Below are 136,897 nucleotides of genomic sequence, written 5' to 3'. Positions count from 1 at the left end.
CATGAAAAGTATGAGCACGTACAGCACTCAGTACTTAGTTGGGGCTCCTTTTGCCTGGATTACTGCAATAATGCTGCGTGGCATGGAGTTGATCAGTCTGTGGCACTGCTCAGGTGTTATGAGAGCCCAGGTTGCTCTGATAGTGGCCTTCAGCTCTTCTGAATTGTTGGGTCTGGCGTATCACATCTTCCTCTTCACAATTGCCCATAGATTTTCATGGGGTTAAGGTCAGGTGAGTTTGCTGGCCAATGAAGAACAGGGATACCATGGTCCTTAAACCAGGTACTGGTAGCTTTGGCACTGTGTGCAGGTGCCAAGTCCAGTTGGAAAATGAAATCTGCATCTCCATAAAGTTGGTCAGCAGCAGGAAGCATGAAGTGCTCTAAAACTTACTGGTAGACGGCTGCATTGACCTTGGACCTCAGAAAACACAGTGGACCAACAGCAGCAGATGACACGGTACCCCAAACCATCACTGACTGTGGAAACTTTACAGTGGACCTCAAGCAACGTGGATTCTGTGCCTCTCCTCTCTTCCTCCAGACTCTGAGACCTTGATTTCCAAAGGAAATGCAACATTGACTTTGATCAGAGAACATAACTTTGGAGCACTCAGCAGCAGTCCAGTCCTTTTTGTCTTTAGCCCAGGCGAGACGCTTCTGACGCCATTTCTTGTTCAAGAGTGGCTCGACACGAGGACTGCGACAGCTGAAACCCATGTCTGCATACGTCTGTGCGTGGTGGTTCTTGAAGCTCTGACTCCAGCTGCAGTCCACTCTTTGTGAATCTCCCCCACATTTTTGAATGGAATTTCTGAAATAAGTCAACTTTTTCATGATATTCTAATTTTATGACCAGCACCTGTAGATGATCAGCTGAAGGTCCAGATGCATCTCTCAGGTCCTGTGTCAGGTCTCTGCTGAGTTTCTCTCTGTTTCTTAAGGGTACGACTTTCAGATTTGCTGTTCACTGTTTGTTTTGGGGGTTTTTTTCACATTGTGAACTGATTTAGAAATAACTTCAACAGAATAAGAATGGTGTAAGCATACATACAAAACCCTCACTCTGAAACAAAAGTTTGTGTTCACTGCAAAGTGAATGAAAATGAATTTAATAGAAAATGCATTGTTTTCTTTCAGCGGCAGTACTGTCAGACAGTAATGATACTTAGGAAACAGAATTAAGCTTAAAAAAAAAGGAAAAAAGTTTGAGGCCTATTTGTGAGTCAGACCTGACATCTGTTCCTCTCAGGTAACAGCCAGCTCTACTGAGCATGCTTTGGACACAGCCAGGTAACCTAAGCTTGACCTGCTCACACGCACAGTACGTGCTGCAGCACGACAGCAACCAGCAAATGATGGAGTTTCTCAGCAGCAGACAGGAGCTACAGGTCATTCTGATGAATCATTATGTGAGCGGAGTGTACCACATCAGCAGCAGGGTGGAACCACTTGGTTCTGTTAAACAGGTAAGGAGCCTGCTAATGTTTGTAACTCACTAATTAGCTGTAGGTGTTTGTCTTACAAGTATGCTTTCCAAATGTTATAATTGTCTAGTTAGTTTTACCCACTGTCATCACTGTAACTATCAACTAGTAAGACAGTTCTGAACTGGATCCAAGACTCAAACCTAGCATCTTGTGGTTAACAGGGAAAAGTGAGACGTTTGATAGACCCCCAAACACCACCCTGCCATGAGGGTTAAAGTGCTTCAGTGAAAGTCTCTCTAATTTTCTAGGCAAGTTAAGTTTGTTAGCAGCAGTTCATTAACAGATGAGGAAACCTCGGCTGTATTACCAACTGGTAATGCCCTTTTCAACTCAAACCATCTGAAGTTACTTCTGGCTGCTCTCTTATTCACCAGGTGTCACCACAGCAGGTAGCTCCTCATGTTTTCATTTGACAGGTTACAGTGGCTTGCAAAAGTATTCATACCCCTTGAACTTTTCCATATTTTGTCACATTACAACCACAAACATAAATATATTTCACTGGAATTTAATGTGAAAGACCAACACAAAGTGGTATACAATTATGAAGTGGAAAGAAAATTATACATGATTCAAAACGTTTTTTTACAAATAAAAAACTGAAAAGTGTGGTGTGCAAAAGTATTGAGCCCCCTTTTCTCTGAGTGCAACCGATTGCGTTCAGAAGTTGCCTGATGACTGCTAATGACTAAAAAGAGTCCACCTGTGTGTAATCTAATCTCAGTACAAATACAGCTGCTCTGTGATGGCCTCAGAGGTTGGTTAAGAGAATATTGGGGAGTAAACAGCATCATGAAGTGCAAAGAACACAGCAGACAGTTCAGGAATAAGGTTGTGGAGAAGTTTAAAGCAGGCTTAGGCTATAAAAAGATTTCTCAAGCTTTGAACATCTCACTGTTCAATCCATTATCCAGAAATGGAAAGAGTACGGCACAACTGTAAACCTACCAAGACAAGGCCGTCCACCTAAACTTACAGGCCGAACAAGGAGAGCACTGATCAGAGATGCAGCCAAGAGGCCCATGGTGACTCTGGATGAAATGCAGAGATCCACAGCTCAGGTGGGGGAATCTGTCCACAGGACAACTATTAGTCGTGCACTCCACAAATGTGGTCTTTATGGAAGAGTGGCAAGAAGAAAGCCATTGTTAAAAGAAAACCATAAAAAGTCCCGTTTGCAGTTTGCCAGAAGCCATGTTGGAGACACAGCAAACATGTGGAACAAGGTGCTTTGGTCAGAGGAGACCAAAATTGAACTTTTTGGCCAAAATGCAAAACACTATGTGTGGCGGAGAATTAACACTGCACATCACTCTGAACACACCATCCCCACTGTCAGATATGGTGGTGGCAGCATCATGCTCTGGGGCTGCTTCTCTTCAGCAGGGACAGGGAAGTTGGTCAGAGTTGACGGGAAGATGGATGGAGCCAAATACAGGGCAATCCTGGAGGAAAACCTGTTGGAGTCTGCAAAAGACTTGAGACTGGGGCGGAGGTTCACCTTCCAGCAGGACAACGACCCTAAACATAAAGCCAGGGCTACAATGCAATGGTTTCAAACCAAACATATTCATGTGTTAGAACGGCCCAGTCAAAGTCCAGACCTAAACCCAAACAAGAATTTGTGGCAAGATCTGAAAACTGCTGTTCACAAACGCTCTCCATCTAATCTGACTGAGCTTGAGCTGTTTTGCAAAGAAGAATGGGCAAAAATTTCAGTCACTAGATGTGCAAAGCTGGTGGAGACATACTCTAAAAGACTTGCAGCTGTAATTGCAGCAAAAGGTGGTTCCACAGAGTATTGATTCAGGGGGGCTGAATACTTTTGCACACCACACTTTTCAGTTTGGATATAATTTTCTTTCCACTTCACAACTGTATACTACTTTGTGTTGGTCTTTCACATTAAATTCCCTAACCCCAGACAGATCTGTGTGTCCTCAGGACTGAACTGTGGCCCTTTCACTTGTTAGGTGAATGTTTAAACAGCTGCACCGTGAAGTTACTCAGTAATAATTTACCAATAACAGGCAGAAAATCAAACATACTAAGAGGAGTCTGTCATGGTCCTCGGGTTTGGCTTTGGAGTTTGACCCGAGTCAGTGGATCAGAGTTTAACTAATGTTTTAGTGTTTGAAGCTGAAGATTGACTTTTTTCACTCCTGCTTTGCTCTCGTCATATCAGTAGTTTTGAATGTTGGCTCTTCTTGTATTATTTGAGTCATTATGTCTGTTTAGTTTTTATGGAATTTTGGCTTCAAGCTTTATTTTCATAGTGTTAGTTTTGAGTTTGTAGTCCGTGTGTTTAGTTCTAGTTACTGTTTGTAGTTATAGAGTTTTGTCAGTCTTCTTTGTTTACTGTCTCATCCTCCTGTGTCCTGTGAAGAGACAAACAGTAAAGAGACACAAAATAACTACAAAGAGATGCACTAGAGACACACACACACACACACACTACAAAGACTAACAAAACAGCAGCTTATTCTTCTGTCTGCTCCCCTTAGGGGTTGTCACAGTGGATCATCTGCCTCCACCTCACCCTTTCCCTAGTATCTTCTGTCACACCAACTCTCTGCATGTCCTCCTTCATTTCTATGAACCTCCTCTGAGGTCTCCTTCTTTTCCTCCTCTCTGGCAGCTTCATATTCAACATCCATTGTCCAATATATGCACCACCTCTCTTCTGTACATGGACAAACCATCTCAGCCTCTCTGACTGTCAAACAGCTCAACCTGAGCTGTCCCTCTGATATACTCATTTCTCATCCCATCCATCCTGGTTACTCCCAATGGAAATCTCAATATTCAGCTCAGCCTCCTCTTTGTCAGTGCCACCATCTCCAACCATCCATCCCAGCAGTTCTCACTACCATCTCGTAAACCTTCCCTTTCCCTCGTGCTGCCATCCTTCTGTCACAAATCACTCCTGACACTCGTCTCCAACCACTCCACCCTGCCTGCACTCTCTTCTTCACCTCTCTTCTACACTATCCTTTGCTTTGGGTGGTTAGCCCCGGCTATTTAAACTCATCTGCCTTCACCATCTCTAATCCTTCCATCCTCACTGTTCCACCTGTCTCCCTCTCACTCACACACCTTCTGTTTTGCTTCTACTGACTTTCATTCCTCTTCAGTAGAATTAAGACAGACTACAATGACACTAAAAACAGGCACATACAAAAAAAAAAAGCTGTGCAAAACAACAACAGTACTCAAAACAAGATGATGTGTGTAGGTGTGCACAAGGATGTATACAATGACCACAAAGAGGCTACAATGAGACTCAACGTGACAAAAACAGATACTAAACAACTACAAAGAAATTCAGAATGACTGTGATACATAAATGACATCCATGCATAAGATCAGTGCACAGCTGTATATTTGCCCCAGTAAAAGAAAGAAGAGCTAAGTGAAGATAAAAGCTCCACATTCAGTTCACTGTTAATAAAACATAATGCTTTAAAAAGCTCTTAAAGTGCTGCTTAGATGTCATTGTTTCAGTCAGTGTTGCTGTCTGTGCTAGGAATAAATAGTAAAATGCTTTTGTTGTAAAGCAGATAAAAGTCTGCTGCGATGAAATATCACTGTACACTGTGATGAATGTGGTCACTCTGACGGGGCCATCTGGTTTATGGTTATTGTGGAGTGCCTCACATTTGTTCATCACCAGCGAGAGGTCCATTAGTAAAAGAGCTTCAGCAGAAACGTGATAGGCCTCAATCGGCTACAGTGTCTGGCTGTTATCCATCAGTCAGCCTCCTCTGGGCACAAGCGCTCCCTCCCCAGCGATACCCAACACAAAAATACACGCGCTGATGCACTGTCAACACATTTAGCACTATTTGTTTGCTTAACAATAGAGAGCAAACATGTACTGACACTGTTGTTGGTGTTGATAGCAACAACTATGGCTTTCGATCTGTGAACGCAGCTTGCAGCTCAAAAGACTTCAGTATGTGTGGTATTCATGACGTTCTGTCACGCATTCATCTGCAGTACTTGCGTGTTCCTGTTCAGCGTGTCGGGAGGCTGAAGTCTGCGCTCAGCCGTGCAGATCTGACTAGACAAGATTGGTGATTATGGTGTTTTTACAGTGATACAGTTATGTCTTTTAATAGGTCAAACAGGTGATGATGGCAATACAGATAAAGCTGTATCAGGACACGACCCTGCTGAAGAGAGGCCTCCTCATCACCATGTTGGCTTCACTCTAACACAACATGTACAGTGAGTGGTATACACAGTGGTTTTCCATCATCATAGGGGCCCACCTCAGGCAGTAAGATGATTTTCTTGTCAGATATTTTGCTGATGTTGCTGCTGCCAGTCATCAGAGCCCAGCACGCGTCCCGAGTCCCACTGTGTCCTGCTTCCTGTGTGGTTTGTTCTGAGGATGCTGTCATCTGTCAGAGACTGGCCAACATTATAGGTAAAACATATAAAAACTCTGAATAAAAACCTCATTTAAAAAAATTTTTTTTCAAGTTCAGGACTGAAAAGAAAAAAAGATTTTCAAAATCTGTTTAAAAATGAAATTTAAAAATGAAATTAGTACATTTCCAGTAAATAAATGATTTTTTTTTTCTCTGATATTTAAAATGGTGAATCTGCTCCATTTCCTTTTCCTGCTAGCTGTGGCAAATTACTTCCTGTTCAAAGGTGATGCTTAGTTTTTATACTTATCAGGTCTGATTAATTCACACCTATGGGCAATTTAGAATCACCAATTAATTGCCCACAGGTGTGACTGTGAGTGTGAATGGCTGTCTGTCTCTCTGTGTTAGCCCTGTGACAGGCTGGTGACCTGTACCTGCCTCTCACCCTATATGACAGCTGAAATAGGCTTCTGATTTTGCAGTCAGTATTTCTTTTGCTTTATTTCAAAAAACCTTCTGTATCTGTGGCTATTGGCTATTCAGCCTGGTGTTATCTCTGGGAGTTCAAGCCCAAAACTGAGCGAAAGCAGTGAATTAACTTCAGACTGGCATTCAGAAGGTGAAAAGAAATACCAGCACAGCTGGATAAGGGTGTTGGCATCTGCTTAATGTGGAAGTAAGCCTCCCATCCACCCATCTTCTTCCATGTATCCAATTCAAGGTCACATGGTGGGGGGCTGGAGCCTGTCCCAGCTGTCATAGGGCGAGAGGCAGGGTACTCCCTGGACAGGTTGCCAGCCTGTCGCAGGGCTAAATGAATGGATGGACACATATTGTGTATTGCTCTAAGCTCTCTGGTGGCCAGAACTGGTTTATTTCACCTTGTCTGTACATTCAAATGCAGTATTACTGTAGTGACTTGATCTATTCTCAATAACTTGCGGTCCTGTTCATATTATATATACAAAATAATGCAGAAAACACAAACATCCTAATCAGAAGTCAGTACTGAAAAACATAAACTAAACCAAACCTACAGACCACAACATTATTACAGATTGTCAGTCTTAACTTTTTTTTTATTTTATTGTGTAATTAATAAAAACAATTTAGTAATGCAGTAATAATATAGCAACATTTATGCTATAATACCTTGTTTTTTCTTCTTTTTACAGATTGGCTTAGTGACATTAATCAAGTGAAAATCCAAAAAATGATGCTCTTGTGCAGCATATACAAAGTTTACCACATAGGAAATGTGTGTGTGTAACCCATAAGGACCAATGTGCTGATAATGCAGTGTTTTTGTTTGACCAGATGCTCCGAACACGACGCAGGCTCTGCTTCTGACCGAAGGCTCCATCTCTACAGTTCAGCCTGCTTCACTGTCTGACCTGAGCAACATTACAGTCATAGGTGAGCAAAAATGTGCCATTGCTGTTTTTAAAGAGTGGATTGTACCTACAGACATTATAAGACACAGACATGGCACTCCTGAAATCCTGGAATCTATGAGAGAATTGCAAAACAGAAAAGTAGTGGTAAAAGTACAATGTGCACTTTTTATGACCACTAAAATTAAAGGTAGTTTAGATAATGATTCAAACTAACTGCCCAAATGGTGCAGAGGGTTGTTTGAGGGTAGCTACCAAGTGGCTTCTAGTGCACCCTCTTCATATCCATTCAAAGATAAGTTGTGCTTCTTAAATTCATAAGAGTAAATTTCATGAAGAGTAATGGCACATGCATGCACCTTCTAAGCAGTGTAACACAGGATTCCAATTTTAATTTTAAAAATTAATCCATTAAAAATACAGAGGAGCTGGTGCCAGTTTGTGGATGCGGGCTGAACCGCATACACTGATGTAAATGTGCAAATTTTTTTCAAGCGCGAATGGCGTGACTGTGGTGGCTTTGCGATGTTGAACTTCATATCTGCCTGTTGATCCTCCAGGTCTGAGTCATAACCACATCTCAGAGCTTGGTAAAGAGTCCTTCGGAAATCTGCCCTTCCTCCATACCTTACTGCTGGACCACAACCTCCTGACCAGTGAGTCTCTACAGGGTGGAGCTCTGATGAATCTAACCCAGCTACAGTTCCTCGCCTTGGGCCATAATATCATCAGGATGGTAAGTACCTTTGCAGGGGAAAATGTACTCGTGAGAGTCAGCAGTTTTTATTTCATTTGAAAGATTTTGCAGTTAAGTGATTACTTTATTACTCAGAGATAGTAGGCTGTGTAAAAGATGGATGTAGCCACTGTTACCGGCTGATTAGAGAAGTTGAACATTTTCACTGTAGCCATGTTAGGATTTTAATAAACCTGACGTCATACGCACAGGCCGTACCTGACTGTGAAACTGAGGGACACTACATGCTCACTGGCTAACCTATCCAACACGGTAACACATACCCTGTTGTTTTCGTTTTGGACACTTATGGGGACAACGATTTACAAAATGAGCATCATATGATATTCACCAAACTTGAAACTAGCATCAGAAATCATGAACTCATCAGGAAAGTGTCCTAGATCAAGGTAACCCCAGGTAATTTTTTTATTGTCATCCAGCATGTTAAATCCTCATCCATACAAAAAGAAGAATGTTCAACAAACAAGAGGAGTCGCCACCTGCTGGCCATTAGAAAGAATGCAGGTTTAAGCAATTTTCATCCATCCATTCATTTTTCTTCCACTTAGCCTTTTCAGGATTGCAGGGGGCAAGACCATACAGTAGATCAAACAGCTCCACAGTCTTCCACAACTTTTCTTTAACACTTAAAGAACATTGTACATTGTGGGACACAACAAGTGAAGAACGAATCAATTCTGTGTTGCTGTGCAGATCCAGGCTGGCTGGTTTAAAGGTACCAAGGCTCTGCAGAGTCTGACACTGGAGGGAAACCTGCTCACCAGTTTGGATTCTGGTTCCTTCCCTATAAATGACCTCAGAGAGCTGGGAAATCTAGATCTGTCAGACAATCTGATTGATCACGTGCACAGAAACAGGTAGGTATTTAATAGTACTATGTTTGTTTCTTTTTCCTTTCTTTAAAAGAAAGAAACAAAGGACCTTCAGCAACATTTATGTAATAATATAATAATTGTCCCCTCTGTGGTCTTAGTTTCCGTGGCTTGGTGAGCCTGAAGACTCTGGATCTTTCCAGAAACCGCCTGAGTTCTGCTCCCGTGGAAGCTTTTTCCTACCTCACCTGGCTGACAAACCTCAACCTGGACCTAAACTCATGGAACTGCTCCTGTCAGCTGCTGGAGCTCGCTGCCTTCCTGTCCACGTTCATCCAACAACCTGACAAGGTGCAGGAACACTTTTTCAAATAAGCTTTGCGGCTATTTTTGGTGGTCCCCACTAAACCTGTACACTCTCCAGCGCAAACCAGACTAACTTTTAAACGTGTTCTCTTTCGTTTCTGCCAATCTCAGACCCTCTACAATGGCCGTAGGATGGTGTGTGTGAGCTCTGACAACCCGGCTGTAACCACAGTGCTGGAGCTGACTGATGCCAATTGTGTCCCATCCAATCAGAACATCACAGTGCAGATAGAGACAAGAGGCAGTGTAACACCTCAACTGTATGCTCGAGATCTGGCCATCACTGCAGTCATCTGCTTTATTGGTGAGAACGATATACAGCACAGGATAAAAGAAGCATGATTTCATTAGTTAGATGTCACTCTGACATGTTGCTAATGAATGAATGAGAAAAGAGTATTAGATCATTTCTAAATGATCAACATCCTAAAATAAAAAATAAGGAAAAATGCAATGTATCACCTTTAAACAGAATTGCAGAGATGAATGAGAATACCCATTAATACTCATCCTGCTGTCCTTCAGGTGGCGTTGGCTTGACTCTGCTGATAGTCCTGATTTACTGTCAAGTGTATCAAAAGAAAAAACTGAAAGCAAGTCAAAGACTGAAAGAGCAAGAAGAAGGAAGCAGCAGCAAGGCTAACCACCATGTCAATCACCTAGATGTTAGTGGGAGGAGGGATGTTTTGTTGCAAGCCAACAGCAATCAGTATTGGAACAAGGAAGCCATGACTTTGGAGACATGGCCAAATGACCCTGAGGGCCAGTTCAGATTTAGAACTGATGAAAACGGCGGCTATTTCAGGTGTCCTGACTGCAGCAGCGATGTGCTGAGGCCGAACCCAATGAGAAAAGAAAATGGGATGAATGGAGGGATTGAGGGAGAGGCAGACAGAGAAAGGAGGAGAATAAGAATGATGACTGAGGTTCAGCAAAGACTCTTGAACAGAGATACCTTTAACAAGTTTGTTTCTCATGGAAATACAAACTCATCTTCTAATCCACAGAGTGAAGCCTTTAGTCAGAGAGCAGAGACCCTGTCAGCCTATAAGACTGGCAGAAACGTGAACAACCACAGGACAGACATAGAAGTGAAGAGCAAAGGATACGAGAGTTTACACTGTGAAAGTTGTCACAGAACATGCAGACTGCCAGAACAGGACGTGAGACAACACAAAATTGGAGCCAATCTGAGAGACTCTGCTCTGTTTGATGGCTTCCCCTCTCAGTACAGGCTGAATGATGGAGGAACTAATGCTCATAACCACATTGACATGGTGAAGAACACAGAGTTGAAAAGAGAAATCAGAAATGTATCATTTGATCTGCCGAGTTCAAGAACCCTGGAGGAAGGAAATGGTCAAGGTGAGGACAAGAGCAAGGTGGAAGTAACAAGAGACAAAAGAAAGGGAAGAGAAAAGAGACACAAAGTCCAATCCAGACGCTTAGTAAAGGTCAAATTAGACTTGAATCCACTACGAAAAAGCAAAGTTCATCCTAGGAGGAAAAATGAGCAGGGCCCTTTGGAGAAAAGCAGCTCCAAGAAAAACAAAGAAAAAAAAAAGAAGGATGGAAAAGAACAAGAGGAGGAGGAAGAGAAAGGAAAGTCTAGCAGGAAAAAAATGAGGAAATCCTCCAAAACCAAAAGATCGACTGAGGATGGAGACAAGGAAGAAGAGGGGAGAGGAGAGGAAGCACAGCAAAGCCAAACCTCCTCTGAAAAAACAACTTCCAAAAGTGAGAATGGTGACCAGGAAAGTACACAAGAGAATAGATACCCAGAGAACTCCCAATCTGCACAAAGCAGCAGTGTTGCTGACCATTCAGCCTCTGCTGTTGTTAGTGGACACAGACCAAGTCTGTATCAGGGAGCTGGACTGACTCAGGGCAGTGCTCCGATTTCTTCCCAGCTTCCTCTTTCCGTTTTTGCTGCTGACAGGAATTATACTACCAACCTGTCCCTGCTTGGCTCAGCTGGCTCACAGCTAAGTGGCAGCAGCCTCTCTCTTCAAGGAGGGAACTTTTTGCTCAACACCACGGCCTCGGGATCGACTGCGCTGTTCCCCAGAGGTCCAGCTCCTGGTATAGCAGTCAGTGGGCCTAACGTGGCTCCAAGCGGTGCTCCAGGCATGTTCAGCAGACAGGCTACGGGAGGGGTTGTGTCTGCTGTTCCCTCTGTTATAGCTAACACTCCTGACCCTTTCCCTGTGAGTGTGATGCCTCAAGCCGGAGGAGCACCCTTGAACTTAGCAGCAAACCCAGGTGTTAATCCTGCACCCATCCAGTCCCCCTTTCAGAGCCAGCTGCCTCCTGACAGCTCTCCTCTTGTAGCCAAGCTAAAGCCTGAACCAGCGCAGGGACAAGTCATTCAGAGTACAGGACTACATCAGTTGTCTGCTGAATCTCAAGCACCCTCGACCAAAGAGAACCTCCCTGTCTCCCAGGATGGTATGTCTGGAGAGATCCCTCAGAGTCTCAAAGCAGTGACCACAGTGGAGAATATATCAAATAATATCAGTCAGACAGAGACTGGGAATGTACCTGGTGGCTCAACAGTTGATATTTTAGCAGGGGGTGTGGTTCTAACTGAGGTGTCTGCAGTGGAGGGGTCTGAGGGAGCAGGTGTATCAGGTGTCTCCACACAGAGTGAATCCTCCACAGCAGCTGCTCTGCTGCAGCAGGAGTACCTGTCAGAGGAAGGAGGCTCCCCGTCCATGAGGAGGAAGCTGAAACTAGTGCTTCCCGAGAAGACATCCAGCCGTCCCCCCACTGCTCTGGAGAGGAAAATACGCTAGCAGCTCACTTAATATTTAAACAGCTTTTTAACAGTGTAAAGGACAGTAAAGTTACCACTGAAAAATATAATTCTGGAGCATTTCATATTGTTTTATTTTGATGAAATAGAAGAAAACTGAAAAGCCTTGCGGTTATTTTTGGATTTTCAAATTCATTCACGACCTTGAAAGTAGCATTTGAATAAAAACATCTCACCTAAATTTAAAGGCTTTGCTGCAGCTGCCAGTTGTTCCTCATGATCTTCGTCCACAGATGCAGTTTCCTCATGTGTACAGTTTGTAACAATGAAATGATTTTTCTTGATTCGTGGACATCGAAACACAGTTTCAAGTAAGGTTACTTTAGTAAGTGGAGCTTTTCATTGTATCACATAGGCAGATGGAATTTAGTAAAAAAAAAAAAACAATACTCATTCATCATCTTCCAAAGTGATTAAAGTCCATTTGATGTGGTGGAAAACTGCTGCTAATTAAGCCCTAATGTGGGGCTGTTTGTTCAGTTGCTGTTATCTGGAACTGAGTAAAACTGTACAGTAAAATATCATTTTATTCATACATTTGACATTATAATTGCTCTCAGTGATCTGAAGAGTAACAGGCTGGAACTCTGACCTCTGTGCAGACTGCAGCAGGGTGTAGTGTGCTTGCAGGATTGGGTTTCAGTTTTGGCCTCAGGATGGCTGTTTACAGAGGGTTAGGTTTCCTGGTCACACTGCAGACCTCTAAATGCTGCCTACAGAGGCTTCCATTTACTGTCTGAGCTTTCTGCCTTCTGTGAGTCACTGTGGTATGTTACACCCTTGAACGTCACTGTCATGTTAACTGTGTTCATGGATGTGATCCCGGAGAAGGTCTCCATGGTGCTGATTGTCTCCTCTGATTTGCATAAAAATTTTATGTTTGAACACATATAATGGGTTTTGTGAAATTAGCTGAAACAAGCTGTCAGTCTACTATGTCCCTACCCTCACCTGTAGTCACGAGCTCTGGGTAGTGATCAAAAGAATGAGATCACAGATAATGAGCTTCCTATAAAGGGTGGCTAGCCTCTCCCTTAGATATAGGGCGAAGAGTGCAGTTATTTGAGGAAGGGCTTGGAGGAGAGCCTGAGGTGGTTTGGGCATCTGACTATAATGCCTCCTGGCCGCGGTGATCTGGGCATGTCCCAGGACATGCTGAAGAGATGGATCGATGGATTCATTCCGGCATTCAGCATGCTGATTGTGCGATCCCTGCTTGCCTGTAGCACTCATGGCATTAGGGTTAGAGCTGGATCAGGGGTTTAGGGGTTGGATTAGCATCTAACAACAGATACCAACTGCACCATGTGGACACAGCAACTTGGCAACTACCCACCACATACAGTGGGTTGCAAAAGTATTCATACCCCTTGAACTTTTCCATATTTTGTCACATTACAACCACAAACATAAATATATTTCACTGGAATTTAATGTGAAAGACCAACACAAAGTGGTATACAATTGTGATGTGGAAAGAAAATTATACATACAAAATATGTGTGTTACTGGGCGGCGTGGTGGTTAGCACTGCTGCCTCACAGCTAGAATAGCTATCTGATAGTCTGGGTTCAATTCCACCTTAACCCGGGACTCTTGGTGTGTGGAGTTTGTATGTTCTCCCTGTGTCTGAATGGGTTTCCTCCCACAATCTGAAGACATGCAGTTACTGGGGTTAGGTTAATTGGTCTCTCTAAATTGCCCACAGGTGTGAATGGTTGTCTGTGTCAGCCCTGCAGCAGGCTGGTGACCTGTATGGGGTGCACCCTGCATCTTACTGCCTTGTCAGCTGGGATGGGCTCCAGCCCCCACCACCCCCACACAACCATGCAAAGGATAGGAGAATTGATTGATCAAAAGACATTTTATTTTTTCATGAACTATAAAAGATAAGTTTGGTCAATTAGAACATGCAGTTTAGTTCAACTGGAAATGGAGTAGTGCTTACTTAACAGGCTGAGTTAAATGAACTGTTTCATTACTTAAAAAATTTAAGGCGACGAGTTACCTTGATTTTTTTAAGGAGATTCAACTTATCCGGGTTTACAGTGTACATGACGTGTTGCTGAATTATGATTTTGTGAAAGGTTGCATGAAAATGTACGCTGCAGTTTGGTGCAGGCTAAACTGGTTAGTTGGCAGCATTTGTGTGAAGTTCACAGTGATGCACTATGTTGGACTGAAGCATAGCAGGCTGTGGTCTTCAATTTAAGCTTATGTCAGACATAAATTTATATTTAAGATCATGATGCTGATAAGATTCACTCACTCAATTCTCCCTTTCCTACTAGCATCATAGTGTGTAGAGGATGGAAATCAGCTGGCTATCATCTTGGGGTTCCCCCACCTGCCTGCCTTTAACCCTGGGTACAACCCTGGACAGGTCGCCAGTACGTTGCAGCATATAATTATATATTGTTAAAAAAAAAAACATGAAGATATGCACCAAAAGCTGGTAATTATAGATGCAAAGCAATGCATTTTTAAGTTGTGAAAAATTCTCTCCTCCTGACACTGCTTTGGCTCACATTAGATTCCATGTAACCCCACCTCTACCATTCAATATATTTATATTTGTAAGCACATCGTTTTTCATTTGCTCCATTACCTCACAGTTAAATCTGGTGCGTTTCCACCAAAATCAGCTGAGGAGCCACAGAGTGTAATGACGTCAGGAAATATAAAGGAACTATAAGAAGTGGTTGCAGTTCTTGCCTGTGGTCGTTAGGGGGCAGTGTGTGCCTGCTGACACAAACATGCAGTTTTCTTTTTGGCGGCTGTACTTTTGATTTATGACTCTGATCGTAATTACTTTGGAGATGTAATTATAACAGAGGGAAAAAATACCTAATGTGCTTGATAAAGTCAGGGGCCTGAACTTTTTATTTTACCAGAAAGAAAAGGCTGACAGGACCGAATCAAACCATATACCAAACTATCAAATGTATAGAGCTTCATATTCAGTGGAGTGACAGGTTGTCCAAAAGAGTGCAGTATAAAGGTATAAAGCAGATCTGGACTCAAGTGCAGGACACAGAAGTAAAATTTTAACAGGTTTATTGACATCACAGAGTCAGAAAGGACTGAATAGTGAGCTGCTATTTTCAGGGGGCAGGTAAATCCAGAAAATCCTCCAAACAGTTAACCTTCAGTTTTCTCTCAAAATCCGTGAAAGCAGGAAGCATCTGCAAAGAAGCGAGTGAGATTGTTGTGAATCGAGTTTTGGATCTAAATGCAGACGCATGGAGACAAATGAAACCAAAAACAGCCTTTATTTGGGCTGAGGACAAGCACACAGTCTACTGGGAGAATAAAATAAGTCTTAAACTTGCTGGAGACATGCAGAGGAGGTTAACACACACTAAGACAAAGACTGAAGGAACGACGTACTTACGCGCACACACTTAGGGGAAGTGGACACAGCTGGGAAACTGGACTTGATAATCAAAGGCAATGAGACAGGAGAAATAAAACTAAACATGAGACACTAGAGACTAGAGATGTATAAAAATAAAACAGGAAGTGAGAACCAAACTAAAGAGGAAAACAGAAACATGAATGAGCTTAATAAACGGGAGCTGACACAAAGAAACTCTGAGGGAACAGAACAAACTCTAAGACTGGGACTAAATTATAACAGACTCCAAAATGCTCAAAAAAACCTGAATATGAATAAACCAGTAATCTGGGTTTGGGCTTTGTAATTACTGAACAGATGTTTTTTGATATTTAGTCTCTGGAGCTTGAAAAAGGCGACTGGATTTCTTTTTGTTTCTTGAAGACGTTTCAGCTCTCATCCAAAAGGCTTCTTCAGTTCTCAAAGGTGGAGAGACCCAGGTATTTACCCCTCTGTGGGCGTGGGGTCCCCTGGAGGTGGTTATGAACCCCCATTGTTCGTGTGCATAATCACATGTGCCAAGGTGTGAAAGGAGGCGTGGGTCATTACAATCAGTGGTTTTGGGTGAAACCAATTTGGGACTTCGCCCCATTGTATCAAGTGACCAATTCAATTCAATTCAGTGTTATTTATATAGCGCCACATCACAACAGTCGCCTCAAGGCGCTTTGTATTGTGGGTAAAGACCCTACAATAATACAGAGAAAACAGTCAAAACAACCCCCTATGAGCAGCACTTGGCAACAGTGGGAAGGAAAAACTCCCTTTAAACAGGAAGAAACCTCCAACAGAGCCAGGCTGAGGGAGGGGCAGCCATCTGCCTGAGGTCACCTGAACAAAGGTGTGAATGAGGGTTGAGCTGCCTGGGAAGGGAGCTCAGGACAGCACTGTATGGGGGAAAGCTGGTGACTTAATCCACCTCCTCTGTTCACTGATGGTTGTTCACAGTGGACATAGATGCTTCTTTTACTCCTCTTTCAAACCATCTGTCTTTCTGGTCCAAAATGTGAACGTTGGCATCCTTAAGAGACTGCCCTTTGACCTTTAGATGCAGATGTACAGCTGAGTCTTGTCCTGTCGAGGTGGCTCTTCTATGTTGTGCCATTCGTTTGTGAAGAGACTGGTTTCTCCAGTGTAGAGGTCCGAGCACTCTTCACTGAACTGGACGGCATGAACTATGTTGCTGATGTTGTGTTTGGGGGGGGGGGGGGGGGGGGGGTCCATCCCAAGGACAAAACTCAAGAAAGGGCACTCTTTTGAGGATGCCATGTTTCAGGGTGACGTCATCCTCACTCTAACCTGCAGGGTCACAGCAGTCCATATGAACCAGATGGGCAACCGACCTTGACAGGGGGGCATTTGGCTCAAGTCACTTTGCCATTACAGAAAACACCATGCTATACATATTTACAATGATACACGCAAAGAACATGCAAAATTTTTTAAAAACGGCAAAACTGGAGATAAACAGGAGAGATTTTCTTTAGGTGCAGAACAGGTTCAACAAACTCGCCTCACACTAGGACAGCTGAGTGTGAGCGCACAATGTCCTCAACACATTTTCTTCCCAAAGTCTGACCTGCCTCAGTGTCCTCCTCAGTCATGCTGGTTCCCAGGACTGCTGCCGAAGCACCAAACTGTGATAACTTATCAGCCATATGGTGTTTTTCAGTACCAAAAGTGTATGAATTAGTATAGCTTATAAGTGTATCAGTAGAATTCATTTGAGGGGCACAGTGACTTCACTGGGCGGGTCTGGACCCCTGAAGCCGACGCTGCTGTTAGCCTTTTTCAAAGAAGGAAAACACATTTGTTTTATTTAAACATTTTTTTAATGAATTGAAAATAAAGCCTAAGGCTACAGTGTGTGGAATAAACCTGATGACATGAACCCCCAGAAAGCTTAAAAGTCAACCAAACACATCCAAACTTAGAGGGTTTTTTTCTTGAGGCTGCGAGCACAGCTGGCAAAAACGAAGCCGGCTCAGCGCACAAACAGCTGAAAACCTGCGTGGTTATCACAATACAAACACAGCAGTCCTTTCTCAAAATATTTTATTATTAAATTGACATTTGCTGAAGCACACTGTTCACTACAGTCTGTCTCTAACAGTGTCGGTATTTTTCTTTCCCTTGTTGAACGGGGATTTCTCCAAAACATGTGCCAATCATAATTATTGATAGTCTGGTGTAATAAATGTGCAGGGCTTGCCTGTGTCATTGTTTCACAGAATAGCGTTATGAAGACGTGGCGATAGCCGAACTGGCCAGCAGGTGTCACTGTGGAGATGGTTTCAGATTTGGTTTCAGTGTTTCTCAGAGCCTCGCTTTGCCCATCACTGGACCCAGGCCACGACAGAGGTAAATCCAGAGGAAATACACAGAACACGAGGAGCCAAACTGCACACCACAGTGAGGACAACAATTCAGCAACAACTGAGCAGGTGAGTAATCGTCAGATTGCGCACAGGTGGGTAATTACCAAATTGCTTCCAGGTGCGTCAACGAGGAAGGCAGGTGAGCCAGCAAGACCCCACCTCTGCAACACACAAGCGGACCTACAACAAACACACCGAGAGAGAGAGAGAGAGAGAGAGAGAGAGAGAGAGAGAGAGAGAGAGAGAGAGAGAGAGAGCACAAAGTGAGAAACATAAAAATGGTAGGTCAGCGCGGGAGTGCAAGGTGGGATGGTATTTTTGATACATATGAGCAACACAAAAAGAGTGAAATAGGAATATTATGCTGTAACTTCACCATGTACTGCCACCTTGTGCTATTAGCACTAATGTAACTGTCTGCAAGCATCTATGTGAGATGCTCAGTGGACTCTGTTATGGCTCTGGCTTCCCTCACGCCCACGGCAGGCTCGTTTCTACTGAAAAATGAATAGAAATGATTGGTCATAACTACACACTGTAGCACTCCCAGCTCACAGTCTTTACTCCACATAAGTGCACAGGTTCAGCTTAATTGATTATTAATGATCACACCTGCTGGCTGCAGTCACACTAATAACCTATAAGCAGGGGTGAAAGTAGTTTTAAATTCTTGCCGGTACTATGACAAGCACACACACATTATTTTTCTCCTGCCTGGATAAGGCAGAAATTAGAATCAGTTGACAGTGTGGAATATATTTTGGTTGTTAAGGAACTGAGTTGTTTGCACACAATGCACACTTAAAACAATTGATGAGCACCTCCACGCATTCTGGCTCTGTCCACCAATACAAAACTTCTGGACAGAAATAACCACCAAACTTTCTCAAACCTCAGTCCTCTTGGCAACCACTGTGTTTTGGAGGTGAATGCTCTCTCATGTAGCATAAATGAAATCTCCGGTCATAATCAGTGTTTTTGAGCTGTGCTGTGGAAATTGAGCAGAATAACATGAAGCACAATTAGTTCATCTCTACTTGCTTTTAATTGAGATAGTTTGTAACAAGCAGACCGACATTAAACGTAGCGGTGAACGTTTTAACCTGTTAACTGGCCGAACCACAATCACCTGAAAAAAAACTTCGCCCTCTGGTTATTATTGGCTCTGGAAAACCCACGTCGTTGCCCGTTAACTGGCCGTGTCCTGTCCTCCGGGATGTAGTGCATTTTATATGGCAGGCTAGACCCTCCCATTTTGATTGACACCTCATTCGGCCAATCACATTAAGAAATGGGTTTTCCAGAGCCAATAATAACCAGGGGGTGTCACGTAGCGTTTCGGTTGATTTTGGTGCAGCCAATTACATGATTGGCCGAACGAGGTGTCAATCAAAATAGGAGGGGCTAGCCTGCCATATAAAATGCACTGCATCCGTTCCGCTGACGGGACGATCTCTGAGGGGAGAGACTAGAGATTTGAGGCGCCAGCACGAACAGTTCATAAACAATTTGAAATGAGAAAAAAAAAAGCAATTTATTAACTGATTACGTCATGTTTTAGACCGCTTATTGCTAGCGGATTTATTCTGACCCAAAGTACAGCCGCTCCAAGGCGCAGAATCTTTTAGTGGTGCAGTACTGGACTGTACCGGCTTACTTTCACCCCTGCCTATAAGCCTATAAATCCTGTTCCAATCATGATCCGGTCATCAGTGCTATGAATTGCTGTGGCTAATGGTGACAATTTCTGTTTTTGAAAGTCATACAAAATGACCCCTAGTCTGTTAATTGTCCATAACAAACCATATTAATATCTATTTTAGTCCACGCTAGGGCAGAGCTGAACATCATGTAGCTAGCAAACTGCTATTTACACTTCCAGCTGATTAGTCATGATCGTATTTCTAACAGATAAATAATGTCAATTATTTGGACTCCATTTTTGGCTCTGTTTTGGCCTCCACCCCCTCGTCCTATATGCACCAGCTAACTGCTAACTTTTTTTATTGTTTGTTTGATACCTTCTGTATGTCAAGAAGGTATCTTTTAGCTTTTAGTTATTTTCAGGTATTTTGCATTTATGACTCAAGTGCTTTCATGTTGGTCTGAATTGGGTAGAAACTGTAAAGCCATGATTCTGTACAGCAGGAGCTAATGTTTCATTTGCTCTGTCAGAATGCTTCTGTCCCCATTTACATCCTATCCGATATCCACCATCCTCCTTGTGCTGGGCCAATCACAGCCACTTATCTGATGCTGAATGTCCTCTTGCTAAGGCTCCCATCATTCTTGGTACCAGTGCTCCTTAAATTCCCCAGAACAAACAAGCACTGAGAGAAAGAGAAAAAGCCTGCATTCTTGCAGCTGTGTAAAGCAGTGCTCTCCCAGTTTAACGTCCCAGCACCATCGAGTGGATTTATGAAGTTGAGCGGAGCTTAAAGTGACGAGTAAAAGAGCCAGCTAGTCGAGACAGACCATGTTCTGACTTCAGTATTTTTTAGAAAACAAAAATGTACAGCACTGCTATAATTTTGGACATGAACAAAAACAGAAACCTAAATAGCTGTGCAGGTTGCTACAGAGCTACTATTACCCTAAAATACACATCTGAGTAAGGAAGATGTAGAAAGGTGGTAGTTTGTTTTCTTTATGCGTGTTGAGGGTTCATGTTGAGGTGTCTGGGATACTGTTAGCTATTGAAAAAAAAACAGGACAAAGCAACATGTTAAAAATACAGGAGCCTCATCCAACGCTGGAAACCGCTGGACCTGGGAACAGGGATGTTACATCATCACTAAACAAGTGAATACAGACGAGCACCTTTGCAGCACCAACCAAGATGGTTGCTCTTAATATAGAGCAGTCTTCTGAATGCTCTACTCTGCTAATATCCAAAGAGCTGGATAATAAAAGCTAGTAATCAACTGCACTTATGGCCGGCATTGGTATGAAAGGTGTGTTGGTATCACAGGTTTTGTCACTCTGCTTGGTAAATCGAGTTCCACCCAGAGGCATTTTGGTCTACATCCATTAATAACATCCCTTAGAAATCTAAAATAAACCGAGAGGTTCCAGTTAATTCACATTTGCATACTTATCTGACAATGGCAGGCTCCAGCAGGTGAAATATCTGGATATTTTTTTTTCTGCATATTCATTAGCAGAAGACTGCTTACCTGGATAAAGGAATGCCTCCTTAGGCTGGAAAAGGCCTGTAATATCCAATATATGCACACCAGTATTTTAAAAGCATTATAACACAATGACAAAGTCAGGAAGCTGAATAAGAAAACATATAAAATTACTGGAAATTTCCTTATTTCATAAAATTATTATTTGTTTTGACAGTCAATGAAGAAGAAAAGCATGTGTTTTTTTAACATTTTATGAATTAATGAATTTAAATTAACATTATCAGAAATTTGTGACATCAGCTGTATTTGCCACTCTTTGGAATGCTTAAATTATGAGAAACAGGTGAGACTGAAGACGAATAATGTCTCACTCTGATGTCTCATATTTAACTCATTTTGGATGAATAGTACTTAAAATAACATCCACGTACATACACACGTCAATAGCCAAGTTTTCCTGGCAGAGCATTGCATTGTAGCAAAAATATTATTGCACCTGTCAGTGGTTTGAATGTTGTGGCAGAAATGTATTTGTTTGATCTCTGATCAGCGCTCGCCTTGTTTGGCCTGTAAGTTTAGGTGGACGGCCTTGTCTTGGTAGGTTTACAGTTGTGCCGTACTCTTTCCATTTCTGGATAATGGATTGAACAGCTCTCCCTGAGATGTTTAAAGCTTGGGAAATCTTTTTATAGCCTAAGCCTGCTTTAAACGTCTCCACAACCTTCTTCCTGAACTGTCTGCTGTGTTCTTTGGACTTCATGATGCTGTTTACTCCCCAATATTCTCTTAACCAACCTCTGAGGCCGTCACGGAGCAGCTGTATTTGTACTGAGATTAGATTACACACAGGTGGACTCTTTTTAGTCATTAGCAGTCATCAGGCAACTTCTGAACGCAATTGGTTGCACTCAGAGAAAAGGGGGCTCAATACTTTTGCACACCACACTTTTCAGTTTTTATTTGTAAAAAAATGTTTTGAATCATGTATAATTTGCTTTCCACTTCACAATTGTATACCACTTTGTGTTGGGCTTTCACATTAAATTCCAGTGAAATATATTTGTTTGTGGTTGTAATGTGACAAGGGGTATGAATACTTTTGCAAGCCACTGTACTCCATGAGGTTTGACTTGCTTTTGGGATCAGCCCCCAGTGGCCATTTGAGGAACTACAGTTTTTGGCTCTTCAGCGTTGGTTTAACTTTTAAACATTTAGCATATTTTTAAATAACATTTTGGCTGTCATTTTCATCTACACTACAGCCATGTGCTGTGTGGCTAAGAAAGAAGAGAACCACTAAAGGCAGATTCTGACCTAACAGAGGTTAAAAATTTATTTATTTTTTGAGACTTCAAAGGCATTTGTTTTGGAATAGCAAGCTACTTTGAATAAATGGAAGGGGCAGGAGATAGACAAAGGTGCGTTGTGTCACTGGAGAGGAGAAGGTGTACATTATTATGTGCAGTTAATTAAAGCAACTGTCACAAAGCGAGAAATAACACGAAAGAGGCACATCTGGAGTAATGACTGCAATGTCAATGCAGCGCTGACTTTATTCTCAAACACATTATTAGAATCTAAAAATAAGAAAATCTTAATGGTTGTTGTTGCCCAGAGTGCTTTCATCTGCCAGAAAACAAAACACATTAATACAAAGAGATACAGAGCGAGAGTGATACGTCTCATTATCATTAACACTAAAACAAAAGATGATTTCAAAAACATTTAAAACACAGCCAACCCAGCAACAGTTAAAGTTTCTTAAATAGCCTCTGTGAACAGAGAAATAGAGATGACAAAGGAGACCATGCAACCCACTTGTGCGTTCTCATTAACACTTCACACACAGTTTGGATCCAAATCAATATTATCAGCAGACATATGCCAGGAGGAGGAGCTGTCATCATACAAAGGGCTGCTTTTTTTTTTTTTTTTTTCAGCAAACAATTGTTTGACATTTCATTATTTCAAGGACTAACGTACAGTGGATTTCATCAAGAAAACAGCAAACGTTCTTTAATCGTACACAATGATTCACAGTCGGTGCCTGGTTGAACAGTCAGCTTCAGGTGCTCGTCCACACTCACAGTCACCATATGTTCTCTGCCTGTGCAGACAGTGAGTGGGACTTCAGTCCAGACAGCATCAAACCGAGCGCTAATGTTTGTGCGATTAAAGAACCAGTTTTCAAACACAAGTTGTGTCGTATTTGGTTAATATTTCTTTCTTTTTTTTTTTTTTTTCTCCCTTTCTTACTTTTTTTTTTTTTTTTTGCACTGTGTTCCTCTGGCTTTGGCTATAAGAGGAAACACAGCAAGTATGAGTTAAAAGAAAAACAAAACAACAAATTGTCCTTAAATAGACAACTCAATTATATTACAGCAATTTACAGCAATCTTTTGGAACTCATGGTAAACACCGTCCTTAGAGGAATCAGAGCAGATAAATCAGACAAAGGTTGGAGTATATACACCTATGTACCTGTTCTCACTGGTGTACACATTTTCATTTAAAATGTAGTACAATGCAGTAAACGATCAGGAGAGAGAGCCAGATATTTTTGTCAGTAACCTCAAGAAATGTTCCATTCTTCTACTGCTGAGACTTTAATTTTAAGAGATGAACTCAGATTCAGCCGATCCTTTGTGAGCTCACTGGTTTTTGGCTCTCTCGTGGATTTAAGGATGGAGAGACGAAGCTGACGGTTTCGTGGTGCGGCAGTAGAACGGCTTGGCAGAAGTTTGGCGGTGTTTGGTCCTGAGATTAGCTCAGATACAGAGGTTTGTCCCTCTGGAGACCCCTGGAACCAGAGAGGAGAAACAAACAAGGTTGAAGACAAAACAACAAACACACTGTGCATGTTTTCAAAGTGTTCCTTTATTTTTGAGCACTGTATTTAGCTGAGGAGGAAAAACTTCTGCTCCAGTGGATGAGAAACAGACGGAAACACCTGAGCTATCAGGAGCAGTGAGTAAACTAACCCTTCCCACCGTTTGGCTCCTTTGTCTTTCATTTACATCAGGGCTCTTCAACTCCAGGCCTCGAGAGCCCCTGTCCTGCAGGTTTTAGATGTGTCTCTGCTTCAACACACCTGAGTCAATTATAGAAGTCATTAGCAGGACTCTGGAGAACTTGACTGCATACTGAAACCTGCAGGACAGGGGCTCTCGAGGCCTGGAGTTGAAGAGCCCTGATTTACATCATCTCATTGCACTCTCTTCTCCAACAGTTTAGTAGCACTAACTGGACTGGCAGCACTGCTCAACATGTTTAAATATATGCTGCACCTAGATGGACTCATCGCTAATAATAATGTTGTATCAGTGAGTTCCTCTAGTGAGATGACAGACGTTCCACTGTGAAGGTATTCACATTATTTTGTGCCGGCTAATAAAATGTGTCTTCTTCACATTTGGAAGACCCCACCTGCAAAGAGCTGAGTACAGCTGCAGAACACTGGCTGTGAGGCCCGCTGGGCAGGAGAATGATGCTGTTGCTACAGCTAGCTGGCTTTTAGTTTGGCTAAAGCCGTCTATCCGGAGGAAATGAACAAGCTTTTAGCTGGTTCTGTGGTGGAAGAGATGCTGGATGCAAAGGGGCACTTATTTTGGGTTAATCTTACTAACAAACTCTTTTCCCAGCAAGTAGTATAATGTTACAGATAAATATTTAATGGTATTTCTCTTGTAATATGACAAGTTACTTTTGAAAGTAATGTTGTTAATAACACATGGCAAATACTTCCACACAAGATGTAGTCAGACGGGGGGGTTGTACTCTTGAAATATAGTTTTGTTAGTTATGCCCCCCCCCCCGCCCCGGCCATATTTTCTTGTTTGGGTGTAGCCATCTGTAACCACACCCAAAAGTGATGTCACACTGTAACTGACATCACTGCAGAGAACGAGACTCCAGCTGAGTATTAGATTTCTTTAATACCTGCAACGCAGTGCAGTGTTAGTACCTACCCACTGCCATGGTAATCAGTGCTCCAGTCCAGAGAGGGGTGGTGGTTCGGTGTATGTCGACCCAGCTGGTGGTAATCCACTGATGATGACATCATTGCTCCACTGTTCATTATACCTCCTCCTATTGGCTGGTAGTCAGATTGGAGGGAGGGAGGGTATCCCTTGAATTAAAAAAAATAAGAAGAAGCATTTTTAAGGAGAGAAAAGTGAAAATCCAGATTCCATATGATCAGCGCTAGACACTGACTGTGGTGCTTGGGGTTTGGCTGATTTTATAAGGTAACACCACAGCCCAACCCAGAGGGTTAGAGTTTTACTAAAACTGAATGAGACTTGGCCTTGGTGGGCCAAAGGTGGACAGTAAAAAGAGGAGAACAGACTGAGAAATGCAAGGCAAAGATCCTGTGTGAAGTGAAAGAACGACACATCCTGGTATTCTGAAAACAGCAGCCAGTTATTCTAGCGTTGCTGAATGATTTGGTCCACTTAGCTGCATGGTCAGCAATTACAGATTATACTTGAAATTAATGAGTTTACGACATAAAAAGGGGACCTTTGAAAGTTTTAGTTCTTTGAAGTCCTCCTCATTACAAGCCCACTTTCTTCTGATTTGCCAGTTTCCAAAAGCTTGCTGAGGGACAGTGTTTGAGTGCGCTACATCATCAGTTTGTTTCTAAAACTGGAACTTTAATATAATTGTGACCCTAGACATAGATGTATGTGTCGGATAGCAATAGCTGGTGAAATAATTTAGCAAGACAGCCAACTAGCATTTCCACTGAGATGTTAGAGATAACATTAGCAAAGTTTGTAAAGTTTTTTTTTCTTCTTTTTTTTTAAAAAGTAAATTTTTACATGAAAGTGTCATCTCATGAAATTAATGTTGTAGCGATGCCATCCACTAGCGTGCACAACAGCAACACAAGCCTACAATGGCAATTTAATACCTAAAATGAGAGCTATTTCAGCAGCCTCTAAGGAAAAAAATAAAATAAAACAAACTGATGTGGCTTCAGCGAGGTAAAGTTAGCCACGTAGCTCCTACATTGGGCGTCAAGCAAGGCCTGAGTTCAAATCCACCTTGTCCGGGGCCGTTCTGTGTGGAGTTTGCATGTTCTCCTCCTGTCTGCGTGGGTTTTTCTCTGGGTACTGAAGGAAATGAGTTTTCATGAAGTTCATGGTATATGTGTCTCTTTACCTTATGTACATTTACTTGCCTGAGAAATTTGTCTTAGAGTGAAAGATAAACATAACTGATTAAAAATACAGAAGCTCATAATGTTTCATGTCATCAGGAACTTGGTGTTCTCACTGGGCAAAGGACCACACTGATGGAGACTACACAGTGACAGAAATGGGGACGTCGAGGTCACCCAGCTGTTGAAGTTCTCTGCTTTCCACATTTTGTTTTGTATAATGATGTAACCAAGATTGATAAGCTGTGACTATATGAACCTGTAAGCTGAAAAAGACGGTGCCAGCACTTCATGTCATACTCATTTGCATGGCATGTACTCCTGACCCAGATTAATCTGTAAAACTGTTTGAAATGGCTTAATTAAATTTAATAATTGTCCGTCATTGTCTGTCTTATTCCTGCTCGATGAACGAACACGCAGAAACCTGGAGGAATAAGCTGGAAGCAGGGTTCTTCAGTACTCTGGTTTCCTCCAATAAATATATCTGCGACAGACTGGCGTGCAGGGTTGCCTACTTAGCAAATTTGTTGCTATATTTAGCAAGTTTTCAGACCCCTCTAGTGCTTTTTGTCCCCCCCAAAGCAACTAGCAACAAATCTAGCTACTTTTTCCAGTGTTATTGGAGACTTTTAGAGCTTTTTGCTCTACAGTTACTGTCCTCAGTGAGCAGCGGGTGCTGCCGTGAGCTCCGCACCCATCCCAAAGTACCAACAGGCAGTTTAGTTTCACAGCTGCTGTCAGAGCAGAGAGACAACCCACGCGCTCCACTCCCCCCACACTGCAAATTAATCGTGTGCGCAAAGCGGCCGCTGATCCCGCCCTGACTTACAGAGCGAGATGTAAATGTGTGTTTGCTGTCACTGTTGCACTAAAATAAATCACTTGTCAAATGCAGATTTTTTTTTTTTAAGTTTTATTTCATCTTTATTTCATATTTACACTTGCCTCAAGGTGCTTTATATTGTAAGGTGAAGACCATACAACAATTACATTATTACTAATAATTGCATTAGAAGAGTCCATGACACAGCTGCTCGTTGTTGATGGTGGGGGGAGAAGAAAAGTGGCACAGCGGTTTCTTTTTTTTGGTTGCATTGCATGCATTCACACACTGGCATTAAGTGTTTAATGAACAAATTACCTAATTAAGAAATGAGAAAGTTGAGTTGCCAATTATTAGTCTGAAGAAGGTTCACTGTGTCAAACATAACTTTCATTTAAGTGAAATTCTGGTCACATTACTTGGGAAAAGTGGTTAAAAAAGGAAGATCTTTTTCACGCATTAAAGTGTCATTAAGCAGGTTTTAATGGTGGTCTGTTTACTTCCCTCTTCAACCTGAATTAGTCCACAGACAGCTGATGGGTTTTGAAAGGCAGCCATTAGCACATCTTTGACAGAACGGTTTCAGATGAACTGAGATATGAATGAAGGCCTGAATGTAACCGACATGAAAAGGAGACGGATGGGTCGCAGGTTCATGAGCAGTAATTACAGAATTTTGAGAGCCTTGCTGATTTTATCTCCCACGAGGAGGGAGGAAAAAATTGAAAATGTAAAGGTAACAGGAAGAGGGGGAAATCAGTAAGCGTGTCTCTAACCATAGGATACTTGAGGGAGGAGAGAGAGATAGAAAAATGAGTGTAAAATGACAAAAGTGTGTGTGTGTGTGTGTGTGTGTGTGTTGGGGGGGTGAAAGGGAAGTTAATCTGAGTGTTGTGAGTGAAAGAAGAGAAAGAGGAGGACAGCAGGTGGTTGGGTTCCCCCTGCCCTCCTCCCCCTCTCCTCCTCTACCTCACCTATTCATCTATTGTTTAGCAAATTCTTCTCCTTCACTCCTTCACAAAGACCCCATCTGCCTCTTTTGTCTCTCTCTCTCTCTCTCTCTCTCCTCACTCCCACTCTTTCTCCCTTCCCCCATCAGTTCTCACTCTTTACCCAGTAAAAAATAAAAGTTTGGAGCTCTGTCACTGTGTCCTCGCCTCTTTGCCTTTGCTTCTCTGTATTTTCAGTTTGCTCTTTTTCTAAAAATATGGAGGAGAAAAAGGGGATTATGGGAGTTGGGGATTAAAAAGTGCACTATAAAAAAGGGGGAGGGGAGGGGGATCAAATGGGAAGTGAGGCTCAGTGGTAATCTATCTTCTGATTTTAACTATTCTGGAGGAGACTGTCTCCCATACATTCATATCACAGCCATTCATCTGTCTTTTTTCCCCCTCTGTTCACAGAATGGCTACTAAAAGACCAGCTACCACTGACAGCACAGGCAGAGGGGCTGACTGACAGACTGACTCTGTTACAGTTAAGTCCTTCTCATGCAGCATATGTAACATTGTTGGTTTCACCAGTCTTAAAGTGACAGCGGTCTGTCATTTAGATGCCAGTCAGTTTGATATTCCTCACAGTTTCAGCCACATCACTGATGGACAAAGCCATGGTACCTGCGGCACAACGCTTCAAACAACTGCCAGCAACACCTCCAGTGATGTTCAGTTAAAAAGCAGTATGTATATGCTGTAGCTGTCCACATCCCTCACACTGTCTCAGAGTGTTACTAGCAAAAATGAATCACTGCCAGTGCTTTTCTTATAGCAAATCTGAAACAGAGTAGGTGAGTTAAAATGATATTATATTTATGTTATTTGTGTTTCTAAAATGTATCATTGAGCGCCGCAACCTACAAAGACACGCGAGAGACCTGTGCAGGTCAGACCTGTGCCCTGTTAAAAGCGATATGTTACTAGATCTAACCTAGCAAGATTACAGTCACAATTTTCACAGAGCAATGCAAGGCTGGTCATTCAGCCATGAAGTCAACATGTTCAGATGCCATTAGATTAATGGAAATAAGTGCATGTCTGAAAGAACAAACAAACCCTCTGGGGGACATCAGCCAATGTTGTCAGATACAATAAAAAAAGCTAAAAGAAAGCTGAGCTGTCACCAAATGAAAGCCAGTGGTTTGTATTTTGTTAAGTGTGTTTTCCCATTTCCCACACACGTACCATTTACTAGCATGCAGCTAAAGCCTGTTCAAATGTGGTTTGTCAGTACTGAGGTATTACAACAGGACCCATCACTGATGGAGATATCCTCCCGCCATTAATGAGAATATAAATATAAACGAGAAGTCTGCATATCATTATAGCCTCATTTCATAACAGAAAACCTTTCAGCATTTTGCCCTCATTTGGAGGTCTTAACCTTTGTAATATAATAATACATATTCCAGTAAAAATATGTTTTCAATATTAAGAATACTCATTAAATGTAAACTTTTTAAAGCATGTTGTAAGAGACTGATATTCTAATCTTTAAAATTTCTACAAATACCTTTTGGTAACAACATCCTAGAACAGACAAAATTTCCATGGTAAACAAATTAGAGAACGTACATACTGAGCTCTGTACAAGGGTGTGTACTACATAATGTCTTTCTGTTTATATAATCTATGAGAATATGTCAGATATACATACTCACAAGGTGTTCATATTATACTCACATGCATTATGTATAACATCATTATAATCATAATCAGCCATGCTGATTACATGGCTGATTATGATTATAATCAGCATGGCTGACTGAGGTCAGTTGTTAGATATGGGGAATCGCCACTTTCTCCATTTCAGTCAATAATGGTCAAGTAGATATAGCCAATCACACAGCACAATATGATCACATGATTAGGCTAAGCCAATCAGGCATGAGAAAGAGGCTGCATCTCATTAGCATATATTATCAGAGTATTAGCAGTCTGAGATCCTCCATGTGTTTACTCTCCACTTCAGATAAATACAGCCAAAGCGTCCAAATAAGGACTAAACATCCAGGAGTATGAATATCGTGCTGCACATCTTTGAAGAGTAAAGAACACATGCATCAAATTTCATGGCTAAACTCCTTATTGTTTTGGAGTCTAGACCGGAAAGATAAAACCTCAAGGACAGACAGTATGACGACAATATCCTCCCACTTTATATAGTGCAAGAAGATAAAAAGGAAATGGAGACACTTTACAGCAATTAAAAACTGTTTTTGTGATTTTTCTCTCATTTATATACTGTAATGGCCCTGACCACAGGAGACATTGGAAATGCCAAACTTTCAAACTTGCTCCTACAGCTCTATCAATAAAACCACAACTACACTCATTTACAATTTGCTGAATCTGGCTTGATATATGCAATGCGTTTCATGCCCCTTTGGTGTGTGGTAAATATGACTGTTAGCAAGATTACGTCACATGAGCGGTATGTAAGATTTTAATCTGAATAATATTAATGAACAAACCAAATTAAGAATTTGGGACTGACCTGTGTGATGGCAGGGGAGTGTGTCATCCCCAGTGAGTGGCCACTGAGCTGCTGGTGCTGATGGTGTGGACTATGCAGCCCTCCCAGATGTGCCTGGCTGTGGAGCGGAGGACTGACCTGGAGAGGAGGGGTGGACGCGGCCGCCACATTGCCGAGGGACAGGGCTCCCTGATGGGGGACGCTGGCTCGCGGCACCGTCCCTCTGGAGGACAGAGCCTGGAGCTGGGGATGGATCTGAGGGTGAGGAGGGGGAAGGTGGGGGCCAAGGCCAGGGCTCGAGGTGTGGGAAGGGTGTGATGGGTGAGGGTAGGGCATGTACATACCCTGATGGTGATGGGGAGGGAGAGGGTGGCTGAGTGAGCTGGGGGAAGGGTGCTGGCCTGGGTGACCAGGGTAGACTGAATGTTTGGGTGTAATCATTGAGGTAGAAGAGGGGGAAGATGAGGAGGAAGAGTGGTGCTGCTTCATTTCAGATGGGTCATTGTAACTCTGTAGAAGAAGAAAACTGAAAATCAGTTTGCAGGAATTATACCGACCCTTCACTCTTATAATCCATAACTTAAACTGCTGTGTGCATCAGTGTGTGTACAGCACCTGTGACACCAGACTGGCTCTGTAGGCAGCCAGCTGTTTGAGATACTCCTTCTTAGCGGTCTCGGTCTTCTTCTTGTACACCTGAAACACAAACATTTCACTCTGCAGGTGTGAACCTTCATCACAGCATTTGAAAACCAAAAGGCAGGAGATGTTTTAGTAACTTGCAGCTGTAAGGACAAAGTTAGGCTGGATTTAATCATAATAATGATGTAACTCTAATAACACGCAGCCACATAATGAATTCATACAGTAATTCCCACAGCACCTAATGCCCCAGTGCTCTCTGAAGCCCAGCAGTGGTCAGTTCAGCTGACATGGCACTTGCACAACTGCTGCTTTCACAGTAATCACTGTAAGTCTCATTGTTATTGTTAGAGCTCACGTTCTCCTACAAAACTGTAAATTCCTGAAACAAATATGACACAGCCGGCACATTTGCTTCTTTTATGATGTAACAAAACAAACACATACTGGGAAAAAACAAAACTAATTTAATTACAGTTTTAGCCGCCTGTTTTTAGCCTCAGTGCACCGTTGTTACTTAGAACTGCTTTTAAGAGCTTACTGTTGACTTAAGGATCTTCATGGCCTCTGTCCACTATATGACCTCTTAGTCACATACGAGCTTGGACAAAGCCTGAGATCTACAGACAGGACATTTGCAGTCTTGGCCAGAAATTCACAAAGTTTGCTGCTTCAAAGTTTACTTTTTATGATGGAAATGTGCATATACTCCAGAATGTTATGAAGAGTGATCAGATGAATTGCAAATACAAAGTCCCTCTTTGTGAATGAACTGAATTCCATTTCCACTTCATTTCAGCCCTGTCACAAAAGTACTTGCTGACATCATTTCAGGGATACTCTCATTAACACAGGTGAGAGTTTGGCCGGGTTCATGCTGATTGATCTCAAATAGCAGACTGAATGCTTTAAAAGGAGGGTGGTTCTTGAAATCATTGTTCTTCCTCTTCTAACCACGGTTACCTGGAAGGAAACACGTTCAGTCATGACTGCTTGGCATAAAAAGGGCTTCACAGGGATGGGTACTGCTGCTAGTAAGATTACATCTAAATCAACCATATATCGGATTCATCAATAACTTCAAGGAGAGGTTCAGTTGTTGTGAAGAAGGCTTCAGGGTGCCCAGGAGTCAGGACCGCCTACTAAAGGTGATTCGGCTGCAGGATTGGGGCACCACCAGTGCAGAGCTTGGTCAGGAATGGCAGCAGGCAGGTGTGAATGCATCTGCACATGCAGCGAGGTGAAGACTTTTGGAGGATGGCCTGTTGTCAAGAAGGGCAATAAAGAAGCCATCTCTCTCCAGGAAAAACATCAAGGACAGACTGATATTCTGTGGACAGTACCGGGATTGGATTGCTGAGGACTGGGGTACAGTCATTTATTTCAGATGAAGCCCCTTTCCAGTTGTTTGGGGCATCTGTGAAAACGATTGTCTGGAGAAGAAAAGGTGCCAACAGTAAAGCATCCTGAGACCATTCATGTGTGGGGTTGCTTCTCACACAAGGGAGCTTGCGGACAATTTTACCATGAATAAAGAATGGTCCCAAAACATCCTGTGAGAGCAACTTCTCCCAACTGTCCAAGAACAGGTTTGTGAAGAAAAACGCCTTTTGCAGCATGATGGAGCATCGTGCCATAAGGCAAAAGTGATAACTAAGTGGATCGAGGAACAAAGGGTCCATGACCAGGAAACTCCCCAGACTTTAATCCCATCAAGAACTTGTGGTCAATCCTCAATGACAAACAAAATCGCACAAATTCTGATAAACTCCAAGCACTGATTATGGAAGAATGGCTGCTATCAGCCAGGTTGTGGCCCACAGGTTGACTGACAGCAAGCCAGAGTGAATTGCAGAGGTCTTGAAAAGGAAAGGCCAACACTGCAAATGTTGACTTTTTGGATAAACTTAATTTAATTTCAATAAAAGAACATATGAAATGCTGGTAATTATACTTCAGTATACCATAGAAACATTTGACAAAAAGATTTAAAAGTTCTGAAGCAGCAAACTTTATGAAAACCAAAACTTGTGCCACTCTCAGAACTTTTGGCCACAACCGTCTCTTATCTGTTAAAACTGCAGGTGGCAGACATTTGCTGCCAGAGCCCCCAAAGCTGTGGATGAACTACCTGAGGATTCAGGTCGAGTCAGTCACTCACAGATCAAAGAAACCTTTACTGGGGAGCCTTCTCTGATTTGAATAGATTTCACTGATCTGCTTTTTCTTCTTCTTTATCTGTTTAAATGCTTTTTAGTATATATATGTTATACTCATGTTCTTTGTAGTATTTGATTTCGTGATCTGCCTGCTTCGGGCCTTGTAAAGCACTTTGAAATGAGCTCTATAAAAGTGAACAGTCTGTCTTTACAGAATCCGTTTTAGCTAAAAATCAGTTTGATTGCAGTTTTGTGCAATATATGCAGTGAACTAATGGGAATATGATTTAAGGGGGAAAAAACAGCAGGATGTTGCTGATGATAATGTGCATCTTTGGGGTGGGGACAGATAACTTATGAAGGAATAGAAAAAAAGAACTACAACCCTGATATTCACACAAGAAGAATATTTGGCTTTTCTTTACTTTCTTCAGTACCGTCTGCTATTAGAACTGCTTAGATCCACCACTGGTCATTTAAAAGGAGATCTACCTGTTTCTCTTCTTCTGCCAGACCATCCCACATGGAGGCCACAATCTTTGACACCTCCCCAAAGGTGGCGTTGGGGTTCTGGGCCTTGATGTTAGCCTGGGTGTCCCTAAAGAACAAGGCGTAGGCAGACACTGGCTTCACGGGCTCATTGGGGTCCTTTCGCTTCTTTTTCTTTGGTGTTTTGGGTTTCTTGGAGATGTCCACTGTTGCTGGCCGTTTCTCTCCCTGCCAAAACAAAATGAAGGTTAATGCTGTATGGAGAAAGTGTGGATGATTGAATATATAGATGAAAAAAGAATGTAAAATGACTATATCATTAAAAACCATAGAACTCTTAAGAATATTTTTCTTTTCTGTTGTCAGTAAGTTTTCATGTGAACAAATCACACCACCAGTGTTTTTAGAATGTGACCTCAGCTGATCTTCGATGTTATGCAATAAGTAAACCACAGACATGGTCTTAGGGAAAGTCCCCACCAGCAGAAGTGATGAAGCCTCTCGGTAGAGTTAAAAGTCATCACTGCTGTAAATGGGTAAAGTCGCCATAACACCTTATCAAAAGCAGCACATCTGCAGCAAGAGGTGTCATCTGCACTGGATTTATACTGCTCAGAAGCATTTTCACAGGACTAATTACTGATAACTGTCCAGCAGTGTTCAATTGGTACACTCTATTACATAATAACAGCCCAGCCATCAAAGAAATACTGGTATAAAAGTGCACCTGGGCTGCACATGAATGGCAGAGGAAAGGAGATAGAAGCAGGGCCTGATGTGCATATTCACAGATCTGTGGGTACTGTGGTTACATCTGAGTCATTTCATGGCATGGTGGGACTATTTTGATGGGAAACTTGTAAATATCTAATTTTGTTAGATGAGTTTTTAGTGATTTAAATCAAGGCCAGGAGAGCAGCTTCAGCACCCTCACTTCTTTATACTTTGTTAGGAAAATGAGAAACAGGTGCAGTAATTTATTGAAACATTCAACAAAAGTATGTTAAGGCAAATATGGAGTTTGTACAATTCTAATGAGCTTAAAAGTCACGATTTAGTGTTACCACCTTTATTTTTCAACACTGAAGCCTGAACTCTCTTAGGCCAGCCTTCTCGTAAATATCTTTTGTTTTGTCCACACTGCTTCAGTAATGTTGGAGGTCGAGGTTGTGGGCAGATGGAGCACTGATAGTGCACCACTGTGTGTTTTTCTATCTAGGTTTGCTTTTACTGTACTGGCAATCTGTCTGAGATCATTGTCATGCTGAAATAAATCAGAAGCTCTCCAGGAGCCAGACTTAGTCTTGAGCAACTCTGACTGTACGTTTCTACATTCATAATTCCATCAAAGCTGACATGATCCAACACCAAAGGCCGAAATGCAGCCTCAAACAATGACAGAGCCTCCACTGTGTTCTACAGATAGCTTTACACTGCTGTACCTCTCTCCTGACCTCTTCTGTTCATATTGATGATGATTATTGATGATGATTTGAACCCAAATTTCACATCTGGATTCCCTCCATGTGATTTTCAGTCCAGTTCTTCCCGTCCTGAAGAATTAAGACTGTTTGCCTCTTTTATAGATTCAACATGGGAACAAATTTATGTGTTTTTGCAATAGGCTGCTACTAACAAAATGCTTAAAGATACATTTTAAAACTGGTTTGTTGATAGGTTGTCTGTTATGTGTAGACAACACTGGTACATACCTTGAGTTAGGTGACTTTTTTTTATGCGTGAATGATTCATGGGTCTGTGTTATGTGGCTTAACACAAAGAAATAAAACACTCCTCTGAAAATGATCAGGTATAAGGACTGGACTGAAAATGGGTGAAAAAGCAGCCAATGTCCAAACAAGAACTTTGAAAAACCTTCAGAAAACCTGGAGAACTATTGCTCGAAAGTAAGTCCGGCTCCTTGGAAGTAAAACAAAGAAATCAGAGGTAGCCCAAGACTATTGCACAGTATTTTAAGGCAGAAGGGCTTTTTAATACTAGGTTAATGTTGCCTTAATCTGACCGCGATGAAAACTGAAAATACGTTTTTACTAAATACAATAAGTCTAAAAACAAAACCACATTTACCACACAAACCCCGTTCTCACGAATGAAAGGCCTGAGCTTGAGCCTCCAATCCACCGCAACCACATCGTTCTATGGACTTTGTGTGGATGTACACTTCTGATAGTACTGTAGTATTTCTACTGGCTCCCTGTTAAATCCAGAATAGAATTTAAAATCCTTTTCCTCACATATAAGGTCTTAAATAATCAGGCCTCATCTTATCTCAAAGACCTTATAATACTGTATCACCCCAACAGAGCACTTCGCTCTCATACTACTGGCCTACTTGTGGCTCCTCGGATACTTTAGAGTAGAATGGGAGGCAGAGCCTTCAGCTTTCAGGCCCCTCTTCTGTGGAACCAGCTCCCAGCTTGGATTCAGGAGACAGACACCCTCTCTATTTTTAAGATTAGGCTTAAAACTTTCCTTTATGATCAAGCTTATAGTTAGGGCTGGATCAGGTGACCCTGAACCATAACTTAGTTATGCTGCAATAGGCCTAGGCTGCTGGGGGGTTCCCATAATGCACTGTTTCGTTTTATTCACCTCTTTCTACTCTGTTTATACTTCACTCTGTATTTAATCATCACTTCTTATTAATCTCTGTCTCTCTTCCACAGCATGTCTTTTGTACTGTCTCTCTCCACTCAGCCCAACCGGTCTCAGCAGATGACTGCCCCTCCCTGAGCCTGGTTCTGCTGGAGGTTTCTTCCTGTTAAAAGGGAGTTTTTTCTTCCCACTGTCACCGAGTGCTGCTCATAGGGGGTCGTTTTTGACTGTTGGGTTTTCTCTGTATTATTGTAGGGTCTTTACCCACAATACAAAGCGCCTTGAGGTGACTGTTTGTTGTGATTTGGTGCTATATAAATAAAATTGAATTGAATAATGAAATAATTAGTCAGCCGCAGTAATATAATGTTAAAGGCAGAGAGCAATATCAGATGCACTGCTTCTTCCCTATTATGTGACCATGGCTGCTAGCTGCTGTTAACAGTGTTTTTCTAAAGAAAAAAAAGAAAAGTTCATTTAACCAATACAAACTCATCTAAGCTGATTCATCAGCAAAGAATGTGCCTGATCAAATTTGTCTGGCTGCAGCCTTACATCACAGGAAAACAATCCTCCAGCTGTTATCTGATTCACGTAACATCGCCATCTGGCCAGTGGCACAGCCAGAATCTCTGGCTGAAAACAGTCTCCTCATGTAGGATCCATCACTCCATCCATCAGGATGAAGGTGAAAAATTATGAAACATTGTTCCTGGACCTTAAAATGAGACCTAAAATAAATGGTAAAGTTTGTTATACTGTACCATTACTGCATTTTCTCCATCATGGTAAATTAATGTCTTAGATGTTGCTCTTATGAATCATTTTGTTTCCCCAAAGCACTCTGAATGACCCGTGTGTAAAAGCTGCTAGATAGATTAATCTCCATTGTATAATAAGCAAGCTGGCTTTGCCTGAGCTTATGCATGGCTCATTAAAGGAGTTCCTGTTATGAGTGTCAGAGTCATTTTTGTTTGTATTGGTTTTTTTTTCCACCCTTTCTGAAGCAAGAATTACCTGCACAGCGGCTTATAATGCTGCCCATCTATAGCTCATGACAAAGTTGGTAAATATTATTCAGCAGCACAGGAACGGTTTCATTTCCCCAGAAAATGAGCAGTTAGTTTTGTTTCAGTGTGAGACAGCTAACAGTGAGAGAGCTGATTCCTGTTTAGTTGATATGCATGGAGAATGGCTCTATTATGACACATAGCATTACCAAAATCATTCTCCACTATCTACAGACTCGCACAAAAAAAAAACACACAACTAGCTGTTACAGCCCAGCGAGATGTGACTCATACAAACAGGAGAAACTGTGTCCCTGTGTTTGGGTGTTGTTACCCTGAGTCCGTCGTCATTGTCGTCCTCGTGTGCTGAACTGGAGGGAGATGGTGTGGCGGATTTACTTCCAGGAGGTGAAGGGGAATTATGGGTAGCAGAGTTCCCACTCAGTCCCAGCTGGGATTGGTTGATGGTGGACAACTGGTTTTGCTGGCTCTGCTGGCTCATGCCCGATTGGCTCTTGGGCCCAAGCGCTGCTTCGATTGGCTGCTGGCTGCTGGTAAACCGAGAGTCTGAGTTCACCATCTGCTGCATCTGTGTAAACACAAGTTATGATGGCAGTGAATAAACTGGATGACTTGAGGGGTGTTTTTCTCTTTGTTGCATTCATCCTTAAAATAGCCCCATCTACAGTTAGGTCCCTCGACTTTGCACTATTGCACATGTAGATAAAGCTCTTTGGTTCCATTAAATCTTTGATTGCCACTTTTTTTCTAAAAATGTGGTATGTGGTACATTATAGCTTCAGATGCAAAATTATTGAGGAGATATCAACTAATTGTAATTAAAAAAATAATGGAAGTGAATGAAACTTCTGGGCCTTTGTGTGGCCCCGTTTAAACATGAACTGAATGATGGATGGAAGGAACAGCTGGTTCTAACAGTCATTTGATCAGGTTCTGGCTCTAATACTGTACTTGTCACACATCTTGATGAGTTGTGTCATTTTGAAACACCACCTAGGTAACCAGGTATGTAACAGACAAAACCACCAAAAGCAAAGACTAAAATTCTCTGATTCATTTCATTATTTATCCTGACCTTTCTACATGCACGGCTGACAGCCACAACCAAGAACTGTGAAGTCCCCCTCCTGTGAGGCTTTAACTGTTCTGCTCGAGTCATTAAACTTGTCTCAGAAATTGCCATTAAAGGCATGTGAAGCATTAACCCCTACCATTTTCAACATTGTGTCAATACGTACAATATAGTTAGTTAAGTGTACAGTATCTTGGACATATCCAACCACCCATTTTCTAAACTGTTTATCCAACTCAGGGTTGAGACGGGTTTGGGGCTTAGCCCATGTTATATATTATATTGTAGAGCCTGACCGATTTAGGATTTTTAAAACGGAAAAAAATCTGATATTTAATCAGCCACACATGAAACAAAAAGATTTCCCCAACATTCGGGGCAAAGTTTACATCTGTAGGGATTAAGTCATGGTAATTTTAGGTTCTTAATGATTTCTTTGAACTGTTCTTTTTCCAGGGTGGAATGATTTTACAGCATACATCTTTAATGACTTAAAAAAAAAAAAAAAAAACAGAACTTGATACACACAGAATTTATTTTGGATTTTCTCTGATCCATACAGGGTCAAAAATATACACACAGTCTCAAATACATACATTCACTTAAATATTTTAGTAAGTGGTGCTAAAGGCTCTACAAAGCCCTTTAACTTGAAAAGGCCATAAATACAAGTTATTTGGATGTGTCACCACTTTGGGTTATCTTCTAGACCTCGGAAAATTATCACCCTCCACCCAAATGTGCCATGGTCCTGGGCCGGTGGCCCAGTGTTTTATGTTCTTTTGGTTCTGTTTAAGTTATATCTCTGATTATGTTTATTAGTTTTCTTTTGTATAGGTCTTCACTTTGTTATAGTCTTGGTTTAGTTGCCTTTGTCCCCGTCTCCCAGGGGTCTGTGTCTGTCCTGTCCCTCTGTCATGTCTCTGGTCTTACGTGTTTTGTGGTTTATTTCCTTTGCAGTGTGTCAAGTCCACGTTTCTGTCTCTGTCTTCTTACTTCCTGTCTTACTTGGGTACTGTCTGGTTTCTAGTGCAGTGTGTTAAGTTTTCCTCCCTGTGTCTCTGTCCCAGGTGTTCCTTATCCCCTCATTACTTAGTGTGTTTATACTGTCTGCATTCCAGTCAGTCTTTGTCGCGTCATCGTCATTAGTTCTCCTCCTGCTGCGTGTCATCAGTCACTCACTCATTTTGTCAGCCAGTTTAAGTTTGCTCCCTTTGTTATGTTGCCGTCCTGTTTCCAGCAATAAAGCTGCGTTTTTGAGTTTACCCTCTGTCTCTGGTGTTCTGCTTAGAGGTCCTCACTCCTACCAGCCACAGCAGTTCATGACAAAATGAGAGGAAATTGTTCAGGATGTTCAGGAACCAGCAAGATACCAAGCCTGATACCAGTGTCACTGTTCACAGTGAAGCGAGTTTTACATTGCCATGAACTGAGAGGGTGCCGTACAAGAAAGCAGCAAAACTGACACCATCAAACACAACTGAAATTTGCAACTGCCATCATCTTGTATTAAATTGATACTTATCATCCAGGAGCTTTTTGTTGGTGCGCAGACTTGCTTTTCTTTCTCGACTGCCAACATGGACAAGCCAAATGTCTTCTGGAGAAAAGTTTTAAAAATTTCTGAACTATGCTTAAAAGCTGGGTCTATGCCAGGAACCCAGGCAATTTAAATGAACTCTACCAATTCTGCCAAGAAGAGTGGTCAAATATGCAGCCAGAAGCTTGTTGATGGCTACAACTTTCTAAGGGACATTTAACGAAACACATGTGGGGGTGCATGTATATATTTGAGCCTGTATGTATAATTTTAACCCTGTCCAAAATAAATTCAAACTTGTGCTGTATGCTGTAAAATCATTCCACCTTGGAAATAGAACATTAAAAAAAAATCATTAAAAGCTCAAAATTACCACAACATTCATGCCCATGATGAGTGGATGTAAATTTCTGCACATTTCTGTACGAGCCCAACTTCTGAAACACCCCCCCACACACACCATGACCCCCACCCCAACCAAAGTTTACACTTGGCACAGTGCAGTCAGACAGGTACCGTTCTCCTGGCAACCACCAAACCCAGACTCATCCATCAGATTGCCAGATGGAGAAGTGTGATTCATCACTCCAGAGAACACGTCTCCACCGCTCTAGAGTCCAGTGGCAGTGTACTTTACACCACTGCATCCGACACTTTGCATTGAGCTTGGAAGGGTTGGATGCAGCTGCTCAGCCATGGAAACTCATTCCATGAAGCTCTTTACGCACTGTTCTGGAGCTAATCTGAAGGCCACATGAAGTTCAGAGGCCTGAGTGCAGAAAGTTGGTGACCTCTGTGCACTAAGTGTCTCAGCATCCACTGACCCTGCTCTATGATTTCACAGGGCCTACCACTGCATGGCTGAGTTGCTGTCATTCCAGCTGACTGTGGAATATTTAGCACTGCGAAAATTCCACGACTGGACTAGTTGCACACGTGGCATCCTATCATGGTACCAAGCTGGAATTCGCTGAGCTCCTGAGAGCGACCCATTCTTTCATTAAAGTTTGTAGAAGCAGTGTGCATGCCTAGGTGCTTGGTTTATACACCTGTGGAAGTGATTAGAACACCTGAATTCAATGATTTGAATGGGTGAGATGATACTTTTGGCAATATAGTGTATATAATGAACTATGCACATGACTTGCATGCATATCATTAATACTGAAGGCTTTAGCCGAAACATTAAAAAGGTCCGTAACGACACTGCCTGCTCTTCTTGGTACATAATAAAGCTGCACTTGTCCCAAGTTCTCTATGAACAACAGATCAAATGTGTAATGTTTAAAAAAAAGATTCACCTTCAACACCACAGGAAATCATCACCTGACTTTGCAGTTATAAACTTTTTCCTCACTTTCAAACACATTATTTTGGTTTGTATCTGTCTTGTTGGCAGCACAGCGGTGCAGTGTTAGGACTGCAGCCTCAGCAAGGTGGCTCTGGGCTCACATTTGTGCTCCCTGTGCTTTTTCTACCAGAAAAGTGCTATACACCATATTTCTGTTGTATATTGAAAAGCGTATATAGTATTTTATTTTATTTTTTTTAGCATGGTGGTGTGGTGGTTAGCACTTCTGCCTCACAGCTAGAATGACAACTAGAAGGTCTGGGTTCGATTCTACCTTGGCCCGGGCCTCTCTGTGTGGAGTTTGCATGTTCTCCCCGTGTCTGTGTGGGTTTCCTCCCACAGTCCAAAGACATGAGATTAGTGGGGTTAGGATCACTGGGCTAAATTGCCCATAGGTGTGAAGGTGAGTGTGAATGGTTGTCTGCCTCTCTGTGTTGGCCCTGCGACAGGCTGGCAACCTGTACAGGGTGTACCCTGCCTCTCGCCCTATGTCAGCTGGGATATATATACAAAATTATAATTAAAATAATATATTTTAATATAAATAGTATGTTTTTTTCCTGAGTGTGTAATGGAAGTTAAAAAGCAAGATATTTTCCTCAGGAGACTAAAAAGTACAGCAGACTTACATCCACATGGTTGCTAGTTACACAACAGTAACGTGTTTAAGAAAGTAATTGCTAAGATCATGGATTTACATAAGTAGACTGTCTACGTCTCTTGTCTAGAAATAGTCACACGGATAAATGAATGTTGTTTTAAGTGTTACTGAGACAGCTCACTATCTGCTTCCAAATCAGGTTGCAGCAGTATCTGAGGTACATAACATGCTTATATAACAGGCCTAGGTCTCCAACAGAGTCAGCTTTTTCCTCCCAGTATTTGCACAAACATGCAGCAGTCCAGGATTTACTGATAATGAAATCTCATAGTAAATGTGGCAACGGGCGGCACAGGTCAAAGGGAAGATGGGGTCAGAAGTCACACTTGTGCAAGTACATCAGTAGAGATCTTAAACTCCATCTGCTTCTTCCATGAGGTCAAGTCCACAAGTGCAAAGTGAATAATAAAGCACTGCTTTATTCCCCTGAGCCTTTAGTGCCTTAATTATTAAGACTGCATTGGGTGTGAGATTCTGGGCTGATGTTTAAAACAACAATATGTGACTGTGAATCGCTGCTGTATAAATAAAATTGTACTGAATTGAAATTAAAAGTATTTCTGTTTTTCATCACTCATTTTTTAAGCTATATCTACAACGAAACCGATCAGTAAATATCATCTTTATTGGTGAATTTGTATCAGTATCAGTAAACAATATCACAATGTTATTAAGAGTTTGTCAGAAAGTATTTATTCCATGTTTTAATCACTTTGGGGCAAATGGAAGGATGACTTATTATAAGCCTTGTAGTTCACGATTGCCAAGTTTGAGCTCTTCTTGCAGTGAGTCAGTGATATTCTGTCCACTTCTCAGGAAAACAAAAGTGAACATTGCTGACACTACAGATGTGGGAACTTTGACACCTATGATCACAAATATGAAGATGGGACTCGGATGATGGCTTGCATTTAGATTTTCCTCTTAGTAAGTATGTGAATAATAACGGATGCGGTCTGATGTGATGTAAATACCCCTTTTGGGAACGCATTACCTCAACTCGGTTTCCGTGTCTCGGCAGCAGCCTCCGAATACTGCTTTGGTATTTCGATGGAACTGTGAGTGACATTTCTCTTAGACTGGAAGAGGTTTCAGACTGAAGTTCATGTGCTGATGGAAGCGCTGAAAAACGCTAGCTGTGGTTTGGCACCGGCTGGGTTGGGACTTTAATAAATGTCACAGTAGTAAACCATCAAACTTTCCAGAATGCTTCATATACATGAAACTATAAACACAGGAAATTATTTCAGGGATTCATTAAAAATTCAACAATTTTCTTACTGTATATTCTGAAAAAATGTACAAATCAGTATCTATTTATCAGCATTTGAATACATTATACATTATTACATATGTATTACAGTTATATATCTGTAATACATATTACATATGTATTACAGATATATAACTGCCTGGCTCGGAAAGGAAAAGGCAAAACGTACCAATGGAAAATGCAAGGCAAGAAAAGAAAGGCGGTTTTTAATTTCATGCCCGTAACATCACTGGTAGCAGCAGTTAACTGGAAATGGAGGTTATAAGGTGACATCACACACTATAGGTACTATTATTACTATTTAAAGCCCGGGCTAAAAGCGTTACGAATGGAAATAAAAATCAAAATAAAATCAGACTTTCCTTTTGGGGGGGGGGGGGGGGGTCATTTCTGATGGTGGCCTGAGGGGGAACCCCTGATGGCTGAGTAACAACCGAGTCATGTCAAGAAAAGACAGCAAAACCCTTCACACAGGTGTGGTTAGTGCTGGATTTCATTATGAACAGCAGAGCTGTAAAATTCTGAATATGTTCTTGCTTTTAGTCAAATGAAATCTCTCTCATTCTTTGCATGCAATCTTAAAACTTGATTAAAAAGCAGCCAGAACCGCCATTTAAAACAGGTTTGGCTGTTTTGAATGAAGCATACTAAATGAAGGAATTATAAAGCCATTTATTACTTTAAATAACAAAATGTCAGCTTGGTAAATATTAGTTGAGCATACACGATATTTAATGTATAAGCATGAAATAGTAAATGTAAGATTGCATCAGGATATAATAAAAACAATCTGGTCCTCAGCAGGTCTTAAAACAATGTAAATACAACTTCAGATGAGCTACAAAACATGACATATTACACTGTAATTTTTATTTAACTACAATTAAGGGTTAAATATTAGCAAAAAAAAAAAAAAAATAGAAGTCCATCATTCTATAGTGAGAAAGACTGATTACAAGTGGAAAACATTCAGTCTTCCCAGGAGTGGACATCCCAGCAAATTCACCCCAAGGTCACATCATGCAGTTATTAGGGAAATTGCAGAAAACCCAAGAGCTATGTCTCAGACTCTACAGGCCTCAGGTAGTGAGTTAAAGTTCATGACAGTACAATTGGAAAACGACTGAACAAGTTTGACTTATTTGGAAACGTTTGTCTCTCTCTTCTCTCGCACGGATTAGGTTTTCAGAATTACATCCAAACAAACCATAAAACCACTGGAACAATGATCTTTGGACAGACAAAACCACTGTGGAAATGTCTGGCCATAATTTACAGTTTGGCTAAAACCAACCACAGCATATCAGCACTGACACCTCCTATCAACTGTGACCCACGGTGGTGGAGGGCTGATGACTTGCAGCCACAGGACCTGGGACCCCTGCAGTCCACTGTGAACTCCTCTGTATACCAAAGTATTTTAGAGTCAAACGTGAGGCCATCTGTGCAACAGCTAAAGCTTGGCCAAAATTAGGTCATATGACCAGAAAATGATCTCAGGCTCATCTGCAAATCTACAACAGAATCAACAAACAGTCAAAGTCTAGACCTCAACCTGAGGGAAATGCTCAAGAGAAGGTGCATAAACCAACACCCGCCAAACCTCAATGAAGAAGACTGGCCCAAAATTCATCTGCAACGATGTGAGAGACTGATAAAAATAATACAGAAGTTATTACTGCTAAACTATTGAGTCACGAGGTATACTTAGCTTTTTTTTTTTTTTCTTTAAAAAAAACAACAAAAAAAACCCCACACTGCTTCTGCATTTTAGCGTAGTTCTTGCTAAATAAAAAGATGCTACAATATGCTGTGTCTGGTCTGAGGTTGCGTTCACCTCATTTTAAGACCAGAATAGTTTTTTTTATTATGTCCTGATATGTAAAACCATAGAAATGACAATGTTTCTTTTTACCACATCTTTAAATAAAATATTTTATTTTCCATCGATCAATTTAATCTTTGATTGCGTTGGGGGGGGGGGGGGGGGGGGGGGGGGGTAAGAATGACCCACGCATAGTTAAGGCAAAAAATCTGTTTTACCTAATTTAATATGAATTTTCTCACCATTTTAATATGAATTTTAAGTTAATTAAACCCCAGCTAAGGTCAATGCCAAGATTTGCTGAAGCCAGTGTTATTGCTACCACTGAGACTCAAGGGCAAGGAGAGGTGGGAAAAACATTTGCATCCAATGTGGGAAAGTTTTCAGATAAGACTTGAAAGCTTTAAATGTTTGGAGTCATAGTCAAAGGCCTTCGCTTGGAATGCAAACCACAACCACGTTCATAAAGGTTTCACCTGGACATTACCGTCATCATTAGTCATTAATAAATAACCAGAAAACACTGAAAGATGCCCCAAATATCATCCCACAGCACGAGGCGATCTCATGATTTATCGCTTATCAAAAAGAATCAAAAGAAAAGCAACTAATCCTCACCTTTAAGTTAAGGTCGTCCAATATGTGGCATTTTTGCACAAACAATTTTCACACATTCATCTACAGTCACTGATTAATCAACTTATTGTTGCAGCTTTAATTAGGACAGTGACTTACAGCTGAGCACTTTAATTTGGAAATCACGGCAACTGTAATCTTAGGATGAGCAATAAACTTTACCACATCATATGAAATGTAAAGCCATACATATCATTATGCACATTTTCTAGACATGTAATTAAAAATCTGAGATGGAAATGTCTGTTTTGACTCAGGCGTTGAAGGTATGTGAAGGTACTTCACCACACTGACACCTCATAAAGCAACTGTTCTCACAGATTCAAGAAACTCCACACAATGGCTTAGAAATGCTAGAGGGATTTGCTGCCTAACCAAACTGAAATGGAGAATCTGTGTCATTATATATCATTGCCCAATGTTTGGTTGCTAAATTCCTGCAGGGTGGTGCTCGCTCCTGTGCTCATACGTGTTGGTTCACAACTTGTCCCGGCACTGCACAATAAAGAAAAGGAATCATGCTCTTTAATAAATGTAAATGACACAGAATGAGTTGGAGCCAAGTTCCACCAAAGTCACCATTCAGAGCGCCAACTTCCAATCAGACCACAAAAAAAACAGCCATGCACATCTGAATAACTGCAACGGAGTAGTCTTGCCTCCTCTAGGAATAACACACACACACACATGATCCCCCCCCCCACCCCCCACCCCCCACCCCTCCAACATTAGGTTGAGCTGGGCACGGTTGCTAGGCAACCATAATTCATGGACTGGCAGTAAATGTATGTTAGCATGAAAATATAAAACTGAGGTAGAGAGCAGAGAGAGACGGAGGGGAGAAACAGGACGGAGACAGACAGAGATGGAGAAATAAGAGCTTCCCTTCAGGCCATTAAAATAATTATCTCTATTGTTTCACATTTAACAAGCTGTTTAATCATAATCAAAGACGGGAATCTGAAAAAATCTGAATCTAATTAAAAGTTATTTACTGCAGTCTACTTCGTGGTGTTTAACAGTCACACTAATTCAGCTGAAGTCAGAGCTGAGAGCCTGTTTCAAAATGATACTTAATATTACAGCAGGAGCACTTAATATGGAGACAACAGACAAAAAGGCTGAGAGATCAGGAGTGGGAGGTGAGAAAGTTTCATTCTTAATAAAGATGGGAGCAGTTTTTATTACAGATGCTGACAAATCTGCACTTCTGGCTTCCCTCTGAGCAGCCGGTTTCTCTGACAGTTGAAGTAACCATGAGTCTCGAGTCTGGCTTTCATTTCTTCGCTGCATCACACGGTGAGCAACATGTGAATGTCACTGCTAAAAGCAAGATTTTCACTTTACTGTGAAACGAAGCCTGAACATGAGAAGCAAATGTCAGATCAACCAGGTGCCATGATTGGCCTTCAAATAACACTGCCCTAGGCCATATCCTGTTTCACACAGTCGAACTGAATAAACCATTAAAGAGTACAGTTAAAAAATATCAGGCTGTCAGTTTGAATCTGAAGACTCACTGAGATTCCTCCCAATAAGTACATCTGAGTAAGACACAAAATGATGCTCACCCAGAAAAATACTCATTGAAAAGATGATTTTGCAATTATGCATTTTTGTATAACAATTTCCATCCATCTTCTTCCACTTATCCAATTTAGGGTTGCAGTGGGGGCTACCCCCTATCCCAGTCATAGGCTGAGAGGCAGGGTATAACCCTGACAGGCTGCCAGTGTGTGGCAGGACTACCACAAAGAGACAGACAACCATTCACACCTACAGCTAATTCTCCTTTTAACCTAGCAGGCATGTTTTTGGACTGTGGAAGGAAGCTGGAGCACCCAGAGAGAACCTACAAAGGCACGGGCTGTTGGATTTGAGCCCAGGACCCTTTTGCTGTGAGACAGCGGCACTGCCCACTGCACCACCGTGGCTCCCATTTAAAGAGATCTCTGAAATCATACTGAAATGGCTAAACGCACTGATTAAAATATCTGAGCCACTGCTGTCTAAAGAGTTAAAACTATCAGCAAACATCTCAGAGAAACACATTTATCACGACAAATCTATACAAGCACAATATCTAAAGAAAAGCCTGTTTTTTAACATGAACATTTTCAGCACACTGCATATATAATCATGATATGAAGTTTTAATTTCTATGGGTGCTATTACCTCATCATGAGTGTAATACTGTTTAACTGCTTTATATATGGGATATCTAATTTATTATGTCATTTGCTTATTGAGTCGCGCTTTAAATCATGTCAGTCGTGTTAATGCTTTTAATCGAGTATGATTTGTGGGTAAGTGGCCTTAGATGACGACTGTGGAGCGTTCACCTACGGCCGCTGCAGTGAGCACCTCCCGTTTACTGAGAGATGTTGGTTACTTAATTTATCCAAGCTAAAAAACTAACAGATCTGTTGCTCCTTCTTTAATAAACAAATCTGTGGGGAGGATTATGGTTTTAATAGTAAAACACCTTCTAACATGTCAAATATAAAGAAAAATGATAAAGATTTGGTGACAAAAAAAACAAACAAAAAAAAACAAATATTAAATTTAATACTCTAATAAATTAAATGAAAAGGACAAAACAGTGAAACAAGTAAAAATAATAATTTCGATCATTTTTCCAATCATTTTAATAAGGCTTTTCTCTCTGCTAAAGTCAATGTTGCACCAAATCATAACTTTCCATTAACACTAACTGACTCCTTATTTTTTTGTGCAGAATGCCCACTGAATGACATTTGACATGCAAATCTACCAGGCCCACCTGTTTCCACCCAGTCTGAGCAAAGGGGTGCGACTAAAGCAGGAAACACAGATCTTCGTAAAAACCCATTTAATTCATTGCTTTGTTTCAGTGTACAGAGTCTGGAAACTCACAGAACTCAGACTTCAGCCACAGAAATCTAGTCTACGCAGCCACATACATCTTGTGTGGGTGTATATTTTGAAATGAATCATGAAAAGCTACTCTGGTAGGCAGTGGCGGTCCTAGCCTGTTTGGCGCCCTGGGCGAGCATCCCCGCCGGCGCCCCCCCCCCCCACACACACATAATAGCGATCGCCGCACTACTACACTTGGGGGGGTAATGAGCGACTGCTGTGTGGTGTATGTAGCTTTCTGCCATGGTCTGACAGACAGGCTTTAACAGAAGGTCCCCCCCACCATCACAGGCACACTCAGAATTTCTTTTAAATTTTTATTTGAAAAAACATGGAAGAAACTGAAATATTACACAGCTTCTGCTTACCTTTATCTTTGCTTGTTTCTCCTCTTCTTCTTTTCTCTTTTTCCTAAACTGTGCACCTGATGGCTTTGACCTTTTCCTTTCCATCTGCCACAATTCGCCACCACCACCGCCCATCCACAGGGTTGTCAGATCTGACTGACAGTTGCCAGCCCAACACAACAAAACCTCCACTGAAACTCATGTTAATAGCACCAGGTGTGATATATATTTAAATATACAAGCTTTGGGTAACTTGTTAAAATTTTGGCTGCTTTTCACCATATTTGGTAGGTTTTTAGGAAGTTTTTATTGTAAAATTATATATCTATATAATTTTATAATTATATAGAAATATCTATATAATATTCCACCCCAATGTGTTCACAAGCTGCCCAATCTGGCAACACTGCGCCATCCACCAACATTTGTCCAAACTGTCTAGATTCGTATTTGTGTTATTTTTTTTATCAGGATTCGGGTTCACACAAATACTGTGATTTAATGACCATATTTACAGTATTATAAATGAAATTGGCTTTGTGTTCTATCAGTTGTGTGCATCTAATTTTATTAGACGCACAGATTCATTCTGTGGAACATGGGAGGAAAAAAAAAAAAAAGAGTCAGTTTTGCATATCTCGCAAAAGTTTTGCGAGATCCTGAGTTACTTTTGCGAGATCTCGCAAAACTTTTCAATATTAGGACATACACTTCGCGTTAATCTTGATATGGCAGTGTCCGTGAGGATAAAAGGTTTGGCGAGAGACTGCCAGCAAAAGTCGCCTTTATTTATAATTCAGCGGTTACTGTTGGCTGTAACCAGGCCCAAACTGTACAGGCATGAATGAATGAACCCGGCTGACAGTCTCACTCTCACGCCATCACTGCTTCACTCGACTCGCACCCCAGGCTGAGAGGAGAAGGGGGCGGGGCAGCGCTGTGTGTGTGACGATCGAGTGAAGCAGTGACAGCGAGACAGAGAGAGAATCCCCCGCCTGCCCTTTTTCTTCTGTTACAACCTGTCTGACCATGGCAGAAAGCTACATGCAATACACAGCAAGCAGAGGGCGCCCATTACCCCACAAGTGGAGTAGTGCGGTAGGCGTTGCTGCGGCGATCGCATTGCGTTGGGGGGAGGGGGGCGCTCATGCCGCCCTAGATGAAATGCCGCCCTGGGCGGCTGCCCATGTCGCCCATATCAGAAACCGCCACTGCTGGTAGGGTCCAATATTGTAATGGTAATAAACCCATCGCTGGAATTTTACATCCCTGCTACTGAAACAAATGCCAGGTGTATACAGCATGAGACTTATTTGGAGCAACTTACCACAGACAGAGTGCTGGTCATTGGGCCACCATCAGGGCTGAACGTGCTACCATCTTGGCTCAACATAGTGGCTCCATCCTGGTTACCAGGCATGCCAGGCAACTCCATGCCCTGCAACTGGTAGGGGTGGTGTGCAGCTGAGCTGGAAGGAGGATCCAGAGGGTGGTACGGTCCAGACGGGGAGTTGTGGGGGAGGTGAGGGGGCACCATGTGATCTGGCAGGGTGGGAGGAGTGATGGGTGGAATGTTGAAGTCGTCATCGCCCAAACCACTGACTGGGTATGACTGAAGACAGAGAAGAAAATGAAAAAAAATACAGTTCAGTCAGAATCACTGTACTAAAAAAATGATTGAGTTATAACTGGCAGCATGGTTCTGTTCAGGGAGCCCTCGCCCTTCCACACATGAAAAGTCAGCTGCATGAAAAGAAGCTGGAGCAGAGGTGGCTTGCAAAGTGGCTTGCATATAAGCAGTAATAGTGGGCAAGCTAAAAGCAGCTTAAATAGTGCACCTTATATGCGATTTTCCAGCTTGATGTCTAGAAGTTGAGCCATCAGCTGATGACTGCTGACATAATATCAAATTTTGACTTCATGGCCTTCCTGAACTAACGCTGTGATTGATTAAGTGCCACATTATAACTAGATTCCTAACTGTACCATTATCTTATGAAAGACATTTCTGTTGCCTTACTGACATTTTACGGATGTTGCAGTCACGTGTAGGGAAGCTGACGTACCGTGATGGGCGACACTTAAAGCTTGGGTGACTGGACAGTGTTGCTTTTAGCTGAGTGCACAACTTAAAGAAAATCAATAAGAATCACATAAGGGACTATAGGAGTACAAGAGTCATAAAACATTACTGTCAGAGTTATTAAATGGCTGCGACTGGAAAAACTACACACCATTGTTTCCTCAGACTGCTGAATCCAGTCTACAGCTCTGTATTGTGTCATGCAGCCACGGCTCGTATCACAGACTAATTATCACTAATGATATTCCCTGTCTTGAAAGAAAAGCCTTGTGAACAAATACTTGCTCATTCAGCGTTGCAACAATACAGTAATTTATATGTACAGGCCTATTTTCCCGGAGAGAATAGACAGAGGCAGGTCTTTGTGTGTAAAAAAAATACAAGCGTGCTAATCTGACATACAAAAAAAATAAATAAATAAAAAACAGGAGCAGTCCTTGTATCATAACAAATTATGTTGAGAGCAGAGACACATCAGAGGGAGACATGAAGAGGGAAATGAGTGAGAGAATCATGCAAGAGAGGAGTGAGAGATAAAGAGAGGGAGAGAGGCAGTGTTAGAGAAGCCCTCTCATACTAATCTGACAGAGGAGATCTTTTATGGAGACTGACAGTCTTTTCTGCTTGGCTAGCCACACCAGTCTCTCCATCTCCTACTCTTTTTGCTCTTCATCTCTCACCATCCTTCTCCTTCCACCCCTCTTTTGCTCTCTCCTAATCTCATCCTCAATTTCCCTTTCATCTCTCCCTCTTTCATTCACTCTCACTCTTTTCTGCTCTATCTCAAACCCCCATGCAGTGTTGAGTTACAAAGTTGCATGACTTGTGAGCTAAATGATGAGTTATACAGTACAGGTTCACTATGTAATTTACAGTCACTGTGCTAAACCAGGATTTAAGCTATAAGTTCCACTGGCTTCAGTTTAAAATGTAGGCAACCGATAATGTAAAAGAAATAAAAAGATCCCATTTCCCTCCGTTCATTTGGAGGCATGTAATGCTCTCTGCATTTAATTAATAGCCAACAATTCACACGTGCAGACACACATCAGTGAATGGATCCCAGTAAAATTAATTGTGTGTATCTAAAGTCTGATTTGTCTAATTTTCTATGTGCCTTCAAGCTTGCTGCACAAAGACTAACAAAATCCCATCACACTGCAGCACTGAGTGCACTGGGTCACACAGTGTAGTGCATGTGTACCGCTGCCTGTCAGACCTTTCAATATTAGGCAAACACATGATGTTTTTCTTCAATTCAATTTCAAACCAGTTGATTCGGCTGCAATTCAAGAGTCAATCTACAAAACAACTTTTTTAAAAACATGGGTGCATGTCCTTGCAAAATGAATGTCTCATAATCCAAGCATCGGCCACGAGGTAGCACCAGCACTAGCATTACTAGTTTCTTTGGATAACTTCGCTGTCTGAGCACATATCAACTTCTTAAATGAGCAGCAAAGTTTGAGGCGCCAGGGGCACATTTAAGATGCTGCTGCACAGTCTAAAGAGCGCAAAAGCAATTATTTCAGGCAACGTGTTACATGGTGGAACTAAAATAGATAAAAGCTGCATATAGAAAAAGTATTTATTAATCCCAAAGGGAAATTGTACTTATAACGGTGCCGTCAAAATGTTGACTATGGCTTGAAGAATGTATGAGATTGTGTAGTGATGCTGTTTTTAAATCTCTGATACTTATTTTGACTCTGTAAATATGCACCAACTCTGACTGTATTAGTCTGGCTCAGAGTAATCCAAAACAAATGCAATTCAGTTTGCAGTAAATGGTAATAAAATGGGGGTAAAACGACGAACGCAGCTGCTATTCATATTTTAAGAAATTACTACTATTATTATTATTATTAATACATAAAACAGTGGAGAACTATTTTAACCCCTTAAGTCTTGGGCGATTGTTTGAAATGATCTAAATCTAGTCAGTAACAGGAAATCTGTAAAGACAAATGAAAAAATAAAATTATGGTCAACAGATGAGAGACACAAAAGAATTTTGAGCCTCTTATTTGACTTACTGACCACCATTCAGAGCATGCTAAAAATAAAACTGTAAAAATGTAAATAAATTATGAATTGCAGAGTAAATAAGAGATCAGCAGTGACATATAACTGGGTGTGCTACAGTAAATAAGACAGACTATATCAGAGAAGCATCCAAAGAAATGCTGATGCTCCAGATAAAAAAGCTCAGCATTCAGAGGACTTGTCTAAAAAGAGAGCAGCTGCAGGTGTTATGAGCAAATGTCAAGACTGTGTGATTACACTCCCCGGCGGAAGGAATCTAAAGTTCTTCACTACAATGACTCGTACTCAAAAACGCTCTGCCAAATATATAAAGGGCCAGTCTAGTCATTGGGTATTATACTTTCAAATGCTCACTAGCATGGGTTACACAAGGTGGAGCCTACACCTCCCATAATGCAAATCAACCTCATTGTTAATGTTCCCTGTGACTCGGGAACTGAATCTGAGATGTAAAATCAGTGTTGTTACCCTTTAATTACTCTTAAAGGGATCAACAGCAGACATGTAACTTTAGCCTCCAATTAAAGAAACGGACGGCGCATTTCCACCGTCATCAGCATCCGTCTCCCCAGCTTACACATACAGTTTACCTCCTACAGTGAGTATCATCGTATTCTATGTCTTCATGAAGTTTCAGTAGTACACTTCACACATATTCTGGTGAATCTGTGATGAGCCCTGAGTCCATTTTAATGTGCTTTCGGTGCATGTGTGGTCACATGCAGTTCAATTATAGCTCGAGCATAAATGGCACAACAGTAACAGTTTGGGGAGGTGGCATTTTATAATAGTTTTATTTTCTACCTCATCTGACTAGATCAATGAGACACTTAAGTTTAAGATAGTGGCTGTGCTTTGTTTACAAGTACTCTCACGCTGCGGTCTAACTGGGCGCTGCAGCCAAACGCGCCTCAGTTTCTGAGAGCAGCTCTTTGATCTCCAGACTGCTGTCCGTACACTTTAGCGAGGTGATTTTTTTTTTTTTTTTTCCTCTAAAAGCTGCAAAGTTCACAACAAAGAGGTGAAGTTCAGCATGATGATCACTGCTGTGAGTGAGAGCACTGCAACACTAACCTCAAACCCTCTACCTACCCAACATATGAATAGTTGAAGACAGTACTGCACTCAATGCCAGCCATGCATTCACATTTTATCCAGTTTAGCTGATTTCTTAAAAACGCACACAATGTGTCAAAGTTCATTACCATTTTGATAAAACGCATGCTCTGTTGCATTAATTTTACTAAAGAAAAAAAAGCTGTGTGACCAACTGCATGGTCCTATAAATATCATAACTAAGTACACTGGAAAACAGTCTGTTTTCATGGTCTCACTGTTACACACTGTGTCCTGCCTGAGCTCAGAGCTCTGCATAAATTATAGTTCCCTTCTGTCTGCCTCTCTCCCCTCCCTCTCCCACTCTATCATTTCTTCAACTTCTGCATAAATTATTCTTCTCCCTCTCTCTGCTCTTCCATTCATGCTGGTAGTATAATAGGCTTTTCCTTGTGCAATGGGTGCTCCTAGAAAGACTAATGTAGTCAGGATTAAGTCCTTTCACACATAGTGCTCATGTTACAAATGCACTTCTCACGACTCCATGTTTATTTCATAAAATATGAAAACGCACATATGAATATGAGTGATATGTGGCCAGCATTTACAGAAGAAGAACATGAAATGTATCTGCTCTGGTTAGGTGGCTGATATGTGAACTATCCAACAGTCATGTCTTAAATTTACAGTACTGTGGATAAAATCTTGAGCCACCCCTCATTTCTTTCTAATTTTCTAGTAAAATGGGAACTAGGGAACACATGCAAACGTACATGGAAATACAGCATATGAGGCAAAAACATACTTTATGCAATTCTAACAAGCTTGAAAGTCAATACTTTTTGTGAGCATCTTTATTCTTCAGCACAGTCTGAGCTCTCTGAGGCAGCTTTCTTTAAGCAGTCTTCAGGAACAGTTCTTCAGGCTTCTTGAAGGACGTTCGAAGCTCTTCTTTGGATGTTTCTGCCTTTTGTTCTGTTCTCTGTCGGGATGATCCCACGCTGCTTCAGTAATGTTAAGGTCCGGGGCTCTGGGGAGGCCAATCCATGACTGATGGTGTTCCATTGTGTGTTTTTCTAGCCAGGTATGTTTTTACTGCACTGGCAGTGTTTTGGGGATCTTTGCCATGTTGAAAAACAAAGCTGCAGTCAATCAGACACTTTCCAGGTGGCACTGCACGGTGGATCAAAATCTAAGCACTTTGCTTTCTTAATTTCATCTATTTTGACAAGATCTCAACAATATGCAGCCCAAACCATGACAAAGCTTCACTGTGTTTCACAGATGGCTGTAGATACTCACTGTTGTGTGTCTGTCTCCTGACCTCCTCTGTTCATATTGATTTGGATTAATCGAACCATCAGACCTGTTGCCACTGATTTTCAGTCCAGTTCTTGCTTAGTGTGGCATACCTCATTCTTTTCTCACCGTTTCCTTAAGATTGGCTTCTTGACAGCCGCCCTTCCACTGAGACCATTTCTGATGAGGCTTCAGTGAACAGTAGATGGATCAACTGAAGGTCCAGATGCACCTCTCAGGTCCCGTGTCAGATCTTTGCTTTGATTTTTTCTCCCTCTCTCTTATGGACATGACTTTCAGATACTGTCCATCTGCTGTAGATTTTGTAGAGTTTCCTCACATTTTTAGGGATGCACTGCACACCATGCAGAGATATGTCAAGTTTTTGGTTAATAGTGCTTTGGAAAACACCTTGTTGGTGCAAATATACTATTATTTGCACGTCAAACTGTGTTTTCTTTGACATTTTTCATGGATTCAGCTAAAGAAACGGGAGCAATTTATGTGTTATTGCAACAGGCTGCTAGTAACAAAGTGCCTGAAGATACAACTTAAAATTGGTTTGCTGCCAAGTTGTTATGCATAGACCCAACACTGGTTCATCCCTTGAGTAAGGTTGAGTTGCTCCCTGAAAGGCCCCGCCAGTCTTTCCCAGCCCACAGCTTCCACAGTGGCATGCTTGAGGCGATAGCCAATTACCACCAGTGGAGTTCCTCGCCTTTGCATATGTTCACAGTAGCCAGACAGTAAGTGATGAAGGGTGGACAGGTAGCCAACACCTTGGTCACATGCTGCCAAAAGTGGACCAGGTGAGACACTTCATGATCCAGAGACAAGTGAGTGAGTTTGGACTTTTAGACAAAGGTGAAAGTGCACCTCTGTAAAAGGGTTTTAAATGAATTTAACCAGACACCTGTTGGCCTACAGAGCTCCACTGTCAAACGTTTAACTTGTACAATATGTGATATATTGGAACAGAAGCTAATTTGGCTGTAGGCCAACCATAATTGAGCTGACACTTTTTTTCCCCACTGTATACAAATCTTAAAAATTTGTTTAATAAAAAAACAAGAAAAAAAAAGTCAAGAATCAGAAATTCATTTGTCCAATGAATACTTGTAGCAAGTTTCAAAAGATTCAGCCAATAAATGTGGGAAATGTAGTCACTTAAGTTAAACATGAAATGCATTTTTATCTTCAAAATAATTAAAAAAAAAAAAAAAAAAAATCATAAAAATTGAAAATAAAAAAAAATTGTGTGAAGTGCTTTGTAGAGCTTTGCACATAGAATATTTATACCAAGTTTCAAAAGAGTCGGTCTACAGGAATGAGAGAGGCGTGGGAATTAAAGCGTCATCAGTGTACAGTATTTCTGAAAATTTTCAAAAATTAATTAAAAAAAAGTAAATTGACTCTCCTGTTTTGTAGAGCCTTACTTTGACTATATGTGCCAAGTTTCAGAAGTTTTCAAAGATAAATGACTGAGGAGTCGCGAATTTAGCAAAAAAGTTGACGGATGCCTGACGGCTCGGTGTCAAATGAACTGCACTGACTGTGGTCAACAGCAGAGCTAAAACAAAGTAATCTTATCCTGCTTGTGTAGTTTTCATAATTACTGAAGGCCAAAATCATAGAATTAAAACTGACATGTGACGGGGTGGTAAATAGTGTTCTTAAATAGCGTTCTAGTGGCCAACAGTCAGCTACACAGCAATGTATGACACATGAAGCTCCAGTCCATGTGGGCGGGGCTTTAGAGAAAATCAATCCACTTTAAAACTGGTGTGGATCTTTTCTGTGTCTCTATGAAAATAGTCCCTCTTGCAGAAAGCTGACATTTAAATTGATTGTGCTGATTACACTGAAGAGATACACAGACACAAATGACTGCATCCTCTGAGAAATGCATTTAAACACATTCACAGAAGGTACAGTATGATTTTATGAATGCCTGATTAGCATTTCTCAGTCAGTTATCTTCCCAGATAAAAGGTGTGTTTGAGAGACAAAGAGATGCAGACGAAGCAAAGAACATAGAAAAACTTGGATTTTTTTTTGCTCGTCAGTATAATCTTGTGAAAACACGAGGGTACAGTACATGTATGTGAATGTGGCTGAGAGTTGGGAGAGTCCCTCCAAACATTATGGTGCCCCATACATCTTCCACTCACATAGTGAATTTGTAAATCACTGATATGTCAGGATTTTCCACACTGCAAAACACACACTCATCTACACATCATGCAGAGTAAAGATAAATGTGTCATGATGAAGATGTTGAGTTTTTATTGAAAACAAAATATCTTAAAATAAAATGTTGCAAACCCTGAACTGACAAATGTAAAATAAGCAAGAAAACAAAGCTGTTAGACTCTTTGATTCCAGCGTTTGTAGTGTAAACTGAACAGAGACAAACCCTAAAAGGTCAAGGTTAAAGCTTCTAATAATAAACATCAAACTTCTTTTATATGATACACAGCTCAGATTTTCATGAAAGCACATAAAAGCTAAATATACGAGATGTACAGAGGCTGATTTTCTCAGATGCACTGAATCAATGATATCTTGATTGGGTGTATCTGCATGTCTTATTGTGACTAAAAGCTGACTAAAAACTGGAACAGTTAAATTAGCTGCTGTATTTTATTCGTGTTCCCATTTTTATAGATAAGCAGTAAAACCAAAAAAATAAAAGGAAAATGTAATTTCCACTAATCAAGGCAAGTTAAAACAATCAAAGCTGAATGTAAACAGGGCGCACATACAATGTAAAACAAAAGTGAGTACACCCCTCACATTTCTGCAGATGTTTAAGTATATCTTTTCATGGGACAACACTGACAAAATGACACTTTGACACAATGAAAAGTAGTCTGTGTGCAGCTTATATAACAGTGTAAATTTATTCTTCCATCAAAATAACTCAATATACAGCCATTAATGTCTAAACCAGCAGCAACAAAAGTGAGTACGCCCCTAAGAGACTACACCCGTAAATGTCCAAATTGAGCACTGCTTGTCATTTCCCCTCCAAAATGTCATGTGACTCGTTAGTGTTACTAGGTCTCAGGTGTGCATAGGGAGCAGGTGTGTTCAGTTTTGTAGTACAGCTCTCACACTCTCTCATACTGGTCACTGAAAGTTCCAACATGGCAAAGAACTCTCTGAGGGTCTTAAAAGACGAATTGTTGCTCTACATGAAGACTGTTATATAAGCTGCACACAGACTACTTTACATTGTGTCAAAGTGTCATTTTGTCAGTGTTGCCATGAAAAGATACACTTAAATATATGCAGACATGTGAGGGGTGTACTCACTTTTGTGATACACTGTATATGACACAGCATGTGAAAACCAGGCTAAAGTCCAAAATTTTATTTTTTTACTCTGTGTGTCCTAAAATTTAAAAACTTCTAGATTAAACATGCAAAAAACAGTTTTCAGTTTTTCTGCCTTTGCTCCTTTTGTAACTTGAAGAAATCAAACTGTGTCTGTTCTTTGAATTATTGTGGTTTAACGATGCAGATAGATAAATAAATACTCAGCGTTAATGCCACAGGCTAAAGATGGACGTCACCAGCATAACTAAGGGGGCAGATTTTGCCAGCTGACTGGCTGAGGTTGCACTCCTAGATGTGTATTAGTCCCTCATAGCTGAGAGTGTTACTGGACGAGGATTAGTGGCAGCACAGTGCATTTTGAAAAATATTTGTAGACAGTGAAGTTAACAAAGCAAATACTGGAAAGTCTGGTTGTTTCTGATGATGTCATTGCTCAGTTGTTTTTGTGTACAGCTGGAATTCTCGGCGTGTGTCTTTGTCCGGTTTTTCGCGCGCTGCCTCACATATGCACACAATAAGCAGTTATGTGACATGGATAGTGCTGCATTAATCATAATTAAATTGTACTTAACACCCCCTGCTCTTTCATGACCACTGATGTTACGCTCAACATGAATGTCTACTGTAGCCAGTGGCATCACCTGCTGACCCTACCTGTGACATCCTGGATTCCTCGTTAACAGTGTCAGAGCACAGGATGACATTCGGAGGAGAAATGAGCAGGAACACCAGTTTTTGGTCTGGGCTGGCTATATAAATCTGTTGTGTTTAATGAGATAAATGTCATGTGCAAGCGAGGTCTAAAAATTAAAGCAAATCTAGGAGCGAGGAATGAGCTTACTAGACCTTGGGGCACGTGCCTTCCAGCTAACTCAGCTGCTGTAAGCATAACATGTAACTCCACTTGAATTCTGGGTCTTGCAGGTTTTGACAAAGAGATAGTGTATCTGCTACAAAGATAATATCACTCTGCTGCATAAATTTTCATATTATTTTGCACCAATGTTATAGCTGTGAAATGCTAAATTCAAAACACCAGCAGCTGTAACAGTTTTACACTCACACCAGTTCTTTCCCTTGGTGCAGTTTTGTTGGTGGATTTTCTACAATTGAATTATGTCTCAGTGGTCTGAACATATCACCTGCAAGACCTGGAAGTGTTGTACTGGTTTGGTTTTGCGTGTGCGTTTGTGCGTTTGTGCTCACATTGACCCAAGGCAGACGATGTGTTTCGGCCATGTGTGCATCTCTCCTCCAGTGCTGTGAGGGCGGGTTGGGCTGCGTCACCTTGCTGAGAGGGTGAGGGGGATGTGGCACACGAAACTGTGGGAAGAATCACGAAGATAAATACAAATTCAAATGGGCCCAGAGGCCAGGAGGAGGTCAGAGGTCGAATCAAAAGGTCACGAAAAGCAGCAAGGACAAAGCAAGAGGGACAGAGAGAGAGAGACAGAGAGATATCAAGTTTTCATTCACACAGAGACAAAGATACAGTCTCCCACACACAGGTCAAAATAAAGTTCTGTCTTTATAAAGTGATAATGTTGCCTTACTTTACACTAAAGCAGCTGCAATAGAACTGAGGTGATACAAAGAGACAGACAGAGGGAGAGGCTGTAAATAAATTGCTTGCTTGTTTCCTCCATAGCTAATCCCTGATAAGAAAAGGTTACACAGTGCTGCACAGCTGCAATGAGCGACCAAGATAAACACATAAAAACATCATTGTGACATAGTGCCACAAACAGGATAGTCACTTTGACCAAATGTGGTGATCACCGTATTCTTTTTAGCGCCATTGTGCTGCTCATTGATTCATTTCTATGCGCTCACATATGGAACTGTCCTGCTACCATAACCACTGAGCCAATGCTACATAGATATTACATATATCTTGCTAGGGAAAAGGTGACCACCTTCATAAGCGTGCATGTAATGAGAAGCTTGCGTCTTTAACGTTATTCATAAGGAATAGCGGGGGGTGGGGGTGTAACAGGTACTCTGGGGCTGTCAAACCGGCCAGCAAAGGTTCCAGGAAGTAATCACTCCCTGCCAAGAAATATTCCATAGGGCACCTCCCAAGAAAAGCCACACCCTAACTCTTCCCATGGTTTTGACAGGCTAAACAAACTTTTATAAAAAGTTACTGCCATAAACAGTTAGACTTTCTTCATAAGGAAATAAGGAAAGACATAATTATGGGGAGATTTATAGATTTATTAGACTGTAACAGATTTGTATCCAGTTGTATCTCATTTGTTCTTGGATACAAATCGGTTCACATTCATGTGTAGTAATTACACGAGAAAGTCATTTTCATGGTGTAAATCCATCATCAAATATTTCCTCCATATTCTTGTATTTGGAGGTCACTTCTTATACTTCTATCATACTTTAATTTACTTCAGTCAGCAGTTGTGTTTTTCCCACCCTTTGTTTTTTTTTGCTTCAGTGCTGTTATGCTCAACATTCTGTGTCAAACATGAATCTTAACGACTTTTCCTCTAGCACTACCATGAGGTTTTAAGTACGCCGGAGTATTAGGGCCACATTTAGAAAAAAAAATAAATCGTGCATTTTGAGAATAAAGTCAAAATTTCGAGAAAAAAGTCGAAATAGCATTTTGAGAATAAAGCCGAAATACTATTTCGAGAAAAAAGGTCGAAGTCGTCATTTCAACTCAAATAACGGCCGCGGCTGCTATACCCTCTACAAAAAGCCTTGGGTAGATGAAACAACTTGATCAGCTGTCTTAGGGGCTCTACACACAGGGAGCGACGTCGCTCCCTCTCCATTCATGGAACTTCTGCGAAGCGATTGTGGCCTCATCGCACAAGTTCCATAGGAAATGAATGGAGAGCGAGCGATGTCGCTCCCCGTGAGGCGAGCCCCTCATTGTGACTTGCGATTCTGAAAATCCCCTCTGTACTGCACGAAGGTGCAGTCATCGAAATCCTTGCATCTAACCATTGCCAGTTTGTGTGGTTTTCCTTCTGAGCCGATGCAGCTTTCTGCACATCTCGTTTCCATCCTCATAGTTATCACTCCATTGTGTTTGTGTACTAAAAGAGAAATAAGTTCCGATTCTTAAGTATAGTTTCGCTAACTCATAATACAAGACATTCTGGAGGTTATAGTAGACGTGGCATGGCAGGTGTTTGACTTGAAACGACTTAAATCTGCACATTTCGACTTTTTTCTCAAAATACTATTTTGACTTTTTTCTCAAAATTTCAACTTTTTTCTTGAAGATTTGACTTTATTCTCGAAATAGTATTTCAACTTTTTTCGCGAAATTTTGACTTTTTTCTCAAAATTTTGACTTTATTCTCGAAATAGTATTTCAACTTTTTTCTCAAAATTTTGACTTTTTTCTCAAAATTTTGACTTTATTCTCGAAATAGATTTTCGACTTTATTCTCGAAATTTTGACTTTATTCTCAAAATGCACAATTAAATTATTTTTTTCAATGTGGCCCTAATACTCCTTCGTATTTAAGTAAGTTCTGAGGCTGTTTTTGTTTTGTTTTTTAAATGTCTAACACTGTAATCAATTCATATTTACAATCATTTGTGCCATGATGTTGTAAACCAGCAACATGGAAAGTGAGTCAGACGACTTCTTGTGAAATTCTGCTGCGCTGTGTGGAAGAACTTTAACCACTCAACCAGAATAACACATAGCAGCACTCAATACAAGCATGTGAACTTTAACCTGCACCAAAAGTATTTAGCTGGTGCCAGCACACATTAGGCACACTCAGCTAACCAGTAAGACACCGTACATGTGAAAGGTTAGAGAGCACAAAGTTCCACACACGTCAGAGTATTTAAAACAACATTTGGTTAGTGAGACAGTTTCTAATGGCTCAGACGCAGTGAGGAGATTTGACCAGATAATGTTTAAACATTGGTTGTTTCCTGAGTGTTTTGTTACAGTTAGACTAATTGACTCTTAATCAATGCTGGGTGCAATGCATTCCAAAGTAACACTTTACTATAATCTCATCACAATCGTCTATAAAGCAGTAAATTGAAGCTTTCACGTACTAAATTCAGAAATCAAATTACAGTTACTAATCAAACTATTACACTGACACTTTCCTACACAGCTTCTTTAAATATATGCATGAATGGCGTATAGAGAAAACAAGTCCCATGCACACTTGTGCAAGCACAGCTCTTGATGGCGCTCTCTCAGACTGATCAGTGTTTGAAGAGCGACAATATTCACATTACTTAACATTTATGGCAATAAACATAATTTACTGCCTGTGATGGTAAACAGCAAAATAGGCTCAGTCCAGAAACAATCCACCCCTGCGAGTGCAACATCAAAGCTCTAAAAGCAGCAAGCAAATACATAAATAACCCACAATGCTAACATAAAGCTAGCAACGACAGGCTCCAAAACCCAGAGTGATGCTCAAGCAGAGTGGATGCCGACCCCAACCAAAGCTTCATTTTCAACAGGTGACAGAGGCAGGGTTGAATCACTGTTACCACAGCACATCTCTCCATGGGTTTTTTATATTGCTGTCAGCTTTGTGCTAATAGTTAAATAGATATTAAGAGAGATCCTATACACATCCTCTGTAATAGGACAAGAATTCACACAGGTGTGTGTGCAGGTGAAAAGAGTAATGTGTAACAACTTTTTCTTCAAATAACAACCCCAACACTGCGCACTAACACCATCCCACTGCATTGCCTACGATAACTATGGTATCACAATACAATGACTCTGCAATACTCGATGCACTACAAAGAAAAATCATCTACACAAAATCTATGACTGAAAAAGAAAAAAAAACCCTCAAAAGGTGAAAAGCAGAAATCATGAATCTATTCCCTGCGGTGCCATGTCAGTGTGTGCATGTGTGTGTTATTATTTTACCATTTGAATAATGCCTTCATTCAGTTATTTTATTCTCTGCTGTGCTCTTTTCAATTTCACTTTTGACAGTTTCTTCACTCCAAGTTAGTTTACTTAAGTGTATTTTAGCCTCATTTTAGAGTAAACTGATAAACAATATTTGGTAGTGGTGTATCACTAATCTATCATAAATGGAATTACATTTACAATGTGTTGCTGTATCTATATTTGTCTTACCCATAACAGTTGATTATTCTGTGAAGTTATTTCCCTGTGTGTAATTAACACCTGGGTGATGATACCATTTCTAAATGACTCCAAACATTCTTCAATGGAGTGTGTTCTGTAAAAACCAAAAAAACAGCATCTCTCTGGACTTTGAGTGAAAGAAAAGAATTTGTCACAGCAGTCTAAAGCGGCCTTAAAACAGGATCACGCTGTATGGCTTAATGTGTGAAATCACGCCTTTAGCCTTCTGAACTGCACAGGTATTTTCCACTGAACTTTTATGCCTTCCAAAGCAGCGGTTCCCCTTTCTTTCTGTCTGCAGCCTCCCTGTTACGGCTTTAACATCACTGCCACTCCATTAACATTTCCAAAAATGACAAGGATGAGGGTCAGACTGGACTGAAATTGGTTCCATTCATCACAACAACCTGCAATGGCAAAGGCAATGGTGATTCAATAATAAAGCCATAAATTCTTATTCCACACACAACTCCCCATCTTCTTATGGCACAACACTATGAATAAAACATCACATCACATATTTCTTTACTGCACAATATTCTCTATATTGTACTCTATGAATAATGTATCTATAGTAGTGCATCTTATTAATATAGGCTTTGTTTGGTGGTGAGGTAATTCTGCACTAACACACACATCTTAGGCTTCCTTTGGAGTTTGAAAAATGCTTTCAAATGCAGTTACACTCATAGCCATATATTTGCTGCATAGTGTGGTTTCAGGGCTGTTGCTAAGTAATCCAATAACAGCTGATGTTTACTATGTTGATCATTGCACCAAGATGACATAACCAAACAGCTATACATACCCCATGACGTACTCTTAAACCTAGATTCCATTTCATGCAATGAACAACTGGTTCTCTAGTGGAAATTTCCACACATGTATGTATCACAAAAGACAAAGAAAAACAATATTTCTCACATTTTAGGATGAGCAGCAAATACTCAGCATTTCTGCTTAGACACTGACAGTTAACTGATTATTTTAATAATTTGGCACTTATATTTCTATAGATTGACAAATTTATTAATTGGGTAATCACCAGTACTACTAATTATAATAACTTTTTAAATATAATGTTACTACATGGTCCACAAAAATAAATTACAAAATTATAGCTGGATAGCTAGATAGAGTCTTCATGCACTCAGACTAAGGCCTTTTAAAAGTGATCAGTGTGGAATTTAACCAGAGTGATGCTTTCATATTTCCTGGTGCCAGACACAATCTGGGTATCAGCAATCTGAATCAGCTGGAGTCAGTTAAGTGACCTCTGACTGATGCAAACATAAAAAGAACTGCAATGGTCAAGGCTGACAAAAAAAAAAAATTGCATATACATACAGTGGATGAAATAATTATTTGATCTCCTGCTGAATTTATAAGTTTGTTCACTCAGAAAGAAATGAACAGCCTCTAATTTTTAATGGTAGTTTCATTTTAATAGAGAGACAGAATATCAAGCAAAAAACATTACATATAAGTTATAAATTGACATATAAATTGGCATGTCATTGAGTGAAGCAAATACAGCATAGCCAGAATTCCTGCTCCCACAGATCAGCTGTGTGCCCATTTAGCACACAGATTACAATCAGTCAGTCAGTTACAGATACTCCTGATGTCAGCTTATGTGTATAAAGCACAACTGTCCACAGAATCAGTTTCTTCCATTCCAACCTCTCCACCACCACGGGTGAGACCAAAGAGCTGTCAAAGGACATCAGGGAACAAGATCGTAGACCTGCACAAGGCTGGAATGAGCTACAAGACCATCAGTGAGAAGCTTGGTGAGAAGGTGACAGCTGTTGGTGTGATTATTCGGAAATGGAAGAAATAAATAAATAAAATGACCATCAATTGCTCTGCAGCTCCATTCAAGATCTTGGTTCATGGGGTGAGGATGATCATGAGGAAGGTGGTGGATCAATCCAAGAACTACACAGGAGGAGCTTGTTGATGATGTGAAGGCAGTTGGGACCACAGTCACCAAGAATACCATTAGTAACACACTACACTGCAATGGATTGAAATCTTGCAGCACCCACAAAGTCCCCCTGCTCAAAAGGCACATGTACACCTGTGTTCATTTTGCCAGTAAACATCTATATGACTCAGAGAAGGCCTGGTAGAAAGTGCTGTGGTCAGATGAAACCAAGGCTGAGCTCTTTGACATCAACCTGACCTGCAGTGTTTAGTGAAAGAGAAATGCTGAGTATGACCCAAAGTACACCATCCCCACAGTGATGCATGGAGGTGGAAACATTATGCTTTGGGGCTGTTTTTCCTGCTAAGGGTACTGCATTTAGGGGCCAATGGATGGTGCCACGTACTGCAAAATCTTGGATGAGAACCTCCTTCCCTCAACCAGAACACTGAAGATTGGTCATGGATTGGTCAATGTCTCAAAACATACTGTCAGAGTAAGTATCTGGTTTGACACCATGTTTCTAAGATTTATGGGGCCGAGTACAAGAACTTCAGTTTTATGTGAAGGAAATTAGAGGTCATACAGGCCTTCAAGTCTTTAAGACATTCCCACATTTTAACTAATTGATGTGTCATCTGGCTTCACGGACAGATACAGCTGGATATCATCTGCATAACAATGAAAATCTATGCGATGCTTTCTAATATTACTGCCTATGGGAAGCATGTATAATGTAAATAAAATTGGTCCTAGCACAGAACCCTATGGAACTCACTACATAATTAACCTTAGTGTGTGAAGAAGACTCCCCATTTACATGAACAAATTGGAGTCTATTAGATAAATATGATTCAAACCACTGCAGGTCAGTACCATTAATACCTATAGTATGATCTAATCTCTGTAATAAAATGTTGTGGTCAACAGTATCAAAAGCTGCACTGAGGTCCAACAGGACAAGAACAGGGATGAGTCCACTGTCAGAGGCTGTAAGAAGATCATTTGTAACCTTCACTAATGCTGTTTCTGTACTGTGATCAATTCTGAAACCTGACTGAAACTCTTCAAATAAACTGTTCCTCTGCAGATGATCAGTTAGCTGTTTTATAACTACTCTTTCAAGAATCTTTGAGAAAAGGAAGGTTGGAGATTGGCCTATAATTAGCTAAGACAGCTGGGTCAGTGATGGCTTTTTAAGTAGCTGTTTAATTACAGCCACCTTAAAAGCCTGTGGTATGTTGCCAACTAATAAAGACAGATTAATCATATTAAGATTGAATCATTAATTAATGTAGGACTTCTTTGAGCAGGTTTTTGAAGCAGTCTTTTGAAGGGTTATATGTAGTCCGCAATAGTTTTTTGGTAAGTAGAACATGGCAAAATAGCATCTACATGAATACCAGGACCCAAGGTTTGCCAGCTAAATACTGACCAGAGCATCACTAACCGTCCACGAGCTTGCGTGTCGCCCTGCCATTATTTTTTCCAGGTAAATGACAACCACACTGTCCGCATAATGTTCCATGGTGCAAGATATCGCCACAATAATTTAGCTGCACGCCTGAGAAGCTGTGACTTTCTTTAAATACAAACTATGCTTTCCAATTAAGGGTACCCATTAATGACAAGATACAGAACATCCAAAATTACTGCTGACACACTTTTAAAAGAAATTTACAGAACAGCTCATTGTGATTTGAAAGTAGAAAAAGTCAAATAAACAACTTCACTGGGCACAATGTCTCTCTCTCTCACACACACACACACACACACACACACACACACACACACACACACACACACACACACACACACACACACACACACACACACACAGACACAATCTGATAAACATGCACCTGATTGGTTGAGGCGAAGTCAAGGCCTGCTTCTGGCATACCCAGGAACATGGTGTCCCCATCCAGCTGGAGAGAACAAAAAGCAAGAGCAACAATGTCAACAAACCATAATCAAACACAGCAAACACATAATGGAAAGCCAGCAAGGACACAATAAGTAGAGATGGAGGTAGCAGATTGCTGGCTAGCTGCCAGTCCACTATCTGTTTGCCATCTTCTTCAGACATTGAAAATCCTGCTAGCTGCCTGAGTAAAGGGGTCGTAGACACACTTCTGTTTTATTACTGTTCATGTACATCACACAGAGGCTGAGATGAGGTAATTTAACAGCGACTGTCTTGGCCAGTCACCCTAAAATAATCCTAGTATTTTAGAATTTTACATTTATGGAATTACAGATATTAGCAGCTGCTGCTACCAAATTATTTGCTTAAGCTTGTTGACTGAAAGCTGTTTATTGCAAAATTATATACATGCTTAAATCTAGATTTTTTTTTTTTTTTTTTTTTAACTTGCCATTTCAGGTCACTGTGTGACTGACTTGTGTTAAAGCATGTTACAGAACTTTGTTACATAACAGGAAATATAACTCTCTATATCAGTACAACTCATATGAGAATAAAAACATTATATAGTCCACAGTGCATCCTATTTGTATGCAGGGCCTTTTACTTCCTTATTTCTCTCTTATCTGCACCACACTTCCTCCTGTGAGGCCCTTTGTTTCACAACAGCTTTTATTTGTCCTACATCACAGACAGCAGTGAAGAACAAAGGGGTTTAATGTCACTGCAAGTCAAAGGTAAGCTGCGAGAAGAAAAACAGCCTTTGGTCAACAACAAAACAGTTTTTACATTTCATTATTCTTTTTTTTTAATTCCAATTATATTTAAATTTCAAAGAAATTCAGAGTGAAGATATTTTTTAATGGTTTAATAAATAAATACATGGTTTCTGGCAGTGTGTTAAGGGCTTAGGTCATATAAGCCAAAGTTAACTGCAAACGTATCTTATTGGCCTACTGCTGCAGTTAACCTTTTTTTAAATATACCAACATGCAAAAATAAATAAATAAATAAATAATATAAAGAATCATGCAAATGTTGTGCGTTTAACTGCTTAACCTGTTCAGATGATGTTTATACACTTATGCTGACTAATTAAGGCTGGCATGTGATTTAAATGTGATTTGTGTTCTCCTGCTATTATTTATAGAAATTACTTTGTCTACATGTTGGAAGTTAGCAATATAATTAGCACAAACAGTAAGCAAATGTGTGTTTGATCGAATATTTCTTTGTTGTAACAATGCTTCATGGCAATGAATCTTATACTGTTGGAAAGCCTGTTTATTTCACCTTAAATGGAGCCACATTTGTAAGGAAAATGCATTTGTGGGTTGAGCAGCAGAGTTGAGTATGTGGGTTGCACCCAACCTGCCAAATCTAATCTGCCAATGTCAGTTTATTCTAATATTGATGCTTGTTTGGTGTCGTTCATTGGACTGGATAATTGATGAGGAGGAAATCTGTGTTTAGCAAAGAGTCCAGATTCTGCTATGGCAGTTGGATCGTAGGCTCAAAGTGTGGAGAGGATGCTATGTGGACTGCTGAACCGACACGGTAACAGCTTTTAGTGGAGGCAGTGTGATCGTGTGGGACGGCATCTCCCTCACTGGAAAAACAAGGCTCGTCATCATTGCAGGCAATTTCAAAGCAGAGAGATATGAGATGAGATTCTGCAACCAGTGGCAATCCCCTATCTCCACAGTCTGGGACCCAGCTCTACAGCTCTCACCCCCACAGAGTGGGGTTTATTTCAATAAACTCTTTGGTGTTTCCCTCCTCTCTCCCCTGTGTGCAGAGCAGCACACAAACAGCTCAGCTGTTCTGAGAATGTGATACTATACAATTAACTATTAGTGTGTTAGCATATGGCAGTGCATACTTCCACCCCCATCCCCCAGTTGCCCCATACTTTAACTCCCATGTCAAGTTTTCTGTTGGAAATGAAGGAACGCGTTATATTATTAAAAATGTTTTCTGCGTTTTTTTTTTTTACACAAAACCTTTACCGAAAGACAATCTGTTTCATGCAATCACATAATTAAAAATGTTCTCATGTTCAAAGCTGGAAGCTACAAACTGTTGCTATTACAACTTGATAAAAACTACATCAGTTTCTGTGCTGATGCCAGAGAAGGTTGGAACGGTTGGAACGGTGCCGTTTTTGAGTCAACACAAACTGACAACAGTTAGAATATCACTCAAATTCATTGAGCTCTTTGGAACAACTTGTTCTTTAACAAATAAAGGCAGACTGCATAGCCAGGTGCTTTATTTTATGTACCTGTGTCAATGGGTCTCAAAACACCTGAATTCAAAGATTAGGAGGTGTGGCCCATGTTTGACTTTTGTCCACATATTATAGTTTAAAGGTACTGACTGCCACTGCTTTAGTGGGGGTTTTTTTTTTTCTTAAAACAAGCACTGACTATTACTAATGAAACTCTAAATGCCACACTAAGATCCTACAGGACTAAACAAAACAGCATTTCAATCCATAAACCATATTCAAATCATTCCTGGTATCCTTGGTAGATAATCACTGTCTTGGTTGACAAACACAAAACACAAATGTAAGAACAACATTTGAACAGGTGGGTAAAAGCAAAGCAGTGTCTCTTGTAGGCATAAACACACACAGATGCGCACCTCCCCCCGCGCACACGCACACCCCCACACACACACACACCCACACCCCGGTGACAGGTGGACAGACAGGTGTAGCTGCTCTATCCATTTGCCAGCTGTTGGGTATTATGCAAATGAGGTGTGGGTTTACAGAGTCAACAGAAAGTCAAAGAAGTATTGCTTGTTGCCTGGAAGAATTAACAGTTAATTTTTAATGCCTTACAAGGAACACTTCCACATAAAAACAACAATTACAGGAAAGGTGAGATCCCCTTCTCTGATCGCTATTCTTCCTCTGTGTGGGGTTCCCAGATAAATAAGGGGACAGGAAGAAAAAAAAAAAAAGCAGACCTGCTGACTTCACTGCCAAACTAGCTTCTTCCATTTACCCCTTTGACCCCTGATATATGACGTCTCACACAGAGGAACCTGGTCTGGTCTTAGAGTTACAGTTTACCATTTATGACCACATTTGATAATGATGATAATGATATTGTGAGAATATCCTGCATTTTAAAATAGTAAGCTCTAACTGATGGATGCTGCGAAGTGTGAAACGAGCAAAAAAAAAAAAAAAAAGAAATCAGAAAATGAATGAATACTTTTTTATAGTAATCCAAGTCATTATTGGGAGGAAATATTGCAACAGCTTGACAATACTGTCTGCGGTACTTTCCACTGATCAGCAGAGAGATTCATCTACTTTTATAATTTCCACCTCAGGTGATGCTTGCATTCGTTTAAGTAGGTTTCTCTGGTCTTGTGGCCGTGTAACATCCATCACACGAGCACAACCAGTGTGAACACCTGCCTCAACCCTCATCTGAACCACCTGCTTTGATGTATGATCTAACCTCAGCCTGATGCTGGTGCCTAAAGACTGTAGATTATGGTTCTAATGTCATGCTTACCCTCTGCAAATTATAAATGCCAAATCTTGAACATTACATAAAAAGCACGAGAACTATCAAGACCCACATTTACAAACTGAATCGTGGTACAAATACAGTCATTTGTACATGGCAAGCCAAGTGGCTAATGTGTTCCTGCTATCCAAAGGACAAATACAGCTCTCAACCAACAGCAAGTGGCATCAGAAGAGAGGAGATGGGAAAGAATGAGGGCAGAGAGGTGAAAAAAGCAAGGAGAGCGAAATAGTGATCATTTCTCTTCAGCAGGCGCTCAGTCTGAGAGGCAGAGTGGAACCTATTAGGCTCTTCATTAACTCAGAAGGACAGACAGAGATCTCAGTTGCTGTCAATGACTCGAATTTGTGCCCTTTTGCTCAACAACAGTGTTGAAATGATGCCGTCTCAACCTAAACACAACATTAGATGCTTTGCCATGGTGAGGGCAATGCCAAGGACAAATATTTCTCAATGTTACTGTCACTAGTATCATTCTAGGGGACATTATGTTTGTAGAGAGACTGTTGCTAGATAATAAAGAGCAACACTCAATCATCATGGCAACTGCACCTTTCAACTCATTAACCACAATTATGTTTGGAGGCATAAAATCACCAACGCTGATTTGCAGTGCAACACACTCAATCTGAGGAAAAACACAGCTCATTTGTTTAGGCTGCTAATGAGTTGAGTGATAGCTGGGTTGCCATTTACTGGCAATTTCCTAAAGACACTGTCAATAAGTTGACGGTAATCCCACTGTAGGATGACACAGATTGCTACAGTATTGTTGTGATACTCTCTATAGTCTAATTGTCCTATCATCACCTTTTATGATTGATGATACGAGATAGGGCCGCTCTGTTCCACTCTCCATCCACACAGTGCCTCTTTGTTTGGTGTGTGTCTGTTTCTACAACACATACACAGGGTGAAACACGGAGCAGAGGAGAGACACTGTCTCTGCAAACAATATTACTTTGAGCTCTAAATGAAAAATCCATCTATCCAGATAGCAGCAGATTAGGTGTTGGGTTGACAATGCTGAACCCATGCAGGCACAGGGAGGCCGAGGGATTCAAACCAGGAACCCTCTTGCTGTGCTAACCACTGCACCACAGCACTCCGTTTTCTGTTCTTTTCACTGCATCCTCTCCTCGCACTCATTCATTTCAGTATGCACAGAGGTGCAAGGGGAAAGAAAGAGAAGGTAAAAATAGCCAACTGGCAAGATTTTGGCAATCCTGGAGATGGTATTCTCCTGGCACAGGCCTAATGTGCAGTGCAGTGGATGGTCTTGGGCTCTGGTCTGATGCATCTCTTTTATACATCCTGTGATCTTCTCTGAGTGGCATTTCTGTAGCATAGCCTCTTCAAAATGAAACCAAGAAACCCCAGTGTCATGTTTTATACCCTGTAGATATAAAATCAGTCAGTCAACCCTGCATCTCGTTAGGACTAGCTACATTTAATTTAGTATTTCAAACTAATTTGGGGTTCAGTAGTTCACAGCTGAGGCAGCACCTTTGCATCAGTCTGAGTGGGAAGCCCCCTCATTAGCATGATGTGGCTTTTATGTGAAAATGTGTTGTTTTCGGGGGGCTTTGTCTTCTATTTTCACTGTACTGTTAATAGAGAAATCACAAATTCTTACACAATTTATTCTTTGTGGTATGACTGCTGATCATGTTACCAAAAAAAAAACAGTTATCAGTGCGCATCTCAAACCATTCACCAGGAGAAAAGAATGGCAAGGTTTGTAGTTAAACCAAATTCCTCTCTCTCTCTCCCCCCTTGTGCTTCTGTCTCTTACTCTCTCATCTCTGCTGCTCCCTCTCTTCATTTCTGTGTATGTGAGCCTGTATTTGTGTGGGTAAAGCAAAGGTTTGAATAACAAGCAGCCAGCTAAGTGGGTCAGGGTCGGAGGAAGGGGGGAGAAATGGGAGAGAGAGAGACTATTAGGATGACAGACAAGGACAAAGGAAAAGAATACAGTGGAATACAGTGCATCAGGGGAAAGGGGAGCAGACTGAGGGAGAGGTTAGAAATAAATGTGCAGTAAAACACATCAAAAATTCAATTTTTTTTATTATTAAATTACAATATTGAGTGTGAAATACTTCAGTCTGAAAATCCAATGAAAACAAATCTAAAGGGTGAGGAATCATAATGGATATAAATCAACATCACTGCTTAAATTTTCAGTGACAAAAAAGCTTCTCTTAAATGAAGTGAAATTTGGGGTTAAAGAGAGCACAGCACAGCTGTGGCTGTTAGAACGGTAAAAACTACAGATACATGGACCACTTAGAGGTTCTGTGCTCGGCATGTTTGCAGCATTGGATTCAACTTCCTCTTCACACAGAGTTTGTGCTGGAGTGGGAAACGTGACGTGCTTTCATCTTTGAGTAAATGTGTCAAAAAGGCACTGTTACCATATTTATCACTCATGGTTTTGGGTGGAGTGTGGAACTACTTGGTTGGACCAGACTGAATAGATTTGAGTTGACTCTGAACTGCATCGGGGGACATAAATCAAATTACAAGTGGGTACAGTGTGATAGATGGCAAAGGACAGGAAGACTTATTGTGTGTGTGCGTGTGTGTGTGTGTGTGTGTGTGTTTAGCTGTGGTAGTTTAGCTCAGCGATTGTTTCTGTCTTATCTGTCACCCTGACAACAATATAAACCAAATTTTATTGGCTATCCATTGTATTCACTGACTGTAAATCTAGTTTGTGTGTGCACACTTATGTAAATATCTTGTGAGTGTGTGTGTCTGAGTGCAAAGGGAAACTTAATATTTCTTGAAACAGCTGTTTAATCATATTTTTAGTGTGTGTGTGTGAGAATGCTATCTCTGTGGTGACTATTTCCCCATTACGCTTCCAGTAAAGGCAGGATGCTTTTTTTAATTATGTTAAACTAAAACTGATCCAAGTATAAAACTTGAATCTCATGAGACAAACTGTGTTCTGAGTTTGATACATTTTCTCTAAATTACAGCATCTTTTCACCAGCAAATAAAAGCCTGACAGTCAAAACAAGTAGTTGTTGAACAAGAACCTAACAAACTACAGGCATGTAGGTCTACGGAGGCAGCACAGTCGAATAAAAAGCCATTAACACATTTGGCAAAGTTAGTGTTGAAGACGGTGCCACAGACTCCCAATTCCAAAAATATCTAAAATGTAAATACACAAACAGAATGTAATGATTTGAAAATCTCATAAACCCATATTATGTTCACAATAGAATACAGAAAACATATCACACGTTTAAAGGGAGAAAACATACCATTTTAAGACCACAATTTACTAAATCATCATCATCATGTTGTGTTCACTAAGACTTGTAAGTAGCAGCTGAGACTGTGCAGTCATGAGGAAAGTATTTACTGAGGCTACAGGTCAAAGGGTCATTCTTCTTTAAACTTCTATACAATCAGGCCTCTATTTACAGCCAGGTGAGCTGCTCCCTACTGACTATTAGAAAGGATACTTGTTTAAGGCACTTCTGGATTAGCTTCACTTTTCAGACCTGGGGTCCATCCTTTATATACAGTCTACGGTTTTACACCATCTAGCATGAATGAAAAAATGTAGCTCACGCCTTTCCCAAAATTATTTAATACACAGAGACAACTGGATTATTAACAATTAATTTGCTTATTTGAATGAGGCATGGCACAATACCACTTTTTTAGGTCCGATACCGATATTTTACATTTGGATATCTGCCGATACCGATACAAATCCGATCTTTTAAAAAAAAAAAAAAAAAAAAAAAAAAAATTGATTTCAAATGCCTGGATACATTTTACATACGTCACCAGTCTCACGCACAACAAAATCAAAATCTTTTAGTTGTCCCACATACAAGACTAAGAACCAGGGAGAAGCAGAGCTTTCAGGCTGTGGTGCCAAATCTCTGGAACTGTTTATCACTCCAGCTCCATTTAGCTGACTGTGGCGTATTAAAAAAAAAATAGTTGTAACTTTTCTGTTTAACCAGGCTTTCTGTTGACTTTATTTTTATTCTTTTTTTAAATATGGTAATGTTAATATGTTTTTAACATGGTGTTTTATCTGGGGTTTTTTTTTTTTTTGGATATTGTGTTTTAATTATTGTACAGCACTTTGTGACTTTTTGTCTGTGAAAAGCACTAAAATAAACTTTACTTACTTACAACAATCGCTCTATCACTCCTATGTGAGAAGGTGATGCATTGGCTTATGGTATGATGCAAATTTCAGAAGGGCTGCAACTATCGCTTAATTTAGTAATCGAGTATTCTATCAATTATTCCATCGATTACCCGAGTAAATGGTTAAGAAATACTTTTGTCGTATTAACAGTACATCTGCATATTTTAACTTCCGTACTGCAGTTTTTCCCTGTGTGAAACAAACAGGGTGGATGGAGCAGCTACAAAGTTCTCTTTTCTTCACTTACCGATCAGGTGGTTGATGAAGGACCTCCAGCTGTTTCCCAGTAAAAGTTTAATGGAGGTTACAGAGAGAAAACTTTCTTCCGCTCCATCTGAGCTCACCGGCTCCGCCTCTTTGCGCTTGTGCAGACTGACTGCACGTAAATCAGCTGACCGCTGCTGTTGTGTCATTAGTGTTTATGTTAAAAACTGGGGGCTGCATGAGCGTAATCTTGTAATGCTTTATTTTCGCAAGCATTCTCCTAAATACGTTTCTACTGCAGGTCTATATTTAGTCACTAATCAGGGATTAAAGTATAAAAAATATTTTGACGGGGAAGGGGTCCTTCCGGTACCGGACGCGGCACTCGCGAGCAGTATGACCGGGAGCTGAAGTAGAGAAAAGAAAAAATAACAGCTGAAATTCTCAGCATAGAGCACAATACACAAACACGCAGAGAGCGGTGGAGGCGTGGAAAAACATGTCAGCGATGATCCACTCAGTGTCAAAGGGAATCCGTCGCAGCGACAGAACTGAGGGGGTTATTTCCTGATCCACTCCATTCCAGTAGGTGGCGGTAATGCAGCTCTAAGCTGGTTTGGTCAACCGCAAACCCACAAGAAGAAGACGACGACGGAGACCTGTGATCACGCTAACGTGGGTCGGATCGGATTGCATTTTTTTATTTCTTTCCAATATCCGATCCAGTAATTTAGGCCGGGATCGGACCGATACCAATACTGAATATTGGATCGGCGCATCCCTAATTTGAACATCCAACAGTTAGCCAGCAACACTGTGATTCAAGTAAAATTGTATTTGTGGTTACTTGTTGATCGTCAGCCTAGTATTCACTTTTCTTTTGTGGTCCAACCTTATCTGACTCTTTAGCTCCTTAAAACCATGATGCTCACCAGCTACTACAGTGGTCATGGTTTGTTTTATTATCCTAGGACATCTGGCACCTGTTTGGCAAACATTCAGCTCAGTAGAGCCTGTGATCAGAAAACATACTTAGGAAAGTCTATCGTGTCTAATTTAATCATTTATTAAGCAACATGTTCTAAAGCCTCAAACTGCTGGCTTTAATGGCCAATTCAGCATAAACTTCTGATTCTGGTGCTTTTTTTTTTTTTTTTTTAAGGACACTTTACGATTGAGTAAAAAAAAAAAAAAAAAAAAAAAAAAAAAAAGCAAATAACCAATTCATAATCCATTATAATTGCTTGCATTATTCGAATGCTTTAAATGTTCAAGATCATATATCTATATATATATATAAATAGACATACCCACCTACAAGCTACTCTGATTCTGTGTGCCATTTGGTGCTGAGCAGCAAATGTACAGTGGCTTTTAGCAGCCTGCTGTTTTTATGCATGAACTGTAGACAATACTGGGAGAAACTGTTACGGAGGGTGTCTGATGTTCGTCATACACAGCAGGAGATAATGCTCACACTACTTAGGTTTAGGTGAAGGAGCCGCCTTGGTCGAACAGGCGGGAGGGCAGGTCACGGGACGATTACCGCGTAAATCGCAGACAAACTGATGTTTCAGACAGGCTTTTCTATCCTGTTGGCTCTGTGTGATGCTACAGAGAGCAGATATTCCTAAACCTGGTCTGCTGTTCAAATGTGCCTGCAGCTAACCTTAAAGGGTCAGTAACAAAAGTTGCTGAACTGACCAATCTGATGATCAGTTAGATCACTGTGTTCACATGCACCCCTTGTCTAAAAAAAAAAAAAAAAAAGCTCAGTGCTGTATTGCACATGTGAAAATGACAGTGAGTTAGTTGGTACTAAACAGGAAATAATGAACAGCTAAACTATGAAATTAAAGTCACTATAAAGTTAGATTCAGATCAGACTGAAACATCTGCGGGTTAATCACTAGGAACATCCCCTTTCACACAGTTACACTGTTTTAATTTCATAACGTGCTACACTATTATACAATGCTATTACACCCAGTTTTCTCATGGTATGACCAGCATTTCCTATGCATGTATAAGAAACGTTAATACCTGAAAGAACTTGTAGAACTATGTTTTCATCTACTGACGTCAGAAAAAAATCAGACACTTCTCAGATAGAGCACTAAAATGTTCTTGCTTGGGGACCACTGTTTTTACTGTAGTATATAAGAATTAAATTCCAGCACTGACACGTCCCACTGCATGCACCAAGGCAAACAGCAGATGAATCACACAAAAGTTTATCTAAAGTCCCAGAAAGTTTATAGGAGCAGAAGGAAATGGGGTCAAAACAGATACAAGTTTACACATTTCCAATGTGACAAAGTTATTTCAATCTTTCCACGATAATTAGCACTTCACTGCAACAGTTATGATTGTATGATCAGGAACAAAAGCCGAGTGCTAAAGAAAAACGGGCCGCCACAGCTCTTGAATGCCTCGGGAACCGATCCAATCTCTTCCACCACAATTGATCCAAGTCATTGTCACTAATACAGTACACACACACGCACACTGAACAATACAGCAATGACTGCAGTATGTGATTTGATTGCAATATGTTTGTTTTGGAAATGAAATCCTGATAATTAGTCCCTTCTGGCAGCGCGCTGTCTCCGCCCGTCTGTTCCATTTGGCATCCCTCCACCAACCAGGAGTCCCTTGCCACCCTGTCCCCATGATTCCACCAACTGAAACGCTTTCAGACACACCGGCGCACAAGCAACAGTGCTGAAAGTCACCCAATCATCAGCAAGCATTGGGGGGTGGGAGGTGGAGTTGGCATGATGTTCTGTAGCGTGTATGACAGCCAACTCGGACAGACGGACGGACAGATTGACTGGTTGTGTTCTGATAGATAATTAGAGGAAATGCCGACACTTTGGCTGGTTAGAAAACTAGAGGACGGGACAATGGAAGTATGTGATGGAGAGAAAAGCTGCTCGGAGTGCCATAGGGGTAAGATTATTGTGGAGGTACTGTACAACTTTTAAAATAGCAAACGCTGTTGATATATGACAAGAGGCATTCAAGCAATCCAGCATAGTGCTTTATTGCTATAAGAGCTGGTAAGTTCTCGCTCTCTCTCAGGAACACATTTTCATACTGCTGATACATGACATGTCATTTTAAAGTCACTGCCAAATCCCTATTAATTCATTTTTTTGTAATCCTGACTGACAGCAATTGTTCTTTAAAAATGCTAATACTTCCATCAGGGTTTGGTGAGGAGTGCATTCTCTTTCTTAGTGGAGAGGATCGTCTGTTTACGCTATGGCTGCTAGCCAGCAATTACAATATACAGTAAGCTAAGTCAGCCAGCTCATGTGGAGCAGATTTATTATTACATGAACACAGAGCATGCTCTCTGCAGGCGTGCACTGAGCCTGAGGAGAACAGGGAGTAATGATGATAATGTAAAGTCCCCCAAGGTGACTTAGTGTCCCTTTACAAAAAAACCTGTCTGCTTTGGCCAAAAGCTGCCATGTTTGTTGGGTTAATTTGGGCTGGTACGAAACCTCTCAGCTGACTTTTGAGAAGCGGTTACCGGCAGATGAACTTGTATTATTGAGTCATTTTTAAGTGTGTGGCACAGTGATGCCACTGTTGTATTCCAGTAAGACATCATTATTCACCTGGGAGTCATTATCCATGACAGTGGTTCACGAATGGTGAGCTAAGGCAAGTCCAACTATACATACAATAAATTTACAGTCCAGTCATACTTTTTGTGCAACTGTATCTCTGTAGGCATGTGCTGTTGAAGGAAACCTCGCTCCATTTGAGCAGTTGCCAGATGGTAGGAATTTTGAGGGCATGAGGTATAAAATGCCCTGATTGACGGGAGGTTAACCCCTCAGGATCCACCAGGTCACCATCTAGAGTTAGGGATAGATTTGGCTTCAGTTATTGTCCACCTCTTTATAAAGATTTTGTGCCTAATTGGAACCAATAAATTGGAAATAGTTTGAAGAGAAAAAGAAAAAGACCAAAATGAATGTATGAGACTTCATTGGAAAGGTAACATGTTTCTGACAGGTCTATTTAATATGTGGCTGAAACAAAAACAAAAGCCTAACCCTGGAGCGTTTGTCACTAACCCATTGTCTACTAAGAGGTTAATCTGAACCAGTGGGTTCACTTTGGCAATCTGAACACTTGCCAAAGTGTGTGATAAGGTGATGAGGCTTAGTATGTGTAGCGATATGGCTCCACTCTTGAAAATAATTGCAGATATTATACTCTGTCAGTAAGTCCCAAAAGGGCTGTAATAAATACAATAAAAAAGAAGCATATTCTGCTCTGGAGATCCCTGCAAACCAGCTGTCTGCTATAACCAGAACCTGCAGTGGAGCTCACCGAGGCAGCCGAGCAGGATGACACTTACTGCAGAGGCCAAAGAGAGAGAGATGTAGCTGCTGTTGTTTCTTTGTCACAAAGCAACCCAGCATCACCTGCCATCACACCATACTCAACAATAGCCACAGAAAGTGAATAGGGCCAAACTTATTGCTGTTACCATGTTCAATAAGAACATCAGTTTAACATGGGGCCAGAGTCCATCTACACACGCACAGCGAGGAGCAAACAGGCAAAGCTGCAGCCGAGATGGTGAGCTGAGGCGGAGTGAAGGAAAAAAAAAATTTTTTTTCTAGTGTCCAAAACAGCAGTTCTTGTTTGTGTAATTGCCATAAAAACTTTACTGGGAAAAGCTAGTATGAGTCCTTAATTAAACCACCTGTGAAGAAAAGCAAACTTTGTCTCTGCTCTCATCTACTACCATTGGTTTTACACAGCGAAAAATCTAGAGTAAAGCTACAGACGTTAAAATATGCAGATGAACTGTAACTTATTCTGGCACAATGTTTAAATTAGGCTGAAGGCTGTCGGCAGCTGTCCTACTTTATATGGCAGAGATACCTGCAACAAGCAGGGGTGAGTCTAAAGGCAGGCACGCGGTGTACTAGACCATATTTATTTCAAGTTTTGCAGATTAATTAAATTGTATTAATATTTAAAAAATATAAAATAAAACCTTTTTTTCACAGGCCAGTAAAAATATACACTGCTCAAAAATAAATAATAAATAAAGGAATACATCAGATCTCAATGGAGAAAAAAAAATCATCCTGATACCTACACTGATATGAACTGGGTAATGTGTTAGAAATGAAAGGATGCCACATTTTATGGAAATGAAAATTATCAGCCTACAGAGGACTGAATTCAAAGACAACCCTAAAATTCAAAGTGAAAAAAAAAATGATGCAGCAGGCTAATCCACTTTGCCAAAAATCCATTGCAGCAACTCAAAAATGGTACTCAGTAGTTTGTTTGGTCCCCACATGCTTGTAGCATTCCTGACAACGTCAGGGCTCCTAATGCAACAACAGATGGTGTCCTAGGGGATCTCCTCCCACATCTGGACCAGAGCATCACTGAGATCCTGGACAGTCTGAGGTGCAACCTGGTGGCATCAGAAGGACCAAAACACAATGTCCCAGAGGTGTTCTACTGGATTTAAGTCAGGCAAGTGTGGGGGCCAGTGAATGGTATCATTTCCTCCAGGAAATGCTTGCCTACTCTCACCACGAGGCCAGGTACCGTCATACACCAGGAGGAACCCAGGCTGAAGGCTGTCGAGAGCATAATGTTCTCCAGGGCTTCTCCAGATTCTTTCAGATCTGTTACATGTGCTCAGGATAAACCTGCTCTCATCTGTGAAAAGCACAGGGTGCCAGTGGTGGACCTGCCAATTCTGTTATTATATGGTAAATGCCAGTTGGGCACGGTGCCAGGCAGTGAGCACAGGACCCACTACAGGATTTCAGGCCCTCAGGCCAACGTCAAGAAGTCTGTTTCTGATTGTTTGGTCAGAGACATTCACATCAATAGCTGCTGGAGGTCATTCTGTACAAGTTGAACTACTTGTACAACCTCACCTCATGCTACCAGCAGTGACACTGACCCTAGCCAAATGCAAAACTAGTAAAAAACTATCAGAAAAGATGAGGATGGGAAAATGTGAGTGTCCTCCACCTGTGAACCCATTCCTGTTTTGGGGGTTGTCTCATTGTTGCCCCTCTAGTGCACCTGTTGTTAATTTCATGAACACCAAAGCAGCTGAAAATGATTACAGCCCCCTCTGATACCAGATCAATATCCCAGAGGTTTAACTGACTTGATGCTGAACTCTGATTAAAAAGTGTTCCTGTAAATTTTTTGAGCTGTATACATGGGCCAGTAAAACTCTGAGCCACTCACCTCGGGCTGTTATGTTGGACGTTGAATTAGTATTAACATTAATAATTATTAACATCTACACCTTCAGAATGTCTGTTTTCTGCAGCAGGCAAACAAACCTCAGTTCTGAGAATGGTGATATGCTCGCTTTTCTTCACTGCAGCCACCACATGCTCCTTTAAAGGCTCATTCACCAGCATATTTAACCACACAGAACGCACAAAAACATATGAATGAACACACACCAAATCTACCTCATCCAGGAGATGCAGTTTTGTTTTCTTCAAAAAATATGATTTCAATAGGGTGTATAAATACGTTTGGCCTTTTTGTTTTTAATACATTTATGCAGTTAAGCTATTAAAAACACTACAGTTATTAAAATGGAAACCAATCAGTTCATTTTGAAAATACCTGTTTTTTCTCTTTCAAATTTTTATCATTTCTCAGGCATAAGTATTTCTTATCTGATTACTCAATCAATGAAATACTCGACTGCTAAAATAATCTATAGCTGCAGACCTACTGTCTACCCTCCATCTTTTTCTTGTTCCTCTCTCATGCCCTCCTCTTTCCACTGTGTTCACTTTTTCTGCAGTATTTGCTTTAGAAATACCTAACCCAGCTTACCCAACCATTATGTTTACATTAGGCTCTCTCCCCTTTTCTCAGTGTGTCTTTGTTCCTTCCTTTCCTACTCACATCCAGTTTCAACCCAAATACTTGTGTGTTAAGATGTATACACTTAGGTTACTTCATGGTATTTCAGATATACAATGAATTCACTCTCAGATCAAATTACCCTCTCCTTTTCACATCTGTTGAGACTCACTATGAGCACTGTCATCCAATCAGAGTTCAGCACAACTCGCTTCTGTATACACATCCATTAAAACTAGCAGCTGGCCACAGGGATGACGAGTCTGACACTTTATCTTCTATTTCTTTGTTAAGAAAAAGTGCAACATCCAGAGATGAACTACAGGAATGAGGCACACATTGTTGCTGCAATTAAAATACATCATGCCCTACAGGTAATAAAACAAGGGATGTAAAACATTTAGTGAATTCCAGAGCTGCACCTACACACAAGACATTCGCCATGTTGTGATTTTTGGTTACATTTACAAGTTTAACAATCAATAACAGAGAAAGTACAGGCATGTCTTTTTCTCTCACAATTCAATTTTTATTTATATAGCACCAAATCACAACAAACATTTGCCTCAAGGTGCTTTATATTGTAAATTAAAGACCACACAATGATTACAAGAGGTGAATGAAAAAGAACCCTCCAGCAGACTAGGCCTATTGCAGTATAACTGAGGGATGGTTCAGGGTCACCTGATCCAGCCCTAACTATAAGCTTTATCATAAAGGAAAGTTTTAATCCTAATCTTAAAAATATGTCTGTCTCCTGAATCCAAGCTGGGAGCTGGTTCCACAGAAAGCTGAAGGCTCTGCCTCCCATTCTACTCTTAAGTATCCTAGGAACCACAAGTAAGCCAGAAGTCTGAGAGCGAAGTGCTCTACCAGGGTGAGGTCTTTAAGATAAGATGGGGCCTGATTATTCAAGACCTTGTATGTCAGAAGGAGGATTTTAATATGTGCATTGAAGGACATATCCTGGTCAAAGATTCCTCAGAGTGTTACTGGAGGCCAAAGTAATGCCATCCAGAGTAAGTATCTGGTTTGACGCCGTGTTTCTAAGATTTGTGGGGCCAAGTACAGTAACTGCAGTTTTATCTGAATTTTGAAGCAGGAAATTAGAGGTCATACAGGCCTTTATGTCTTTAAGACATTCCTGCAGTTTAACTAATTGATGTGTGTCATCTGGCTTCATTGATAGGTAAAGCTGGGTATCATCTGCATAACAATGAAACTGTATGCAATGCTTTCTAATAATACTGCCTAAGGGAAGCATGTATTGTGTAAATAAAATTGGTCCTAGCACAGAACCCCGTGGAACTCCATAATTAACCTTACTGTGTGTGAAGACTCCCCATCTACATGAACAAATTGGAGTCTATTAGATAAATATGATTCAAACCACTGCAGTGCAGTACCTTTAATACCTATGGCATGCTCTAATCTCTGTAATAAAATATTATGCTCAATAGTATCCAACGCTGCACTGAGGTCTAACAGGACAAGAACAGATATGAGTCCACTGTCAGAGGATGTAAGAAGATCATTTGTAACCTTCACTAATGCCGTTTCTGTACTGTGATGAATTCTGAAACTCGACCAAGTCTTCAGATAAGTGTTTTTTCCAGGCTAAATAAGCATCTTCAAAAATAGTGAGATGCCATTTCCTCTCCAGCTTACGGGATATCTGCTTTAAGCTGCTCGTTCGTGAGTTATACCAGAGAATCAGGCACTTCTGAATTGAAGCTCTCTTTTTAAAGAACACACACTTTAGTTGGGTATTCACCCACTGTACCACACAGGGCGACAGAAGGTGTGCCTCACCTGTGAGACCAAAATCTAGGAAGCAGTTCTGTCATAGATTTTTTGTTGGGCACAGAAAAAAATTAAACTGAAAAGAAACTAAATCTGTCCAAAAAATAGCTTTGGCACCAACAATGACATAAACATACTAGTTTTCAACAATTACAAAATTTCCTGAAGTTCCAGCTATTGCCATCAAAGGCCTTGTTTTGTCAGATCAACATTTTACAAACCATAACATTTTTAATTTAACGTTCTACTAAAATAGGAAAAGGGAATACATTTTCACATTTCATGGAAATATTTTTGATTCACTGAGTGAGTCTTTTGTTCTGTGGATAGACTCCAACTCCAAGTAGCAGTGTATGAGCAACCTGCTGTAAGTTCATGTATATCGCCGAACAACCAGTTCACCAGAAAACCACTTAGGAGTAAGGTTAAGTTCCGGCTACACTTCAGCTATATGCTGAGGAATCATAGTTTCAATAAACTGGAAGACGGTACCACACAATATGAGTCTCCTTCATGGACCTGGCCTTCTGTGATAACACTTCCACTTAGGATTACCATATAGGTAGAATTTCTAGTTGTGAAACTAACTCTTAACTGGTTAATGGCGAGCTGTGGACTTTAAGAGTTTAAAGTTCCCCTCCAGTTCACTCAGAGGATCCCCAGAGTACAACAAGAACTGCCAGCTGCAGTCCGTGATGGAAGAGTTGGCTGCTGGATGAGAGACTCCTCGGAGAAGCAGCTGAAAGACATCTAGGACCAGCACAACAACAACTGAACTTTTAAAATAGAGAGGGAATTGTTTATTGTTGAATCAGTCGCAGATGGCAATCTTTTTTTAACAATGGACAAAGTTGGATATACTTTGGAAGCTGTTATTTTACCTGCGTGGTGTGCCCAAGTGAAGTCAGGGTAACACTGTATATACACAGGTGAAATGGGGACTTGTACTTCATAAAGCAGAAACAATGTTGCACAGGGGTGGATGAATCACGTGACACAACAACCCCTTATTAAACTTTACCTCCTTCAGTAAAAAAATTCTGACCGTATTCAGACAAAGACAATTAAAAACTTTGTCAAAGTGCTCAAGAGATTTATGGGCTCCCCACTACAACAGGTGTTTGTAAGGTACATGTCAGACCCACAGCCCAAGGACTAAATCTGGCCCCGTTGTGAATTTTATTTGAGGGGAGGGGCTGCAGCAAAATGTTTTTCTTTAAAGTCAAGTTTCATCAGATCAGAGGAAATACGCTGTGTCGGGGACTTTTGGAGAAGCTACAAAGTTTATCTGCAATTCTTAGAGGTTTTTTTCCCCTTCAGCCAATTTCATGCTAGAAGGCTCAGCTGTAAACAATATATATTTTTATTTAGTTTTTTATGAAATGTCCTCAAACAATAAAATTAGACTCATTACTTTTCTTTAACATCAGGACATTTTTTGATTTATTAAACACCCCAAATTATCAGCAGCTGTCACATTCAGGCTTGAGAAACAGGTTGTTATGAACTAGCTGTATGACAGCTTCAGTGTAGAACTGTAATCAGAATGTATTATTTTGGCTTAATGGATTATTTTGCTTGTCTAAATTTTATGAAGGCTAATCTATTTGTTGATGGATTGAGGGTTTCATATGGACCAAACTGTATGTGAGAAGGCTAGGTGGGACATGTATTTTTGATAAAATGAGAGCATGTCAGTCATTTTAATATATATATATATATATATACATATATATATACACACACACACACACACACACACACATATATATACACATCACATACATATACACTAGACATTGAAGTGATTCTCATTTTCCAGTGTAATCCTTCATGAAACTGAGTTTGACACCCATGCTCTGAGACCACATTTTGCCATAGACACACAAACACACACAGTAAGACTCACAAGCTAAAAGCAATATGAGTCTCACTGTCTGTGAGGCTATTCAATACAATTTTATGGGTGTATGAAGGAAGGATGCAATCAGGCTTATTTTGCAGCAGAAAGGTAAAACTGCTCTGGGTTTGAGGTTGAATTCCTGAAAACAGTCACTCATTTCTGATTCAAAACCATCCATGGAGCTCAAGTATGTCCCCAAAAGAATTTAATTAATGTTTAATCAACTCTCCTACTTTCGGCCTCTCTCCATTTTCTTCAATTTTTCTCTGCTCCTCCATGCAGTAATATGATCTCTTCTATCAGGCTGACAGAGCCGTGAATCAAAAGACAGAGAAAAAAAATATAGTACAAACCTTGGTGGCCCCACCCCCACTACACACTGTGTGTATGTGTGTGTGTGTGTGTATGTCTCTCTCTCTCTCTCTCTCTCTCTCTCTCTCTCTCTCTCTCTCGCTCTCATCTACAACATCCCTACCCCCAACAACTCTCTCTTTCTCTCTCCAATCCCTACCCCCAACCACACAGCTTGCTCTCTCCACATCCTCTGAGCTCTTATCTTCTATCTCTCTTTCCCTCTTTCTGAAACAAATACGCACACTAGCAACAACACAGTGCAGTGCTATATGGAGCATTTCCACACTTGATGTGCTTATGTGTTTAAAAACAACAGCTCGGTATACAGCACAGTGAGTTTAGTCAATAAACATAGCAAGGGATAATGATGGTTAAAAAAAAAAAAAAAACTCAAATGAAAACAGGGAAATAACTAATACACACTGTTTATGCCCAGTAACCACAGATTAAGGTCAGAGGTCACAGTAGACTACGCATCAACAGCAGAGAATCAAAAGCTTTGTCGCTACTTCTGCTACACTACACACAAACTGCATTCAGTCTAGAAGTTGTCTAAGTGCACAGTTTTTGCACTCCAGTCTATGAGAAATAACATCAGACAGCAAACATTGCTGCCATTTCAGTTTCAAGACACTGTTTCCCCACTTTTACCAACATGACTCACAATCCAAAAAAAAAAAAATGGGTTCTCACTGATTTTAAGAAACTTCCACTTTACAGCCCTGTCCCACAATTCTGACTTTGGAATTAGGTTTGAACTCCCCACGAGGTGCCTTTCTCTGGTATATTTTCAAACTCACATCTGATCCGAGAGCTCAACAGCACCGTGGCTGGTGTGGCTATCTGTAGTTGCTCATCCAGCCAACGATTAAGGACTATCCCGAATGTCACTGTTGGGGTTCCAGAACTTTGGGAATAATCACCAGAAAATATCTGATGATTCAAAGTGTGGCGGAAGTTTGCTGCTGAGCAAGGCTCAGAAACAATGCATGGCTGATAAGGAGCATTTTTTTTTTTTTTTTTAAATCACTAGTTTTACACTTTTCCACTGCAGGGGGATGAAAAGTTACTACATCAACCCCCATTACACCCACTGCATTGGTCACCACTGGTGACGTCATCACACAGCCACATCCATTTATGCTCGCCGTTACAGCGCAGTTGCAGTATCCTGAATAGGTGGTGCCACTCAGACAAAACCTCCACATCAGCGCTGGATTCGATGAAACGAAGTCAAAACTGAAAGCAAAGAAACTGCCAAGTTTTTTTTTTTTCCCCCAAAAAAAATGTTTCCACAAAGTCCCGTCTTTTCAAAGTGTTGCAACATCTCCCCCTGTATAATCTGTGACTGAGCTTCTGCACTGACATAGAATTAAAATGAAAACCTGACACAATCATACGCTCGTGTCACTCGCCAGGTTACAAAAATTTAGAGGTGCATGACCGGCACAAACGTCAGCTTGCAACAGCTGAATTGACATCAGTGTGACGTCAATTTGGTCATACGGTGTCATCTGGCGGGTATAACCAGGTCTAACTGTGAGGCACAGGTGGAATGGTGTAGCTATGTTGGCCAAGGTACATCTCTGCACACACAATGGGTGACGTGAGAAACAAACACTGGGGATTATTACTTTGCACCCTATGGAAGCACTGAATTACAGTTAACATTGTTCACACAAGCATGATCTAGCCTACAGTAATCCTTAATGCTTTTAGGCTAGCATTCCTGCTACTACACTAGCAGGAACGCTAAGTTGTCTTTGTCCACAAAACACTGCCATAAAACAGATACACTGACTTTATTAATCAATGCCAATTCCATTGTTGCTGGGCATCAAGAATGACCTCATTTTGTTTCAGTCATGTGGTCTAAGCAGACATATAGGCACCTTTTACCACTTGATGTGAACATCTGGAGTTCACACCTGCTGACATGCTGTTTGAACAGTGTTCAATAATGGTACAGACCCAACATTATGAGAAGGTTCAGTTTAGGTCATCAGTGGAAACAAAGCAAAGGTGGAGCCAAAAGTTATGGCTGCAATGCTACAACAGGTCACAGGGCTGCTTATGTTGGTACTTTACATTTTACCCTCTTTAGCAGGTCACTGGCAACCAACGTGGTGTTAGGAGTAGAGTTTGGGTTAGGCTAAACTCCTATCCTTTTTCCAACACTTTTTGCCTATTTAGAACAGCTAAACTGAAAAGCTTCTAAAAGATAAAACCTGAAATGCAAAACTGAATGTAAATCATTTAATTTGAAAATCTACATCTTCTGGTTCCTGAACATTTGCCTGTTCAGCTTGCAGCTATAATAAAACCCAACCCTAGCTCTAACCCTACATTGAATCGCCTGTGACCTGCTGGATATTTAGAGGTTAAAAGCCTTAATCCAGTAATAAAAACTACCCACACGTGGGTTAGAAGAGCTTCATATGACATGATAGCATTTAAGTTACCTTCCAGCTGCTGCTGCTCACATGGCATGTCAATGAAACAGTGAAATATAGGAAAATAGAGAGCCATGCATCATGGCTACAGCTTGGTGTAGTTTTGTAGGTGATGATTTACTGTTTTTTTAGCAATTTAAATCAGCATTTTTAAATAATTATCCTATTTATTTTTTTCTTATATTTAAAAGAACCATTCTATTGTGTTGAAAATGATAAGTTAATAATCTGCAGTCAACTCAACTGGATGCGCTCATCAGATAAACCTAATTAAATAATTAAGCAATGCATCACTGCCAATGAGCATGGTTTTACTGACCCACACAGTTTACTCTGACAAACATCCCCATGCACTGGATGGAGCTGGATAGTCTACTTAGCTAAGCATTCACATCAGCCCACCCTGGATCCCCATCAGGTCCAGGTTTCTACTGTGAGTCTGACCCTGACCTTTGGTTCCCAGACACCATTCAACTTCACAATGACAGAATCGGAAATGAGAGTCAGGATCAACTCTTTTAAACATAATTAAAAAAAAAAAAAAAAAAAGATAATGGTGCCTGCCCCCCCCCCCCCTCCTGCCTGCCATCTATTATTTCATTCTAACCACACCTCTTGTGTTTGGACTTAAAATTTGCAGCATATTTAAACTTGACGACCTTTCTATTACCAGTTGGCGACGTTTTAATTATAGGTGTCATCACATCACAGACGACAAACTCGGAATAAAATTACAGGCTCTGCACCCTCTAGTGAATGGGAAATATAAAAAGAACCACTCAAATGTAGTTACCTTCAATGGCTACGGTAATTAACTGGAGCCTAACAAGCCAATTAATTACCCCTTAATTGGTAGGGCAAGAAGCATGAACGCGGGGAGGGAGGATAGCTAGAGTACGACTTGAAAAATAACACAAAGGTGTCTTTTATTTCCTGACAATGGGCAACAGAAGGAGCCTATGTGCGGTAGTTTCCTTTCTTTCCCTCCTTACCTTGTTGGTCCCAAAGCCCGGGTCAGGGTAGGAAATTTGTCCCAGCCTGGTGTGGTCTGGCGCAGATAAAGGCTGAGGAGGAGGCGGGTAAACTGTTACATCCATGACTGGAAATACATCCACTTCTCTTCCGAGTTTCTTTTCTCGCCTTTCTTTGTTTATTTATAAAGTAGAAGAAATTTAGCGAAACCCTGAGCTCGGTCCACTAAACAAGCTTCTTCAAAGGCAGAAAAATGCGGATAAGCTGGTGAAATAAGTCTCAAACTAAGCTGTGAGAGTCAGTGAAGTTTAGGCTGATGCTCTTCTCCACACACACCGGCTTTCATGCCCCGGTAACTGCTGCTCTGGGGAGCAAAGTTCCCGGTAAACGCACTTCTCACGTTAAAACAAACGTTAAAAGGAAACGGTGCGCTTAAAGAGCGTCGCTTCCTCTCGTGTGTCCGGTAGCGGGGTGCGCGGTTCGGACAGGGGACGTTGCTGGACCCTGTCTGTCCCTGCTTGGGACTGTTTGAATTTTCCTCCACTGCTGATGCTGCTGCCGCCGCTGGTGCCGCCGCCGCGCGTGTGCTCAGTGCCGTGGTGCCTCGCGGACCAGTCGTACAAAGAGCTCTTTTGTCAAGCTGGCGAGAGTTATCCTGCAACGAAGGCGGGACGAGGCTTCACCGCAAAAAAGCCCAGGTTCTGCCAGGGGAGAAGAGTACGGGCTTGGAGAGGACAAATGAGACTCTTCGTAGGATGAATGCACTGACTGAAAATAAAACAGCTTTTTGGGTAATTTCTAAGAAAATTCTCTTCCACAGGGAGTGACTTTATTTTGGTAGTAACCGACTGCATCAGGCGTTTGCGGCTACCTTGACAAAAAGGATGGAGCTGAATGGCAGTACGTGCTCCATCTAGAGGGGGGAGCGCGTTGAAAGGTCCAGCCAGGTGTTAACTTCTGGCTATGTATTCATTATGACTGCCAAGATCGTGTCCTACCTGTAGGCTCATCAGTTAGACTCAGGCTAATCGTTATAGTTTCCTCTTTCCAGGACAGACCTTTGTCAAAGAAAACAAGACAGAACAACATCAAGGTTGTCCTCATTCTATGAGATGAACCTGTTCCAGAGCACTCCAGCATACTTAATGACTTTGGGTGGGACACTAGTACCTGATCGACTCGGCTCGGTTTTTAGGGTTTTCCAGGTGACAGTACCTGGTACCAGATACTTTTTTTTTTTTTTAGTACCTACTCACCCAGGGGAGAAAGCTGAGTCGAGCTGAAAATGTGACGGCAACAGACTGCATGCCACTTAATTGGCCCGGTAGTGACGTCACTAGAATCAACCCCGCCAGTTTTTGAAACCCAGCAATGAGGGGACTGGCTACACACTAACAGATGCTGGAGACGTGTTTGTGCCTGATGGCTGATGACAGAATCCAGAGGGGACTAGCCTGAGCGAATGTTTGTGTTTGTGTCACAAATGAGGTCCTGGGTTTGAATCTGAGACCTCTCTGTGTGTCTGTGTTGGTTTTCTTTTGGTACTCTGGTTTCCTCCCACAGTCTAGAGGTGTTAATTAGTTAGGTTAACTGCTGATGCTAAATTGCCCATAGGTGTGAGTGTGAATGGTGAAAAGGGTGAGTAGAAGAAAACTGATGGACTTTCAGGCCACCATGCTGAGACGGTACTCAATTATAATGGAAACCAAGCAGTCGAGCCAAACCAAGTGGTACTAGTGGAAAAGAGGCATTTGGTAAACTGAAATGTTGCTATTTCTGGCTTAAAAAACAAGTACATGAAACTACATGTTTATCCCTTAGCGTGTCAAGACCATTTTACATTCTTATTTTATTTTTTTTTTTTCATTCCACTTTCCCAGCTTTCTCTCTGGGTAAACACACCCGAAAGCTAAGCAAAATCTGAGAATTGCCTTCTACCAGTTTCACACACGTGATAAAAATATTTCCAGTCTTTGTTTTAGCTGCGTTTCCTTTTCTTTGTGGTAGTTTCCATCATATCTGCTGAAATAGGCATAGTTTATGACCTGGCCTGTGATGACAGCCTTTCCTGCTTTCTTCACAGCCCCTGGATAAGAGGAGGCAGTCAAAATGTGAGACATTGTCTAAATATGTGGGACAGGAGCACAAGGTATAAAAATGCTGTGCGGTATCTCATAAAGTGGGACACCTGGTCAACCTATCAGTGACTCACTGGTAAACCTCTGCATTCTCTTCTGAGCATGGTGGTTGCATTAGTGGTGGCTACAGTGAACTTACAGTAGCCTATAGCCAGTTTTCAGAGTATATAGACTATCCAAAGATGGCTGGATTGGGGAGGGGACCAAAAACTCCTAAACAGGTTAGACCAGCCAGGGCTGATACCCTCCTGTGTTTCAGATTCTTTTGATGGTGCAGAAGTAAGCCAAACCTTTCTTTCATTCCTCATGTCTGAGCTGACGCTAGCTTGATGGTAGCAGTGGTGTGATCACCAATCTGGCAGCTCCTTGGATCTCTAAAGAGTTTTCGAGGGCTACTTCAGAAGCAAAGCCTAAATTGACGACAGACCAATCTATCAAACAGCAGTTGTATGCAGAACCTTTAAAATACATTCTGCAGAAATATAAGAAATGTGATGCCTGTTGCAAAGAAGGAATATGCCAAGGACCTCCAGAAACGAGGCTGTAAAGAAACAAAGTAAAGCAGTGGCTGGACCTTTCTGATGAAGATGGGAAGAGGCTTGTCTAACCTTTAGCCTAGCTTTTGCTTTTTCATCAACATCACAGCACATTCTGTGGTTAAAACTCTTTTTTTTTTGTTGATGCAACATGCACTTTGTCACAGAGCATAATACAGTTCAGCCCAACACTCATTTTTCAGCCTGTTATCAGGTCACTGTGATACCACAGTTTGTTTTTGTGTTTGCTTATGTATAGATGTCCCAAAGAGCCATGCTAAAAGGTGGACAGAAAAGCCCTAAAAAGCTTCCACAGTGAGGTGAACAGAGGGGGGGGGGGGGGGGGGGGGGGGGGGGGGGTGCTTCAAGAGCAGAAATAATAACACTAATTTTCAGTCTGGGAGGTATTCTGTGATAGTGTTGGGTTTACCTGTTGACATGAAAACAAATAGATGAGAGTGAACTTTGGGGTGGCAGCTTTAGAAAGTGGCATATAACAGGCAACAGACACGGAGGTTGGAAAAGTGGTGGTGGACACATCTTTTTTCTGAAATGAGAAAAAAAACATGCACAATTCATGCATTTTCTTAACCTCTTGGCATCAACTAAGTCAGCAGTTAGAGATGCGGTTACAGTTAGCCTAGATTTTAGCCGCATGGTTAACAAGTATAGTTTCAGAAGCTAGAGCACATTACTTTGCAAATCAAGTTCCTTACATGCATTTTGACCTTACAGTTCTTCTAAGATTTCTATTTTGGGTGTGCCAAATCAGTGAAAAGTCCATATAAAAGGGTTGCTATGATCCTAACCCTAATCCTAAAAAGGTCACTGGCTGCTTGGTGGATGTTGAGAAGTTAAGCATTTGTTTAAATTAGGATTGCATTGTGGCTGGAGCCAATCCCAACTGTCCATGGGTGAGCAGCAGGGTGTCCCAGACAGGTGGCTAATACGTCAAAGGGCTGATCATTCTAAAGTTACTGAATTGTAGCTGCTGGTATGGGAAGGTGTGGTTGTCTGTCTCTCTGAAAATAATGCACCTTGATTTAAAATAGTAAGTTAAAGCTAAAATGCTGTTTTCAGATGGGGTGATAGAAAAGTTATGAATTGAATTTGATTATGTACAGATATCCACAAGATTCCTTTTTGCAGTTCCTTGTGCTCATTTTAAATCTGATAATTCAGCCCTTACTTTAAGTTGGTACAAAGCATTAACTGAGTCAAATTTAAAAGTCGTGTAAGTCATGGAGATGAAACAAGATAATCACAGGGTAGAGATAATGTAAATGAAACAAGGAAGCAGGTCGTGTGCTTTAGAGACCATTGAATATAAATAAAAGCAGAATGAATGTTGATTCATGTTTGGATGATCTTTAATGACAAAATAATATACAACCATTATCTGCAAATACATATGTGTATGCAGTTTCACATAAACAAAGAAAAGCTCTCCCACCTACACACACACACACACGCACAGATTCACACAGTAAACTTAAACAGATGGTCACACATGCACATCAAATATAAAAATCTGCTCACACAAAAAGTATGTGCAGAGCCACACATAATTATACCTTATATGGTATAATTATGCCACAGCCACATATAAGCATGTGCGTGCCATCCATATACACACACACTTAGGAAACATGTCTATGCACATAGCAGGACATTCACAAACATACTGCACACATAAGTAGGTATCATAAAATGCATTTTCTCATTTTTATACATACCTAACACTCTGTCTTTCTCTCTCACAAACACACACACACACACACATGCACACACACCACAAACCAGCCCACACATACTTAGTGAACATACAGTGTTTGAGTCGCCCATCCCCCCTGCATACACACATACATATATGCACCCCTCCCCTCTGAAAAAGGCATAATTTACTTCCACATTCTCCTCCCCCACACACAGTTCCTCTCTATAAAACTGCACACATATGCACACTGTATACACACAAATGGTGCACACATGAACTGAGCCAGTCAAAAGATACACACACACACACACACACACACACACACATGCACATATAAGAGCAGATGCAAGGGCACAACTGAAAACATACTCACACCATGCCTGTGCTGCAACACATATGCTAATGCATGTCAAGACACACACGAGCACGTTCACAAGCAAAACACCACACACACTCACTCTCTGCCTTACACACTTCTAAGATTCCCATGCATGAACTTTCCAAAATATTTGGGGTTGAAATTGCAAATGTACTATAGCATTTGAATGATGTGTGTCCCTTCATGTCGGGGGGATTACATTATAGATTCATGGCACAGCAATCCACTCCTGAATGAGAGCAGCCAGTGCTATAGGTGCTACAGCCTTCTAGTGGGAAAGACACAATGCAAAAGAGGAAGGAAATCAGGAAGAAGGAAGTCAGGAAAAAAAAAAGGAGTTTATTAAGGCAACTGCTGCATAGAATAGAACATAGAGAGATATTTCTGTGTATATATTTTGTGACTAACAGCAATTGTTGTGGAGTTGGAGAGTTTTGATCTGGGGCTAGAAAAGTCAAACACTTGGGTTATTCAAGTATGTAAAACAAAAAGTGTTTTATTGTTGTTATTTATAAGTATAAATGCCAGTCAACCTGAGGGTCAGCAGGGAGTAGAGCTGCACCAACAAATACTGTAGCACAAACTCACAATGACACAGTACACACTGTGACAATGTTGTGGCCTCCTAAGTAGACATTGTAAAAGTGGATGAATGAAAGACTGAGTTGTGCAATGATGTTCACAGTAGAGGTACATGGATTTATGAGTAAATGTCATAAGTTATATATATGTAGGTTGTTTCTGCATAGTATATTTTTGGAAGAGATATCTATGTTGCCATATCTCATGATATAGACAAGTCTCATGAATCATAGAATTTGGACCAAATGCAGGACTAAGACTAAAAAGACAAAGGAAGTACGTGAAGATTGGTTTATTCATCGGCCTCGAAGATGCCTTTTGTGCCAGATATGTTGGCTGTAAAAATGGCTCCATGATTATGGGCAAAAGAACTGGTCACTGGTCATAATTTGTGCTTTTGCTCACTTGTCCTATTGGAGCGAGTAAACTCAGATCCTGTCCCTAGTGTTCTTAAAGGGACTGGGCAGTGGTGACATCCACATGAGAAAGATACAAGCTTGTGAGTACACTGTCTTGTTTCTGAACTGTGTCTGATAATGAATAAAATAAAATACAAAAAAGGAGCTGCCATTTTGTGACTGTGAGGCCATTTTCAACCAGATTTTTTAAAACTAATAATTTTCTAGATATGAAATCATATTAATAACTGGTAGTTGTGTGGCTATCTGGGAACTCTATGTATATAAAAGTTCAATGTAATAACTAGGTCTAAAGGTCAGTGCAGAAGTGCCTTAACCCTGCACAGCTTGAGGCCTCACAGCAGGACTTCACAAAGGATCATGGGTGATGTCACTGTGGCCCACATCCATCTTTTATATACAGTCTATGCTGGCAACATATCAACTGGCACTGAGGGCTCTCTAGACAGTTGAAGGACATCCACACACAGACCACTTTCAGATCCACATGTCAAATATGTGAGGCTGTGTGTCAAATGTTGAAAAAAACAATTTGTTTTTATGTCATGTGCACTGTGGGGGGAATTATTTGCAACGCTGTTACAACAATCTTATGCTTTAGGCATCAGTGGGGTTATTAAGGTTGGGCTTGTTGACTCATTCAGTATTTGAATAAAGAAGTATGATAAAGAAATTTACTTTCATCCCATCAAAACGCTCTTTTGAATACCTGTCAGTGAAAACAAACTGTTTGGAAAATAGCAGCAGATCATCTTCTGTTGGTGTTGTGCACACTGATCGACCCCGTAGCTACATAAATGTTCTGTATGCAGAGAAGTCAGGGTGCTGCAGCCTTGAATTCTAATTGAAATACAGAAAAGAATGGACCTGCTGCTATATTTAATAAGGGAAGATTAAGTATATGAATATGTAACATTTAAAAATACCTTATAATAAAAAGAATACGATACATGTTCGGTTTTATTTTCTGTATATTTTGCTTAGAAGGAAGTTGAGCCACAGAGTGTGACTAAGTTCATGCTTTAGGTTAATTAATTACACCAAGCTAGTGCAGCATATACAGAACTGTACATGCTTTCAATAAAGTATTTCAGCAATCGTCAGTAATGCCAGTGAATAATAAAGCATTTAATGCAGACTTGTCAGAATTAACAACTATGGTAGTAAGCCTGGTTTGTATTCATGCACTGTGAGCCCATCAGGCTGTCAGCTGATTATAAGTCAAAGTCAGATGTTTGGACACAAAGCCTTTGATTACAGTCAGATGAAAGTGGTTATTAAGGCAACTCAAATAGGTGACTCAGTTTTTATTGACCTCTTCAGTGGGATTAAGTTAACACAACTGAAGCTCAATATGCATTTGTTACTGTCGTAGGCCAGTTAGGCTGATACAAATAGGAGGACTCAAATGCAGACAAGTTAGAGACAGTGTAATAAGTCTTAGAGGCTTTATTTTTCACAATAAGAGCTTGAAACTGACAAAGGCCACTGGAGGGACTGAAGCAGGGATTCTCGAGGACGGAGGTCACTATGGGACAGAAGAGAGAAATTAGACCACAGGGTCCAAAGAAAAGGAATCCACAGAGAAGAAGTCTGAAGACTAGAGTAGTGAACCGTGCTCGTTTGCTTGGCCAGATGAGTAAGTCTGTCCTTGGGGGCGGTCGCTGGTTACTTGGTCCATGGAGATAGTATTCACAGGAGGGCAGGCTACAGAACCAGACCAGAGCCAATTGGTAAGTTATGCAGGTGAGTGACAACCCTTTGAGCCAGGTGAGTTTTGACCGAAAACAGGTAAATATGGATGAAGTCAAAACATGGATAAACATATTTAGGAAGCCAGTTACCACTTAGGCCCTTTTTCCACCGATCCGGTGCCAGTATCTGAACCATTCAGCATTTTTTTTCCACTGCGAATGCACTCGGTGCTCGGCCGAAAAATGGGTTTGACTCCGGCACCGCAAGCTAGCTGGTCTGGAACCAAGAACGCATGAAGGGCGTGACTCTGCCATCTCAACATAAAGTTTTCTACTGCTATTTCACTGCATGGTGTGTATTACATGAGAAAAGTGATGTGATTTTCATGGCTGTGAGTTAGGTTGGGCCCTAAGGTTGAACTTGCTGCCTTAAATCACTTCATATCACAGATAAAAGGACGCAAAGTGCGTACTTGTCTTGCTCATAATCGCTGTTTACCTCTGTGCTGCACACAAATGCTGCAGTAGTTTTGTTTGTACTGTAAAATATGTTCGCAGCACAAGAAAGTGGAGCGTGTTCTCCAAAGCGTGTTGGAAACGCAGGCTCGTTCTTTAGAGTTTCGCCGGTTCATTGAAACCGACACCAGCACTGGCACGAGCACCGGCACCTCGGCGGTGGAAACATAGTATCAAGAGTAGCAGACTATTTTTTAAATAAGCAGAGCATCGCTCTACATACTTTCATCTGTGCTATACTGTATTAAACGTGCTCACAGTCATCAGCACAGCAACCCACTGTAATCATGGTGTCACAGCTTTCCTAGACTAACATGAAGGTTAATAAACAAACATTATGACAGAACACACAGGATAGTTTAGCTAATGTATAAAAATTGCTAGTATATACCTGGAATTTCCACAACCTGCCCAATCTTAACAAATAAATGCAAACTACAGGAGCACAAATAATATATCAAAAATAAAAGAAATGCCACAGAGACTTAGTTGACTTAATAAATCAACAAAAAGTGTGAATGTCCTGGGCCCAGATTGTCACCATTACCCCAAAATTGTTTTTTTTTTTTTGTTTGTTTTTTGATGGCAGGAGAAACCAGAGCTCCTGGAGAACACCTGTGCAAACACAGGGAGAACATGCAAAATTTACACAGAAAGGCCTGGGTTCACACCCAGGACCCTCTTGCTATGAGGCAACAGTGATGAAAAGTTCATCTGAACCACATGTCAAAGATACAACTCAGATCAGTACATCACATTTGTTAAATGCTGGAGTCGGAGTATACAAAAGAAAGACCTGAAAGTTCCCAAAATCTTTTTATCTATGGTGAAACTTTAAAAAAAATAATTGTTCCTCCTTGTAAAGAACTGAAAACAACTCATTCACCTATTTGCTTATAGTTAGGACTGGATCAGTTCCCATGATGCACCAAGTATTTCTTTTTATTCACCTCTTTTCACTTTCACATATACCCCACTCTGTATTTAATCATTAATTGATATTAATCTCTGGCTCTCTTCCACAGCATGTCTTTTCTCTCCCCTCAGCCCAACCATTTGCAGCAGATGACTGCCCCTCCCTGAGCCTGGTTCTGCTGGAGGTTTCTTCCTGTTAAAAGGGAGTTTTTCCTTCCCACTGTCACCAAGTGCTGCTCATAGAGGGTCATTTTGACTGTTGGGTTTTCTCTGTATTATTGTACGTCTTTACCCTTACAATATAAAGTGCCTTGAGGTGAGTGGTGCTATATACATAAAATTGAATTGAACCTATTTTGAAGAAGGAAATTCAGGCAACCAGCGTAGCTAAGCAGTTACTGACACCCATGTTGTTATCACTGGAAACATAAACTGTATCTGATGACCTGTAAAACAGTGAAGGCAGTGTGTTTTAAAGATGTGATTTCAGAAACTAATCTGCTAACAAATCTGCACAAAGTCTGAACAAAGCTGAGATATTATTTACCATCAAAGGCAAATCATTAACAATCAGTCACTGGCTTTGACATAGATAAAGGCTCCTCACACTAGTCTTGTTTTTTGCACAAGGTTTTGCACAGCAAAGGTTCACGTGGCAAAAAACATGAGCCATCAAATCTGAAGACAGGCTGGGTATGGCTTATTTCCCTTCCAAAAGCGGTTGGCTAAGTGAGAGTTTTGCAGAGAGGATTATGATTGTCTGACTGCTTGTGTCTACCACATTTCAGCAATTAACCAATTACAGATGTTATTATAAAACAGGGATAGAAAAAGAACTTTAGATGAAAAAGGAAACAGCCACAGCACTGCGTGCTTGAAAATCAGGTCTTTTTTTGTTGTTGTTTTTTTGCAAGATTAATACAACTTGGCTTCCTCCGTGCCTGACTGTTTCCTCACCAGGCACAGCGACTTCCTGCAGTGCTGTTGTTACTATGGGGTTGCCAAAGACCCACTGGAGACTCCAGGAAATAACTGTACCCAGATCGGAAATAGTCCCACACATAATGATATTTTATTTAGTAGAGTAATACGAAAGGAAGAAACAGAAATACAGCAAAGGTCTGCTGACAGAAACTATACTAACCGTCTAATGCTACTGTGCATGAGATATGATGATAGGTAGATTAGAGTCATCCTCTCTCACACGGAGGCTGCCATCCCTGCTGGCCTTGATCCCCACTAGTTTACGTACTAAGCAAACCGATCAAAGAGGATGCAGTCATCACAGCTCTCCACACAGCTCTCGCAGACCTGGACCAGGAAAACACTAATGTGAGAATGCTGTTTGTAGATTTTACTGTAGCTAAGCTTTAGATACAGTTATCCCCCACAAACTGGTTTAAAAACTGAGCAACCTGGACTTAGGCAGCTCGCTGTGTGTATGGACACTGGTCTCTGAATAACAAATCCCAGAATGTCAGGATGGGTGATCACACATCATCTGCTCCCATCCAGATCACTGGCACACCACAGGGGTGTGTTTTCAGCCCCCTTCACTACTCCCTGTTCACCCATGACTACTCCCCCATTCACACTGCCAACACCATTGTTAAATTTGCTGACAGTGCCACAGTAGTAGGACTGATATCAGACAATGATGAAACAGCCTACAGAGAGGAGGTCAGCCATCTCACACACTGGTATTATCACAATAACCTGGACTCAAACACTACAAAAACCAAGGAAATGGGAGCACACTGAGCACTCTGCCGTTTGCATATATGAGGAGGAAGTAGAAAGGGTGGAGAGCTTTAAGGTCCTTGGTATTCACGCATTGGCTGATCTCACCTGGACCACACTTATCTCCCATCAGGTGGAGAAGGCTCAACGGAGGGTTGACTTCCTAAGGAAGTTAAAGCACGCTCACCTCCCTCATCACCTGCAGACCAGCTTCTATTGGTCAACAGCAGAGAGCCTTCTGACCTACTGCTGCACGGTGTGGTTCACCAGCTGCACAGGAGAGAACAGAAAGGACCTGCAACGGGTGGTGAGGGCAGCAGAGTGTGTCATCAGTGCAACTCTAGCCTCCCTCAGTGATATTCACACTAACTGACTACAAAAGAAAGCGAACTGTATTATAATGGACCACACCCATGCTACCCTCTGGGAAGAGATCCAGATCAATCAAATCCAAATCCAATAGATTCAAAAATATTTTATCCCAAATGGCAGTAAACAGCACAACCCCTCCAACCCTCCATGAGGCTCTGGTCTAAGAACTGGAAGTGCGGTTTTTAAGCATGTCACTCTCACCTCTGATGCCACATTGTCTTTTGTACTTTTATTCTGTATATACTATCTCATTGTGTTTACCTTTATCTCTATTTACTTTATATTTATGCTATTGTCTGACTCTGTTTTTTGCTGTTAAACCTAGAGCTGCAAAATGTTTTTTCATTGTTTTATGAAGAAAGGCAATAATCTATTCTTTGCTGGTAGTTTAAAGTTTAAAGATTAGTGTTTTAATAAGGGGTTGGGCCACCATGTTAGCTAGCATTAATACTTCATGTCTGGAACTTTATTGGAGGGACGAGCACTGTTCTTCTGAACAATACTTCCTCATTTGTTGTTTTGATGACGATGGTGGAGAACGCTGTTCTTCAAGATGGAAACATTCATGACAGGATAACGGTGATCACTCAGAACTGCTTTGGATTCAATTTTCTACCATCTGTGTTTAATGGATATACGTGAGTAATCCTGATGACAGCTGGGATCGGCTCCTTTACTGTAACCTAAGCCTGACTTTGGGTAACAGACTACACAGTATTTTTGGCTTTTATGATGACAGGCTGCCCATTGCGCCCCGATCAGTCAGGTTAATGTGGCATCACTGGGAGGGAGGAGCTAGCTAGTATGATAGGGTATGAATGTTCTAGTCTTATGTTTCACAGTTAAACCTTGGTACACCAGCAACATGTCTCCCATCCTATTTTTAGAGTTATTCCCAGCACAGTGGTAGCAAAAAAAAAATTCTGATGGCTGGTGGAGAGCTCTGTGCTCATACTGGTAACCTCACAAAAAGAAACCAGAAAGCCTCTAACAGGTTCTTTCTTTCTAAACTTTGTGACATTTCCCACATGCACTCCCAGTTTTTGTCCACTGTGACACAAGACAAAACATACATGACACCCACTTTGGTTGTTGTCTTGAACCGATGCCCTGTGTTGTCAGGATAAGGCCGCGCTCATGCTGACAATATGTAGTCTGAACCTGACATTACTCAAACATGTCTTCATCTTAAAATTTAGGTACTTCTTTGTTACCATAATGTGAGAAATACCTGGACACACACACACGCACACACACACACACACACACACACACACACACACACACACACACACACACACACACACACACACACACACACACACAGTCTCCTCTGATCTGACAGTCTCATTTTCGATGAATGCTCACTGAATTCATTTGCACATTTTAGCTGAGGGTTGATGCATCATTCAGGCCTATTTTTCCCTGCAGTCACTGTTTTACACCCAATCTCATCATTATTTTATACAAGGCTATTTATTATGCTACTGTACAGTGCGCACACGCGCGCGCACACACACACACACACACACACACACACAAAAAACTCTCTGTATGGCTTCATATACACTGCATGAATACAGATTAGATGTGCATAAATACAGAAACAGCCTGTTTGGAACTGAAATCAAAGGCAAATCCATCAGTTGGCCACTTAAGTGTATACAGTTGTGTATATAACTTTAACTGCTAGTAGAGGATGTGAGTTTGGTATTTGGGAAAACCTAAACATATTTCCAGAGAAATGATATAACTACTTTATTTATACTGGCCTTACACCATAGTGAAGATAACGTTATAATTCCAAGTGAGGGAATATGTTTTGGAAGAATGACCTTCTTTTCCTGCTGTCCTGCATACTTGCTGAATCTAGGACAAGAACCTCAGAACTATTCTGAGTTCTTAACTTACTAATTTGTTACAGTATCAGTCAAAGGTTTGGACACACATACCCATTAATATCTATTTCTTCCTTTTTTCTTATGTGTACATATTTTTCAGTGTTTTTATTAGAATTATCTGACAAATGATTTAGTGTGTGTGTCCGAGAAGTCTGGTTGTGCCTTTGTCTGTGACTTTCACAGTTTCTAAATGCATCTTGCAATGCTGAGGCTTCAAAATGCTGAGTCCAAAAACCAGTGGGTGACACGGTGGCTATGTCCATCTTTTGTATACAGTCTATGCTTTCACCACCTCAGCCCTGACTCTCTCCTACTTCATTACTGAAAGAACACGTAAACTGATCATAACCCGCTTCACTCAATTATTACCACACAAATTAAAAAGAATTTCAATTGGGAGAAAAGGTGACCAACCAAACTGTGTAATACAAGGTACCACTGTGGAGTAGTGTATATTTAATTGGAAGGTTGGAAAGTACTCTCAGTAATATACAGTAATATGGTGTGTGTGTGTCTGATACTGGGATGTGTATTTGTAGTGCGTTACAGTCCATACATGTGCACAGAGAAAAGCTCTGTGTTTATACTGTGGGTACTTTCAGCTCTGTACATACACTGTGAACTGCTTTCCTGACTCAGATAAATTAGTTAAGTTTACCTGGAAATGAAGAATATGTTCTTTTGCTGGCTTTTATTAATTTACTGTTACTTGCATGGTGAAAATAACAGTTTACGTCTCCACTGTTAAAAGTACAATATCTCAAAAACCTCATCTGTCAGTCATCTCCACTGCACACACCCAAATTCTATGCATTAAAGGATTTTTACTTTCCTTGGATCAAAATACACTTTTCTCACCTGAGCCCGAGCTGGCTTCCTCACACCCACGGACTGCCTACTCCCCACCTGGGCCAGCCTCCATGTTGACAGGCCTGTGGTCAGAGATGAGGAGCCGTCCCCTGCTCCTGCTCCTCCTCCTTCCTCCTTCCGTTAAAAAGAGAAATACCACTTGACATCACAACTCCTCACCAAAGCGAGTCTGTACAGCCTGCCAGAGGTCATGTTGCCCGGCCTGTCAGAGGTCAAGCTCCTCGACTTGTCGAAAGTCAAGCTGCCTGACCCGTCTGAAGATGCAGCCATCAGTCTTTCCAGCTCCCTCTTCCAGGAGGAAACGGGGTTCCTGCCATCATCGCTCCTCACTTTGGCCACAGACGTCTTCGCCTGCATCAGGGAATTAACTTCTCATGTTATCTTTGAGTCACAACAAACTTTCTCTAAGACTGAAGTTTTGCCTTCTGAGTCATACAACGATGAACTGGCAGAGATTAAAGCTGAGTTTCTGTTTCTGAGCAAATTCAAAGACCAATACTGAGCCTGCGGTTTCTAACACAGTTTCTCAGGCTGAGCTGGATTGTAATTTCAGTGTTCTCTGTTTTCGAGCCTGCAAATGTTGGAAATTAGTTAACTGTTTCTGACTCCACTCACTATGAGAACTGTGAGAGTTTTGTGTTCCTGTGTGTTGAGCCTGAGTCTGCTGAGCCTGTCAGCAGGGACTCTGAGTTTTGTGTTCCTGCATCTGCAAAGTTAAGGACTGTGTCATTTCTGGCAGACTTTTTCCACCCACAGAAACTGTATTGTGTCTTTGAGTCTCCTAGCATAAAGATTAAGTTGTGTGTTTCTGAACCTGCCATTGTAAAAATAGTAACTTGTGTTTCTAAATCAGATTTTTCAAAGACTGATTGTTTAGCCTTTCAGGCCTCTGTTCCCCAGACCTGTGCTGACTGTTGTTGTACAGGCTACCTCAGGTTCTCCATCCCCAGGCCGGAGAACACCTCCCCAGAGACTGTTGCTCAGCTCATGGACCCCATGAATTCAGAGCAACTTTGGCTGACCAACCCCGGCCTCCTTGCATTCCCTCAGAATCACAAGCCTCTGGCAGACCCCAAGCCTTCAGGGTCTCCAGTGCTGGCGGACCCAGAACCTGCAAGGCCTCCAGAATCAGCAGAACTCAAGCCCGAATGTCCTGCTGAGCAACCCAAGCATGAGTGTCCTGCACCCCTTGAACCCAAACCTGGGGACCCCACACCTCCTGAGTTTTTTTTTTTTTTTTTTTTTTTTTTTTTCTTGCCTTGAGGCCACTGACTGTTGTGATTTGGTGCTGAACTGAACTGAGTCTGAGGTCCTCTTGTTCAGGCTGTTGATGATTTATAGGTGGACTCCCCTAAAGCCATGAAGAACACTTTCACGTTCATTCAAAGACTGATGCTCTGAGACATCCACCAAATCTACAAACTTTTTAGCATGACAAGCTTTTAGAGTTTGAATGTAACTAAATAAAAGTCTCTTTAAAAGTCTCTTTAAACCACCACACGTGAAACTAAATTATCTTTTGTGCCTTTTTATATATGCCAGCATGGCAGACAGAAACTGTTTTCTGCCTGTTTTTTGGACTCATCTACAAATGATGTTACCAAAAAATGTCACACATTACTGTCGCACTTGTCACAGTTGCTGGGTTTTCAGCTTTTAGGAGTTAATGTTTCTTTTTGGATTGTGAGAATGTTTTATTTTTAAGTTTTGCTCTTTGGTGAATGAGGTTGTCAGCTTCTTAATTTATCATGACCCTTTCCTGTGGCCTGTTTGTGTTTTGCCTTTTACTTTAGGTTGTGTTTGGGGTTGTGTGTCAGTATTCCTTGCTTAACCAGTATTTAGTTTGCAGGTTGCATTGTAGTGGTACTGTCCCTTGCAGTTTTTTTTTTTTTTAGCTCATGTTCTGTATATTATGGTTCATTTTCTAGCCTCATTATTCAGTTCTGATCTTTTGTGTTTTCCTTTGTTTGTCAAATCTTCTGTTGTTGTTAGTTTTAGTTTCTTTGCTTTTAGGTTGTTCCCTTGTGTTCCTTCTCTGTCCCAGTCTCGTCTGTGTTTGTCTCTCTGTGTTCTCCTGTCTAGTCTTTTTGTCCTCCCCGTGTCAAGTCAATCCTTGTTCTCAGCTTCTTCCTGTTTTATTTTGGTAACAGTTGTCCTCTGTCTCGTGTTGAGTTTATTTCCCCTGTCTCATTATGTCCGTTTCCAGTTGTTGTCTCTCCCCTTGTTATCCTGTGAGTGTGTGTTGTCCCTGTCTGCCTCTTGTTCATTGTTGCGTCGTCCTTCATGACTATAATCCCTGTTCTGTTTCTCCCAGCTCAGAGTTTTCCAGTGTATTTGTATCTCCCTGGGATTCAGTATTCCCTGGAAGCTTCTAGTGTTTTGATTCCCTGTTTGATCTTGAATTTTGAACAATCAGCATTGAATGCTCATGTTGAGTTATTCCTGCCTTTTGTGTTTTGTACCTGAGTCCCCACCCAACGCCTCACACAGTTGCACATGATGATACTGCCCCACTGATACCCCCACTGGTGCAAATTACATTTTCAGATGAGCAGATAAACATAAACATCACTGTACTTTGAACCATGTTTTTACCTTTTACCTGTTACCTCATAGCAAGAAGGTCCTGAGTTCAAATCCACCATCTAGCTGGGGCCTTTCAGTTTGCATGTTCTCACTGTGTTTATGTGGGTTTTCTCTCTGGGTACTCTGGTTTCCTCCCACAGTCCAAAGACATGCAGTTAGTGGGGTTAGATTAACTGGTGGTTCTAAATTGCCCATAGGTGTGAATGGTTGTCTGTCTCTCTGTGTTGGTCCTGCAGCAGGCTGGCGACCTGTACAGGGTGGACCCTGCCTCTGACCTTATGACAGCTGGGATAGGCTCTGAATTGGATAAGCAGAAGAGAATGGGTTGATGGATATGCATCATGTGGGTCTTTTTTTATTTATCTTTGGATTTTCTGAAGCACTTGAATAACAGAAGTAACACTTTTATTAAGGGAATCAGTTTGCCTGGTTTTAACAAGTATGTGAGACTCCTGTCCGAGTGAATATAACTAAGGAATCACATGTTGCAGGAACTTTATCATGAGTTGCTTAAAATAGTAATTCTGAACAGTCTGTACAAACTCAAGAGTCTGCCTTAAAATATTAAATATACAACATTTTTCCTGTTGCACTTCACAGTTTTTTTTTTTTTTTTTACATGGTTTTTCTAAGTAAGGTTCACTAGTTAGACTTTACAGTGTAGAGCTACTAAATCACAACAGGTAACGTAAATAAAATTCAAGCTGAAGCGTCTTGATGATTCAGCCAATCACACTGCGCCCAGAGTATAAATGTCCAGGTTATTGGGTAACTTCCTCTTTCTGCCTCACTCCGTTTATTCCGGTTTAGTGGCTGCTGCTGCTACTAAGCAGTGTTCTGGAAGAAGTAGTTAATTTTCTACAGTCAGCAGTTTGCTGAGGTTTTAAAATTGTGGTGGTGGTACTATTTTAATAGCCTCGCTGATGCTACTAATGTGGAAAGTACACCATTGCTAAAAATGAACCTTGCGGAGATAAACCTTTTGTCAGAAGACTTTTGTAGCTGTCATAGAAGGTATATATTATTCACGCTGTGCTTTGAGTTTTAATATACTACATCCCAAGAGTTACCTTTGAGCTCTGAATTTTTGGACACTAAGAAGCAGAAAGTGAGAAACCCATTTTTGTGTTGTATTAATTATGTATTGGTATATGGTTAAAAAAAAAAAAAAAAAAAAAGAAGAATGCTATAGAACTGAAGAAGCCGCAAAGTGCGTTATACTGTAAAGTCCCCAAAATACTGGAGCGAGAACCTCAGCAATCAGATGATCTCCAGTGAGCGAGGACTTGGCAACAGCAGGAAAGAAAAACTCCCTTTTTCCAGGAAGAAACCTCCAGCAGAAGAACCCGGCTCAGGTAGCAGCAGCCATCTGCTGAGACTGGCTGGGGATGAAAGGAAAGAAAAACAGGACAAAAAAAGTACAGTCCTGCTTTCCTAATTCCTTGAAATTATATTTCTATGAGGCTGGATTGTTTTCCCAATTAGTGGTGCAACATTTATGAAGTCCATCATTTGGCAGGAGGTTGTTTGGGGGCAATTTCATCCCCAGAGAGCCAAAAACTGTAGTTTTATCAAAGCCACTGGTGTCTTAGATATAAGAAAAGGTGTCTGGCTGAAGCACTGGACTCTGACAACAAATGATCCCTAAAGTTGAGCAGGTAGGAGGAGGAGCAGTGACTCAACTGACAAGTATATAGTCACTACATGTAAATACTCTACCACAGGATGGGGATGCTCTGGTGGAAAACAATGCTCTGTCAGTGAGTGCATTTCTGGTTATTTCAGTAACAACGTATCTGTGACGTGCGCTCACACTTCCTCCCTAATGTATTTGTGTTTCAGTTTGCAGAAGTCAGCTCCAAAGCGGTTCTCCCTGAACTTCAGTTCTTACCGACACTCCCCTCAGTTTTCGCTGTACATCATATCATGTCCAGGCTGTCATTTACCATTTCCATCCTCAGCCAAATAGCTGACAGGGAAGTCTGTGTGACAGGAAATGAGCTGAGGTTTGCAGTGAATGGAAAATGACCCGACTCCATCTCTGAACTAGGCTTCTATAAAGGTTCTGTAAAACTCAGTCAGTATGACAGGGGGTGGGGGGGTGGCACTGACACTTCTATTTTAAAATGTATGCACAGACACAGACAGGCAGCATTTCCACGTGTTCATCGTGCTCAGCACTGCACAGCAACGCAAACAGACACAATCTGATTTATTGACTAAGCACGTGATTGCAAATATCACAGTTAAACTGAGGTTTGCATCGGGGTGAGAAGTCAACATTTATTCTGCACGTCTGTGATCTCTGTTCATCACAACCAAGACTGTATATAAAAGATGGACGCAACTACCTCCAGAGGTTGAAGCTTTAACATCAGCATGTTGGCTTCTGCCATTTTTTTTATCTTGTAGCCAGAAGTGACCGTGTTTAGACGAGAGGGTGCAGTGCTAGTTATCAGCTAACACTACCAAGCTGCATTTATAAACTGTACAGTGCACCATCCAAACATACCTGGTACTTAGTGCTAATTAGTGCTAACACACCAATGAAGCGCTAGAATTTTTAATCACCAAAACTGGAATACAAATTTCTTGGACTGTGCTTGCAAAGAAATCCAGTTCATTCAAATTCTCCAAAAGGCACCAAAAGCACAAACAGAGGTCCGGTTCATGACAGCAGATACCACTCACACCATTTTTTTGTTTGTTTGTTTACAATCTTGTTTCCTGCAATTATTTCCTTACTCTTAACTTGTAACCAGTGAAACCATGCAGCTCATAAAAAGAGCTGAGATTGGTTGTGATCAGCCTGTAATCCACAGTGTCTTGGCCCAAGTCATGACAAGAATGTATGAGTTTGTATTCTTCCTATCAGACTAAACTATAATCTGAAAATGGCCTTAGCGTGGGTTAACCTAAGACATGTTATTTCTTCTGCCACCATGGCAGAAATAAAATCATTTCTGGTGAATGTGTCCAAAGTGTGTCCTTGCTGCAGAAACTCATCTGTCAAAGAGCCAGGAAGTGCAGATGATGGTGAGCTCAAAATGTCAGAAAATGCTGAAAAATGTTAACTGTCAGGAAAAGTAGCTCTGACAGGAGAGTAAGTGACTTAGGCCATACACCTGATGAAGTTTGGATTGAATGAAACAAAGTTTAATAAATATTTCAGCTGTAAGCAAGACGGTGTAAGGGAGTTTGATTCAGGTGCTCTTATGAAGAACGCACCTGCCACTTATTTAGGTGGTCAAAGATCATTTACAATGCATCTGAAAGCACTGAAGCCCAGTTTGCTCCCAGTGTCTGTGCTGTATGAATGTATGCATGAATGGGTGAATGTGGTTTGTAGTGTTAAATTGCTTAAAGTGAGGTCAGTAAGACTTGAAAAGTGTTAAATAAATACCAATCCAATACCAGCCCGCTGTGCACTGATATGTATTTGTATGGGGGGAGTCTCAGGCTGCTGCCTAAATGTGATCACCGCACACCACGGGGCTTGGAGAGAGAAAGGAAGAGAGAAGAGGGAGAAGGAGAAGGGATAGTGTTGCTGACAGCCTGTCAGTTTGCATTGACAACAATGTGACGATGAGGTCTACTCCATTTTGACAGGTTGCCCTATACACATACACAGATCTAAGAGAGAGAGAGAGAGAGAGAGAGTGTGTGTGTGTGTGTGTGTGTGTGTGTGTGTGTGTGTGTGTGTGTGTGTGTGTGTGTGTGTGTGTGTGTGTGTGTGTGTGTGCGCCGCAGAAAGAGAAAAATAAATTGGATCACATGATTTCAAAGTAATTGCTAGTTGTAAAGATGACAGGTGGGGTGGAGGACTGAAAAACGAACACATACACTGATTGATATATATATATATATATATATATATATATATATATATATATATATATATATATATATATATATATATATATATATATATATATTTATTAACATATATATATATCCTTTTCATGTCTAGATTGTCCCATGTCTAATATTTTTCAGTAATTCAATATTTTTACATTTTTATTAAGATTTAGTCACAGGATCAAAACATTTTTTAAATGCCCATGGTGATGTCTTCAAATTACATTCAGTTATTATTTCATAGCATCTAAACATCATTAACCCTTTAACATACGTCAGGTCAGCAGTGTTCAGGCTAGGGTTAGCATCTACTCTTTTATATTGAATTTTCACTTCTATGGCATAATTAAATGGAAATATTTAACAGAAGAACCAAACACAAAAAAGTATGGAAATTTGTGTTTAGCCGATTACATCTTTGTTGTAAAAATGCTTCTTGGCAATAAATCTTATACTGTTGGAAAGCCTGTTTATTTCCTCTTAAATGGAGCCACATTTGTAAGGAAAATGCATTTGTGGGTTGAGCAGCAGAGTTGAGTATGTGTGCTGCACCCATGAAAAACCTGCCAAATCTTATCTGCCAATGTCAAACAGCTTATTCAGCTATAGACTCTTGTTTTGAGCCTCAGGTACCCCAGGTGATGACAATCAGACTTGTCGTCACTGGATACAATTTCAGTGCAGAGAGATATCGAGATGAGATTCTGCAATCAGTGGCAATACCGTATCTCCACAGTCTGGGACCAAACTCTATCCTCCACGATGACAACACTCACCCCCACTGTCATAATTGAGTGTTGAGTGGACTCAACATGCTGACTCGCAGAGTGAAGTTTTAGTGCATTGATTAATAGTGAAAAAAAAAAATAGTTCAAGTGTTTTCAGAGGCATTATGTAGTGCAGTTGGGGGGTTACTGTTACTGTTACTGTTCCAACAAGGGTGATCCTCCACCTGATCCCTGGCCAGAGTCTCACTCTCTCAGGTTACTCACAGGACACAGGCTCCAGGATTCCTGCGCAGAAGGGAACAGATGTAAGTGGTGACCACAGGACATAGATAACAAACACGTAGATACAGAAGAGCCAGTTCCACTAACTATGGTCCAAGCAACAATCAGGCCTGCCTGCAGTCCTGAGCTCAGCTCCACTGAACACTTGTGGGATCAGCTCGGCTGTGCTGTTCGTGCCAGAGTGACCAACACAACCACACTGGCTGATTGTGACCGATGCTGGTTGAAGAATGGGATGCCGTCCCACAGCAGTGTGTGACCGAGCTGGTGACCAGCATGAGGAGGAGGTGCCAGGCTGCTGTGGCTGTGTGTGGTTCTTCCACATGCTGCTGAGGCCTCTGTTTTTTTTACATGAATAAATGGTTAGATTGCCAATATGTTGTATTTCTTCAGACTTCAATCATTCATGACACCAAACCAAATAAATGACATCAGTTCTGCTGCTCAACCCACAAATGCTTTTTCCTTACAAATGTGGCTCCATTTATATGTATTTATATATAAGTTTATATGGTCAAAATGCCCAAAAGAGAGCTTATTTGAAAAATAACAGTTTATGAAAACATGCTTGTTTTTTTTGTGTGGCTGGTATGCAGTCTAACCCTAACCGTACCTCTCTGAGGTTTGCCAACATGTTGAAGTTCTTCGGGCCACTGTTACATACTAGTTACATAAGCAGTTATTCAAAAATGTTGCATAAAGCCTTTTGTGTCTACAGAGAAAAACCTAATGAATGTCCTCAGCCTTCTCTCTGTTCTCCACCTTTGTGTGTGTGTGTGTGTGTGTGTGTGTGTGTGTGTGTGTGTGTGTGTGTGTGTGTGTGTGTGTGTGTGTGTGTGTGTGTGTGTGTGTGTAGGTGTGTGTGTGTGCGTGTGAGAAATGAAACATGTATGTATGGCACCTTAATTAAACATTATGAAATGATTTTAAATGTCTCGTCCTTTTTGTTGTGTTACCAGCTTCATGCTCGTCTTTCAGTGTCCTGTTCTCTACAGGTGCAGCGACGTGGCTACGCCCGCTGTGGCATTTAAGTACATTTGAATTGATTTGAGAGGGAAAGAGAAAGAAATGGAGGGAGAGGAGCAGAGCAGAGGAGGGAGAGAGGGAAGGGTGAACGTTGCCATGACAACTGCCATAATAATCTTCCTAATGATTGATGTGCTGCGCTCCAGTTCTCTCTGTGTGGACTCCCTCTCTCTCTGTGTTTTACTTTTTTTCTTTCTGTCTGCGTGTCTCAGACTTTGTGTCTTGTTTTTCTGCGTCCATGCATTATAACATGATAAATGCTCATGTGCTAATGAAAGAACAGGCAAAGCCAAACAAACTGATGCTCATTAAAATCTTGGCGGGACTAAGAAAGATTGTCATTGAACAAAATGCTCCCTTGTTAAAATGCATTTTCTGTTTTTTGTACTGTCATGAATAGCAGAGAAGAGAAGAGAAGAGAAGAGAAGAGAAGAGAAGAGAAGAGAAGAGAAGAGAATAGAAGAGAAGAGAAGAGAAGAGAAGAGAAGAGAAGAGAAGAGAAGAGAAGAGAAGAGAAGAGAAGAGAAGAGAAGAGAAGAGAAGAGAAGAGAAGAGAAGAGAAGAGAAGAGTATTTAATATGATGTGGCCTGTTTAGGAGCCTGAATCAATCCCTCTGTGTCATTGCATTAGACCATTCAGGCGTTGTGTCTGTCTGTGGATGGCTGGGTGGGTGTATACAGTGTCATAATAGATAGCCCTGCAATATACTATGCACAAATTGCTCCATAAATGTTAAAATGGATTACTTTACTAGCCTGTCTGCAGCCAGCCACTCGATTTTCACCAAACTGAAAAAAAAGGTCCACGTCTCCAGCTGAATCTGCTACTCTTTTATTTTGGCCTTTTGAATGTGAGGTCTTTTATACGTTATGACATCTTTTTAATGGCTTGGTTTTTTTTTTTTTTTTTTGTAAGATAACCGAGACCTGCTCCTGCACCCTGGTAGAGGTGCTGGCACAGACTCTGTCATAAAAATTTCAATTTATAACAGAAATGAGAAATTCAAAATGTTAAAAGCAATTTGCTATGCTTCTCCCTCTCTTTCTGTCTCACACATGCACGCACACACACACACACACCACACACACACACACATATATATACATATACATACACACACATACTTGGAATGTACCAAGTGCTTTGTTTTTTGCTTTTATCACAAAAACCACACCTTGACACACCTGTTGTTTAAACCTTCTGGTTGCAAGGGGCAGCCAATCAGGAAAGGGCTGGGTTAAAGGGGGCTAGATGACAGCTGAAACAGTGTGTTTCAGACAGAAGATGAACTCAGACTGCAAAAAAGATGATCTCAACTGTGAATCATGCAAAGCTACTCTGGTAGTTTATGAAGTAAAACCATGGAGCTGGAGATCTTATCTAGCATGAATAAAAATACAGTTTTGCAGAATGCTGACATCACAGTACTGAATACATACTTGTGCCTTTTTGTTGCAGCAACAATAGAACATTATTTTGATATGACATCCTCCATGTTTCCTTCCATCTGATAAATCAAAGGAGATCCATATTACAGAGGCAGCCTGCTGTGTGTTTCACTACGAAGCTGCAGTAAAACACTGATCATTCCAGATTCAGAGTTCAGTCATTTATTTTCATTTTCAAGTCTTGTAAAGTCCATTTACACACCATCCTTCCAGCTTTTCATTTACTGTTTATTTCTTTTTAAAACCTTTGATGCACTTTGAATTTGAAATATAACGTTTAAATGAAAAGATGATGTGTTCATTATTTATTTCCCCTTTTCTGCTTTATCATGGTGGCGCGGTGGTTAGCACTGCTGCCTCACAGCTAGAATAACATCTAGAAGGCCTGGGTTCAATTCCACCCTCGGGCCACTCGCTCGCTCTCTGTTCTCCCTGTGTCTGTGTGGGTTTCCTCCCACAGTCCAAAGATATGCACTTACTGGGTTTAGGTTAATTGGCCACAAATTGCCCATAGGTGTGAATGGTTCTCTGTGTTGGCCCTGCAACAGGCTGGTGACCTGTACAGGGTGTACAGCCCTATGTCAGCTGGGCTAGGCACTTATCCTGTGACCCTGAACAGGATAAGTGGAAGAGAATGGATGGATGGATAGTTAAACATATTTCTGTATAGCACCAATTCACAACAATAACAATCTTTATACTGTAAGGCTAATAGTTAGAAGAACCTCAACACTCCTCCATATCAGCAGCACTTGGCAACAGTGGGGAGATTTTCCTTTAAACAGGAAGAACCAGGGTCATGGAGGGTGTTGGTGGTTCAGGAGAAAGGAAAGACAAAAAGGGAGAATCTACCCTATAGTTTAGAGAATGTGCATGGATAGAGGCAAGTTAATAGCTGTAATGTCCCAATAAAAAAAAAAATGCCATTAACTGTAGTGCAGCAGGGCATGGTGACCTCTTAGTCCTGTAGTCATCATGATGAAGTCAGCCCACCAAGAAAGCAGGTATTTCACACCTGGTAATACCAGGTTACCCCATGATGTTCATCAGTAGAAGAAGAAGAAGAAAGAAGAAACAGCCTTTATTGTCCCACAGAGGGGAAATTTGGGTGTAACAGCAGCCGCAGTTATTATAAATATAAATAAAGATATAATAATTCACACTATTAAGAAAAGAATATATATAAAATCAACAAACAATATTAACCTTAATACTACTAATAATAATAACACTATATACAATGTGCATGATGTGCCGGACTATTTACAGTATATTATATATTATCCTACATTGTGTAGGTTATTGTGGTTTTTGTTGGGAGCAGTGATGGTTATAAAGTCTTACAGCTGCTGGGAGGAAGGATCTGCGGTAACGCTCCTTTGTGCATTTAGGATGCAGCAGTCTGTCACTGAAGGAGCTCTCCAGCTCAGCAACAGTTTCATGCATGGGATGGGAGACCTTGTCCATCAGTAGTTTCAGGAAAGGGACGCACTCAGTTCCTGTGCGTTTGCAGGCTTTGTGCTGAGCTAAATGAAGCTCGTTTCATGCTCACTGTACACAACTAATTATGGTATAAATATTCCCGTCACACTCTGGGAAAGAAAGCAAATAAGAGCACATTTCCCAAAATGCTGACCTTCCCAGGTGCCAACCACACTGTTGTCCAAAGTATGATTTTAGCCTTTAGCCCCAACATTAAAGTCACAGACAGGTCAAGTGAAGAACATTGACCACCTTTCAAAAAGGCAGTGTTCTGGAGGGAAAACCACTGGCAACTACACTCAACCTTTCCCAGCAGGACAATGCACCTCAACACACAGCAAAGACAACTCTGGAACGGTGTCCCAGCTTCCCAGGTCAAATCCATTCAGCCATTCATAGGATGCACGGAACAAAACCCGATCTTCAGAAGCCCTGCCCGTCAGACATCAAGGATCTGCAGGCTATGTCCAATATTCCAAACTCCGGAGGTTCTGTGTCCAAGCATGGTTCAAAGTTGTTTTGGTGGCCCATGGAATCCTATACAATATCAGCTATGTGGTTTTAATGATGTCAGTGCTTGATATGTAAATCAGCCTGTACAGTGAGGCCTGTTGTGTTACCATTACTATTACTTTACATTTTTGATACAGTACATAAATTATCATGTTCCAAGGAAGTCAAATCCCAAAATCACTCATCTTCAAAAACTCAAGTCCAACTTTCCTCAAGTTCATAACAGGCCGGTGATTTCCAGCTCAATAGGTAACTCAGTTCAGATTCTTCTTTCTTTGTGGGTGTTTTTCCTCCTCCAGAGGGCAGGCAGTGAATGACATGGGTAGGCTGGTGAGTATGGTTTCAAAGCATGGTAACAGGTGAGTATCAAGAAACATTTTAAGATTCGAAAAGACCTGAGTGGCTCGACCACAGATTAACAACCTGGCAAAGAGTGGAGAGAAGAGCTGGAGTTAAATACTGTTAGTCAGTGGTAATTAGTAGCAGGTTTGCCAGCCGTAGCCAAGAGAAGCTGCTGTTCATTTTATGCAATGATCAAGTATCTTGTTCCTGAGTTTACATTTGGAGAAACTTGTTAGCTGAGGTTAGTGTTGGTCCCGTGGGGAAAAAAAACTGATGCATGCATATGTTTTTTACAGGTATGTGAATGGTGCTGACCACAGGTTTGGGTTCTACCAGGTGATGCATCACAGACAGCTCATTTGGTCTTTGGGTAGTAAAGAGCTAAATGTGCCTAAACATACATGCATCTCATATTATTTACTTAACTTAAATGGGACTTATGTTTTCCTGGGAAAATGGGAAATGGGTGCAGGGATTTATTGAAACATGCAAACAGAAATGGAATTGCTGCCTTTTTAGAAAGGCAAACGGAGACTATGACACCCAAGACAAGACAAATGGACCAAATTAAATATACCACTCGGTCAGCCTCTTGATGCACTCTTTGTGGAGGTCTTTATCTCTCTGCACTCTTTCTGGCAGTAGAAACTTTTATGACTACTGCAGTTATTATTTACTATTAGCTGACAATGACGAGTGGTGGAGGAATTTTTTAAGAACTACTGCTTTAGCAAAAGTTGCAAAAAAACACTATGAAAACACCTCACTACACATTAACTGTTTAAAACTGTATTATTGGCCAATTCTATATAAAAATAAAAGTATTTATTCTGTTAAAAAATGTTCCCTATCACTGTTACATGGATGCAGATGTTTAAGGTTGAGCTTTTTTTAAAACCCTTCATATTTTGTGCAATCTACAGTAATGTGGCATATTCTATAAAATTGTTTGTATTGGATGTCCTTTGTTTACCACATATCTCTAAAAAACAGTCATTAATGAGGTCAGAAACACAGACCTACACCTTGCTTTAAAAACTTATATATTAAATATATGTATTAAAAAAACAGCTGAATTAAAAGGCTTGAGCGTGTGATGTGGTTGACTGCCAATAACTGTAGATACGATTAAATATTACTGACAAATGAAGGTGATGTATTAGCAAAACAGCTGGTTAAACTTGGTGCATTTGATCAATCAATTGATTTCTCAGAGATGTTAGTCTGAAAGTTTGCTACATCACACATGCTGGTCGAGGGGATTTGTGAGAGAAAAGTCACCTATCGTGATAAATGAGAGTTCTCGTGAACTGTTCTCAGAGCAGTGAAAACAGAGCCAGCACCAGTGTATTTACCACCACACTCTCCCATCAGCCTCTTATGGATAAGACCAGAGGTTTGTCCACAGTGCGCATGCACAAACAACCAGCTTCGTACTGCTTGCCTGCTTCTCAGCTTGACAAGCTCCAGTCATTGTTAATGAAAATCAGTTTTTGGTATGACCATCTGAACACACCCTGAACTCTCTTAAAGAAATTACAAGAAAGCTGCTTAAGTAGTCTTCAGGAAAAGTTCTCCAGGCTTCTTGAAGGTTCTAGCTGTTCTTTAGTTCTTTGTCTTTTGCTCTGTCAGAATGATCTCACACTGCTTCAATAATGTTGGGGCTCTGGGGAGGCCAGTCCATGACTGCCAGTGTTAAGTTATGTGTTTTTCTATCTTTTGCTGAATTGGTAGTGTGTTTGGGATCATTGTCATGCTGAAAAATGACACCGTTGCCAATCGGACGCTTTCCAAATGGCTCACTGAAAGCAACATATTCAGAAATAATAGGTGGCTCAAGATTTTTGCACAGTGCTGCATTCAGGGCTGTGTTACACATAGATTAGATGAATACGGGGTACCATTTTTTAACTGTTAACTGAAACAAGTTAGTTCATCTGCCAGAGTCCCTTTAAGGTTGCAGGAATGTCAGGTTAAACATTTCAGCGCTAACTGCCCAATCAGCATCGACGTCACATCCTTAATATGAGCAACATATAGCGTCAGTCACACTGCTGGTAATGAGTGATAGAAAAGAGAGACAAACTATCTGGAGCTTGACTGACATCACAGCTCCACTACAGACCAGCACTGAGATGCGAATGCTGAGACGTCCTTTTAACTGTTGAATTCCAACAGAAGACAAACATTTTCTGATGAAGTGAGGGGAGACGCCACTGCTTGCTGAACCAGGTCTTCTAGAATTCATAGCAAATCAGCCTCACGTCAGATAGTCAAGAAGCAGAAAGATCTGTGCAGTTTGGACGTCTCTCTGAGTTCCTCCTGGTTTGATCACAGCTAAAGTGGTCCCAGCTTAACAAACCTGCTGGGTTTTCTTTTATTGCCATGCAGTTAATTTTGCAACTTTTGCAGATATTGTAATCCTCTTTCTTTTAATTCCAACTGATTCAAGGATCAACACTCAGCTCAGTTGCTGATGATCCTCTGCACAGTCTTGTCTTGCTCAGCAGGGGTTGGGTTTCACCACCATGTGGGCTGGAGGTCTTACGTTTTATCCATGCTAACCATGACACCCTGTTAGCCTGAATCGAAAGCAAATACATCACATTTCCCTTTGCTTCATTTTAAAGCAAGCTATCATCATGACTGTGTTTATTGAAAAAAAAAGGTCATCATCAAGCTGTCAACTATGCCGAGGTCTCCTAATGTAACCTGCTTTTACTTACATCAGTGCATTAGTCTTTCTTCAAAGCACTCTCTCTTCTTTGCTATGAAACCACTAGTAATGTTTTCTGTTTTCTCTAAAACGAGGTGATGGATGCAGGTTAATTAGAACCTATAACGACCACAGCAGCAGGTCCCTCTTCCTGCTGTTTGTTGTAACTCCCCCAGCAGGTTATTCATAGAGAACAATTAAATGTAGTTTTGATTATATATTAGCATTAAAAATATAACTTCAATTGAAGAGCTTACACATACTGGTGGATTAACCATTATAGCAATGTAAAAAATGATTTTGGTAATTACCAATACTGTTAATTTAGGGCAGCTGTGGCACAAACCGTACATGATGACATGACTAAGATACTTCTCATGACACTGTGTGTGTGTGTGTGTGTGTGTGTGTGTGTGTGTGTGTGTGTGTGTGTGTGTGTGTGTGTGTGTGTGTGTGTGTGTGTGTGTGTGTGTATGTTATTTAAAACCTGGAAATTCTCATTCAGTCTTAAAGAACCTGAACCCTCCCTTAGTTACACTGCTGTAGGATCGGGCTGCATGACGCACTAAACATTTCTTCTCCACTCACATCTTTTCCTTTTTTTCGTTTATGTGCCACTAGTCCATTTTTTTCAGCTTTGTCTCTTAACTCTCTCTGATAATTTGTGTTTTGCCCTTGGTCTCTTGATACTCCTCTTTTTTGTCAGAGGCAGGGTACACCCTGTACAGGTCGCCAGCCTAACACAGACAGACAGGAATATCCCTTTAGTGTTGTTTCCAGTGAGTGAAAGAATAAAAACCCAAGTTCTGAGTCCACGTTGGACCTCTAACCAGAATATCAAAGTTTGAGCCTTCATTTTTCTGTTGATGCTTGATAAGCTTTAGGCATTAAACTACTGTGTTAGGTTTGGGGGGGGGGGGGGGGGGGGGGTTATGGTTCAGATTAAAACACATCCCTCACAACTGTGTCTGAAGCAACAAACTTCCTCTGTTACCACAGTTCTGGGCTCCACTGACCGCGAGAAAAGCAGTGCTTGTTCCTCCCAAATAACTGCATCTATTTCTGATGTTGAGGAACTCTGTTTAAACCCTGACTACTGTTCTAAAGGGCCACTCATCATGTTGCAGTGTGACGCCTATGATTCCTAACAAGTGTCAGTTTAGGAAAACTGCAAACAGAACAGGTTGTGTCGACCCATCTACAAATGAAACAATGCTATAACCAGCTATGAGGTCATCGAGGTCTGGACCCTGAGCATTTCCTTTAAAGCAAGACAGTAAAAAATGTCACCGATCAATGTGTGACGCTTTAGATGGCTTTTACTTTGAAAAGATTTCTAAAAAGTTATGACCCGCCCTGCAGTGTGTGTGCTCGGGTTGTGTTCAGAGGTTAGGGTGACTCATGACTCATGAGGAATAATAATTGGTTGGTCAGGCACAAGGAGTGAATCGGAGGCACAGCAGAGCCAGATCCAGTGAATGAGTAACTTTTTTCCATGTGCTATTTTCATTTCAAGTGAAAGAATGAAACAAAATAGAGAATTATTCCATTGTTTTGTACACACAATAGTAATCGTCCATATTTCTGTATTCACAGTTGCTCCTGCTAAAGAGGGAAACTCTATAAATAAAATAAAGTCCTTTACAGTTTTCAGCATTTCTGGTTTTGGTTGTATTGCAGCTCTAGGTCCTGGTCCTTTCAGGAGTGTAGCCTTTTCTGCTGGAGGTGTCCCATCTTAAATGTGACACATTAATGTCTAAATTCTGGTTAAAATTTTGATTAGAAATGGCAACAGATCAGCTGAAGCAAACTGTAGGCAGCAGCTAATATTGATACAAAGCTACAATCTGACACAAGAGGTTATTTTATGAGTGACTTACAGCTCTGCACTGGAGAGAACAGAGTGAAAGAGGAAGTAAGCTAGAACTAAACAAAAATATTAAACTGAAGTTTCACCTAAATGAACCCCTCCTTTCTAAATGGTACAGAAACAGGCTGGTCTGGTTTCACAGAGCAGCAAATGAAAGAAAGCTGATTGACCCTCTGTCATTATCATCCCAAACAAAGCATTTAATCACTGACCTGCTGCTCAGTGGAGCTGCATTATATCCTACACAGATTGTTATTAATATTTTAATCAAACAAAGATGCAAATGGGCACATGATAGCAGTCGGTGCTCAGCACCAGCCGCAGCCCTGATAACAGAACGAGTAAAGCAGGTGGAAAGCTGGTGAGTCAAACAAATTCTGCAGCAGTCCGTGTGCAGCAGACTGAACTACAAATAGTAAAAAACCTTGATGGATGACATTTAGCTAAGTTCAGGAAGATGGGGGTGGGGGTGGGGGGGGACTCTCTTTCCTTTACTGTCTCTATCTATCTGGCTGTCTCTCTGTATTTTCTGGGTCTTTGCTCTGACACAATTACAGTTCAGCTCCTATCAGCTCCCTGGATGCACCACTGCACTGCAGGAATGGATGGACATGAGCACAGTCTCCTTTCACCAGACATGCTAGGATGGGATTTATAGTTGATGTTTTTCTTTTTAATATTATATTATTACATCTGAAAGTGACTTTTAAATGAAAGGAGCAATTCTTCGCTGATGCACTAAACAGAATACTCTAATTTTCCAGATACAATTCATCTGATAATTTAGTAATATATTCATCATATCTGATGGAGAAAAAAAAACAAACAAAAAGCGGGAAATGCAGCTTAAATCACTTTTAAATTATGTTTTTAGAGAATTCATCAAATGTGGCTCCATGTTTCATTAACAGCACCAATGAGCCATTTTGAATAACTAACTTATCATTCATATTTACACCCCAGGCTGCCTACAAACAAAATACACTTCAGGTTCATGAGTATGATATTTAGACCTGACAGCTAAAATAATGCCCTATCTAAATACACACTGCTCCAAAAACTTAAAGGGACACTTTGAAAACACATCAGATATTAATTGGGGGGTGGGGGGTGGGGGGGTGTATACTGGATATCTATATAGATATGGACTGGATAATGTGCTAGGAATGAAAAGACACCCTGAAAATCAAAGTGAAAAAACGATTCAGCAGGCTGTCTGTTTTGCTGAAATTTCATTGCAGAAACTCTAAATGCTACTCAATAGTTTGTTTGGTCCCCACATGCTTGGATGCATGCCTGACAATGTCAGGGCTCCTAATGAGACAATGGATGGTGTCCTGGGGGATCTCCTCCCAAACCTGCATCACTGAGGTGCAACCTTGCAGTGTCGGAGAGACCAAAACATAATGTCTCAGAGGTGATCTACTGGATTTAGGCAAATGTGGGGGCCAGTCACAGGTATCAATTCCTTCTTCCTCCAGGAAGTGTCTGCATACTCTCGCCACATGAGGTCGGGCTTTGTTGTACACCAGGAGAAACCCAGGACCCACTGCAGCAGTGTAGGTCTGACAATGAGGATTTCATCCTGATACCTGATGGCAGTCAGGGTGCTGTTGCCTAGCCTGTAGAGGTCTGTGTGTCCCTCCATTGATATGCCTCCCCAGACCATCACTGACCCACCACCAAACCGGTCATGTTCAACGATGTTTCAGGCAGCATAACGTTCTCCACGGCTTCTCCAGACCCTTTCACGTCTGTCACATGTGCTCAGGGGGAACCTGCTCTCATCTGTGTAAAGCACAGGGAGCCAGTGGTGGACCTGCTAATTCTGGTGTTCTATGGCAAATGCCAAACAGGCTCCACAGTGCTGGGCAGAGAGCACAGGGACCACTAGAGAATGTCCTCAGGCCACCCTCATGAAGTCTGTTTCTGATTGTTTGGTCAGAGACATTCACACCAGTAGCTGCTGGAGGTCATTTTGTAGCTCTGCAGTGCGCATCTTGTTCCTCCTTGCACAAAGGAGCAGATGTGGTCCTGCTGATGGGTTAAGGACCTTCTACGGCCTTGTTCAGCTCTCCTAGAGTAACTGTCTGTCTCCTGGAATCTCTTCCATGCTCCGAGACTGTGCTGGGAGACACAGCAAAGCTTCTGGCATTGGCACATATTGATGTGCCATCCTGGAGGAGTTGGACTATCTGTGCAACCTCTGTAGGGTTCAGGTATCACCTCATGCTACCAGGAATGACACTGACCCTATCCAAATGCAACACTAGTAAAAAACAGTCAGAAAAGATGAGGAGGGAAAAATGTGAGTGTCCTCCACCTGTGAAACCATTCCTGTTTTGAGGGTTGTCTCATTGTTGCACCTGTTGTTAATTTCATGAACACCAAAGCAGCTGAAACAGATTAACAAACTCTAACTGCAGCAGATCAGCAAAACTCTCAAAAAAGTGGTCAAAGAACCTCATGACCAAAATATTGTTTAAAGATACAAATTTTTATGCAGAACTTGTTCCTGCATTTCTAAATCTCAATCTAGACCTGTTAGTTCTGGCTGGCTAAGACAGTGCAAGTAAAAAACTGCAGCTAACAGGGCTGCTTATGCTAATCTAGACCAGCAACCAAAAATGTGGAGCCTAATAAATGAAGCATTTTCTTTAAAAAAAAATGCTGGATGAAAATGTTTATAATTCCCAGTTCAAATTTATAACAGGTCTTTCCTGCTGTTTCAGTATAAACTAAGATACTAATAAAACATGCGCCAGCTCTGTGTAAGCCTTTACTACACTGGCTGAGTCTCTCATGAATTCAACATGTTGCAGTGCAGTAGGTAAGAGTCCCAAAAGCTATTCACTGTTCATTCTGCCCCATGTGCAGTTTTTGTTTTTTTTTTTATTATATTTGCTGTATTAGCTTTAAGCAAAGCTCCTAAAACTCACTGTCCTCAGTGCAGCCTCAGGGCTTAACGTGTCCTGAGCACCAATACTGTAATATTTAAGGAATGAATCAGTAGGCCAGGTTTTTTCAGAGATTTTGGGATCAAGGCACACCTGTATTCATATCTATGCAAAATAGTCTTGACTTCATTATCATGTTTTGGGGGGATTTTTTTTTTTTTTTGTCCAATACAGGCAGCTGTGAGGTCCACTGCATGGACAGAAGCACTGGGCCACCTGCACATTACACCTACAGGACCTGCTCAGTCATGGAAACCCGTGCTGTGAAGCTCCCAGCGCACAGTTTTATGTTGATGTTAACGCTAGAGGAGATTTGGGGTTATTGACACAGCACAAGCTTGGCAACACTGATGCACTATGAGCCTCAGCACTCAGCATGGTCGGCCATGACACTTGGACTAGCTCCTTGTTAAGAGTTTTAAAAACGAGCTCAAATTATGACTTCATGTGATCACGCTTTGTGAGGGTGTGCTTCATTTTTCACTCCTGCTCAAACGCTTCTTTCTCTCTCCTCCAACACAGCTCCAGCTCCACTCCCCCTTCTCCTCCTCCTCCTCCATCCTTCACTATTATGCTTTGGTCATTCATGAGCTAATGATGTCTGTTCTAATGTGATCTAGGCCATGGTAACAATAGAAACATACACACACACACACACACACACTCTGTCAGTAGTCCAAAGGTCAGACAGATGGTCAAGCTAACAAACAGCAGGGGAATTTAAACCACAATGTGTAAATGCCACACACACACACACACACACACACACACACACACACACACACACACACACACACACACACACACACACACACAACATAACACTGAGATAATGAATTAATCTCTCATATTATTCCTGCTATGTTTCCATTCTTGTAGAATAAATGTCATTTTTGAGCATCCTTGAACATTTTACCAGAATCTTGATTCACTGTCTTCTTCCAAGGATATTTTCACAATATAATATCCTTCACTGATAGACTTTGCTCTTTCATCCTTCATCTCATTTGATCATTTTATCACTTGGCATCATATTAGCTCCATAAAATCACGTGAAGTGGACCTTCAGATGAGATTATTTTAAGTCTTGTGAAGCCTTTTTGTTCAAAGGTATAGTAAATAGAAATACACCTGATGATAGCTTCAGATCTTAATGGTTTTTAATACTTATTCAGACTATATAATAAAGTGTTAATGATAACTGAGATAATCTTCTTTGCCTGTTGTGAGTTGCTCTGGTTTGATTGAGAGATCTCATCTTTTTTACAGCTGAGCTCCGACCACTTCAAACCAAGGAGAACAAAGAACCCAAATCTTAGCAAATATCTTAACATTTGGTTTTTATAGAATCGCATCATGCAGTTGATTAAGAGAGTTGGGAGACACGGCCTTTCAAACATATTTATGAATCCAGCCAAAGCAGTGGTGTCGGGCTCTTGCATCTAATGATCTAGAATGAGTTCGATGATGTTAACAGCAAAACAAATGACAAATGACTCGAGAAAGGTCGTGCCATTTTCTGACATTACAAGCAGGGTTTATTCTCCACACTTCACTGAACAATGCATTTTCCATCCAACTCCAAACCAAATTATAAATCTAAACAATACTGTCGAGGAGCAGAAGAAAGTCTCTCTCTGATGAGGCAGAGGACAAGAAACTGAATCCCCAGCAGTTTTCTCGACCCTTGCTTTCAACCTCCAAACCTTCCCACCGTGCAGAGAGGCTGAAGTTATTCCACAAACTTCTCCCTTTTCTCATCCTCTCACCCTGCAGCTCTACTCGACGCTGTTACGTCACTCCAGAGCCCGCTGCTGTCCACCACGGGAACTGCTACTGGCTGCATTCACACTATGAGAGGACTATAAAAAGACTTTGCATTCATTCACTCACATTATGGTGCTTTAAATGGTTACCTCATCTATATAGTTGTGCATTTCTTAAAGTCTGTCGACCAAAAATGAATTAAAAGAATAATTATAGTCCTTTTAAGCACCCCGCACAAACACAGACTTTTGTTGTTTACATATCAAGCACCCCATCACACAGTATACTCAATGAAATAAAGTGTGTCAAATCAGTGGCTATATGCTTGAATATGATTTGATCTTAAAGGGGGAAAAAGCCAATATCTCCAAAACTGACCGTCTTCTACAGTCTTGCTTCCAGGAGCACATTTGTAGATCAAGATATATGATTAATACATTCATAGTGTGGGTCTTTAAAAGTGAAAGTGAAACTCAAAATAGCAGTGATGTGAAAACAACATGATCTTGAGGTTTATTCTATCATTAAACGTTTGCTTCACGTGTTGGTGTGGGATGTGATGCCTCTGTCTAACAGCAGGGGGCAGGAGAGTTCCACGTTGATCCTGTGACTCGTCAGGAGTGGACCTTAAAAAGCTGCTCAACGTTGATGCTGGCCTGGATCAGTTTAACAATCATTCACAAACATTTAAAATAATGTTATGTGACTTGTTCTGTTATTACTTTTTAATTTAATCACAATACTATTTCACTGTATCCATATTCTGTAGAATTATTACCGCACTGCTACTGTACTGAGATCCAGAATTTGAATAATTTACATGATATTAGCATTATATATTTTAAGTTTAGTGTTTAAAGTGTATATGTATGCAATTATGTACAATATACACAACTGTATGTAATATATATAACTGCATATATATTATGTAGACTATAGAGCAAAACTGATACAAGTGTCAGTGATAAAAGGACAGACCCGTCGCTATGGGCGGGCCCTAGGGGGCCGTGCCCGCCCACTGATACGCTTGGGCCCGCCCTGGCCCGCTCACCCAAGCCAGATCACTAATCAAGCTAATAATAGTGGTGCCCCCCTGTTGGATTTCATAAGCCCCCCTTAAGACTGAGATCTGGTGACGGGACTGTAAAAGGAAACAGTAAAAGTATTACGGCCCATGCTGGTCTGTTGGCTGCTGCTGTGTTTTCTTCTTCTGAGTCTTCCCAGGTGGAGATGATTGATTTTCCACCTATGCAGAGTCTGTGTTCACCAGATAGTCAGCTCTGAGTGGTAAACTGACTCCCAGATGTTTCTCCTGCATTGGTCTTACTCCCATGATTTCATGTTTCCAGCAGAAGCCTGTAAATGGACCTCAGCTACAAACCTCCAACCACAGCTCCATTTCTCTCCTCTGGAACACCCACCTGGATCTCCAGTCCTCACTACCTCACTTACCTGCCTGTCCTCCTGGAAAGCACTAACCCAAAGGCCCCTGGATGAGGGGGCCTTGGGTCCTCCACTAAGGACTCATCCACCTTCCCAAGTAAGCCAGAATCACTCTCTGTCTGCTATATACTCTCACTACTCTCTGCTGCCCAGAGTACCCGCCTCTCCTCAGTGAATCAGTCCTGCCCTGCTTTTCCTTCAAGCTAAATTAAAAAACACACACACACACACACACACACACACACACACACACACACACACACACACACACACACACACACACACACACACACAAACTTAAGACGGAGGTCACTTCCTGTTAAAAGGGAGTTATTGCATACCACTTTCACCCAGTGCTTGCTCATAGGGGGTCATTTTGACTGTTGGGTTTTCTCTGTAATTACAGTCGGGTATGTACATTACAATCTAATGCACCTTGAGGCGACAGTTTTTGATTTGGTGCTATATAAATAAAACTGAGTTGGAAATGAATTTACTAAATGATTGAACTCACTGCAGGCACGCTGGTCTTTGTTTTGTGGTCATTTTAACTGCACTGTCTCCTGTTGCTCAGGTTCCAGAAATGTCACACCCTGTGCCTTATTTCACCAATGCTCTTCCAGAAAAGATCCTGAACCTGAAAACATCTTCCCTTTCACTTGCTTAGTAGCTGCTCTAACCAGGACAATTGAAAATATCAGCAGGCGCTTCAAGCTGAACCAGACCCAGGCGTTTTTCAGACTCCTTGAGATTGTATCAGAGGACCAAAAGTTCATCCCAAATATGGAAAACCTGTTTGGTCCCAGGAGGTCAATTTAAGCTCCGGTTTCCACCCACAGACTAATAGTCAAGCAGAGAGGCTGAATCAAGAACCTGAGACTGCTCTCCATTGTGTTGCTTCCAGCAATCCCATGTCCTGGTCCTCAGTGATCCTGGACTGAATATACACACAACTCACTCATCTCTTGTGCAACAAGTTTGTCCTTTTCAAATGGCACTTATCAGCCTCCCTCCTTCCTGGAGCTCAAAACAGACTTGGCTGCCCATCTGTTCAACACCATCTTTAACAGAGTTGTCGGGCTTAGGAGCAGACCAGGGCAGCCCTTCTGCAAACTGTGGAGCCAAACCGGCACTTGACAGATCCGCTACTCAAAGGTCAAAGTCTGGTTATCCTCCAAACATATTCCTTTTAAGTCTTTGTCTAGAAAACTAGACCCACACTACACTGGTCCCTATGACTTGGTAATCAGTCTCTGCAGCCATTTGTATAAAGCTACCTGCATCTTTCAGAATACAGCCGCCGTTCCACGTTTCCCAGATCAAGCCTGTTTCTTCCATCCCTGCCATTGTGCGTTTTGTTGTTGGACCCTGTCCTTCGCTGTGTTCGTAGCTTTTCAGTGCAAGGTTGTATAAACACGAACATGAGCCTTGTCATTTATCAAGTGCGTCCAGTAATAACACTTTATGATGCTCATCGTCTGACTCTTCCAGCAACTCCTAACACAGCTGCTGCCATGTTTCAGCTCATGATCAGTAGCTCTTCATTTTTATGAAGACCTGCAGTTTGTTTTCTTGCTTGTTCAGGTAGTTGCTCACATTTGGAACCACACTGGTCACAAGTCCCCAGGGTCTTTATTAAACCAGAAAATGAGGTTATACTACAAGGTATTCTAATCTGTCATTAATAAATTAATTCTGAATTCAATAAACTTTAAATAAACTTTAACTTCTGAAATGCACAGTGATGTACTTTTGTTCTACCTGTTTGTACTGGCTATACCTATGTGCTGTACCTCTGTATGTACCACTGCATGCAGCCAGGGGTATTGTAATAAATATGGTTTATTGCACTGCATGGTATATACACTGAAATATATTTAATGCCATCTCTCTAAACTAATAACTGTAATCTTTATTTTAAGATGTCCTCATCTGGGCTTCTTGGTCTGTGTCTGTGCTTCTTGTCACATGTCAGTTTCCTATTGAGATCAAGAAAAGTTGTCTTTCCTGTTGGTAACTTGCTTTAGTTTTTTGGGTTTATGGATCATCTTCAGGCAATTGTCCTCTCAAAACCTATTTTCCTAATATGGGTGGAAAGCTGGGGCACAGCATCATCCAGTCATAAAAACTGTAAAAGATGAAGAGGAACTCAACTCATGTTAAACACTTTGTTTTTGATGGAGGATTATTTAGAATTACTAATGCTGCTACTGCTGCCACACCTACTGCTGCTCCTGAAGTCTGAAAACCCCCAAGTGACGACAATTGCGTTTGCATCAGGTAAAGTTTGAAACTGAGATTCATATGCAAAAGATATAAAGTGGATCCAAAAATGCTGCCGGCTTCTCATTTAAGAAGTGGAGAACACTGCCCTGTGTTCTCACCAATCACAATTTGAACTTTTTTGGATATCTGTGTCCTCTTGGCTAAAGAAGTATTTCCACAAATCAATGCCAAACCACCTTCTGCACATCATCTAACATCATGGCTCCACTTGAAAAGAGTCCAGGTGCTAACCTGGCATGCCTGCAGTCCACACTTGTCATCACGTGAAACAATTTGTTGATATGAAAGCAAAAATAAGACAAGCAGGGGCCCAAATCTGAGTAGCTGAGCTCCTATGTTAAGCCACGGGAAAACATTCTTTCAGCACAACTGTTCTCATCAGTTGGGATTCGGGTCCCTTTGTATGAAATGTGCCGGTGGTGTCAAATTCAAAATATGCCAATATTTTTTTAGAAGCATTAAAAATGCTTCATATGCTGTACTTAAAGTATGTATAATTAAACGCATGCCAACAGATTTTGGAAGCAGGATTGAAAATAACAAAACATGTCATAGAAATCTCCCATATATTAATCATAAATTCAGTAGCACTTTGCAATAATTCTACTGGAAGCAGCTGCTTTGGCGGTTCAATTCCTGGCTGCTCCGGGCTGCATGCCAAAGTATCCTTGGGCAAGATACTGAACTTCAAGTTGCTCTCCGACGCAAGCGTTGGAGTATGAATGTGTGTGAATGTTGGATAGTAAGCACTTAGCTTAGTTACACATGGAAGTGCTTGTATGAATGGGTATGAATGGGTGAATGTAAACGTGTTGTATAAGCACTTTGAGTGCTCAGACAGTAGAAAAGTGGTATACAGTATACTGTAAGAACTAGTTCATTTACACATTAAAATGTACTGCTCTGTATTGTATTGACGCTGCCTGTGGACAATAAAACAGAGGTTAGCAAACCTAATACCAAAACATGACTGCAATAAAACCCCTGCTAGATGAAAGCGAGTAGACATTAACATATGCCATCTTTACACCAAACAACCACACCTCTAAGAAATCTGGCTTCAAATATTGGAACACACCTGAGGTGCTTTTGATTTAGCTGATCAGGAAGAGCTGACTGAACAGAATTCATATTCAAACCTGCTACTTCCTCTGCAGTATATGTACTCAAAGAATAACTCTTGGTTGGTCTACTACACTTTTTCTTGTTAAGAACACCATGAAAAGACCAAGGCAACGATGTGTTAAGCCATGTCTCAGTACTTTCCGACGTCACAGCCAGGTGCTCAAAAGTCCCCAGCAGTTTCATGAAATTTGGTTTCCTGTTAGCTCACTAGTGTTTATTTTTAAAGCAGGACAGAGCAGCATTCATTTAAAAGGTATTCCCTCATTTAGCTTTTTGATGTTGGTGGTGAAGAGTCTAACATGTCTGTTCCAAATCTCCTAAAGCTGTTTGAGTTGAGGTCTGATAACTGTGAAAATAAAATAATAAAACTAAGAATTAATTAATTAATTAAAATTGAAAATGAATAAAAAACAAAACAAAACAAAAAAAATTTAAAAATATTTTTTAAAAAAACCCAAAATAAAAAAATAAAATAAAATAAATAAAAACAACAACAAAAAAAATTTTAAAAACATATGATTCGTGTTCATACTCAACGACAGGTTCTGTGGCCGTGGCGCTCTATCGATGGGAGCACTGTCACCTCAAACAAACCAGTCATGTCAGAATAGAGATACATCATTATAGGATCAATGTGATCACTCTCAACCACCTGAATAAGAACTGATCTTCTACTTTTCTGTTCATGCACATCACAATCAACAAATCTGCTGACCACAATATCTGTTTGCTGATGTCTTTCCCATGTACACTATACTGCCAGAAGTATTTGCTCATCTGCCTTCATACACATATGACCTTGAGTCACATCCCATTCTTAATCCATAGGGTTTAATATAATGTGGGCCCACCCTTTGAACAGCTTCAACTCTTCTGGAATGAATTTGTGACCATTGTTCCAGAAGCACATTTGTGAGGTCAGACACTGATGCTGGACGAGAAGGTCTGGCTCACAGTCTCCGCTCTAATTCATCCCAAAGGTGTTCTATCACATAAGTACCATTCTCCTGGCAACCGACAAACCCAGACTCATCCATCAGATTGCCAGACGGAGAAGTTTGATTTGTCACTCCAGAGAACTCGTCTCCACTGCTCTAGAGTCCAGTGGCGGCGTACTTTACACCACTGCATCTGACACTTTGCATTGCACTTGGTGATGTAAGGCTTGGATGCAGCTGCTCAGCCATGGAAAACCATTCCATGAAGCTCTTTACGCACTGTTTCTGAGCTAATCTGAAGGCCACATGAAGTTTGATTGACTCTTTGGGGACATCTGAGCACTATGTACCTCAGCATCTGCTGACCTCACTCTGTGATTTTACATGGCCTATTTGTGGCTGAGACATTCCCAATGGCTTCCACTTTGTTATAATCCCACTAACAGCTAACTGTGGAATATTTAGTAGAGAGGAAATTTCACACCTGGATTTGTTGCACAGGTATCATCCTATCACGGATGCTGAAATTGACTGAGCTCCTGAGAGCGACCCATTCTTTCACTAATGTTTGTAGAAGCAGTCTGCATTCATAGGTGCTTGGTTTATACACCTGTGGCCGTGGAAGTGACTGGAACACCTGAATGCACTGATCTGGATGGATGACTGAATACTTTTGGCAATATAGTGTATCTTGTGCTTTTATTATTCACTACCACCACTACTGCTAGTTGACACGTCAGTCAGCTGACTCTGTCTTATTTAGGGTTGCCACCTTTCACAAATGAAAATAAGGGACCCCCCCGCCACAGCTTCTATGTTGTGTTTATTTGTGAAGGGGTGATCAAGAAAGCAATTAGTCATACATAAAATTAAATACTTTTTTAGCAATGAAGACTTTATTGTGAAAGATTGCTGCATATAAAGTGCTGTTAAATAAGGCTACATTACATGCAAGTATATAACAAAGTGCAATGAAACACAACTTGCACACAAGTTATTGCACAGTTAATCTAGTAAATGATAAACTGTATGATATACCACATGACAGTGGCACTAGCACCTAATCTGATCTGTTTGTGTAAAGTGTGGACTAATGAACTAAATAAGTTGAGAACTTAATGTAACTTAAAGCTGCAGTATGTAACTTTTATAAAAATCTGTTTTTTACATATTTGTGAAAATTGTCACCATGTGGTGACCCGACAGCAGCAGCTTTAAAGTGCAGAATTGTTCATGCTGCAGGGACTCTCTCTGTGAACCCTGGGGACGTTTTTACCTCCATCTATCCATCCATCCATTCTCTTCCGCTTATCCGGGGCCGGGTCGCGGGGGCAGGAGCCTAAGCAGAAAAGCCCAGGCTTCCCTCGCACCAGCCACCTCCTCCAGCTCATCCGGAGGGACCCCAAGGCGTTCCCAGGCCAGCCGAGACATATAATCTCTCCAGCGTGTCCTGGGTCTACCATGGGGCCTCCTCCCGGTGGGACATGCCCGGAACACCTTACCCAAGAGGCAGCCAGGAGGCATCCTAATCAGATGCCTGAGCCACCTCAACTGGCTCCTTTCGATGTGGAGGAGCAGCGGCTCTACTCTGAGCCCCTCTCGGATGGCCGCACTCCTCACCTTATCTCTAAGGGAGAGGCCAGCCACCCTCGAAGGAAACTCATTTCTGCCGCTTGTATTTGTGATCTTATTCATTCGGTCACTACCCAAAGCTCGTGACCATAGGTGAGGGTAGGAACATGGATCGACCGGTAAATCGAGAGCTTCGCTTTTACACTAAGCTCCTTCTTCACCACGACAGACCAGTGCAGCGTCCGCATCACTGCAGCAGCAGCCCCGATCCGTCTGTCGATCTCCCGCTCCCTTCTCCCGTCACTTGTGAACAAGACCCTGAGATACTTGAACTCCTCCACTTGGGGCAAGAACTCATTCCTGAGCTGGAGCGGGCACTCCACCCTTTTCCGGCTGAGGACCATGGCCTCAGACCAGAGGTGGGAAGTAACGAAGTACAAATACTTCGTTACTGTACTTAAGTAGATTTTTCAAGTATCTGTACTTTACTTAAGTATCTATTTTTCTGACTACTTTTTACTTTTACTCCCTACATTTTTACGCAAGTATCTGTACTTTCTACTTCTTACATTTTCAAACAGACTCGTTACTTTTTAACACGTCAGAGAGAAGTTTGCATTTCCGGTCAGTGCGCCGTCAAACATCAAACGATCTGAGCCTAAACGGAGGAATAATAACACATAAGAGACAATCGTACTGGTGTATCCTTCATCATCGGGGCTGATCTCGTACAAAGGGATTAAATACGCAAACCCATATAATTAATGTATCATTTATAGCGCTATAATCGGGCCGGACCGAGTCCATAAGTTGCGCTGCGGCACATAAACAGCTTAGCTAGCGCTACTGAAGAGGAGCGAGCATGAAGGGAGTAACGTGTGGCAGGTAAATGCAACGTTTCTAAATGCTCAACAAATATCAGCAAACACACAAAGTGTGTGCAGTTTGTCACACAGTGTGTCTGCTAGCTAAAAGAAGAGCTGCTGTATTTCAGGGAGAGCAAAGAGAGAGATGTTCACTCAGAGATGGAGAAAGAGGACAGGAGAGGAAGAAGAGAGGTTAGATTTAAAGGTAAGGACTGGAAAATAAACTGAAGAATGCTGACTTTGTGTAATTCAAAGATTGTATGAAAATACTGCAGTTTAGTGTGTAATAAATAGGTTAGCTTGTTGTACTGTATTTACAGTAAAGCTCTGTGTTGGACTGGAGCACAGTGTTTGTGTTCATGGTCGGAGTTACAGGTTACATCAGTGCAGCAGAGATGAGTTTGAATCAAAGCTGCTGATGCTGAGATTCAATCACTGAATCCAACATTTCTACAGCCTGTATGCTGTCACTGTAGCGGATGGAGATCAGCTCAGAGAGCTGTGAAATACTGGGTTACATCTTTGTGAGTTCAGTCCATCCACACAGAGCAGTAAACCTCAGAGCAGCAGCAGCAGCAGGTCAGCTGATCACAGCCTGCACACCAACATCATTTACTGCAGCTCACAATAGAAAGTTGTGATTCTTCTCCCCATGCAGAGCCACTACAGCTGATCTTAGGGTTCCTCCACCTTCTGAATCCCACTGTAACCCCTGAGTATCCTCATGTTTGTGTTTAGGTGGAGGCACAGTCACCCTCTACTATGGAGGACACAGAGAATAGAGCTGTGTTTAAATTCCCTTTAACAGTTTGTGTCCTACATAACAGTTTCAAGCTGAGTGCACTCATTAGGATTAAAATTTAGATTGGAAAAACATTTGTATTCTCATGTAATATTATTTTATGTTATTACAATAATATATAATGAGGTTCGGTTTGTTTTACACAAAAATAGCAGGTAGAAACATCCTCCAAAGAACTACTTTTACTTTCTTACTTTGAGTACATTTCAGAGCCTGTACTTTTTTACTTTTACTTAAGTAGAGAAGTTGAACCAGTACTTCGACTTTTACTAAAGTATTTTTTAACATAAGTACTTGTACTTCTACTTAAGTACAGAATGTCAGTACTTTTGCCACCTCTGCCTCAGACTTAGAGGTGCTGATTGTCGTGCCGGCCGCTTCACACTCGGCTGCGAACCGTTCCACTGCGAGCTGGAGGCCACCCCCTGATGAAGCCAACAGGACTGCATCATCTGCAAAGAGCAGAGATGAGACTCTGAGGCCACCAAGGAAGAAGCCTTCCGCCACCTGGCTACGCCTAGAAATTCTGTCCATAAAAATTATGAACAGAATCAGAGACAAAGGGCAGCCCTGACGGAGTCCAACACCCACAGGAAATGAATCCGACTTATTACCGGCTATACGGACCAAGCTCTCACTGCGGTTGTACAGAGACTGAATGGCCCGCAACAACGAGCCAGACACCCCATACTCCCGCAGGACCTCCCAAAGGATACCCCGAGGAACACGGTCGAATGCCTTCTTCACATATAGAGTGGTTGGGCAAACTCCCACGCACATTCGAATATCCTTGAGAGGATAAAGAGCTGGTCCAGCGTTCCGAGACCAGGACGAAAACCGCATTGTTCCTCCTGGATCTGAGGTTCAACTAATGGATGGACCCTCCTTTCCAGCACCCTGGCATAGACCTTACCGGGGAGGCTGAGGAGTGTGATCCCCCGAAAGTTGGAGCACACCCTCCAGTCTCCCTTCTTAAAGATGGGGACCACCACCCCGGTCTGCCAATCCAATGGCACTGCCCCAGATCTCCACACGATGTTGCAGAGTCGTGTCAACCAAGACAGCCCTACAACATCCAGAGCCTTCAGGAACTCAGGGCGAATCTCGTCCACCCCAGGGGCCCTGCCACCAAGGAGTTGTTTAACTGCCTCAGTGACCTCACCCCCAGTGATGGTCAAGTCATCTCCCTCGTCCCCAGACTCTGCTTCCACTTCAGAAGGCGTGTCAGTGGGATTCAGGAGGTCCTCGAAGTATTCCTTCCACTGCCTGACTATAGCCTCAATTGAGGTCAGCAGCACCCCACCCGCACTATAAACCGTGTGAGTGGAGCACTGCTTTCCCCTCCTGAGTTTCCACCTCAACAACCATGTGTAACTGACATCATGAACCAAAACCCACAGTAAGACCAACACAGCATCACTGACTAACTAATGAACACTAATAACTAATAACACCCAAACATCAACATAACAGTTCCACGAGTCCTTGCTCAGTGGCATCTCCCATTGGCTGCCACAATCATTTTTAATAACTCAAAAACAAAAGCAGCACAAACGATAGTTTTAACAGCACAAACCAGCACAAACCAGCACAAACGGAGCACTAACCGCTCAATCTATTTGCTGGAATATTTCACGTGGGTGGGGTGTCAGCTTCACGCAGCTAGTCTGTCTAGCTTGCGCACTGGCTTCTTTTTTTCGCATGGCTACTAAGTTCTACGCGCGCAGAAATTCATTGAGCGAATTTGAACGCATTCCTGCGCCCGTGAAATAAAATTATTTGCACGGATTTTGTTTTTGCTCACGCGTGACTTTTGACCTACATATAATCCATACTTATTGTCACTTTGTCACCATCTTGAGGCAACCGACTGCACAGTCAGTTACCTTCTAAGCAATGAATGAATGGGGAAAGTTTAAAATCCTCTTCAAACCCATCCTACTTTAACAGTCAACTATTTCAGCATACTTTGATGTTTTCAGCTCCATGTTTTGCTATTTCCCTATTTATTTAAACAGCAGTTTGAGCAAATCGAGTTCAATTCAGGTACTTTCTTAAGAATTTCAGCTGTTTTGCAGTTCCTTCCTTTAATTTATTTACTTATTTAAACCAGTTAAGCTCTTTCAGCAGCTAAAGTTTCTCTCTAGTTTCTAAAGTAAACTCTCTCTCCAAGAAAAGTTAACCCGAGTCTGGTTACTTCCTCCAAACCATCAACATGTCTGCTGGCAATGTACCACAGGCTTTTATGGTGACAGTAATTACTTAAAAGTCATCACTTGACCAGCTGTCTTAGCTAATTATAGGCCAATCTTCAACCTTATTTGCAGCAGCTGCTGCAAATAATTTTACCTTTGCACCCAAGCAGGAAATGTTACCCTAATCACAGAAGATTAAAAAAAAAAGAGAGACAAGACAGGATAATTTTGTTTTATTTACCCAATTACTTTA

At 41.2% G+C, this 136,897-nt stretch overlaps 1 protein-coding gene across 1 annotated transcript; it reads right to left on the bottom strand.

Moving 5' to 3' along the window:
- Positions 1-22,459: 22,459 nt before the first annotated feature.
- tox (thymocyte selection-associated high mobility group box) lies at positions 22,460-90,633 on the bottom strand. Its single transcript, XM_030752832.1, has 10 exons — positions 90,083-90,633; positions 67,669-67,734; positions 59,958-60,074; positions 50,253-50,537; positions 37,636-37,890; positions 33,679-33,903; positions 31,001-31,081; positions 30,407-30,895; positions 24,893-25,053; positions 22,460-23,724 (listed from the first exon to the last, which is right to left on the bottom strand). The coding sequence occupies exons 1-10, from the start codon at positions 90,185-90,187 to the stop codon at positions 23,688-23,690; spliced, it is 1,821 nt and encodes a 606-aa protein (XP_030608692.1). The 5' UTR covers positions 90,188-90,633; the 3' UTR covers positions 22,460-23,687.
- Between the last annotated feature and the right edge of the window lie 46,264 nt (positions 90,634-136,897).

Source organism: Archocentrus centrarchus, chromosome 17, assembly GCF_007364275.1.
Source record: "Archocentrus centrarchus isolate MPI-CPG fArcCen1 chromosome 17, fArcCen1, whole genome shotgun sequence".
Classification (NCBI taxonomy): domain Eukaryota; kingdom Metazoa; phylum Chordata; class Actinopteri; order Cichliformes; family Cichlidae; genus Archocentrus; species Archocentrus centrarchus.
This window is presented reverse-complemented; position numbering and strand designations above follow the sequence as displayed.

What these genes read in the sequence shown, in the direction of transcription:
- tox (XM_030752832.1), bottom strand. Translation starts at nt 90,187, where the DNA reads ATGGATGTAACAGTTTACCCGCCTCCTCCTCAGCCTTTATCTGCGCCA. An exon ending in ACTTCGCCTCAACCAATCAG is followed by an intron (nt 60,075 to 67,668) that starts GTGCATGTTTAT and finishes TTCTTCCCACAG; the next exon opens with TTTCGTGTGCCACATCCCCC. An exon ending in ACTCCCCTGCCATCACACAG is followed by an intron (nt 25,054 to 30,406) that starts GTCAGTCCCAAA and finishes TTTTAATTCAAG; the next exon opens with GGATACCCTCCCTCCCTCCA.